General features: G+C 37.0%; 1 protein-coding gene and 1 pseudogene across 2 annotated transcripts; both read left to right on the top strand.

Annotated features, from left to right (window-relative positions):
- Window positions 1-39,392: 39,392 nt before the first annotated feature.
- On the top strand, window positions 39,393-104,807 carry LOC149774731 (uncharacterized). The gene is made up of 4 exons (XM_089944992.1): window positions 39,393-39,462; window positions 87,632-88,390; window positions 99,193-99,273; window positions 104,561-104,807. The coding sequence occupies exons 1-4, from the start codon at window positions 39,393-39,395 to the stop codon at window positions 104,746-104,748; spliced, it is 1,098 nt and encodes a 365-aa protein (XP_089801118.1). The 3' UTR covers window positions 104,749-104,807.
- A 12,405-nt stretch (window positions 104,808-117,212) lies between these two features.
- On the top strand, window positions 117,213-121,564 carry LOC149774730 (P2X purinoceptor 7-like; annotated as a pseudogene). The gene is made up of 3 exons (XR_016416724.1): window positions 117,213-118,985; window positions 120,389-120,625; window positions 121,249-121,564. The product of XR_016416724.1 is annotated as a P2X purinoceptor 7-like (transcript).
- Window positions 121,565-144,179: the final 22,615 nt, after the last annotated feature.

Raw genomic sequence — 144,179 nt, 5'->3', positions numbered from 1 at the left:
TATAAATTAAAATCATTATTATATTAATATTCATGGATGTTGGAGAAGCATATACTACTAGATTAGCACGAGAACGATTGGAAACAATAAAGGAATATCTTCTAGAATCTGTTAAACGAAAAATGCGAGCAGTTGAAAATGCAAAGCAAGGTTTCACTGAGTCAACCGAATTATTATTTAAACCTGTCACTGCAACCACTGAAAAAATTCTACCGGGAGATAATGAAAACCCCGATGTGAGAAACAAAGGTATCCTTTCAGTGTTAAAACAAACTGAAGAGCAAACTCGACCTCAACCTGTACCTGTACCTGTACTTGCAGCTCCAGCTCAAGCTGAACTTGAGGTACAGGTTCCCTTCATAGAAAGATTTACCGATGATGCTGCACAAACAATAAAAAAAACTTCCATTTTCAACTTCTGATGATGTAATTGAATTTGGTGCATTTGCTTGCTCAAGTTTTAAAGAAAGTTCTAAAACCTGAATATATTACAAAAATTAAAAGTCGTAGTGCATGGATTGATTTGATGTATAAAGCAAAACGAAATATTACACATTTAAATAGAATTGGTGACGATATTTATCGTATGTTTAATGAGGGGGTAGTATTAAAAGAACAATATGATATAAAACAAAAGAAAGGAGAAAGAAAATAAAAAATAAAAAAATAACACAAAGATCAAAGAAGATACAGAAAAGCGTGCCAGAAGAACAACAACCTTCATACGAACTTCCTGCAAACAACAACAAATTCCGCAGCAGCCTCAACCTTCTCAACCTAAAAAACTACCACCAGCACCTGTGCATTATTTTACCAGTGATGCTCTTGATACTTTCAAGGAAAGAAATAAATTAATTAAAATTGCTGCATATGGATATAAAAATAAAGATCAATATGTAAAACCGGAATATGGTGATAAAATAACATTTAAAAATTGGGTTCCTGCAATATATTTTGCTTCCACAAGTGAAGATTATGATCTAAAAAATCCAAATTTTTTAGAATTTAGAAAATATGTGGATGAGGAGATAGAATTTTCTCAACGACCAAGATCTTCAGAAGAAGAATTTCAAGATACATCACAATCTCCAGAAAAAAGAATCTTACTAGAAGCTCTTAGTGCAGGAGAATCTCCTGGTGCTACCGGTAGCGGTTATAATTCTATCTGTCCCGACAACGTTGTCAACGATGATCACGATTAGAAGTTCTTATTGGAGGAAAACAAGCCGGAAATAATTCATCAGAAATAATCAACGAGGCAACTGATATCTGCCGAAGATTATTTAGCAGCGGCATCACGGATGTTAGCGTGTACAGGAATCTCATCGATGAAATCATTGACGATTACAGCGACTAGTTGTGAAATACAAAAATAATTAAATAAGATGATCGTACATAAAAATCATCGCAAGTATATACCTGTCAGGGTGGTAAATGCGCGGTTACCTATATACAAATTCACGTACGGAAACGGATTAGGTGATACCGTTAAAGGTTTCATTACGAGAATAGCTCCTAAGGCTGGACCTATTGTTAAGCAGCTATCAATGAAACAATGGATTTTATTCGTGATTAACCTACCGCTGCTAATGGTGGCGCTGCCAGTAAAGCATTTAGCACCGTCAAGGACAGAATATTCAATTTAGTACGCCGAAAACAACCTGTCGCAAAATTACCAAGCACCGCAGTGATGACTAACGACGTTAGCAAGGTAATAAACGATGCAGCAAATCAGAAATTAGCATCGTTGATAAATCAAGGAAATGAAATAATAAATACTAGCATGATATCAGGAAGTGGTCTTCGTTTTAGAAGATAACATTTACAATAAAAATGTTCTCGCGAATATCTAACGCTGCTTTTGACATGGATGAACCCGTAAGCAAAGACGAATCAGTGCGCGATTATCAATATTATTCATACGAAGCAGTAACGACAAATAGTAATAGTCGAATTGAATTACAAGTACACGACACTAGTAGATACTTTCTGCCTTGTGAAGCATTTATCGAGGTTGCAGGTGAGATTTTAAAAACTCACAATAGCGAATACGAAGACGATTTTAAAGTTGGATTTGTCAACAATGGCATTATGGCATTATTTAAGAGCGCCACATACATGGCTGATGGAAAAGAAATTGAATCAATTAACGATAATGTCGATATTGCTACAACAATTATAGGCTTAGCAAGATATTCAGATGATTTTACTAGATCAGCTGGCCCGAGTATGATGTTTATCAAAGATAATTTCAATAGCGCTGAAAGTGAACAATTTCTTAAAGTACAATTAACTCGAGATTCTGCTGCTGCTGACCCTCAACCCCCTGGAGTTATAGCTGGGCCAGGTGCTGCATTTTCAACACTGCAAAGTGCCAATCCTAATTTTAATCTAGGATTTGCTATACGTCAAAACATGTTATCACATGTTCGTAGAAGATTTTCGTGTGCAATTCCATTATCTCATATATTTGGATTTTGCAGAGATTTTAGAAAAGTAAGTTTTGGGGCCAAACACACAATTGTTTTCTATCGAAAAGAAAACAGTAATAATGCTATTTGGAGAGAGGGAACTAATGCTGATGATGATGCTGATGATGTTGCTAACAACGGTAAAGTAATATTATCTAAACTTACATTGTGGATGCCATCAATAACACCATCAATATCTGAAGAAGGTAAATTACTTTCCTTTATGAATCAAGGTGGTAGATCAGTAATGTTTGGTTGACAACAACCACTGATAGTATCCCTAGCAACATCAATAGTAATTTTACCTGGCACTTAGCATCACAGCAAGGTGTTTCTGCACCCAGACATATCTTTATTGCTCTTCAAAAGGCTGATCGATTTGATCAATGACATAGTCAAACGATATTTGAAAAATTATGATGCCACCGAAATATAATTACGAATAAACGGACATCAAGAACCATCTGAGGAGATATCGCTGGATTTGATAGTAATTCGGTGGCGCGTGGATATCATCGCCTGTTAAGTTTTATGGGGCGAGATCAAAATATTGATACTGGTTTACAAAAATCACAATTAGATTTTATAAATTTGTATCCGATCCATTATGTTTCAATAGAACATATTGATTTATTAAAACAGTCTGTGATTGATATACATTTTAAAGGAAGAATAACTAATGCAGGTGGTCATCATTTTAGAGCGGTTGCTGTTATACTCAGCGATAGAACTATGATTTTAGAAGGTATTGGTGGCCGAATGAGAATCATTGACGCTCCCGTGGAAAAAAATGTGATCTAAATTTAGATCAATCACGTTATTATAAACAATGCCATACGAACATATTAGTGTGACACTGACTCCGGGTCAGATGAAAAAACTTCAATCAAACACAAGAAAAGTCTGCGGGGTAAAATTAACATTAAAAAGTAACAAAATTCATGGTGGCCCAAATAAACTGTCGATAACTAAATCACAACAGAAACATTTCAATAAAGCTAAATCGGCTAATGTTGGTGTTCAAATTGATCTGTCTCCGAGCGCCATCAAAGACATGGTTAAGTTAGGTGGTTTCTTTCCGCTGCTAGCTGCGTTGCCAGCGCTGTTAGCGGCAGCTGCTCCAACTGTTGCAAAAGCAGCCGCGTTAGGTGCTGTTGGAACCGCATCAGGAATGGCAGCATAAAAAATGTTAGGAGGAAAATACGGCAAAAAAAAAAATGGACGCGACGTAAGATTGCCAGGAACACTTCCATGGTACGGGAAAGGTCTCCGACTGCCAGGAACACCGCCACAATGGTATTCCAAAATCAAATGATAACACAAAGTGTTTCGCCGATGTCAAATTTTGATTTAATCGACGCCGCTAAAAAAACTAAAAATAAAGTTCTTCCGAGGTGTGTTTATGCGAGATCAATTACCAGATCATCCAAAGCGCGATGAAACCGGAATTAAAAATCTTGATTCGTACAACGGCCCCGGCACACACTGGGTTGCTTACGCGATTAATCCCCGCGAAATTGTTTATGCTGACTCGTACGGGCTAGCGCCGCCGCGAGAATTTCTAAATTATGCAAAAGAATTAAATATTCCAACGTGGTATTCGATGTTACCAACGTATACGCTAACCGATCCTCGGATATGTGGCCTTGAAGCAATTAATGTTCTTGCAGAGATATCGAAATCGGCTAAACCGTACCACAAAGTTGTTCACGATTATACTTCTGATAAATTAAATCAATCATTATTATAATGGTTGACATATACGGAAGAAGTCTGTTATCGCGAATGTTAAAAAAAGATCTGACGTTGATTTGTCAAAATACGCAACAAAAGACCAAGTTAATAATCTTTTAGCGATATCAGGAATAGATCCTGATGAGGTTGTTATTTTTCAAGATCAACACGGAAAATTAAAAACAAGTAATATCAAATTAAATGATATAATCCGACGAACCGAATATAATGCTCACGTGGATGATTTTATTGGTCTGCAGGAAACTATTAGAAAAATCAATGAAACTATCAAAAAATTGATGAAATAAACAAAAAGCTCGCTGACATCAGGATCAGCGTTGATACATTTAAAGGACCTGAGTTGCTGATTCCTGGTATCATTGGAAAAACTAGCTTTATTAAGATTCCAGAAGAAATAACCTCGTCGCAGGTTAATAATATCATATTTACAACATCAACAGGATCATTAACGTGGACACAAAAAAATAATAACATCAAATACACCGCCGCGGTCACCGGCGTGTACAGATTACATATTTTTTCCTCAACAAGATTCAGAATAATTACTAAAGAATACGAGTGGCGATTTTCCAGTGATATATTTCTTAGATTTTTAACTGTTCTGCTAAATAATAATATCGAGGAAACATTTACGTTGGAAGTTCCCGAAAAGACGGTAGCACAAGCATCAGCGTCAGTATGGTGATGTATGGAATTTATATCTGAGTCGCCCCAATTATTTACTAAATAAATCAATAATGAGTGCATCCAAGTACAGATACGATCAGGCGCGTGCGTCGCAGTTATCGCTGAAAAATATCATTAATACGTACCAGACAAAGATAAAAAAATATCAGCGACGGTTAATTATCATTGACATGACTGTTTATTCGGTATCCGCGGCTGTTGCTGGTGCTGGAATAATGCTATCCGCGATAACAATGATGGCCCCGGTAACTGTTATTATTGTATTTCCGCGTCAACAACGATCGCAGGCGTCTTTAACATGATCACAAAAAATATATCTTCGTGTACTAGTGCGAAATTATCCGAGTACGTGGTTAAATTACACACGGCGACGACCTCGTATTCGAAATTATCTTCGTTGCTGTCGGAGAGCCTCAACGATGGAATTATATCTGACACTGAATTTGTCACGATGATGAATATTTACAATCAAACGATTAAAGCCACGGATATAAATAATGGCGGAATTACTTCAGCAGATCGTGACAAACACAATCCAGCAAAAAACCACGATGATCTCGGTAAGTTCGACCTACTCAGAATTTAATGTTAATTTTCCAATTGCTATTTCCATTGATGACATTGCATTAGCACAGTAGCAAGTCTACTACAGCTGGCCCAATATCAGATCCAAATCATTTAGTGGATTGCTATCAAATAATTCTCTTGTTTTTGCAAATAAAAATAGACCCGACGGAACACCGACTGGACCGTTGTTGGAATTCCAACTGGAAGTTACCAGATCGAAGAAATCAATGATGAATTAACACGTACAATAAAAAATATAACCGGAGAAGATCCTGGAATAAAAATATCTGCGCACGAACCCACGTTAATTTCGGTCATCGAGGTGAGCTCGAATTACATCGTAGATATTTATGCGAGTTCAATTAGAACCGTCTTAGGATGGCCTGAGCTTGCGCCACCAGCGCAGCCAGCGCTGGTAGAACCTAAAAAATCTGATTATACCACAGACAAGCAATCATATCATGAATTTGAACCAGTTTTTAAAAGTTATTTTGATGATGTAAAACTTGCTGCTAAATATCCTAGTAAATAGTTTTGATACAAATACACCGACAACGATAGAAAAATGTTGTGGAGGTTTGTTAAAACATTTCCGGGAACAATATCTGTTCAAGAAATTTATATTGATGATGTTACTGAAATATTTAAGGCTATCAGTCAAGCACATAAAGAACAACTAAATCAATTAAAAAATTATTTTCAGGAATGTATTTTTAACGTATCAAGTTCATGTAGCGAGATTATCAAACGCGCAGAAATACTGAATCAGCTTGCATCCGACATAAAATATGTTCACCAGTTATTAATTCAGGCAATAATTGATGATAAAACAGAAAGAAAAAAAAATATTTTTAGACGAACACTCGCTGACAACGGCGACGCTACCAAATTTTAAATTTCCCGAATATAACGTAGACGAATTAAAAAAAATCTGTCACTGATAACATCGATGAGTTATTTTCTGAATTACTAGCCGCGTGGAGAAAAACATTACCACCGCCAGCTATACTTAAACGAGATAACGATCAATCTGGGCATGGCAGGCATACTTCACCACAGATCGTAAATATAATGAACGTGATCGCTGTTAATCTTAGTTGCAACGTCGTCGAAAACAGCCACAGCGCCGATACATCATTGCCAGATCAGGCACGGCAAGGATTTGTTCTTTATACGTTTTCACCAAAAGATATACCACCGGGTTTCTTAATCGTACAGGAACCAATTAATCCGGTTTACCTGCGATGTCATAAAAGTTTGTTATCAAGGATAAATTTTCGCCTGAAAGATCAAAGCGGAAATTTGCTTCATTTGCGTGGGGAAACACTAAGTATAAATTAACTTGTACGATCCTAAAATATTTTATTCTGTATGCCTAAAAAAAATGAGATAAAAATCAACAAAAAGTAAGAAAATATAATATTTTTTTGATTTTGATTTATTTATGCTGTCAAAATCTGAATAATTTATTTCTTGCTTTTCTTCGTTGAGCATTTTTATTAATACTCGTATACGAGTACTAATTATTTGTTTAGCCTCATATTCGTCAGATAATTCCTATCGGATCTTTTCAACCGTGCTAGCTAGCGTAGCAAACTCTTTTATTTGTGTTTCATCGATGCCAGCCAGCGACTGATACATGGCTGATTGAATTTTTTTTATAAATATATACTCGGCAGATGAAACGTATCTGCCCTCGTGTTTATTTTTATTAGTGTTTCGAAATCCGCAGTGATCCTTTCTGTATCTAGTTCATCTGAAATATGTATTTCTTTAATTTTTAGCATGTCAATGGAGTTAATTATATCGTTGTTGTTTTCATCGTTCATGGTTCGGTAGATATAATATACTGAAATCGTATTTCTAAAAGTAAAAAAAATATAATTACTGAAATTATGTTTCTGAAATAAATGTTTTTAATCATCTGATATCAGAGGAATATAGTAAAATTTGATCCAGTTTCCAAAACGATATGAAAATGTTGATTTGATTTTTTTCCCGCAACTATGTATACTGAAGCCGGGTTGATATCAAAATATTTCGCAACCGCTGACATCAACAGAAATATAATTTCTTCGTTGGTTTCTACGTTCACCGATTTAATCGATTTATAAACTTTTGAACATCTACCAACATTTCCACGTGGGGAATTCTCACAAGGCGTGATCTCCTGGAGGTTGGATATGGAATTATTAAGTTTATTTCCGTCGATGTGATCAATTACAAGACCGTATTTGATTGGTCCGTGAAAACATTCAAAAACAAAACGGTGATTAAAATAATCTTTCCTACCTCCGGTATTAAATCTGAGATAACCAGTATTACCAACAATACCAACTGTATTTTTTTCGATTTGCAGTATCTGATTGTGCCGTTGCAAGATGCTTCGTAGTTATCAACGATTGGATGCTTCAGAAAGATATTATCCATATAGTAATTATTATCTGTCTAAATCAAAATTTGCTTGAAAACTTATTTAGATAATCTTCTTCGCACTTTAACATTCTATCATCGATGAGTTTTTTTGTCATAATGTCTTTAAAGTTCTAGGTAGCGTTTTCCACCGCAGCGCACGCATATTCGTGTTTTTCCGCGTATTGCGATGCTACATACGATGCATCTAGTTGGTCTTGAGCCGGTTCTACGAATACATGCTAGGTGTTTTCCGCAAAATTCACCTCTGCATGATTTTTCACAGGAAATAAATGAACCAACCATTAACCATTTGCATTGATTCATTATTATTTAGATATTTGTCTATGAGGTTATTCAACCTCGATGATACTGAATATGATTTAACTGAAGTAAATCACGCCAAGAGTTTTACGATGACGGAGCAGCTCACGTATGGTCGATGTGGAAAACTTACACCATGAACGACGCACGAGCGAAAAAAAAAATAATTAGCGCATTCGGCAATGATAAATTTATATTCAGGATAAAATTTATCGTTTACAACGACAACGACGTATGGATTACTCGTGATAAACGCGATCCTGTAATTGGTGGAAAAAATCTGTCGTGGTAAGCGGCAGCTCTAAACCGGCATAGATAAACCATATTATGTTAAGTTATACCCGGTTACCGCCGTCGTTTATGGAATTTATCAGCTGCGTGATAAACCTGATGTTGGTAAACTTGCTTTGATGAAACATTCTTCGAGGATAAACTGTGTAGCTGAACGAGTAATGGAACATTTTACAAATGCAAAACATGGATCGGGTTTAACTGATTTACGATGAGAAAAAATAACAACGGCGGAATAAGTCGCTGCAGGTGCATCAGTGAATGACGTTGCTGCGTTATCGACTAAATTAAAATTTCCTATGACGGTAAAGACGTTATCGGGAGAAATTTTATATTCATCCGCGTATAAATCCAAAGGAGCACCAATTGTAATTGTTGATAATAATTCGCATCGTGGACCAACGCGGTAACAATATTTCCACGAGATGTTGTTGTTAAATTTTATTCATCAGAAATGTTTGATTTTCTTTATGAAATAAGTAAATCCGATCAAGTATCGGTGTGGTTGTTTTCCAGCGATGAACGATATGATCAATTTGTACGACCTAACGGGGACATGTACATGAATGAATTATTACACGACTCAATGAAAGAATTAGCAGAAAAATACTCAATAAATCCTGAGCAATTGTTGATTAATTGTTTTACAGTTCCATCGATTGTTGCCCACGCTGCCAGGGAAAAAACTCACGGAGGCCGACGCGGCGAGAATTTCTTAGAGATGTTCAGGCGAGTTGTATCGAATACGGACAAGGTGGATTATGGAATACCGAATATAATTGCGCCAACATGGTTTCATTTCACATAATCGCGTGTTATCTTGGAAGTTTTCTACGGTTGGGTGAATGTGCTAAATACTTTGAACAATTTGGACATCCTTGTGACGAAATGACTCGTGTAGCAATTAATGGTCCGTTGCCGGATTTTCCCATGACGGGTTCGCTCGTGTTATTTCGTTTGAATTTGCTGCGGGTTTACATAAAATTTGTTATCTATGGTTTGGTCGGCATTTTTCAGAACAACGATGGGTACCAATAGTGTTATTATGATATATGATAGATTCAGCGATGTTAACGTCGTTGACGATCAGCGAAGCAATTGTATCATATCGAAAACAAAAACAAATTTGGTTGCCAACGGAACACGATTTAGGTAGAAAAAATAATAGGTAAATTTACTCAGGGCGGCGCATATGATCATCAACTACATCATTGCAGGTTAATCATGGACGACGCTGAATTAGATTTTGTAATCGCTGATACCGCGTGAAGGGGTGTATTTTGTAATCGGGGAAGTATTTATTTATCCAACGGAACAAAATTAGGCACCGTTGTTAGTTACATTGATGGAGAGTCGCCGCAGTACAGTCATTTAAGATCATCGATGCTCGCGTGTGTAAGTATAAATTTACTTTCAATGATAAAAAGATTGCCTTGTGACGCAGTTAGAGTAGCTACTGATTCGTTTTACATTGATAGAAAACATTTATTAATGTTAGAAAATTTAACCGGAGATGGTTCATGGGGCACGTGGAGAATCAAAGACGAAAACATCCTTAATTATTGTGCAACAGCTGATGTTGCTGTTGAAAATAAATATTATTTCGATACTGAATTGGAAATTTCATCAGCGCCTTCCGTGCACTATCCGGTATCGCGATATAAAACAGCCTACGTGAACGGGCCATGTGGATCCGGTAAAACAACACGAATCATAGAATTATTTAAAAATTCTGACGTGGTCTTGTTAACGCCAACACATCGATTAGCGCGAGAAATGAAACAATGCGGAGTTAATTCATGTACGTACCATAGTTATTTCAGATACAGCGGTGGCACATGGAATTGTTCGCGAATGGGCGATAAATACATAAATAAAGTTATAATCTGGGATGAGATTTGTACTGTTTCATTGGAAATATTAAAAACATTCATAGATTGGTTATCAACGAAAAATACTGCCGTAATTATGTGCGGCGATCACGGTCAACCGAATCCTATTGATGGAAAATCTCCTCATGAGTGGTTGAAGAATTTTGTTGATTATTATGAAGAAGTTTACACCGATTATAGATCACTTGATGAAAAATTAGTTGAATTAAAAAAAATTAATTCGATTACAATCGAATAAAACCCGATGTAGCATAATGAGAGAAATAATTTCAGAAACATCAATGGAAGATTTTTTAAATTTGAGGACGCCAAATGATTTAATAGTTGCTAGCAGAAAAACAGTTCGTGATGGGCTTCAACGAGGATTATTTCAATTACATCAAGAAAAGTTTCCAACGATGATGGTGCCGTTATGTTATCGACCAGCAGATACACGACGACAAAATATTGACGTTGATATACCAGGACACCTGACAGACTCAAGAAAAAAAACTCTGGTACTGAATTATATTGTCACCGTTGATATTAATTTCGTTGAGGACGCGTTAAACGCAGAAAAATCTCCGTGGACGCTAGGATATGCTATGACGATTCATTCGTCGCAATGAGTAACTATCACTGATACACGGGTTTGGATTGTCGATGATCGCATTGAATGGTCAAATTTAGTCTATTTAACTGTATCTAGATTTGAAAAATATCTCAATTAGCGCAGATCGTTTTAGATGGGTTAATAACCGACGATAAAACCGACGATTACGTAATAAGAAAAAAATATTCAGTTATAAACAGTTTGATAAAAAAAATAATTATGAATTTGATTTGGTGTTGAGTTTATAATGTCAATGAAACAACAACAAAATAATCAAAATAATCTGGTTGTAATTGCATAATGACGTGGCAGTATCAGAAATACGATTCAAGCCAATTTACCGTTGACAGGAACAATAATAATTTCGGTCATAATCGTACCAACGTTACTTTGGCGTGTTTAGAATGTAATCGACGTGGAATTGATTATTTAAGTGATTGAGGTGGTAATTGAGTATCTGCGGGAATTACTTGTAATTCTTCACGAGTAAATCCACGCTGAGGAGCAAGTGAATCAAGTACATAAACTGCTGGTCTACCTGACGATCTTCTCACGGTAGATATTTTATGTGTTGCTGTACTCCAGAAGGAGATAATATCTGTTGCTCTTTTTCTACCACCCTCAGCCTCGCCTAGTTTATATAAATGTCGTACAATAATGTTACCTAGAACTGGCCGTGTTAAAAAATCACGTCTTCGGATTGGCATAATTGTTTTTGTAATCGCAATTGCTGGTTTCATGTTTATTGCTAGTGTTGATTCATTATTTATTGCCGCTATAACACCTGGTAATCTTGTAACACATTGGTGAGATCTCTTGTCCTGAATAAACGCTCTCGCGTACTGATATCTAAATAATCTCTCAGCAAGTGTTTTATTGAATCGTTCAACAATTGCTTGATCATTATGAACATTAACTTTTCCGCGTCGTATTTTGACATTATTTTGTTTCATCAACGATAATACAGCACCTAAAAGCTCTCTGCCGGATCAACTTGAAGTCAAATTGGCCATTTTAATTTTCCTCGCTGATAAATTGTTCTAAATGCGTTTGCAACCTCAGTGACTGTTTTAGTTATTAATGGTTTTGCTTCTTTATATCTGCTTGCGATGTCAACCACCGTTGACATGTACATGTATGTGCTACCATCAACGGTATCATGCGGTAAAAACATAATATCAGCTTGATGAACTTCATTAGGAACACTAACGTCAAAATGCGCGTATTCAATTCGTTTAGGCGGCGGAAGATAAATTTGCCACACAGCCTGCTTAGATAACCACGCTGCTGCCGTAGCGGGTTTTACTCGAGCAGCCGTGACAAGTTTTTTAATTGCTGTTTTACCTTTCCAAAATCCAAACGGAGAATTATAAATCGATTCCATAATATTAATTAACAGCACCTAACGCTAATTTACCTTTCATTGCAGTGTCAATTAACCAACTAGCTAATCTTTCTTTGATTTATTTATTTTTTATAGAAATTAGGGTATGAATTAATTTTACGTCCGCGAGATGTTGCTGCTGCAGATCATTACTTCGATAAGCAATATCATGAGCGAGACATACTTGATCAATTAAATTTATCGGATTTTCCCCTGATTTTGGTTGATCTTGATTATCAAGTCTAATATCGAGTCGAGTTCCTAGTCCGCAATAATTATACCCGGGAAGATGTTTTTCTCCTTGGTATTTGGACCAAAATAATCCTGGCAGCGATGCTAACTTTGCTGTGATGTCACCGCCGTATTTCTTTTTTTTAAAATTAATTTTATTTTGACTGACTTCTGACCAGAAACAAATCTAAATTTCTTTGTGCCGCATTTCGCGCACGTACCCGTGACGGCTGATCTATTATTACGCGTAACAACCGTAGTTAGATTTGTTGTTGGTGTACGTGAACGACATTTTACTCAATATAAATCCATGATATAATTATATCATGAATGTAATTGATTTTTCCGCCACAAAGAAGCATGAACCAGATAAACACCACGCGGCATTACCAACTTCTATCAGAATGATAATAATAGGTCCAGCTGGATCAGGAAAGACTCAATTGCTGCTTAATTTGATAATGAGATGGTTGAAATGGGACAAGTTGCATTTGGTTGCGTCATTATTTGATGATCAGCGATGCTATGAAGTATTAAAGGATTTTAACGAGAATGCATCATTGATAAGTCGCGGTGACGTTATTGAATTTATTACAGATATTGAAGAAGCCCCATCTGTTAATTCTATTGATGGATCTATTAATAATTTAGTTGCATACCACGACGTAATGTTGGATAATCAATCGAATCCTGCCAGGATATTTTCCAGAGGAAGACATAAGAACACTGATGTTATTTATGTAACTCAACGATAAACCCAAATACCAAAAGTAATTAGAGATTATTGTAATATTCTGGCTGTTTTTAACGGCGTTGACACACACACGTTAAGACATATTCATTGCACCTGGTGCAGCGGCGACATGGATATAATTAAATTCAAAAACTTTTTCACTCGCTCTCAGTCAGCGCCACATGGATTTGTAACGATAGCGTTGCATGATCCTCAAACACGATACCGAATCGGCCTTGACAAAATATTTGGATAAAACGACAGCAGCAGGTGGGGTCAGTCCAAAGGTTTTTTAAATATTCTTTCACGATCTTTAATCATCGTGGAAGCGTTTATTTTGGGAAATCAGCCCTTCTTCGAAAAATATTTTCGTAGAAGCTTTATTTTGGAAAGTGTTCCTTGGTCTGTTCGCTCCCCCCCCCCCCCGCTGCTGAGTGTTTATACCTCAAATTCAATCATGTTTATATATTTGTAATGCCAACAGAGAGTTTATACCTCAAATTCAATCATGTTTATATATTTGTAATGCCAAGAGAGTGTTTATACCTCAAATTCAATCATGTTTATATATTTTTAATGCCAACAGAGTGTTTATACCTCAAATTCAATCATGCTTATATATTTGTAATGCCAACAGAGTGTTTATATCTCAAATTCAATCATGTTTATATATTTGTAATGCCAACAGAGTGTTTATACCTCAAATTGAACCATGTTTATATATTTGTAATGCCAAGAGAGTGTTTATACCTCAAATTCAATCATGTTTATATATTTGTAATGCCAAGAGAGTGTTTATACCTCAAATTCAATCATGTTTATATATTTGTATGCCAAGAGAGTGTTTATACCTCAAATTCAATCATGTTTATATATTTGTAATGCCAATAGAGTGTTTATACCTCAAATTCAATCATGTTTATATATTTGTAATGCCAACAGAGTGTTTATACCTCAAATTCAATCATGTTTATATATTTGTAATGCCAACAGAGTGTTTATACCTCAAATTCAATCATGTTTATATATTTGTAATGCCAACAGAGTGTTTATACCTCAAATTGAACCATGTTTATATATTTGTAATGCCAACAGAGTGTTTATACCTCAAATTGAACCATGTTTATATATTTGTAATGCCAAGAGAGTGTTTATACCTCAAATTCAATCATGTTTATATATTTGTATGCCAAGAGAGTGTTTATACCTCAAATTCAATCATGTTTATATATTTGTAATGCCAATAGAGTGTTTATACCTCAAATTCAATCATGTTTATATATTTGTAATGCCAACAGAGTGTTTATACCTCAAGTTCAATCATGTTTATATATTTTTAATGCCAACAGAGAGTTTATACCTCAAATTCAATCATGTTTATATATTTGTAATGCCAACAGAGTGTTTATACCTCAAATTCAATCATGTTTATATATTTTAATGCCATCAGAGTGTTTATACCTCAAATTCAATCCTGTTTATATATTTGTAATGCAAACAGAGTGTTTATACCTCAAATTCAATCATGTTTATATATTTTTAATGCCAACAGAGTGTTTATACCTCAAATTCAATCATGTTTATATATTTTTAATGCCAACAGAGTGTTTATACCTTAAATTCAATCATGTTTGTCAGGCGTCTACAACTTAATTAGATTTATCTTACAACGGTTGAGAGTGATCGGAGACCTAGTAATCATTTATATGTAAACAAATTGATTTCTTTACAAATCATTACTGAGATTTGTAAGGTTTTATTTAAGAGAGGAAACACCGACTGGTACATAAGAAACACTCAAGACAGTCAGAAAAATACAATATCAGAATGTGTTATATGAAGTCCGTTTGGTGCATATATGCTATCTGTATCGTATTCATAAAAAAATAATATGTTAATACTTCCATGGCTTCTGTTCTGTATGGGGCATATTTATGTTCAGATAGATAGATAGATAGATAGATAGATAGACGGACAGAGAGACAAACAGAGAGACAGACCCAGAGAGAGGTGGGGCAGAACCGATTATCACGGACATGACCACGAATTGCCGGTGGAGCTGGATGGCATAGGCTAGAACTCTGTGACGGCAAACTACTTGATCGCGGACATGATATATACCGAAAAACCCAAAGCCGAGTGCAAGCCAGTTCACGCTCCCACATCACCATAAAATGAATTGTTTGAGGGTATCCACTTTGACGTTGGAAGCCGAATTGGGTTCAACACAATTAAACAAGTACGACCCACTATCTCACCATTTTGAAATAGATTCGGTAGTATTACCTAATTAGGATTGCAACAATAAATAATAGGTGACAAAGACCTTGATAGGTTTAATGTTATTTCGCAAAATGCATGTACACTATGTATACTAAACGATAAAAGAGCACAGAGGAGGAAACTTCATAATTTGTTATAGTGTAAGCTTAATTACAATATGTGGCTTACACATAATTTGTTATTGCGTAATCCTAATTACAATATGTGGCTTACACATAATTTGTCATAGCGTAATCCTAATTACAATATGTGGCTTACACATAATTTGTTATAGCGTAATCCTAATTACAATATGTGGCTTTCACATAATTTGTTATAGCGTAATCCTAATTACAATATGTGGCTTTCACATAATTTGTTATTGCGTAATCCTAATTACAATATGTGGCTTACACATAATTGGTTACAGCGTAATCCTAATTACAATATGTGGCTTACACATAATTTGTTATTGCGTATTCCTAATTACAGTATGTCGCTTACACATAATTGGTTATAGCGTAATCCTAATTACAATACGTGGCTTACACATAATTTGTTATAGAGTACTTTTAATTACAATATAAGGTTTACACATAATTAGTTATAGCGTAATACTAATTACAATATGTGGCTTACACATAATTTGTTATAGAGTAATTTTAATTACAATATAAGGTTTACACATAATTAGTTATAGCGTAATACTAATTACAATATGTGGCTTACACATAATTTGTTATAGAGTAATTTTAATTACAATATAAGGTTTACACATAATTAGTTATAGCGTAATACTAATTACAATATGTGGCTTACACATAATTTGTTATTGCGTAATCTTAATTGTAGAGAGAGAGAGAGAGAGAGAGAGAGGGTGGGCGGGGTGGTCGGAGGGAATGGACTACCGTTACTTTATTCAGACAAATATACTCGAATCCCAGCACTGGCATTTCGCGTCATTATTTGAACTTATATATGTTTCACTTTTGCTGTATCAGTCAAATTGTACACACAACAAAGCCCGATGAACGAGGTGTGCATATGGCAAGAAATGTAATTTGAATGTTCTCCAAAGTTTACCTTTGCTGTTGTTTACAACACGCCCCAACTTGCAAGGTAAGGTCGACTATTCATTCATTATCTGGTTGCTAGGAAGGTCCGAAATTCTCTGTAGTGATTGGCTGGTCTTGTATACACCAACGAGACTTTGTTTGGGCTCTAGAGACGCAGCTGTTAGTATCATTTTTATAAGTCTTTGGTATGACTCGGCCGGGGTTCGAACCCACCAACTCCCTCATCCGAGGCGGACGATCTAACCAATAGGCTATCGGAGCGGTTAAGAGAGAGAGAGAGAGAGAGAGAGAGAGAGAGAGAAAAGTGGGGATTGGGGAGAATGGACTAAGATTACTACATTTTGACAAAGATACTCGATTCCCAGCACTGGAATTTCGCGTCATTATTTGAACTTATCTATTACAAGTAAACCCATTGACAGAGGTGTATATATCGCAAGAAACGTAATTTGAATGTTCGCCAAAGGTTACCACTGCTGTTGTATACAATACGCCTAAAACGTACCAGGTAGGATAGACAATTAATCCTTTACCTGGTTGCTAAGTAGGTCAGAAATTGTTTGAAATGATTGGCTGGTTTTGTATATAACAACAAGACTTTGTTTGGGCAATTGAGATACAAGTAGCGGGCACAAGGAGAGAATACGCTGCCTAACTTAGGAGACTTGCGTTTCAAGGGATTTATATTTAATTTAAGGGATTCATACACATTATGTAAGTATAAATGTGGTATATACGAGTATAAAACTACATGTGTATGGTATAGCACAATACATGTTAATTATTCATACTACCTGTGTTTACATATTCATATCACATGTGCTCCCAACTATGCTAGTCAGTGTGTGAAATGCTATTGGAAATAACTATTATTGAATCAGCAAACGAAACAGTATTGAAAACAACTCCCATTAAGTCAGTACATGGAATGCTATTGGAAATAACTCCCATTAAGTCAGTACATGGAATGCTTTTGGAAGCAACTCTCATTAAGTCAGTACATGAAATACTATTGGAAACAACTCCCATTAGATCAGTACATGAAATGATATTGGAAACAACTCCAACTAAGTCAGCACATGCAATGCTCTTGAAAACAACCCCCATTAAGTCAGTACATGAAATGATATTGGAAGCAACTCCCATCAAGTCAGTACATGAAATGATATTTTAAATAAATCACATTATGACAAAAAATTAAATGATGTTGGAAATAACGTTATGCTAATTGGTTGAGTCTTTACTCGTATAGTGTTCATCGAAAACGTAGAGAGCTGTGCAGGTAATGATACATGAGTAATTGAAATTTGGGTTTTGCAGCTTTCACAATTAGGTTACTGAATTAATAGAGTTCTGTAATTACTGACACGCTAGCTGTTGCAAGAAATATATTAACAGCGACTAATACCTGCATTAGTTTTGTGATGTGTACAGAGAGTAACACTTGTGTTATTTTCTGATGTGTACAGAGACTAACACTTGTGTTATTTTTCTGATGTGTACAGTGACTAACACTTGAATTAGTTTTATACAGCGCTGAAAGTTTAGTATGTCCAATTGTAAACAAAATCCCACTCATTCATAACTTGGTCATTGAATGTGTAAAGAGCTTTACATTTTTAGTATGTCAAATGTTTATGTACTAAATAACAGCTGACTCGTACCTTTATCTTGTGTACGTCATTGCCTGTGACACTGATGATAATGTGAGGCTCTGGTTACATTGAAAAAGTTAAGGTAGATAGGTCGGTACAACCTCTTTTCTTTGTTCCGGATGGATCTAAATGAGTCATCTCTCTCTCTTTACAATATATACACACAACACTAACCTTATGTCCACAGTATATGCACAAGCCACTAACACCTCATCCACAGCATGTACACTCACCACAAGACCACACCTGTGGCCTAGTGGTAGAGCGTCCGCCTCGGATGCGGGAGGTCGTGGGTTCGGAACCCCAGCCGAGTCATACCAAAGACTTTAAAAACTGGTACTAAGAGCTGCCTAGCTTCGCACTCAGCATTAAGAGGTTAGTGTTAGGACTGGTCGGCCTGGTGTCAGGATAATGTGACTGGGTGGGACATCATGCTACATGTCTGCGGCATGATGCCCGGTGCTAAATATCACTATAAACTATCACATAGCAGACATCGTAGCGATATGGATGACAAATTGTTAAAGCTACATTAAAAATCTAAATCACACACACACACATGCACTCACCGCGAACACATCCACAATATCTACACGAAACACTAACTCCCCATCCACAGCATTTACACTCACCACGAACATTTCCACAATATCTACATGTAAGACTAATTCTCCATCCGCAGCATTTACATTCAACATTAACATGTCTACAATATCTACACCCAACACTAACTCCTTATCCACATCATTTACATCCATCACTAATCTCAGCGTCTGCAGTATTTACACACACAGACACCACTAACTCGCCAAATAGACACACACGTACTTATTAGTGATTCGTCCAATCAGAAATTTACATACAAGTGTATGTACAAGATTCTGTTCCGATCAGAACTTAGACACACGCGTATGTACGATTCCCTTGTCCGAACATTGCTATCATTAATGTTTCTATGATGACAAGACAGCTTATCTAAGGTTACAGGATAGTTTCTTTATCATTACACGAATAGTACTTTTTAGGCATATACGGTTTAACTAATACGTTATAGATCTGAACATCAGATAAATGGAAAATTATTTTTGTTTAAATACACAGCAACGGTTAAATGTATTTATCTAATGCAAAACCGAGTAAAGAAGGTATAAACCTTTTTGCAACGTAAGGCTTATATCTGCCGGGACTATGGATCTCTCTCTCTCTCTCCAGTTAAAATGAAAATATTTAATGTAAAACCGAGTAACAGTAGTTAGTGACGTCCTAGGAGAAATACGACCAAACACTATTTCTAATAATTTATTGTGTATTGATACTGTGTTTTAAGTTTATAAACCTTTTGTATCGTAAGGGTTATATATTTCTGGACTATGCATATCTCTCTCTCTCTCTCTCTCTCTCTCTCCGTGTACTTCCTGAACAGATTTTAATGTGTTATTAGAAGTCTACTTAATATATATTTTTAGAATTAAATTCAATTGCCTTACCTCTTCTTGCTTTGTTTTTATTTTAATCAGGACACACAGACATCTCAAAACAGTAGTTCTTGACTCTTTGTTTATTTAATAGATCTCTACAATGGTATATGATCTTGATATGCAATTTTCTTCAACGGAAATGATGACAGTTTTGGGTGTCTAAATGCTGTTCTAAATAGAAAATTAAAAGGATTGTCGTTTTAACGGATGTTATATGCACCGAGATCGATGATGATGTTGAGTTTATGTGCTACTTTAATTTATTTATTTATTTATATTTTGTGTTGTTTTATTCAGATAAAAATGCGAAAAAGCGAGATATTCTGAGATTTAGATTCATACTCTAGAATCCAAAACCTTTTAAAATATGTTGCTGCTGTTGTTGTATTGCGAATAACGTCAGTTCTCATCGCGATAGTCTGTCTATACATGTCGGCCAGTGAATGATAAATACGGGGAAAACCGCCGGTAAGAAACACAGACCAACGAGAAGCTACTGGCAGCTTTCTTACCTATTCATACTGGCCGAAACTCGTACCAGGCAGACAGAGCTGAGGTGGAAGTAGTCATTAAAAATTAGTCCTTGAGACTAAAATAAAATTCATTGATTTTTCAGAACATTCAATCAACTCATCTACATACGAATAGAAAATGACTATTCATACATTTTTCTGCATTGAGAGGATTACGCTTAACCTTGGTAACACACTTTTATTTCATTTTATTTTCCAATACTAACAGTTTAAAAATTTGAAAAAAAAATTAAAAAAAACCAAAAGATGACTGTAATGACCTGAAAATATAATTATGTCATCTTGGTATTGCTGAAAGAATGAGAGTAAAATTTAATTTGTATACATTCAATGGTTTTTGTCCTTGTTCCTAGCTATATTATCGAGACAAGAAATATAACTAGGGTAAATAAGATGAAATGATTTGATATAGATAAGTAAAGAAGTCGGGTAAATATAATGAAATGATTAGATATAGATAAATAAAGAAGTCGGGTAAATATAATGAAATGATTAGATATAGATAACTGAAGAAGTCTGGTAAATACAATGAACTGATTATATATAGATTATTAAATAAGTCTGGTAAAAACAATTCGGTGATCAGATATAGATAACTAAAGGAGTATGGATTAGTTGTTTCCTTGAACAACGAAATTAGATTCTTTTTTATTTATCGACTTCTGCTCCCATCTCTCTCTCTCCCTCTCTATCCCTCTCTCTCTCTCTTAAACACACACACACACACACACACACACATTAGGAATCCCGGCCGAGTCATACCAAAGACTTTAACAAAATTAGTACTAACTGCCTCGCTTGGCGCTCAGAATAAAGAGTTTAGTGTTAGGGCTGGTCGGCCTGGTGTCAGGATAATGTGACTTGGTGGGACATCATGCTACATGTCTGCGGTATGATGATACAGTTCTAGACCTTACTATAAACTGTCACACTGCATACATCGTAGTGATATGACTGAAATATTAAAGCTACATTAAATATCTAAATAACTGTCTGTCTGTCTCTCTCTCTCTCTCTCTCTCTCTCTCTCTATCTCTCTCTCTCTCGGACACGCAAAGTTACGTTTTCCCAGCATAAAGATAATGCCACTTCCCACGGTGGAAATATTAGGGGAATCTTTAAGTATGAAAACATGGATGTGTAAACTTAAAACATGTTTTGTTTTGTACAAAGACGCCTTATTTAAAAATTTTGAGTTTGTTTAAAGGCGTGATGGTCTTTAAAAGGAACTGCTTTTGGGGCATTATTTTGGGAACACGAGTTAGGGTGCCGCCTCTCTGACAGTGGCAACTATAACAGCGTGTGGTGCCAGCAAAATTATATATCCATCGCTGTACACACACACACACACACACACACACACACACACGTTATTTTATTTAATCAGAAACAATACGTGTATTTCATTCAAATGACCAGTGGTCAAGACATGATTGGCCCGATATTTGGAGAGGGGGAGTTAATTGTATTGTTATCGTTGTTCTTGTCATCGCCGTCGTCGTCCTCCTTTGTAAGTGCCCTATTATATTTTACCGATTTATTATCTACCTCGCATAAAAGGAGCAGCTTAATTCAAAGTTTTTCTCAAACGCAATGTTCCTACGGATATCTTTGTGTAACACACGGAATAACATTCTTGGACGTAATGTTCCTACAGATATCTTTTTGAAACACGCTTACGAAACAGTATAAGAATTACTTATATTTACAACTTACTAAAATTCTATGAGTAAACCTTATGTTGCGTCATGAAATGGCTCCCAGCTGTCCAGCCATCAAGATCGTGCCATGCCTGCTGTGTTAGGAAGAGGGGAGGAAGCCACGTGTAACAGGTCCTTGGACTGCTAAGCGCAGCTAATGACCAGCCTATGATCTGAACACAAGGAAGTCAAAGTGTGTAGCATGCCATAAAAAAGGAAGATTGAAGAAAATGTGAAAAGAAGTTCTTGGATCTGCAAATAGCAGACCGTAAGCCTTGAGAGAATGCCGATGTAAAGGTGAACTAAAGTTTCCTGGGATTGAAACACACCGGCTAATTGGAATTGGATCAGTCTGCTGGAGGATTTATCCGAAGAATATACTGAGTAGGATATCTTCAGTGGCTGACTGATATAATTTTCCTGACTGTTGGGTGTTTTCGTTTCTACATTTTGAGTCCCCCTTTCATGGTGTTCTTTTATAAGTTTCAAGCCACAAATACTACCGTTTCTGAGGCACGGAATAAAGCACAAATGCAACTATACACTGACAAAGTTAAAACGTTCGAGACACTAAATTAAATCGAGTAACATTTACTCGTGGATTATTTACATACTTTGGAAAATTTATGCACACTATGTACAAAAATTAAAAGTTGAATGTTTGTAATAAATGAAAGCTGTACCTTGTATGTTTGTGTTCATTAAATGTGAAACTCACACGTTATTGGTTGTTAGGGATTGCCCAGATTAGCTACAACTGGTCAGAATTTGAATCTTAGTTCCTCAGTGGTGTTTCAGAGAGGTTCAGTTGACGTTGTTATGTGACTCAAGCCAGGCTTAATCTTATCCTATATTGTCAATCTGACGAGGTTAAAACCAGCGATATTTAAGAGAGATAACTCTGTTGGAACTAAGCAGGGGTAAGAGTTATCCATTCAGAAAAAATCCATATGAAATAAATCATAACAAATACAAAATATGATCTAGACATGAATTAACATAATCTTGCTTGTTGTCAAGAGACTAAAGCTTAGCTTTAAGCCTGAGAGAAACAACAACTCTTACATTATCCACCAAGAGAGAAACAACAACTCTTACATTATCCACCAATCACATCTATTTATGTTTTTCCGTCCCTTCACATTAAACTCCGCCCACCCTTGGTTATAGAATCGTTAGCGTTATACATATAAAGTCAATTATTTCTCAGTTAGTTTGTTGCTAAGGATGCCATATATTCACTGCAATGATTGGCTGGTATTGTATATAGCTACAAGACTTTCTTCACACACAATTATCTGGTATTATGAGTAAGTATGCTGCTGAGGTTGGGAGGCATTCATTTCAAGGGATTGAATGGATATATAGTCATTTTAATGGATGTATAGTCATTTCAAGGGAATATAGTCATTTCACGGGATTTAGTATAATTTTAATGGACGTATAGTCATTTTCAATGGATTTATAGTCATTTTAATGGATGTATAGTCATTTTAATGGATGTATAGTCATTTTCAACAGATTTATAGTCATTTTAATGGATGTATAGTCATTTTTAATGAATGCTTTGTCATTTCAATGGATGTATAATCATTTCTCTGGATTTATAGTTATGTCAATGGATGTATAGTAATTTCAATGGATGCATATTCATTTCAATATAGGGTTAAATGATCATGGTTGGGTATTTATCGATGTATAAATTTTACCTAATCATTCACAAAGTAAATAAAGTCCGAATTTACACATCGATAAATACCCAGCCGTGGTCATTTAATCCATATAATTCCAATTTCGTCCTTTCTTCGTCAAATCAACTTATTCCAGCAATAATGCATTCCAATTTAAGTTGCGCGTACTTTCCTTTCATTCGCGGCTTCACCTCGCCCAATAACACATAAGCTGTACAAAATCACACGAACATTTTGACTACTGTCACAGTTACGTTTGTTCAGAAACTTCATGATTTACACCTTAGCCAATGGCTACCGATGGTTTCAACACATTTAGTTCATTTACAACATTCTTGTTCAATTTTAGTCAGTCCCATCTGCTACGTCAGATGACCATGACCGTATATAATAACAGCTGATACGGAATGAACTAGTATGCTAGATTAAATTTCCAATCAAACCTTAAATCATAATGGAATTTATCAATGAACAACATGGAAATATGAACAAGATGATGCTATCCCTTACTAACATAAAGGTAACAATTAAATAAATTGTATACAGAAATAACATGTCATTCTCAACAGCGTTAATACTTGTGAAGACCCGTTCAGTGATCTAATGTCAAATGAAATGTAACTACTGCCACAGTTACATTTATTCGGCAACTTCATACTTTGCATCTTAGGCAATGGCTACCCGTGGTGTCAGCACTTTTCTTTTCATATAAAAAATAACATTCTTTTTTATTATAAGATGTGCTATACAGGAAAATCATTTTATATATTTTTCATCATCCTTAATACTTAATAAGACCCTTTCATTTGCCTACTCTGAAAATAAATGTGCAGTTGTTAAATGAAGAGTTTCTCGCAAAACCGGCAAAATATTTTGTTTGGTTGCATAGTTGAGTGCTGGAGTGCTGGAAGGAATTATTGGATACACATCCAAACTAATATAAATTAGCAAAACAATCACCTTGATGGATTGTTATATAGATTTTTCAATGGTGTTAAGTCACATTAATGGAGATGATAGTTTTACCATTTAAAAACTTTATTCAGTCTTAATAATGGTCTCATAAATATTTGTATTATTTTTGTGTAAATGGTCATATTCACCAAACAACCAACCTCCACACACGTTTCACGTTGTGTGTGTGTGTGTGTGTGTGTGTGTGTGTGTGTGATTTGGATTTTTAACGTAGCTTTTAACAATTTTTCAGTCATATCGCTACGATGTCTGCAGTGTGTCAGTGATAGTGATGTCTAGCACTGAGGCATCATGCCGCGGATATGTGGCATCATATCCCACCCAGTAACATTATCCTGACACCGGGCCGACCAGTCCTAACATTAACCTCTTATTGCTGAGCGCCAAGCGAGGCATTTGTAAGTACCATTTTTGTAAGTCTTTGGTATGACCCGGCCGGGGATGGAAAACACGACCTCCCGCAACCGAGGCGGACGCTGTAACTACTAGGCCACCAGAGCGATTTTCAAGTGTTTTTTTTTTAATTTAAATAAACAAACAAAATTCAAATAAAAAGTAAAAAATTATCATTGAAAACGCCAATACCCCATTTTGTGTTTCGTTTATCAGCCTCTAAGCATTGATTTATTTTAATAACTTTTAAGTCCACCTCAGATAATTTCTCGAATCTTGGTTTATATCCCTCAGCGGCCTCAAAATTGACTGGCCTAGTTCCCACGCTATTATTGTTGCTGTTGTGTATGGCTAGGGTGACTGATGTCATGGGGTAATGTGTGAGGGAATTTATGAGTTTCTGTTGTTCTGTTTCATTTTCAGCGCTTGTAATATCCATCACATTATAGTCAAATACATTTTCGTCTGCTTCAATCGTTGCTATTATTTCTTTTATTTCCTTGTCATCTACTTGTTCAAAGAATCTCCGCAGAGCTTGGCATTGAAAAATCACAGTGATCGGCCATTTTGCGCGACTATGTAGCAGACGAACGCCACATTGTATAAAATGCATTTCAATCAAAGAATATTTGAAAAAGTATAAAAATGGCATAATTTATATTTAATTGATGAATAGAAAATGTAAAAGATGAAACAGTTGTTTCACAATGACGTGTCTGTAATGTTTATTTATATTGCAAACAGTATAAAACCGAAAGTAGTCCCATAATTGATCGATGTGTAAAAATTTCAGATCAGTATCACGTGACCATTAACAGCGAATCGTATTGCGGAAAATCCGTTTCATTATAAAAATTGTAATTATTGGATGTATAATGACAAAATGGATGTATATTCATTTTAATGAATTTATAATGAATATAAATATGGAGTATGCGCATTTGGTTATAGCGCCCCTTTTTAAGGAATTCACAGATTTGTGTGATTACTTGTGTGATTATTGGAATTCGGCGCAACCGAAATATTCTTAGCCCGAAATATTTAGCCAATTAGTAGGTGCAAACGTCACGGAGTGAAGTGTTAGTGAGTTTCCATGATGCCATGGTGAACTAGTAGTGAATTCCGGCCAGAACTGAATGAATCTAGGAAACCGGTAAATTACACAAAGGAATAAATAAGAAGGGACTTGGCAGATACCGTTTATGTCGCCATGGAGGCAAATATGGTGCAGTTATATTGGCGAAATGTGCCTGAAAGCATACATTGACTGGCCAAAGGTGGCAGAGTTAAAATAGTTCCCAGTGTTAGGGGATACTCGTACATTTTCTAAGGCGTGAACGGTTGGCGTTACGGAAACATGATGGAGAGAAGCCATGTAGATGTGCGGTTGATATATATTTGGCAGTGTGTTTTATGTGTGGTCTTGCATTAATTAGAGTAAAATTTAGGTATAGAATGGACACGTCGGGCTTTATAATTTACAACTGTAGTTGTATGGAAGTCTTTGGAAAGCTGGCGTAAATTTATGACTTCTAGCCAGAATAGCGCCTGGGTTTGACAACCGCTCGGTCAAGTAAGGGTTCTTGGCTTGTAACAGTATTTATACCCACCACCAACCTCCTCTATCCACAGTATTTGCACAATTTACTACCCTTTACATCGACACCATCCACATCCACCACTAGCCTACCCATGTACAGTAGACACACCAGTCGCTAACATAATAACCTACCCACCTACTGTATATACACCAGCAACTAACCTACCCGTGTACTGTATATACACCAGTCACTAACCTACCCATACATTGTGTAAAAAGCCACAAACCTTCCAATGTACATCATATACACCAGCCACTAAGGGGTCTTCCATTAATTATGTCAACAAAATAGGGGAGGGGGTTTGAAGAAGTTTAACAATTGTTGACATGGGGGAGGGGGTAGTTCAAGATAAATTGACGTCAACAATGTTATTTTTTACAATAAATTTAATAAATCAAAAAATAGGAAATTAGTCGGTGCGTTGGTATAGTACACACTCGCTCGCCGTCAACAGCCCACCAGTTTAATCCTAAACACGGTTGAGCTCTTGCCAAGGAAGTCATAGTCTTGCATCATCATATTTTGTTTTTATTCAATGTAGATTGAAAACTGTAGACAGATTTTTAAGGGACGCTGTCACTAAATTCAAAAACTGCACTGAGCCTTGTCGAGTGTATCGGTTCCACAACAAATTAATGAGCCACTATGCCCATTATAACAAATGAGGAACATTTGGCTAGAAGCTAGAATATAAACTCTCGACTTTTTCATGAATTCAAAGTGTTATAGACAATTTGAAATCTGTTAAACAAGTTTAAAAAATGTATTAAAATTTATTTGTAGACCTTTTAATATCAATAATTCTATTTTTAGCATAAAAGCCAGCCGTATAAAATATTGTTAGTTTGGGGGGGGGGTACACTATTATTAGGGGGTCACTGAAAGTCTGACAGTTGTTGACAAGGGGGAGGGGTGGTGGTTAAATATTGCCTACAAATTGTTGACATAATTAATGGACGTCCCTTAAAGGCACAATAGTGCAGCTGAGGGTGAATTTTCTTGCAAAAATGTTGGGACATTTATGTATATCAACTGATTAAATACTATTTAAAAGGCATTTCTGGGGTAATATCAAGTACGTAGGGGTTCTCGTTATGAAATACGAGCTCTCTGAAATCTTCGTACGTAGAGTAACGAATCTATCGTCTCCATGTTGAAATCCCGCTCGGCAGTGATTGGCAGATCCCGAATGAATAATACACATAATTCCGGTGACCGAAATTTGCATAATTATAGGCCACATCGTAAACACTGAAGATGATAACGCAAAACACTACCACGCTACGAGACCGCCCAAAATGTCAACAACGGTGAGTACGATCTTCTTCTGATCTCGTTCTTTTCTTCTTATCCTTTTCCTTTCAAATTTTAATTTTGAGAGGAAACAATGAAATGTATATAGAGCTACTTTTACGAGAATAATTTAAATCGACGTGCTCTGTACAGTATTGCAAAAACCCACAGGTACTCACTCTATTTTTTGCCCAGTAGAATTCGTACTCCCTCACGTACCCACCACTCAATTTTATAAATGAAAAGCATCAGGGATATTTAAAAATGCTCAAAATTGAGTAATTTCATTAATCAATTTATAAATTCTAACCAGATTGTCACCAGTGGACCCCTAACACCCGTCTTTCTGACGTTTCAAACAAAGCGGAAAAGAATTTGTGTGCTTTCCAAGTTAAAACTTTACATACACAAGGTTTTAAATAAGCTTTTTTTTTTTAAATCTGCGACTAGAATATGGAATCCAGGTTCAAAATTCGGGGCCAGATCATAAAAAAGTACGCACACACAAACGTACAGTCACTTGTCAGCTGAAGTTTGACCACAGCTTTATTCTTGCACATGTTTATTGGGTATTGTGCACACTGAGTAAATAGACACATAGACTTTGCTTTGGTGCCCATTCGAGGAAAGTAGGGGCCCTTTTAAAATTTTGAATCCCCACCCCACCCAACACTTGACCTGATCCAGCCAAAAAAAACTTCCATCAAATCACAACCTCTGATGTATTAATTTCTGATCCAAAGTTAGCACTATAGTCCTATAAGTTTGATAAGTAATCATGAATATATTAGTTGTCAAATTATGAAATACATTTACATATTAAAATTCATCAGATAGACTTAAATCAGCTTACTTTCAAGCTCAATTCTAGAGCGACCTTTACGAGGAAGAGGGAGAGGAAGGATGAGGCATAGAGCAAGAAATTGAAAAACCAGATGGGGGAGAGGAGGAAGACATGCTGTGCAGCCTAAAAACTGAGCTGACCAAGCTCTACACATAGTTCAGACAAGGCAGACAAGAATGAGGGTAATTGTTTATTTATATCTTGCAAAACAAGTATTGATAGATATTGAAAAATGTTTGGTACTAAGTAACTTGACAAAGACTCTACTATCTATGCCAGTAGTGTTTTGCACAACTTAGAAAATGCATACTTGTATTAAAGGATTAGTTATTTTACCAAACAATGTATGTTTAAAATGCTTTACTTTTTGTTGCTACTCAACACCCCACCCCAATATGAGTTGATAAAGGAAGACTATGCACAGATAACATAGAAAATACAGAGGCCACCTCATTTATATGGCCACCTTATGTAATACCAAAATGGCAAAAATATTATGTAGACAATGTCATAGAGTACCCCATTGTATGATGAAATACATATAATTGATATGAAACTAAATACAAAAGGTTTTAACATGGGTCACTTAAGTGTTCAAGGTATAGTGGAAAAAATAGAACAGATCAAGTTAATGTTGTCTTCCAAGGAAAATAATATGCATTATTTAGGACTCACTGAAACCAAATGAAATGCTGGCCACAATGATAATCTATTTCAATGTCAAGGCTACAATAAACCATTATGCAGGGACAGAGAGACAGCGAGGGGGGAGGGGTCTTGTATACATTACAAGATGTAAATGCAGAAAGGCGACCTGACTTGGGGTCACATGAAATTGAGAGTATTTGGATGGAAATGTCTCAAAATAATGCAGAATCATTCCAAGTTGGTTTTATTTATAGGTCACCTTCCTCCAAAGCAATTTGGAATGATAACTCTTTGAAACGAATAAAAAATGTTCATGCACAGGAGAAAGAAACATATATACTCAGCAGTGTAAATAAGGACCTACTCAGTACTCAAATAAGCAGTAACTGGATGGAATTTTTTGAATCATTAGACCTAATCCAGCTGGTAAATGAGCCCACAAATGTAACAGAAATATCAAGCACTCTTATTGATCACATTTATACCAACCTACCAAACAATGTGGTTTATGTTAATGTACCAAATGTTGGTCTTAGTGACCACTATCCTACTTTTTGACAACAAAGGTTAAATGCAACAGAAATAGGAAACATACACACAAAACTATCACTTACAGATCTTTCCAAAATTGAAGTAAATAACAATTTCACGATGGCCTATATAAAGTTCCTTGGAGTATTATCCAAAATTTTGATTACATATGTGAAGCTCTAAAAGAGTGGACTGATTTATGAATGTAGTCTCTAAGCATGCACCATTAAAAGTACATTGAGTAAAGTATGAAATCCAACCTAACTAATTTACTACTGAAATTCTAGATGCTATGAAGACACGAGACCAACTGAAGGCTACGTGAAACCATGCAGAATATCAAGTATGGGGAAATAACATAACAAGTATGATTGAAAAGGCTAGAAAAACTTTTTATCAATCAATGCTTGAAAACACAAAGAGCAACACAAACTGCATTTGGAAAGTCTTCAGAGAACTCATTGGGGTAACACACAAAGATCAGACAAATAAAATTCACTCACTTCCGGTAAATGACACAAAAGTCACTGATGACACTGACATTGAAAATATTTTGAGTGATTTTTTTTCACTAACTTTACCACTAAGTTAAAAGAACCAGTGATAGAAAACAACTATAATGAACTTGAACAATCCCTAAGGAGGTATATTTCTCTATCTAAAAAAAACTGCTAAAAATGTCTCAGTAAACTTAATATCAAGAAAGCTACATGACTTGATGAAATTGGTCCACCACTCATTAAAACTTCTGCCTCAGCTATTTCAGATAGCATAACATTCATAATCAATTTAAATATTGCAACCTCATCTGTCCCCAAAATATGGAAAACTGCAAAAGTAATGCCTATGCACAAATCTGGTTCTAAGAATGATGCTGATAACTACCCAACCAAAACTTGTCACAATTGATTGAAAAACATGTCCATGGCTCGTTCATGTCATATTTAACGAAACAGTTGCTGTTACACCCTATTCAATCAGGCTTTAGACATAAACATTCATGTGAGACTGACTTGATCTCTCTAACTGATAAATGGCTTCAACCACTTGATCAAAGTTGAATAATAGGATCTCTATTTGTAGATTTCAGGAAAGTTTATGGGTTGGTCTACATGAAATTATTTTAAGAAACTGAAAATCAACCAATGTGATGAAAACACAGTTAGATGGTTTACTTCAAACTTAAGTGAGAGAACACAACATGTTTATATAAATAATGTTCTGTCGGAACCTGGAACAATTAGACATGGAGTACTACAAGGTTTAATTTTAGGTCCATTACTATTGATACTATTTATTAATTGCCTACCACTTTTTACTAAGGGACTCAATTTCATCTACAGATCTCTATGCAGATGACACAACATTGTCAGACATCCAAAACACAAAGCACAAACTAAATTTATTTACAGGATGCCCTAAACAAACTGGACAACTGGTGCACATGCAATGGCATAGTGGTAAATACTGGAAGAACTAAAATATTACTTATCTCAACATGGCAAAAAAGAACAAATCTTGGTAGTGATTAACTATGTCTGACATGGAAGGATACAACTTTGCAAATGGTTTGTCATGTTAGACTACTTGGTGTTTTGGTTGATAATAACCTATCATGGACTGAACATGTCAGTAAAAAAGTTAATTCAATTTTATGGCTTTTCAGTAGGATAAGGTACAGCAAGCTATTTTATAACAGTTGCATACAACCCTTTTTAGACTACTGTAACACAGTCTGGAGTAATTCAAATGATAAAATCATAGCAAAGCTGGCACATCTTAAAACAAGCGCATTCAGGCTATATCAATCCAGAAAGTAAGCAAGGACACTTTTAGCTGGTAAGTTAAAATTATTACCTATTAAAAACTGAATCCGGTTGAGAAAAGCCAAATTAATGTACACGATATCCAATAATAGTGTTCCTGAATATTTACAATCGCTATTCAAGTATAGGCTACTTGGTAATACTCCACAACTGTTATCCATGTCTACCAAACAGTATAAAATTCCCAAACCAAATAATGAATTATTCAAAAAATGTTTCCAGTACTCTGGAACTTTGCTCTGGAATAGTATTCCAGTTGACATTAGAAATGCCAAGTCTATTTCCTTCTTCCAAACCAATATATACAGCGGCTTCAGAGATACACTTAAAATAGATAAATTCCTTTGTATGAGGGCCTAAAGGTAGATTAGCTAAAATCATTTCAGATATAGGTATTAGTGATCTACGCTAGTGGCATACAAATATTCAATACTATTAAGGTCAACCTGCTCTTTTTTCAATTTAATTAATAAGCCAACTTAAGTAATACATTTATTAGTTTTATGTTTTTTTTAAATACAAAATGGTAACAAAAAGTCTATGCAATATTACTTTGGAGTTCAGCAATTAGACCTGACTATATTGCATTTTTTTTTTTTAATTAGACTTGTACAGAATTATAGCCATTTAAGTCTTGTGAAATGAATACTACACTTTTATTCTTCCGTTTTAAATATGACGCATGCCTTAATGTGTATTTCTAAAGCCCCAAAATATGTTAAGATAACTATATATGCAATATGATGATAAACATAAGGACTTAATAATCCTAAATTGTTTTATTTATCCAGAATTAGGACTGACATGAAGGCTTGCAAGAAACTTTTTTTTTCTTCATATCTGATCTAACATTTTTGGGTAAGAATTTTAATTACCCAGTCTGCTTGGCATTCAATGTTTCCACCTTTGAACTTGTGATTACTGCAAATGATTTCTGTATAACACATTTACTCGATTCAATGTCAATTTTGAAATTTCTTTAATTCTTTCAATAACTTTTATATATTTCTTGAGCGTGTTGTTGCCAAAGCTAAACAAAATTATGTACAAAATGTATATCACAAAAGGTATGAATAACTTTACAGGTATGTTGGCTACATTACAGAAAACCTCTTTCTGTATACAGGATATGTGTAGCACATGCCTATGAATGTACAACTTGCACTTTGTACCAATAAAATCAAAATACTGCATCAATTTACAAACAGAATTAAAACTTTGATAGTTACTCTTACAATACAACATTTACAATGAATTCCATTTCCAAGATGGACTCTCAAAGATTGATAATTGATGTACATACATCATTGTTGTAAATGTTATTTCTTTGCAACCACTGTGAAAGAATTTTAAAATTGTAAGCCGTCCAAAAACAGACATGCGTGCAAATGATAAGGACTTTGTTTTAATTTACAACTGATACTCATCAAGTAGATTCTTTTCATTACCTGATTTCAATGTGGGTACCTCACTATACTAAACAAATCTAAGCTGCAATCAGCCATTCCTATTTGATCCCAATGCAGGAGTCTCTACTTCTAGAAATGCTCCCCAAAAACTTTGAACTGTCCATCTCAACATAAACTATCAGTTCTAATTGCGATGGAACTCTGTGTTCATGTCAAAATAAAAACATGTGCAGTTTTGATTCACGTGTATTTCACAGTGGGATTTGCAGATCGAAGATGAATAACATTTGAATAAGCGCATGTTCCTATTATTTCTTAAAATATATTTTCTTACATTTTAGAAATAGCATATAACAATTGGAATAATTTTTCAGATTTTTCAAGATCTAATCCTTGATGAGGCTGTACTTGCCTTGTCCATAATGTACAGACGAAATGTTCTTGTCCTCAACGATAAAGTTGACTTGATGAGTGCAAAACAGTCATGCTACCTATAGGCAGTTCATACTACGGCAACATGGAAGGCTGGGGTCTGGACAGAGACATGTAATTCCCTCTTGCTGTCTCTGGCAGATACATGACAAATATCCAGATGGACAATACACTGGCTTCATCCCCTCTAGGCTTGCATGAACTTAAACACTTGCTTGCATGTATGAGTTTGTATATAAATGAATACATTTGATTTTATTCATTGTTTTCTGATAAATGCACATAATATTGTATCAAACAATAATGCTTTCAGTTTTTTTTTAACACCAGTCTATTTCTGCCTATAAACAATGTGGGCACGAAGATCATAAATAATCAATATAAAAAGTTTTCAGCAATTGCAGATACAATGTTATACATTATTTTATTTTCAACTACTGATATTTCAGGATATTATATAAAGTGTAACCTGCCTTAGCTGACACCTCCATATATCAGACACTGTTTCATATTTTACATAACTAAAATTGAGAGATTTCCTTCACCACACCAAAACTAGACTTGATGGTGGTTCTTGAGGTGCCAGGTTTCTACAAATTCTCCTGGGATCATCTTCCTTTAGTTCTCTTCTCCTCTGCATACCTGCTTTCCCTCAAGTTGACAGATGAGGGCTTTCTTTATAAGCTCCCTGATGTGGGGATGTTTTCTTTTCCTTGCAAGGGTAGACTGACCATCTGCCGCTTTTTTTGTTGTAACATCGATGCCTGTTTTAAAGAAAATTTTATTTTCTCAACATGTGTGACAAGTATCCCCCTGCTAATCCATATTAATTTTTTACCCAATATTAGAGCCTCATGATCAGTTCCCAAGAAGGAGTTGTTGAGGGGTTGTTTTGTTCTAATTTGTTATATCCACAAAATACTATGTGAGACAGGATGCATTTTTGTCCATTCCTTCAAAAAGCAACATGTTAGATAGTAATCATCATGATGACAGCATCTACCCCAAAGGTCCTGAGGATATTCCATAAACCCCATATATCCTTAATAAAGTGTGTCAGTCCCCTGAGAAAGTGCTATACATATCACTGGATCTTATTATTAGACCTGCATTGCTCAAATCAAAATAAATATCCACTAGAATGATAACAATACTAATTACAAGATCTGTATGCAGGAAAATATTAAGATTTCTTACCACAAATATAAATGTGTGCCGATTGTTGCAAAATGACTTGTATCTAATACAAAGTTTTCATGACTTGTACATGTGAATAATACTCCATTTGTCTGATCTCCAGGCAGGGATCATAATGCACAATCAATATATAAAATTATTTCTAATGTCCTGTAGTGAAACAAGCTTACACTATCTCCCCTTCTTTGTTTCTCCTTACACCTCAGCCACTATGGATATTGTGATCCAAAGCAGCTAGCTCATTCCTAATCCTGTACACAGGAGGGATGTATGAAAATCTCTTGGCACTGTACATCATGATCTGCTGATGAAAAACTTCAAGCTCAGCAGTGCTTCTGCAATTATCAAAAACATGTATCTTGTAACATGTGTTATTTGTAATCTGCTAACAGATTAATACAATTATTAAATAATAATTACTGTTGGTAATTTTTGCATACATAAAATCTTTACTGAAGTGTTTATTGACAGAGTGTCATGGAATTGTTTATACCTGATGTGCATGTATTATACCTGAAATTACCAAAGACTTGAGAAGGAGAGTCACTATACATGTATCATGTGCATACATCTTATGAATGCTAACTTATTCAAATCTTCAAATAGTAAATATATACAGTAATTTATTATTTAGTTGAGAATAAAAATATTTAAAGTGGTCTTCACAGTTTTCTTTTAAATACCATGCAGTTGTTGCAATCCTGAAATGGCATACCTGAAATTTAAGTAATACTCCACTGTTTAGGAACCTTTGGTCCAAGGGCACCTGTGCCAAGGTTTTCAGCACTTTGGCTTTCTTCTTGGGATCATCTTCATCAAGCTAAGGCTTTGTCAGCTCTTCGTTATCCAGGTAAGGTTCATGAAGACATTTATTAATGCCTTGGCCATGTGAGAGGATCTACTCATGTGTATTGGTGATGTGAATTAGGACACTCCTCAAGATACCCTGAAAGAATGCCACAGTCAATACCTTTAGCACCTAAAGCTGGTCTCTTGTGTGATGGTGACCCCATATTGATAAGACAACTTGATTTATATCATAAAGCGAAAGCTACATTGTAGAACTGGCTAATGGTTAGCGTAGCAGGATTCAAATTTTCCTCAGATCATTGTTCCTTCAATATTCCACATTACTATGACATTTCAAATAAATTACTTTTAATAAACTACTTACCTAGAAGAGTTGGTGATGAATATATATGGATAAAAAATACATCAAAAGAAATCAGAAGATAAGGATTATGCACTGTAATTTTGATTTCATACAAAAGTATACAATAGCAAATGTTTGCATATATATTTCAAATAAAAGGACTGAAAACTCACAAAAAATTGTCCATAGCTGCTAGCAGTCTTGCATGAAAACCAAAATTGATTCATGTCTTGGGACCATTGTAATAAAGCCATATTATCCATTTGTTTGGCAACCTTGAAAAGTAGGTAGATAAAATAAAGTTAAAAATGCACGAAGAGCAATCATCAAAACAGAAACAGCTTTTCAATTCCAAACGTTTTATAACAGTAAAGAGTGAAAACCAACAAGTCATTTAATTCCCAAGAATAAAAAATGAAATTTAAAAAGAACTTACAGCATTGTAAATTAAATCCCAAATAAGTTATATCACCAGTCCTAATGAATAAAAGTCTAATGAACTGCCAGTGGTTTCCAAAAACAAACTTCAACTGTTATCTCAGTATTTTGTTTTTAAATTAAATATGTCTTATGTGCATTCATCATGAGCTAAGTGGATAGATGGGAAGAGGGTGTTAACAAGAACTGCATGTGGGACATAGATACATGTATAAATGGGAAACGGCATAAAGAAAGCATATGAGGCATGTAGACACAATTTCAATACACAATCACTGGTCCTCTAAGTATTGAGTGGGAAAAAAAAAAACAACAGCTGTGATTATTGGGTTAGCCAGCACAGTATACTGGAACTTTTTTGCATAACCAAAACAATGACAGTTCAAATTATGCCTTTTTCTATGCATCAAGTGGCACAGTTGAAGTACTCAACCCCACTTCTGAGAAAGCGAAATTCAAGGCTTTTTTTCGAACTCAAACTAAGAAAAGCATGACGTGGGAACTCAACCTGCTGGCAGTTATAATAATGTCCTTTATCAGCATTGCATTTGTTACATCATTGTTTTCAGCAGAATGACAATTGTAAGACAACCCCCACCCACCCACACAACAAAATCTGCAAGAAATTTGTCATTTTTACCTTCCTGATTCAATAGCAAATACTTCAGACTTCAGATATTGAAGGTGTCTTCATTCTCTCAGTATGCTGCAAAAGCACTTGGCCAGGTATTGATGTGAAACATGAAAATGTACTGGCCATCGGTTCTGTATGCTTGGGTTCATCTTTTGCTATATTCTTTGTAACTTTGTAACTTAAAATATGAATTAAATATACATTTGTATTGTAATTTATGTTTTAAATCTGTTTCTTTGTGCACTGTGTTAAACACTTAGAACTGAAATACTTCATTTAAGCAAGGATACATAATAATAGATCTTTAAAAAAATTACATCAATAAAACTAACTTGACTGCAGCTCAAAACTTTATCTGATAACAATCTGCCAGCCATATATTCTGGTAGCACTACAACATCCTTTCCTATCATGACTAGAGATCCTTTTGTAATTGTATCAATACAGTGCTTTATAATAGATTTACTAGTAGTTGAAAGATGTACAATAAAATCTTATTATTTATTCCATCACGTTTACATGATAAGGTTATTAAACATTTATGCAAGTAATGTGCATGTCACATTAACCTAAGGTGAGAGAGAGAGAGAGAGAGAGAGAGAGAGAGAGAGAGTGAGAGAGAGAGAGAGATAGATATGATATAAATAATGATAACTCTTGTAAATTATCTAAGTTCTCTCGCCGAATTTTTGTTAAAAAAAAAACCTGTCTCACGAAGATAATTGACAGGTGTACAAGATAACCTTTATGAGCACGCTTGTATAAAAAATAAATAATATATTCCACCGGAACATACAAGACACACAATGCAGTCACCGAGTGAAATACTGATCAGCCGATCACATCTATTTTGGGCATATTACAAAGCAAAGTCCTTGTGCAAACATTGTATTAATAAAACAGTGTGCTTTCAAACATACAGTAGGAACATGATATTGAAAAATGGAGAACACTTATACATAGACATCACAGTCACTTGATTCTGGGAAAACTAATGTGTATCACCATATAACACAGACATTGGCTTACCTGTCCAACAACAACTTCGCCATTTCAGTGTCTGATGCCAGTCCTAACTCTTACATCAATGCTCTCCATCGAACAAACTGGTCCCCAAGACGAATCCTTGATAAGTCCCGTTCGGTTTCTCAGAGTTTTTCGACGTTTCTTCTCGGAAAGCGACAAGCGCGGGCGACCTTTACATTTTTGACTCTCACGTGTGTCCGCCATTTTTGTTTATAGTAGATATTTAAATTACAACCACGCGACTCATAACCCGCCCACTGGACGAAGATGACGTATACGTTTTTGTGGTCACGTGAGGCTTCCGTAACAGTTCGTGACCTACAAGTTTCAATTAAAGCGGGCCCCCACAGAAAGTCATTTTCTCTCGTTTATTTATCAATTGCCCAATTGAATCTTCTCAAACTCTAGGTTATTTTGAATTATTTCAGCTTATAAGTCGACACATTTCACTAGTTACATGATCTGTAACATTCACAGAATTACAGACACTCTGTACTATTGTGCCTTTAACCTACCCATGTACAGTATATAATCCAGACACTGTCATAACAAAAGTGCATTATATACACAGCCACTAACCTACACGTGTACTGTATATATACCAGCTACTAACCTACCAATGTACAGTCTATGCACCTGCCACTAACCTACCCATGTACAGTGTATACACCTGCCACTACCCTACCCAAGTACGGTATATACAACAGCCGAAAACCTACCTATGTACAGTACCTACAACAGCCACTACCCTACCCATGTACAGTATATACACCAGCCATTAACCTGTCCATGTACAGTACCTACAACAGCCACTACCCTACCCATGTACAGCACGTACACCAGCCACCAAACTTCTTCCCATCAATTGTTGCACTGATTGAATTATACTGGTGATTAGCATGAATATTTATTATATTAATACTTTTACGTGAACATACTTTCTCATCCTTCGTTAATCTTTTTCAAACTTCTGTACATGGAAAGATTAGAATTACTTACTAGGAGTCAGACATTACATTGTACAAAGAGGCTGACATATCTGTCTTATATATATATATATATATATATATATATATATATATAGATAGATAGATAGATAGATAGATAGATAGATAGATAGATATACAGGTTACGTAAGCGACGCGGATGTAAGGAGAGCATATCTTTTACAGCCCAGTCCTGACGTCAACATTGTGTCAGTTCGAGAACTTTCTTCACCTGCAATCAGTAGCATTGAATAAACTCTTGTAGTGACAACATGGCGACCGGAGGGAATACAACAATTAGTTCCAATCTGCTTAACATTGGGACCCTGACACTGAAATCCGGTAAGAGATTATATAGATAGAAAGCACACACACACACACACACACACACACACACACACACACATATGAAACCTTTTGACTTTATTTATCTTATTAATAGCACCCTCATTATATGAAGCGCATTTTACCCATTCCTTTCACATATGGCATTATACTTCTATTGTGATACACAATTATTTCATTACTCGAATTTATAATGTCTGCTTTTGCTTTACATCTGTATATTATGTACATTGTAAATGCTGCTTGATATTACAATGGCTTACATGTCTAAGTGACTCCATACAGTAAGGGTTTACATGGCTAGATCATTTTATAAAACGAGGGCGTACATGGCTAGTTCACTTCATACAACGAGGGCTTAAAGGCTAGTTCACTTCATACAACGAGGGCTTAAAGGCTAGATCGCTTCATACAACGAGGGCTTAAAGGCTAGATCGCTTCATACAACGAGGGCTTACATGGCTAGTTTACTTAAGTATTTGTTCAATATCAACAGGTACATTTTTTAATAAGAAATGTAAAATATTAATATAGATCATGGAATTTACGATCCTTTAGCATATTTACGTTCTTTTCGTTTTCTCTTGTTTCTTCTTCAATTTGTAAGTAGTTTTATGTTGTTGATTTTCATAATGTTGTTTCGTGTGAGATGCCAAGATATATTTGAGTTGTACGTATGTGACAGGTGCACTCCTGAAATATTTGACTTCATGGAAAACATTTTCGGAATCTGCTGATTTTTTCAGTCAGGAATTTTTCATGTTCATTCAATATTTGCCTACCACGAAGAGCATAAATTTGTCTTCTAAAAAAAAAACAACTTATGAACAGTGACATTAAAATTGTTTTCATCATGTGTGCGCGATAGCGCGCGCATGTGAATGATGACGATGATTTGTCTGACAATTTCACCAACATAGGTCCAGATGCATGTTCACGTGTCACTGGGAAACAGCCAGCTGTGCTCATTTGTTATTGCAAGTTCGACGCTCAGGAGTCTGCTAAAATGCTTGTCCCTAAACGGGCCATATACAAAATGAATAGAGTGGGCCACTGATTATAAGCTATGTGTTGTAGATTTATCCGTCTCCCTGTTGGGCTATCAATCTCTTTGTTTTACCACCACACACACAGAGAGAGAGAGAGAGAGAGAACTGGTTCTTTGTTTACCAACTCTTATGACATAATGTGAACTGTTTTGACATGGGAATATAATATTCAAGACCTTAGTTATTGTGGGGTTCTATGACGTTCTGCTATGAGCTGGGGTGGGGTGCTCCCAATGTTACTTGATTTACTATGGAACTCACACCCTGGCTCGTTTTTGTAGGAAGTGAAATTAGTGATAGAAAGAGGTAACGCTCCGAGCCCCCAGTCAGTATTGCGGACAATTATTAAGAACACAAAGGTGAAATTCAAAAGAATAACAATTTAATCAAATTAAACGATATTAATTTCTCAACCAATCTTCTTCCTCTCGACTATGTAATAACCTATTTCATCACGTGATTATAGTGTGAGATGGCTTTACCCTGTATTTGGTTTCTACTCATTTGTGTTCTACTCTGCCCATTCCTTTTTTCCTTCCGGCGTTCTCCGTACTACAATTCTTCCTATACTCTTCCCCTTCTTGTCTCCTTTTCTCCTCCTCCTTCTCTTTCTCTCTCTGTCTCTAGCGACTAGGTTTGTTCTCTGCCTACTGCCTTGTTCTATCCTGTCTCCCCTCTCTGAGACTCGGGACTTAACTAGCCGGTAGTTCTGTCCCCAAAAGCTTCCTTTACGAAGCTTTCTGTCCTTAAAAGGTACTAAGGGTTTTCCGGCCAGTTCACGAGTGGCTTCCTCTGAGTTATTGCTATACTTCTCAGCACGATGTTTCACAATGACTAATTCGTTCCCAGCCCGAATGACTGTTCAGTTCTGGTTCGAATTGATGGCCCCACCCTTCTTCAGTTCCGATTGGATATCAATTCTACCCCAGTCGGTCCAGTTTAACAGACGAGCCTCAGGCCATCTGTCAACGCGGATAGATTTACAACAGCAACAAGGGTCCTTTGTTCTGAAACAAAGCTTCCAACGTCTATATGTGAGTTTTGACACCCAACGAAGCGGGGCTCTTGTACAAACACGAATCACTCCGATAGCCGCAAAGTCTACAAAGACACATATCTGCTAACCCCTTCCTTTGCTCCTGACTTACGTAGTCGCGGGCAGGCAGACGTGACAGTTATTATATAGTATATGCATGACAGGTCAATGTTACGCAACGATACGAGTCCCTGCACGTGGAACCGGATACAAACAAGTTGTCACAGATGATAACTAATGAAAGAACGAACAGCTCTTTTGCACGAATATAATAAACAATTTTATAAAGAATCTGTTTGTTTCTTACCAGTTTGATCCAGTACGTCTTGCCATCGTCCAAGAGTTAGGTACATTAAGTCTAGAAACAGTAAAATCTCTGTGCACACCAAATCACGCGCCACAAATACCGCACTATACCAGCCACACCGGGCTTAAAATAACGCACTTTCTGCTAGCATCACCAGTTTACCATTTTACAAAATTATTTCTTTTTAAAAATCTCTAATAATACTAGTAATTATTGTGTGGGTCCTATTTATAGGTATACGAAAATTACAGCGGCACTGCACAGTAGCGATGTTCTCATTGGATGACAAACAATTAGAAGTCACACACCTTCTGATTTGCTAAGCGTTTGCACACCAGTCTACAACCCAAGGAGGGTCACAAGTTGTGTTAACAATACACACGGAGTGTAAGTGTTTGTCAGACATTACCGACTTTGTGAGGACTTTCACAATAACGCGCAATTCATCTCTTATGATCATTCCCAATCGTTTGCCGACGAAACATTTCGAGAACTTGTGTGAAAGTCCTCACAATGTAGTCCAGTCCTCAAGATGTTGGTGTGCATTCAAACTCAGGTCCTCGCAAGTATACCAAAAAAAACCCCCACACACCACCCACCCACCCACACACGAAACAGTGGATCAACTAGCTAAGGATATATGTGTGCCGCTCGGTCAAGGAATTTACAGTACAGCCATCTGGTCTCGAAAGACAATTGCAACTTTGTATCATTGGTATCGTACAACACTGTAGGAAAAAAATCACTGAATGTGCGCAGGTACCAATATGACGACCGTGCTTCTTGTAATGCTTGGTGTAATTTTAAATCCAAGCTTGTAATCCCGAGGGGCAGTACGTTTTCTCTCACTCCACATATGTTCATGCATGTTTAGAATTATGGCATGAGAGGGAGATGTCAAGTCCGGAAAGGGACAGCAAAAATGGATTTCAATGAAATTGGTTAATATTTTAATTCATTTACAAATTGGGGACTTTTAACGTGTGTAATAATAAAAATACGCATCAAACCACTCTGATGGAATCTGAAGACGAGAAATTGCAGTCTTGTAATATCATACCTAACAAATTCAGTAATACACATTGGCAAATGTAAAGATGCCATGTTAAAAGCAAAACATTGTCATGCACATTATCTTATGATTATCATTATAGCGTGAGCAGATTGGCTTTCAATGAAACTTAAATTTTAATTTATTTGAAAATCAAAGAATTGTTACTATCTTCCAGTAAAGCCTTCAATTTTGATTTATTTTAATCTCTTGCTTTCTGTGATTTTCGATGATCATCAATCTTACTCTTTAGTTTCTTTTCCAACTCAGTTTTTCTTTTTTGTTTATCTTTTAACTCCAAGTTCAGCTAATTTGAAAGTAGTCTTTGTTTCTGCGATTATACAGACCAACGAGGTCAGAATTTATGACATCAATTTCGGACTTAAAATGAAATTGGACAGTAGCATTTCTAGGAGTAGCGAAATGGCTTGTAGAGGGCAATGTTTCAGAAGTAAAGATATTCAAGACATCAGTCGGATGTTCATTGGACTCCAAATTATCCTGAGCAGAGACTTATTTTGAAACTGATTGTGCCTGTTTTGTCCCAAAATTAAGAAGTGTTCCTATTATCGTAACGGAGATCGCCTTGAGTTCTTGCAACATATGGTTAATTTTTTCAGCCAAAATCTGTGTCAGTGTTGATAATATAGCACTTTATAATAAGTTCATCTTGGCACATCTTTTTGGTTTTTTTTAGGATATGCTAGCACATAAGCGTTAAATAAAGACTAATATAATTTATTTAATCCATTGCTATTGGCTGCCGAAAAGTGATGAAAATTAAAACTAATGTAACACTGGACACCTTAAGTTGAATAGTTTCAATAGCGTAAAACTAGTACCGCACGCGGTCTCAGTCCTCAAAGTTCTTCTCTCACCTCATCCTGTCTTTTTAACTACTTTCCTTAATGCCATCAAGCTTCAAAGACTATTGGTACAAGTAGGACCGTTTATAATCTGACGCTTCAGTTGCATCAATTAAACGTTTTTAATAAAAAGAAAGAAAAACAAAAGCTAACATTTGATATGTTTATTCCCTTTAATGTGCGGTGTCAAAGCGCGACACAGTGTCCAACATTGGCGCTGCTCAACTAATTAAATTTGTTGTATATTCTCATAAAATATATTAATTGCGGACCGAATACCGTCTTTCAACTTGCTAAACTCTTGTGTCTTTGATGGTGATAACTTGTGAGCCTGTTATTTTACTTGTCTAAAATTTAAGTGTAATCACCCGTAGGTCTGCAGTTGATTTAGTCTACATTTTGTTTTTAAATTATGTATTACATTATATCAAAAAAAAGGAATTACATAATTAAAAATACACTTTAAACCAGCTAAAGGTTGTAACAATTACCCAATATTCATCAGTGATAAATCTATTAATACATGTCGTCCACGAGTGTTGTTATCAGTTGCAGATAAAAATGGAATGAAAGCGCGCGATTATGTGTGTGTGTGTGTGTGTGATTTGGATTTGTAACGTAACTTTAACAATTTTTTCAATCATATTGCTACGATGTCTGCAGTGCGACCGTTTATAGTGATGTCTAGCACTGGGGCATCATGCCGCAGACATTTAACATCATGTCCCACCCAGTTACGTTATCATGACACCAGGCCGACAAGTCATAACACTTAGCCCTTAATGCTGAACGCCAAGCGAGGCCGCAGCTGCTATCATTTTGTTTTAAGTCTTTGATATGACTATGCTGGGGTCCGAACTCACGACCGCCCAAATGAGACGGACGCACTAACCACTAGGACACTGGAGTGGTGAAATAGAGAGAGAGAGAGAGAGGGGGAGAAAGAAAGAGAGTAGCCGTATAAAGCTTAAGTGTGTGGAATCTGTAACAATTAGTAAAAACTGTTCTTGTTGTTGCTGTTGTGTGATATAATGCTATTTTTCAGCACATGATATGCTATACATGGCGGCCAGTATTAATGGTGGAGGAAGAACCCGGGAAAATCCCAGAAGGAACCACCGACCCACGATAAGCTAGTGACAACCTTCCTCACATACCCACATTGGCCGAATCCGAGAGTCGAACCCACGCATGTAAAAACTAAACAATTAATACAACCTGGGTTATTTATAATGATTCAATTAATTATTTTCTTCTTCACACATAGCACTTTCAAGAAATATTGACAATATCAGGTAGTGATTTTAGTTGGGTTGATACATGAATATTTGATTTAATACTTTGTGCAAGACAGGGCATCGGAAATTTCCTTATTTTTACACTCACCAATCAATTTTTGTTTGCTGTAATCTACATATCCCTGTAAAAATATCAAATTAATAAGAGACTCAGTTTGTGTTTGTGCGTTCAGATAGGCTCGAATCGAATTTTGTATGGCATCATTGCTTTATATCGCTAGAATATGATTGGTAAGTGTGGTAGATGTCTATAAAACCCATCAATCGCTGCATGAAGCGCCGTCTTACAATTTCCCTTTATTTGTGGTATCGTCCTTATATTGTGATATATAATTATTTTATTAATCGATTGTATAATGCTCTGGTTTAGCTATAAAAAAAATTCAGGAACAAATAATTTTGCGATAAATTTGTTTAAACGTGTGCAGGTAGTTAATATGATGAAAAAGATGCTAATTTTATTAGGATGAACTGAACCAATTTTTGGGGAAAAATACACTGTTTCGTCAAAAGATTGCATCTTTGAGAGGAAATGTTAAAATATAAATGTAATGAAGTCGAGAAGTTACAATAGTTTGCCAAGAATGTACAAAACACCCTTATCCCTATAAGTGATTTCAATCTCAATTTACCATACAAGCACAAAATTTCTCGATTTGGATTTACTTTGTTAGTAAAAGTGATCCATGAAACACTATACCCAAATCAGTTCTCTCCTTTTTCCTTTCAATTGGTTTTAGTTTTTCTTTGTTATTACAGTTATTTATGTGTCATGTCCCCCAAAACAAACACCTGCTTGTGTTGTACGTATATATCAGGTACAATCCTACTGAAATCTTATCCACCAAAAATAAACCGAATTAGAATCGTATCCCTGCAGTATCTACATGATTTGCATACGTTTATCATCTAAGGGAAACGAGGCTTGCTCTTTACCATCGCTACCAACATTAAACATTTTTGTCGCGTGTGTGTGATAGACAGACAGACAAACATATGCTGTATATGTCAGTTTTACCATCATAGGTCCAGATACATCGACATATGCCACTGGCAAACAGTGGCGGATAGAAAATCGGCTGTGCTCCTTATTTACATTTTTAGTTTTTTAAATCCTTTATTTGCTATTGAACATTTTGTCGCTTCAGGATTCGCCCACGTCGCTTGCCTCTACATCGGTCCTTGAACTAAGTCTCTTAGCTTAACCACCATAGATCTACCCCAAGCGAGAGCGAGTGTAACGTAGTCGAGTTGACCCTTTGAGACCGGGCAGGGTTTTAAAGAAACAATAAACACGTTCGTGGATGACAAATGACAATATATTAAACACTGGTACTTATGATACGAAAATAACACAGAAAAGCATATAAAATGAATATAAAACACATAAAACACATATGAAATATACTTTGCCTACTATGTCACATTCATGTAGTCAAAAAGTGCTAGCAACTCCATATAAACTTCATGTATACAAATATCTCTAGCAAACTTTCATATAAACAAATGCTTGTTGCAAAGCTATATAATCAACTACTCGTTGCAAACATTTATGTAGTCAGACACTACTGTCATAGTTCACATGTAGTCAAACCACTACTTGTTATGCTTTTACTTGTAGTCAATACACTACTTGTTATTGTGCTTTACTTGTAGTCAAAACAGTACTTGATTGGAAAATACATGTTGACACGGCCTTCTCTCTGGCACGGTCACTTTCCCCTCCGCACTTGTACCCGTACGTTGGCACCGAGTTGGTGGGTTATCCTAGTAATGGTACACCAGACGTCATGGTATCCACAAGCCCATCCGGCTGTCATAACCGGCGAGCTGAATATGGAAAATAAACACTTTTTCAATAGTCTAATTTAATTGGAATGGGTTTTGTTGCAACTGCTTTAAGAATATACGATAGGTACGAAGTATGACATAGGAATGCTATGTAATAAAAATAAATATACGTAATGCTATGACATTAATACATACATGTTTTCGAAATTAGTCGTGATAGCGACTAGATGAAATTAACTCGCTACCACATTGCCTAGGTTATATCTTAATAGACTGAATTGCAAATACGATAAACGATAATACAACAATGAACGTGCTTTTACAAAACTGAATAATTATTGTAAATAATAAAAAGTGTTGACTAAAAAACATTCGACTCACCCAACTGTTTGGCTCTAACTAAATTACAATGGCACTTGCCCGACAGCTGAATATGTTTAGAGCTTCCCTCTATATTGGCTGTGCCCTTCAATAGCTCTACCCGATATATATAGTAGTGCGCAATAATACATTAGTTCGCACGTGCCGCGCGAGCAATAAAAGCGTCACGCGATACGACGAAAAATTAAATTTACAGAAATACTACGGCGCGTGAAACAAGACAACCTGATTAAATGAAAAGTATGGAAGACTAAATGAGCCATATCGGGCATTTCGTAACACACCTCCCCCTTCAGAAAAGTATACCTTCTTTCTAAGACGACGAAATCACACGATATGGTCAACAGAGAGTCGAATTAGTGGGTAGGTGGGGGAAAATGCCGTATGGCTGAACGATAAACAAGGAGTGAATAATACAGAGAGACGTAGAAGCCTTCATACATTTTAAAACTATATAGAGTTCGTACAGATCTGGACAGCTGAAATTCAATGATTTTTCAATGACCAGTTTCCAGTGTTCAATGACTACTCACGGTATTAAGAGTTTAACTTCAATTAATAATTTAAATACAAGAAACAAATACAAAAACAATACAGTAATAAATAAATGTAACATGAAAAGGAAATTATATTTAAAAAGAAAGTCATCGTAAACCAGATGTTGAAAGTTGCCCTTTAGCTTCTATATTTTCTTCTTCAGCTGCAAGTCCAGTGCTTTCACTACAGAAATGCTGCCAGAATTTTATTTAATGGGAAGGGGTACCCACATGTTAGAAAAATAAGGTGCTGATACTCCCCTGCTGATGGGTCATACAAATAACTAGCTTAGTCAGCTGTGGAACAAGTTTGGAAACTATACCTTATGTTTATTATATACATATTTTCACTGTTATGTCTTCTGGATAATTGGGCTCCAAAGTAAGATCTTTCACTAACGTAAGTGTAATGTTTGTGTTTTGTATAAACTTTGCGTCTTGATTTTTTTTGGATAATGTACAAAGTGTCAATTTAGAACTGGGCAAAGTAGGTTTACAGTTCTCACGGTTCAGTCCTAATAATGCTCTGGGTCCATTCTCCGTTTTTACAATTTCTGGTATTCCGAACATTGAAAATATTTTGTCAAGTTGCGGAATGACAGCTTTTGCTGCTGTTGAGTTAATAATTTCAACGACTGGATACCTTGAGTAGTCATCAACAAGTATCATTGTATGCTGGTAATCTCAATTTCCATCTCTCGATTCTTGCACGGGTGGTGATTTTGGATTGTTGAAGATGACTTCCAGCGGCTTGTGGTCACTAATTAGCTTAAACGTATGACTGAACAGGTACAGATGGAAGTACTCACAACTCCATACTGTTAAAAGTGCTTCACGTTCCGCTTGTGAATACCGTCTTTCCACATCTGAAAGTGCTCTGCTGGCGTAGACAATAACCTTTCCATTCTAAGTTAAAAACGCGCCTTGACCGACAGGATTTCCATCTACAATTAATTGAATTTCATTATAAGGATTGAAATATGCTATTATTGTGTCACTTGCGAAATCTTCTTTGAGTTTTTCAAACGCTTTCTCGTGTTTTTGAATCCATTCCCATGGTTTATTTCGCTTGGTTAAGACTTGAAGAGGCTCATTGATTGTTGAATAATTTAAAATAAATCGTCGCACATAGTTTGTCATGCCTTGAAAACTGCGTACTTCTGATATGATTGATGGAATACTGGCATTTTTTAATTTCTTCCACTTTCTTCGAATCTGGAGAAATTCCATCTTTGCTGAAAATATATCCAAAGAACTAAATTTTGACTTTGTTGAACACACACTTGGGTTTATTTAGTGTTAAACCCTTTTGCTTTATGCGAGTGAATGTAGACTCAGATTTGTGTTATGTTCTTCATGAGTGCGACCGAATACTAGAATGTCATCACTAATATTATTTGTGCCTTTTAGTGCTTCCTAAGCTGTACAGAATTTGTTTTGGAATATTTCCACTGCAGATGATTTTCCGAAAATGAGGCGTTTATATCTTCGTAGTCCAATATGTAATATTTCTTGATTTTTCTTCCAATTCCAGTTGATAGTAGCCCGAATTTAGGTCAAGCTTGGGGAACATGGTTGCACCATTGAGATCTACTATAAGATTATCTATTGTTGATATGACGTGTCTCGCGAAGTTCTGCCTCTTTAGGCAAACGCATATCAACGCAGATTCTAATTTCGTCTTGGTTTTTGGGTTGTAAGCAACCAAACTTGGAGATACCCAAGGAGTAGGCCCATCTACCTTTACAATAATGTTTAATTCTTCAAGTCTTTGCAACTCTTTTCCAACTTTCTTTTGAATGTGAAATGGAATACGTCGGTGAGACTGAACTATAGGGACTACAGCATCATCAGTGTGAAGGTGTATCTACGTCTTTTAGTTTTCCAATTTCATTGAAGATATCTGTGAAGTTTTTACACAGTTCTTCAGACTTGCTCTTCACTGTAGCACATATTCTTTGAATTATTTGTAACTATATGCTTGTTTCATAGCTCAGTAGATTGGTTACATAGAATGGAGCATTGATGATCCTAGAGTATTGACTTTAGCTGGAGTTCTCTGGCCAAAGGGGTATTCTTCATTTGAGCTCTCAGGTGGTGTACTACGTCTGTCTTGTTGTCTTTCTACTTGATTAACTTTGCTTTCTGCCATGAGTCTTGATCGACAGACCTTTGCAAAATGTTTTCTTCGTCTTGCAGAAATTGCATTGTCTCCCTATTGCAGGACACGGCCTATCTTTGTGTGCATATTCGACACCACAATTTATGCATGTTTGTTTTCTGTATTGTTGTTAGATGCTGCCTTTAGCTTTCTCCATGAAATGCATCTTGTTTCTGCGATGACTCGGTGTCCCTCGTTTTGTTTAGGCATTTGCCTTCTCTCTTTCGGATGTTTCTATTTATGTTTTTGGCTTGTCTGTCAGAGAGTTCCTTGGCACGAGCAAGTGTAAGAAGATGTGTTAGGTCCATCTCTTCACGAAGTGCACGACGTCTAAGACGTGTTGACAAGCGTCTTTGAATTACTTGTGATTGTATTTCGTTATCGACATCATTGAATTTGCACATTGCTGAAAGCTGCCATAGCTTGGTGTGGAAATCACCAATCTATTGTCCATTTTGTTGTGTTTATTGACGAAATATGAAGATTTTAAATTCGTTGTTCTTCTTTTAGTGCGAAATAGTTTGTCAATTTTTCTACGGCGGTTGGATAATCTCATTTCTCTAGGAGGGTTTCAAAAATATCGTTTGCTTTACTTGCTCTCCTGTATAGTGTATGTTGCAGAATAGAAACCGAGTGGGTTTTGGATTAAATGAATAAAACAAAACACAATGTGTGAAAGGTGGAAAATTATGAAATGCATTAATAACTAAAAATATATGGTGTATAAATACAATTATTCTCTCATGCACTCAACATACGATTGATCCAATCATTATACAGAAACACTCACACATTGAAAATAAACCAAAAATATGAATTCAATTTGAAATACAGATTCAAGAAACCTCATGGACTGCAGATACGTTTCAAGTAATATTATGCACTGTAAGAGAGATTCACATAATCTCACGATTGGATTACGATTAAGATTCAAATAATCTTAAGGTATTCAAATGTGTTTCAAATAATGTTATGCACTGTAAGTGAGATTCACACAATCTCCTGGAATACAACTAAGATTCAAAATAATCTCATGAACATGAAAAATGTACCCAATTGAAACAACAATTGGAACAAACATATGCTTCTTGACCCTTGTACAGTCGTACGATTCATCAACTGATGAGCCGCAGTTTCACCGAGTCCTTGGGTTGGCCCACACTTTTATCGTCGAGTCGTTTCACCCACTTTTTCCATCGGGTATCAGGTGCGTTTTCATGGAATGAGAAAGGAGGGAAAATGGGCAAACTTGCTGCCATTATCAGAGATACAGACTTTCACTACAAGTGTACACCAACGGTAGCAGGTCTGTACTAATTATCTGAGTAAAATTACACAACTGGGGACTTCCGCATATGACGTCATGCAATTTGTGCCATTTTTTTAACCTCCCTCACCCCGTCGTCACACTTCGTTACCAAAAACCAGACTCCCCTCTATGTGATGTCACAAATGTCTTACCCCATCCACTTTTTTCGTCATTTCTTAATACTGAAAAGTAAACGTAATGTAAATCAGTTAACTATACATACAAAACGTATTCTTTTACGTAAAATAATATCTAATTAATCAGGCTTTCACAAGGACTGATTGGTTAGTTAAAAGTTTATAAAATTATTTTTTTTAAAAATTAATTTTAAACAAAAATTAAAATGGGGGCCCCGAGTGGCCGAGTGGTCTAAAGCGTTCGCCGTTACGGATCACTGCCATCTCACCTCTGTCTGCGCCGGTTCGAGTCTCAGATTCAGCCAATGTAGATATGTGAGAGAGCATGCCAGTAGCTTCTCGTGGGTCGGTGGTTCTTTCCGGGGTTTTCCCGGGTTCTTCCTCCACCATTAATACTGGCCGCCATATATGGCCTATCGTGTGCTGAAAAATGGCGTTAAACCCCACAACAACAACAACAACAAAAATTAAAATGTAAATTAAACACATCAATCACTTCAGTTCTTACTAATATTAAAGTTTCAAAAAATCCCCCAAAATTCTAAGGGTTTAAAGTCTGACGTATTTGCAAATTAATTACTTCTCTTCGTAGTTATGATTGCCCCAAGGCAAAGTAAGATGATCCTTCACTGAACGAATAAGAAATCCATTTGTTTCTCGATTAACATCGTTTATTGGAGTGGATATTCCATCCAAATCAAACTCCTCCTCGTCAATCCAATCCAACCTTTCTCCTTTCTCCAAATGAACATCATTTCGCATTGCTTTCTAGCAGTGACTCTCATTGGTCAGATGCGCTTCGATGGAACTGCTATTTGTTTGTGAAGGACTGAATGAGAGCGCAGCATGACCAGATAGCTGAAGAATACGTGACATATCTTGCAATATCGTGCACATCTTTCTTTCATTCAGCACAGATTGAAGTGAAGGGCAATAAAGATCGCAGGGAATTGTCCGAAATGTGTATGCAGACCCAGGTAGAATGTATTCCGTTTTCAGACATTGAGTTGCAAATAAGGATGGGAATTTGTGGAAGGCTCCATCTGTTGCTCGTTCTGGAAATTTAAGTCCTTCACATGTTTAAACAAGGGGTAAAGGAGTCGGAAGAAATCTATTTTTTATCGCGCTGAAGTATGAGCATCGTGCGTTCGAACAGCACATGTTGTTGTCACACTTCACAATCTGAAGCAAGTATTGTCTTGAGGGGATATGTGTGTCACACCAGTTTTGATCTTTACCCAGTATATCCTGTTCCATGAGCTCTGAATTTAATGGATCCTTATACTCAGCAATGGTTGGGTAAGTGTCTATAGTCAACTGTGTCCATATTTCTGCCAAAGTTTTTCAGGTAACTTTAAAGTCTTTCTTTTATATCACAATGTTAATTGCCTTACCTCGTTCGTCTAAATGGCTGCCATAGTTGTAATGAGGTAATATTAATCCACTTAATTCCCTGCTCAGTGGTGCCATCTTTCTCTCTACTCTGTTTGAAGCACTTCGTCCCGGAGCATTTGTTGCAACGAAGACATATTCATGATCATTTTTCAAGAAATGGTGGATGGCAACCTTAATGACATTCTGATACCGTGGGTTTCATCCGGAACACCATCAACAGCAAACACAAGAATCGGCATGACCAATTTATCAATGCCAGTCCTGGTTATGGTATCGAGCTCTGTCAGAAACAGCAACTTTTCAAAGTCAAATCCATGGTTGAGTGCTGTTGATGGTGAGTGTTTTCCAGATCGGATGGCTATACAAGCTGGGACAGAAAAGCCAACAGCGTCTCTGTTTCCAAGACCGTTGCGATGTAGCTCAATGCCGGCATACACAGAGGGTATAAGCATGTGCTGGGCAACAACTACCCAGTCATGGTCAGGAAGGCTTACTTTATACTCACCGTACATTAGCGATGGACTCTTCTTATTTGGCAGCAACCAGACCAACTGGGACGCGACATTTATCGTCCTGGGTGATACAAGAAACCTCATCCGATGCAATCATGGAAGAGAGTTCTTCCAAATGTCATACTGTAGCTGGGCAAAACTGGCCATCAATATGTTTAGTGTGATAATCATTTTACTCTCTAATTATCTTTACTGGGACAGTGGTTCCATGACGCTTACATTGTGACGACGAACTATGCTTAGGAAGTAGAGTAAGGAATAGCCCACTTGGACTTATATTGAAGCCATCTTTTTTGAATGCTCTACTAATTGATCTAAGGCTTTGATACGTCTGTAGACTTCCAACTGTCTTTTTTCATGAGAAACTGGTCCATTCATTGCGATATCCAGTACCGTCTTTCAACTTGCTAAACTCTTGTGTCTTTGATCTCGTCGACTGTTGTCAGGGTGGTGATAACTTGTTAGCCTGTTATTTTACTTGTTTAAAATCTAAGTGTAATCACCTGTTGGTCTGCAGTTGATTTAGTCTACATTTTGCTTTTAAATTATGTATTACATTATATTAATAAAAGGAATTACATAATTAAAAAAACACTTTAAAACCAGCTAAAGGTTGTAACAATCTCCCAATATTTCATCTGTGATAACATTATTAATGCATGTCGTCCACGAGTGTTGTTATCAGTTGCAGATAAAAATGGAATCAGGATGCTGGTCACAACCTATTTTGTTCTGACATTATTTTTGAAAGAATCGTTCCACATTCATATTTATTGTGACGTCACATTTTTCGTTACAAAATGTTGACCCACTCCCCCTCACTGTCCTTATTTTTCCCTTGTTATCTTTAGCTTTTTCAGCTGATATATATCCTAGTCGCCATTATAATGTTTGTACTTTGTAACGAGGGAGAGGAAAAGACCTGTTTCTACAAACATATGTTTATTCCATAGCATATAAACTATAACTGACCTGCTTGTCAGACCTACATCTAGCACCCTATATGTCAGTGTTATCTCAGATCTCTAAGTTATAGATTCAGCAGTGGAAAAGTAAATATTACCGTATAGCACTGCTTCTAGAACACTACAATAAGCCCTACTTGCGTTTCACTTTCTTGAATCGGTGCTTTACTGACTACTATGCCAGATATCCTATCTGTTCAATAATTATATGCTACTGCATTTTTATGGGGAAAATATGAACGAGTTTTTCTGATGGAATACTGCACGACCTTTGGAGTGCAGAATATCTATCGGACAAAACGAGTTCAGACAGTGGTATTTTGATTATATTGATACATGTATTTACTAATGTTAGTTTTAGATTATTTATTCAATTTATATTGACCCTTAGTAGTAATAGGGGATACATTACGGACAATGGGAATTAGCATTACAGGGACCCCTGGGTCAGATTACGGACAATGGAAATTTAACATGGCGAAAAATCGTGGGTCAGATTACGGACAAGGGGAATTAACATGGGAATAAATCGTGGGACAATCTACGGACAAGGGGAATTTAACATGGGATTTTTTTTAAAAAATTTTTTTTAAAAAAAGGGGTAGGCAATTCAAAGACTATCTCTTTTCGAGAAATATGGCTGGCCCTGAAAAGGGCCTTTGGGTTTTCTTCTGCTTCTAATTTCTTCTTTTCCTCCACCAAGTTCTTATTTTATCTCCTACACTCTTCTTCTCTTTCTTTTTTTTCTTCTCCTCTTCTTTCTTCTCTTCCTCCTCTTCTTTCTTCTTCTTTTCATTTTCTTCTTCTTTTTCAATTTTTTCGTTCCAATTGCGTATTCTTATTCTTTCCTCTTCATCCTCCTTCTCCTCCTTGATCTCTTTCATGACACCACTAATCTTGTCCTTTGCTTTCCTTAAGTTATTAATTTCCATCTTCACACGATGGGGACTATAGGAATAATGGTCTTCAACCAGTCTTAATAGCATCTGTTCCATTATTCCTAAGTTGTCTAAAACGTCTTGCAAGGTTTGTATTTTGTCCATTTGGTTTGATGCCATCTTCTTTTTATTCTTAGCAGAATGGTTTGAACGACGAATACTGTGGGTTATTATAGTGAAAGCGCGGACGTGATGGAAAACATCCCCTAAAAACATAAAATTAATCTTACCTAGATCATGACCCATCAACGCGCGTACGTGAAGGAAAACATCCCCCTACTTTTTCATTTTATATAATATAACCCCAACTATACCCTTCACATACTCTAAGAAACCCATAATCTACTATCCACACCAACCTACTTTATCACTTACAAACACAAACACACAATCACACAAACACATACCCTCACATTTTTATAAAAAAGAGTTAGTGTTTATTTTCACACTACTCTACCTACACACATTGGCAAATTAATAGTTATTTCTTTTCTAGAGTATTGGGTAGCCCTGAAAAGGGCTGTTTTGTTTGGAACTTCATGGACACCTGGTTAATGGTGGCACCTTCCAGGCCTGGCGCCACATACACATCTTATCCCCCAGTTACTTTTTACCTTTTGGGGGGAGAGAGCAGAGGCAGGATATGTCGCTTCAGAATCCCAATTTTCACTCTCTGGGATTTTGAAATTTCTTCTCTCCTTTTCCTCCTCCTCTTCTTTGTTTCTTCTTTCCTCTTTATATCTTCTTTCTTCTTCTTCTTTGTTTCTTCTTTCCTCCTCTCTTATCCTTCCCTCCTCGACAATGGCTTCCGCGGCCAGTTCATTTAATATGCGCCTGGCATATTCCAGATGCACATGAAGCTCCAACAGTTTCTCCAGTCTCGTGTTCATTTTTGGTGTTGATCAATCAACAAGGGTAGCTGGACTGCCGAACGAGTTTCAATTTATACTGAAAGCGCGGACGTGAAGGAAAACATCCCCCTAATAACATAAAATTCATCTTACCTAGATCATGACCAAGAAACAACAACAACGCGCGGACCTAAAAGAAACACTCGCTCACTTTTTTATGCTACCCATCACTTCAATAGACTATCCACATACGCAAAGCAATCCAATCTAACCCAAAATATACACCTCAAACAGCCCAAAAAAACAAACATCATTTTAATCTACTATCCACACCAACCTACTTTATCACTTACAAACACAATCACACAAACACACAAACTCATACCCTCACATTTTTTAAGAAAGAGTTAGTGTTTATTTTCACACTACTCTGCCTACACACATTGGCAAATGGATCGTTATTTCTTTTCTAGAGTATTGGGTAGCCCTGAAAAGGGCTGTTTTTTTGTTGTTTTTTTTGCTATGGCATTCTTTTTTTAGTTTCTAAGAATGCGATGTCCTCTGAGGATAGACTTTCTGGCGATAGGTCTGCTTCTTCGGAAAGAGAAGAAGAATTCTTTGGTGTCGATACGACAATCGACAAAGCCTCTGTCAGCTTCAGGTTGCTGCTGCTGTTGCTGTTGTTGCTGCTGCTGTTGCTGTTGCTGCTGTCTCTGAAGTCTGTACTTCTCTGTCCATTCTTCTTTCTCCCTGTTCATTTCTTCTCTGAAGAGCTCTTCTATCAGGTCTTCAGTGATTTTTAACATTCTCACATTCTCTATTTCTTCTGGTTTCGGTATCAGACTGTGTCTGACCCTATGCAGATTCACGTAGGCTTCGTTGAGCTTAGCTAGTTTGGAGCACATCTTCTTAGGAGGATGAGTCGACAATGGATGGCTAGACTGGGAACAACCCGGTTCTTAAAGTTAAAGCGCGGACGTGAAGGAAAACATCCCCACACGGTTTTCGAGCCGCAACGTTCATGAGAGGGATAGTAAGAAATGAAAGAGCATCAATCCAACATTCTTATAGCTAAACAAAAGACAAAGGCATTTTTTTTCTAAACACAACATTTTTTATTCAAAAATCACTTAACACTAAACAACAACATTTTTAACAATAATCCAACACTATAACATCAAACAATTTTTTTCAAATCACAAACATTTTTTTCTCAATCTACAATTTACTTTGAACAGGGCTGACAACGTTGTGAATGAAATTGTGATTTCCACTGTTGGAAATCATTAGGCCATTGATGGACACTACGTTTCCTAGCTTGAGACAAAAGATAAGCATAATGGTCACAAAACCATCTATCTACTTTCACATCGTTTCTAGCAGAAGAACGAGGATCGAAATGAGTCACTAAATGTTCTAAGGAATAGCCCAGTACTGTCCACACACCAAGGAATCTGTGCCTTGTAATTTCACATTATTGAATCGGGTGGTTTGAGCATTTCTTCTCATAAAGTCGATGATATCGTCTTCCAAAGGGGGCAATCCGTACGAATCGAAATATTCCACACATCCTTCTTGAGGAAAGTAGACGGCTACCCAGTGGGTTCCTGGGAGATGACTGTCGTCCGTGTTGATCACGTAAGCTTGATGGTCTTTAGGTTTGCGATGAGGGAGTTCATCTTTAGCACAGACGACAGGATTTCAAGAAGCCGTATACGAACTGTGGTTCAAAAGGTAATAAAGTTCCCAGGTATCCATTGTTTTGTGTTTTTTTTCTTCTTCTTCACAGGTAATAATAAGTCGTCAATTCGATCCTGACTTTTTGCTTGAAAATGTCTGACGAATAAACGGTTATTCGTTCTGTTTCCTCACTCTGATTCAGGAGAGTTTCGATACGATGGATCTCTTGAGTGGTTAATGGTGGACAAGAATGTTCACGCAAGTCTTTATACCACTGGTGCAACACGTCTTTGTTCGAGATGAGACTCCAAGCTTCGTCCAGATACTCGTCCAATTTTTCTTCTTGACTTAACATCAGGCATTTATCGTGTTGAATTTGACTGGGATGATCGTTTTGACATCCATAAGAATTTTTCTTGATCAATTCCGTCATTTTGTCGACCAAGTGTTTGGCAAAACAGGAGACTAAATGGGCTTCTTGTTCTGGCCATCTCGACTTCATCATGATATCTTCTTCGTCTTTGTCTTGAGATTCTTCTCCTTCCACGGTCTCCTTACATTCCATCTCCAAAGTTTCTTCACTAGGTAAAGAGGGATAACAGTCTTCCATAGCTTCTAATAATCTAGAATGACTTCTCTCAAACTGTTGATTTCTATGGTATTATCGAATTCTGCATACAGGATGACGTTCACTGTCTGTTTCAGTGGTTCTGCAAACTGAAGTTCCACACGAATCTGGCCAGATTTTATAGGGTGGAAATGTCCCTCGTCGCTGCCTTGGTCTGGAGTGAAATCGAAAGCCCACAAAGCATAGCCTTTGTCATAATCGTCGTACTCAATGCCGTGACTGGTGTTGGTTCCTAACTGGCCGGTGGCTTCGTACAGGGACAAGTACGATCTCAAGTAATTGTTGTTGGCAAAGTCAGGTTCGAAAGGTCGGGTACACAAGGTCTTGCCATCCCGACTGACTTCGATTTTCTTCACGTTGAAGTGTTGAAAGTTGAAAGGATTTTCTTTGATGGCTCCGTTGAAGGCTGAATTCGAGACCATACCAAGGATTAAACGCTTGGGTAACTGTCCTTGAAACAGATGATCTTCGGTTATGGATTGCAGTCCACTGGAAATGGTGAACGTTTTCACTTCCACACGTCGTATGGGATACTTGGCGGTCGTTCTGCTCAACGTTTGACTGATTTCGTTACCCACTTTGGGTAACACTTCCACGCGTCGTACATAGAGTTTGGCCTCTGAAATTATGCTTTTAGGACCCTTAGTAGCATCAGCAGCTATCAAATGGAAAGCGGTACTGCTGCGATTTAGTCTCAAGCGGACATTCACCCCGTTCAGCAAATATTTCTCTTGCAACCACATGTCCAAATGCAAACGATCCATCAGTTCTAAACTTTTCTTGTTTATGATTTTGTCTGCTCTTGCCTCAAAGCTGGAATTGGATGTATCTGTTTTTTCTAACTTGCCCGCTTCGTCAGCTACCCACAGCACACAGGCATTGAGATGACTATCCTTGGCATCTATTCCGTACGTCAAGAGATTTTCCAAGTAGGCACGGTAAGGGTATGTATCCATGCTGCTGCTGACTAGTTTGTTATTCAAGTACAAATCCACTGAGCTGAACAAGGAATGCATGAAATTGTTGACGGGACCTATTTCGTCATCGTCTTTTACTGCATTACCATCCTTATCTAGAACTTGAACTTTCAAGTACAAGTAACTGCTATTCAGATCGATGTAATCTTCGGGCTGTCCTTTGATTTCAAACTCGATGGGAGCGGAATCGGTCAGTGAGGAGACGGGATGAAATTCCACCCATTGGGATTCTTGCATGGTCATCATGGTGGGGGGCATGGCAAACAGATCCAGTTCCGTCTTGGAACAGGCGCAAGACTCTCGGTGCATCATTTTGTTCTGTTCTTTCTCAATAATCGAAAACGTCTAAGTCTCTAACGGTTCTTCTTTTCTTGGCCTTTCTCGCTTGAAGTCTGGTGAAAGGGTGTTTTCTTCTTCGTCGTCTCTTTCTGCCTTGTCCTTGCTGAATGCCAGACTCGGTAGCGTGCAGGGCATTTATAGGTGTCTCTCGTCGACCCAAAATGTCTTTGCCCCTTTGCAGCAAGACATTTTTGCCTGCCCTCATGAAGGCTTCTTTAGGGTTTTGTTTGTCGATGATGACATTTTGGAGAAATTCTTTGCCTTGCGTCAGTGCCGCATCTTTCAAGGCGTGCAATCCTCGTGTCACCATCGGTTTCAACACTGGGGCCACCGAACGAAAGGCCGATTTTAACATGTCTCCTAAACCGTGTCCTCGCTGTCGAGCCACCCCTTGGTACACTGGATACATGACTTACTTACGAGTCGTGAGAGAACCGTTTTCGAAAATGGAGTTTCACCGTGACTTTTCCTTTGGTGAATGGAATATTTTGTCCCAAATCTCCTTTTATAGTAATGTTGACCGTGTCCAAATACGACTTGCTGACCGGCAAATAGTGAGGATGCACAAATTCGCGGTAGACGTGATAAGTGTTTCCACCTTCCTCGTCAGCGTTTGTGGCAGAATCCACTTTGAAAGGAATGACACGCAGTAACGGCACGGAGGTGTGTCCCACCACGTTGTACTCCACCACATCGGAGTACACAAAGATCAAATTCAGTCCTTGGTTCAGTTCTACCGGGAAACGAAAATACTTGGCAAAAGATTCGTTGTCATAAATGACTGGTAATTCGGGGCTTTTTTTTTGTTCTCCTATCTTCCTCATCTCCGTGTCACCGCCCAATATGTCAAACAATTCAGGACAAAATAAGAAAGACATGAATTTTTTGGACCCCTCAGAAAATTTCATCAGAAAGCGACGAGCTATTTTGTGGTATTCCAGGGTGACACTTTTTTGGACATTCCCCAAAGCTTTCAGAAACACGCCATTAAACCTGGAGGCTATGGCGCTGACCAAATGATGACCACTGAAATAATAGCCTGGGAGAATGGACAAGTTGTAGGTCCACGTTTTAGTTTTGTCATCATAGGTTTTATTGGTATATGTGCCAATCTTATCCAACTCCACTTGCAATGGTTGGTCATGAACTTCTACCTTAAACCAATTTTGCTGGGCAATGATATTTTGGACTTGGGTTGGGTGAATCATTTCCACTAAAGCCACTTCCCAATGGGCTTCGTGATCTAAGGGGATGGCTTGAGGTAATTTGGCCGTGTAACAGCACAACGTGTTGTTGGGAGACACCTCCATGGAACTGTCACTGGGTAAAGTTAAGTAAAATTGGTTTTGGTGACTCATAATTACAGAGTTCTGTGGCTGTCCGAGGGAATATTAGTGGATGTCAGAGGTGTGTCTCCGCCCAAAATGGGGTTCTGGTTGTGGTTGCTGGAGTGGTGACTGGCACTGACACTGGACACAACGTTCCCGTTTGAGGAGAATTTCAGGGAGGGATTGGGAAGCAGGTAACCGATGCAACTGCTCAATAAAATGGTCCACAATTGTTTGTCTCCTTGTTGCAAACTCAAATTGGCGATGGCTGCCCCGATGACACAATACACCACGAAGATTTGGCAGAAAAAGACGATTTGCGTTTTAGGCACACGTTCTCCACACCACACCCACAAGGGTTGTTTTTGTAAATCTTGCACAGAAGAACTAGGGGAAGAAGGACTGGTCGACGTAGCTGCGTCTGCTGCTGTGTGAAAGGGCATGATGGTCACTTCTTCTTTTTATAGTCGATGACTTGCGAAGCGTCGATCCAAGAATCGAAACTGGGTGGATATCCTTTCCAACGTACTTTGACTTCTTTGACACGTCGTTTGCCCACTTTACGGGTTCTGTGTTCGAGAATGCTTTCGATGTCGTACACGTCGTCTTCTTTTTTGGTCACACGTTGTAACTCGGGCAAATAAAACGTTCCTTTGAGTACTTCTCCCTTCATGTCTTCCAATTTATAGACGGCAGGATGACGGCCATGCACTCGTCCAGTGACGCGAAACAATTCGGTCGTCCAGTTAGGTAAGTAACCTTTGTCGAAAGTGCGTTTGGTTTTGCCAATGCGCACCCAATCTCCTACGGTCAACTCTCCACTTTTCTTAGGGACAGCCCTCGTCGGGGACGTACCGAACAGGCGCTCAAACACCAGCACTTCGTTGTCGGGAGTCACGTCTTGCGGGGCACGTCCGATGCTTCGATGGTAAGATTGGTTGTACGCTTGCACCAGGTGCGGTAAGATGTCGATGTACTTCAGAGTGTGGTGATGCGTAAAATATTTCCACATGCGTTCTTTCAAAGTGCGATGAAAACGTTCCACGATGCTGGCTTTGGTTTCGGGATTCTCGGTGGTAAAAAAATGAATGTCACGTTTCTTTAATTCTTTTTGGAAAGCTTGGTTCAGAAATTCGGTGCCTTTGTCCGTTTGCCATCGAAGAGGGTGACGACCGCTTTGTTTCAACACCCGTTGCAGGGCTCGCACTAACTCGCTGCTCGATTTGGAAGTCAAGGGCACGACCCAGGCAAATTTGGAAAAGACGTCGATGACACAAAACAAATATTTGTAGCCACGATTGTAGCTGGCCAAATGAGAGACATCGGCTAAATCGGCTTGCCATTGATGATCGATGCCTTCCACTCGGGTGCGACTTCTGGCAAACTTGCGTCGAATGGGTTTGTGTAAAGTGTAGGTAGCTTGTTCTTGCAACCATCGTTGCACTTGAGGTAAACGGAGACTTTTCAGTCGAGTTTTGGCAGCACGATACAATTTTTGAACTCCTGCGTAACCTGCAGGATGTGAGGGATCGTAGTAAATGCTGGCTAAGACTTTTTCCATTTTTTATTTTGTGTTGGCGGTTTAATAAGTCACCCACTCTTCGGTGATGCTACTTTGGGTGGGTCGAAAGGGTGGTTTGGAAACGGATTTACGTGTCCGATGGGCTACGGGAGTAGAAGTAGAAGGTAGTGGTGGTGGTGGTGGTGGCAATGGAATGGCTTTGGTCTTCTTTTCTTTTTTCGCTTCTGGTTTCCCTTCTTTCTTTTTCACTTCTGTCGAAGGAGGCGTGGACATCATCTTTTTAACCCAAGCTTTCATTTCTTCTCGTTGGGGTGTGGGGGACGGGGTCAATAAGGATGCTGCAATCTTACTCGAAATGGGAGCTGCTGACGGTGTTTGAAACACTTCGCGCATCTCTTCTTCCTCAGGTCTTTGTGGGGTAGCATCTCTGGTGACCCTTGGGGATGGTAGTGGTGGTAATGATGATGATGGTGCTGGACTTTTCATCAAGGTCTTAAAAACTTTTAAGAGTGGGTAAAGCTGTTTCGTCTAAAGCTTTCTGGTGAAAGAGTTGCAGTCGTTGCAAGAGTTGACCGTACTTTTGCGATTTTTCTGTTTCGGACAAATCTTGGCGATCCATCAAGGACTGCAATTCGTGTTGTAACTGGGACATCTCGCTCAAATTGGGATTGGGAGGTAAATGCGGGGTGCGTTGTTCTTGCCACCGATGGTATTCCATCCATCGTTTGTAAGGCACTAAAGCTAGTTTTCGTCCTTCCATGGGGTTGTCAGGGGTCGATTCTGAGATCTTGGGACTTTCGAAGGCCTTTTTATCTTGCTCCCATCAGTCCTTCCAACATGGTTCCCAAGACTCCTTTCAGTATGGGGCCTAACAAGAGAGGCAAAATGCCTCCACGTTGAACCAACATCTTCTTTTTTTGACGAATGGGAATTTTCTTTTGAACCATTTGGCGAAGAACGTGACGATGTTTGCCTAAGCATTGTTTCTGGTGTTTGGACAAAGGGATCGTGCCTTTCAAAACGTTCAAACAACATTCGCACACGGTATCGATGACCTCTTTGGAGGCCGTTTGAATGAGTTTTTTTCGTAGGGGTGGAGAAGCTTTGGACAGGACAGATAACAGGTCCCCATGTTTAGCTAAACGTGGTGGCAGTCCTTTCCTTTTCTTTCCTTGGGGTTTTCTGGAGGCTGACATTTTTGCTTGTGGGTTCCGGGACATTCACCGAACAGACACTAACGTCGATGACTTAACGCACACCCTTTTATCTTTTTTGGGACTATCGCTTTGTCATAAAGGTGACAATGTTTTTCCCAAAATCGCCAAGGAATCCTCCCCTTTGTTGACGCCTCTTTTTCTTGGAACGACTGTGTCTTTTCTTAGGGTAATGTCGATGCTTGGCTAAGCGCTTTGTCGGATGACGCGTCTGCCTTTGTCTCTTTCTTTTGTGGCTTCTTGGAGGTGACATCTTTTACAAGTTCACTGATACCCCGACTTGGTCACAGGCTCTTTTTATACTGGAACGCGTCGCCACTGATTGTCTTTACGTTTTATCAGTTTGAGGACAGGCATGACACGTCGTGCAGGGGTACGCAACGGACTAAATCGAGCCAGTTCTTGCTTGGACAAATCCAGTAAACTTTGTAACATGCCCGATCTTTCTTGGACTTTGATTTTGGGAGAAGGTACTTTGTGAGCAGCAGCCACTGCCACTAAATTGGAGGGTCCTGCCCCTGGGGAAGTTCTTTTGGGGGTCATCAACGGAGATGTTCTTGGTGTGATCAACGTCTCCAAGTACTCTTCAGTTCTGGGTGTCATCAACGGAGAAGTGGATGAACGTGAGGATGCCGGAGACGCAGTCACTGCTGTGGCAGGTCGTGGTTTGCGAGTGTAAGGTTGCGTCCTGGCCGAAGAAGAAGTGCCTCTCTTGCGACTAGTTTTCTTCTGTGGACTTTTCTTTTTCTGGGGACTTTTTCTCTGTTTCTTTTTCTGGGGGCTTCTTTTCTTTTTTCGGGGTGGTGTCTGGTAAGAGGAGGGTCCCGCCACTGGAGAAGTTATTCTTCTTGGGGACCTGGTCTTTTTCTTTTTCTTCTTGGGGCTTCGTTGGACTTTTGTCTTGGGGATAACTTTGGGGGCATTAGGATCCCATCTTAAGAGTGAGCGAATGATGACCCCTCCTAGAGTACCGCTCCCTCCAGGTTTCAAAATGATTTGTTTTTTGGTTTGAGTGTCGATGCGGGGATCGGCCAGTTGGACCAAAGCGACTTTGTTTCGATCGAAAAAGCGTTGGGTTTGATGAGGAATCTGAATGATTCCTTGGAGTAATTGACGTGCCGTCACCGTGAACCATCGTAAGACTTCTTTGAGACTAGCTTCTAAGACACGAGCTCGTGTTTGTGGATCTTTTTCTCGACTGATGCCATACAAGGCACGAATCAATTTGACGGGAAGATGCGACTGAAGGGACGTCATGTTCGCACTGAGAGTGAGACAGACGAAAAAGGGTCTGAGGTTTTTATAGATTTTTTGATGGGGAGTGAAATGAAGTCGAGGACGGAGACGTGTACAGGACAGGCCCTCCGTCTTGGCACCAGTGGTGAAACAAGTGGGTACGAAATCGCAAATCCTCAGGAGTCGTAGGTTTCAAATCGACGAGTAAATAGGCGTGTGGCGTTTGAGTGGCATCGTCGTACGCCTGAGTCAGCCAAGGCGTTCCTAACTGTTTGGCTAAGACTTGCACTTGCGATTTATCTCGAGGGCTTTTAAACAAGACCGCGTAATGCGCATTGAGACTGATGGTACGATGGGCTTTACTTTGTTGAAACAAATTTTGGGTGATGTAAACGACACTGGCATTACGGTGATGCCCTTTGCGCGTGAACCACAATTTAATTTCTTCTTCGTCTTCTCCTAACATGTCGTCGAAAATGACCAAATGGGTTAGACGGGAGTCAGAGACGATGCCGTCGTCTTCTTTAGGAATGCCTTCCACAAACACGATGGAATCGCCTTGACTTTCTCGCAAAAGGCTGTACGCCGATTGCCACTCTTTGTAACACCACACGATCCGTTGAGGGGGCCGATCGATCAAATGATGTTTATGCTCGATCAAACGTTTGACGAATTCGGTTTTGCCTGAACCGCTAGGTCCAGCAATGAGCATGTTAAAGGGATGGCGAAGATACAAAGCCTCCCAACTGGCACGATCTAAGTGTTCGTCGATGACTTTGACAGTAGAGGAAGAGGGAGCAGAGACAGCAGAGGTAGCCATGGTGTGAGAAATGTCACTTGTGACACGAAAAACAAACAAGACAAGAGTTTATATACTTTTTCAGAACACGTTTATTGAATGTTTCAAATATGAACACGAAAGACAAAAATACATACAACCCAAATAGTGATGTACAGGAATATAAAACACAGCAAAGCGATCAAAGTGGAATATAAACAAGTGTCTGTACAACATGTTTTGGGTAACCAAGATGTCCTAGGGACAGTGTGTAATGTTCTTACAGTCTCTACATGAGGTATTGTCACACAAGTGTCCTCCCGGAATGACCTTTCAGGAATGTCCATGACAGTCCTGTCCTGAAGCGAGTGGTTGTTCTCGGTGACGGGTTCTTCTGGCACCGTCACTAACACAGGTTGAAAAGTAACTTTTTTCCTTGAACAACTCTTGTGCATACTGGGCCACTTCTTGGGTCCAAGCCTCAAAACCCCCCTTTTTCCAGTCACGAACATCTGTCCAATGAGGGTGTAAGTCACAAGCTACACACACATCGTCATACACGTCTTGGGTAGCTAAAAGTTGACGAATCTTTTTTTCCTGTTGAGGTCGAGAAGTATCCAGATGAAACCGCAAGGCTTTGAGCAAAAGGAGTTTTTCGTGACCATTTAAGGCCATGGAGGTGGTAAGTACTGATCGTAAAGAGTCCACAAAGAATCGGCTGGTAAACGAAATCCCAAAAAACAAGTCACTAAGACACACACCACTTGTCGTCCCAAATTGAATGGATACAGTTCTTGTAATAATCGATGGTAATGATCCACGGTTTGAATATGGTCATTGAGTTCCTTCCACGGAATCTGTTGGATGACATGTGACATAAGTCGTGGCATGGCAGCCTGTTTTTATAGTCTCTTTGTTTCGGAAACAATACACGTACTTTCTAGCCAGAGATCTTCGTTCTCCAGTAGGGAATCTAAATCTTGCATACTGTAACCGAAACTTCAGAGTTCGTTTAGAAGTTTCCTCTTCCTCTAAGTAGATTCCACGTAAAATATGTTGATAATCCTTTAACTTGTCTTCCTCAATGTATTGCTGTAGGTGAATCTCGAAGTAACCAAAATAATGAACATTTCGATCATTCACTAACTCAAAGTGTTGAACAAGGTCTGACCACTGAAACAATTTCTGACGAATCAGTTCTCTTATACCATTCAGGTACCAGTGGTTAAAGATCTGGTGACGTAACGGATGCAATTGTTCTTTACGTTTGACTTGTATTTTCACCAGCTCTCGGTAAATGCGTTCTCTCAACTCCACAGGCAAAGCACGAATGTTCTCTAGCAAAGTATCCATGAATAGGTCATTCTAAATCCTCTTTGGTCTGACACAAGAAATGTACTCTTTGCACAAACATGGTTTCACTTCAGTGTCGAATTTAAATCGTTGAGTAACTAATCTACACATTACAATTCGTTCAGAAGTTTCCTCTTTCACCAAGTTGACATTGTGTTCAAGATGTTGGTAATTCGTTAACTCTTCCTCTGGAATTCGATGCAGTACGTTTACAATGTAGTAGATAAAATCGTCAATACCAAACCATTCCTTTTTATAACCAGGAGGTCGTTGATCAATGTCTGTCCAATGGAACACTTTCAATTGAATCAGTCCTTGTATAGCCTTCAGGTACCAGTGGTTCAAACACCGGTGACGTATCGGATGCAATTGTTCTTTACGTTTCACTTGTATTTTGACCAGTTCTCGATAAATGCGTTCTCTCAACTCCACAGGCAAAGCACGAATGTTCTCTTGTAAAGTATCCATGAACAGATTATTATGGTAAAAAGTTACTTCAATGTCTCGGTCCCACTAAAGGTAAGTAATGACACTTCGGTGACCATCGAGCATGTTCTACGTAGGCCGAATCTTGCGGTTCCCAGTGGTGAAGTGACACACTGCAACTGAAGCACTTGACTTTATCTCCTTCGCCCAAGTAGAAAAATCCGGCTCTGGCTAATTCTTCGGGGGTCGGTCCCCCCAGATACTTAGGCCATTTTCCTTTGAACGATTGAAGACGATTTTCAAAGTCGCAGTATTCCGACAAACGCACAGGAAACGAATATTCGTTTTTCACAGGTTCGTTTCGATGAGGGTTGAGTGACATGGGCAGGAGTTTGCTCAGGGCTGGATGACATCCGTAGGGAGGTAAACGTGAAGGTCGACATTCCCCTTTAAAACGAAACCCAGTAAAATGTCCAAGAGGACGAGCAGCATCGCTTTCGCATCCCACAGGTTTGACACGCACAGCATCACTTTCCATGACAGGGGTAGGGGCACTAAAGTTCCCATGATGCTTTACGGCATCGCTCAGGTCACAAGGTACAGCATCGGTCCCATCGCAAGGCTCACAATCGCACTCGTCTGCAAACTCCGTTACGCAATTACAATGGTAACCACATGGACAATCGCAGTTTCCTTCCGGACATTTTCCGTCGCAATGTCTGGGTCTTATCCATCCAGTATTAGTCACACTAGAGAAAGATACAGCTTTTTTACAATCCCCAAACTGGAACGATGTCTCTTTCAAAGTATTCATTTTGTTCGCTCGGTCTTGGTAGTCACAATGAACTATCGATCTTAACCATAGCCCCCTTTTTATACTAGTCGCAATGCAGTCTCCAGTTTGTACATCTTTCCTTTTTTACGTTTTTTATGTCTTGTTTCGGAAGGTACCGTCTCTAAGGTACCGTCAACATTGTACCGTAGTGTAATGGGTGGAAAGGCCATAGAAAGGTAAGGGCAGTGCGGAGACCATCGAGTATGTTCCAGAATAGCTGAATCTTTATAGATACATAGATCCATTCGTAACTTCAATCCACAAGCGAAACACTGTACCTCGTATCCCAATCCTGACTCAGGTCCCAAGTAGACAAATCCTGTTCTAGCTAAAACATGCGAAGAAGGTAATCCTTCCCTATCCGTAGGCCATTTCTGAAACGTGTCCAATCGACGGGCACAATCACAATAGTCAGGTAAGGAGACTGGAAAATGGTAGGGTTTGAACTTGGAGTTCTCATCGGGTTTCTCACTCGATTCTTGCTGTGGCGAAGTCATCTTTCTGGTGGGTGGCTATCCTCTTACAACCAATGTTTTATACCAACGTGTCCATACGGTAAGGTGAAATGATTGGGAAGTCGAACTCGCTTCTGGTACACGATTTGATAAACTTTTTCCAAAGGTCGACTGACGATGTGGTGAGTGGGTAAACGTACAATCTTGTTCGGTTGGTGAGTGGTCACTTTAAAGTTTCCATCCTCTCCCGATTGCAAGGCTTCTTTCAATACCCCAAAGTTGACCACTCGACTGGTACGATAATTCAGAGTCAGTCCTTTCACTTTGCACGTCGTGTGCACTTCTCCTTGTTTGTCCCGGTATTCGTAGCCGTAATTTTTAGGACCGCCACTGACGAAACTTAGAATCTTGTCGTCGGGATGCTCGTCTGTCCAGGCTCCTAAACGGTCTCCTTCGATGTCAGGGTGATGTTGAATCGGGTGATGGATGTAAATGCAACTGTCCGTGTCAAAGTACAGGACGCGTTCTTCTAACAGTTCTAAAGCTTCGTACAATTTTAAGCGAGCATGGGCTGTCACGTAAGCCGCAATGATGACATTTCCAAAAGGGTCGTCTTGTACAAAGTCCAGATCTTCTTCGTAATTGACCAAGATCAAATTCTCTCGAACGACGTCCACGTGTTTCATGTATTTGGTTTTGTCGTGAATCATCTGGAAGTAGCGGGAAGGTTCTGTCAAATATTCCGTCTTGGGTAAACACGGTCGTTGTGCCATTTTACCCCACAAGCAATTTAACATCACTTTGGCAAACGATCGCCTGCCTTCGTTTTTCTCGATGTGGTCTAAAGTGATGCCTTCTTGTTCGTAGTATTTCTCTTTGAATTGTATTTGGTCTTCGGGAGTGTGACACCAGGAAGGATAGCCGCTGGCTTCTTGCTTCAGTTTCAAAAAGGCATCCACGTAGTCGGCGAAAATGCCTTTCTGACTGGGATCACCCTTGCGGTACTGTTGTATCTTGGGAAAGTGGCAAATTTCGTACACTTCTAACAGTTGGTATCCCATGTCCAAAGCTTTGAACAATTCTACGCTGACCCAGGTTCCCGTCAAGGCCCGTTCTTCCTGGCTGTGCTGACAAGGTTGATCTTGGTTGCACGTTTCGGCACAAGTACGGCACAAGGGAAACATCAATTTGCCTTGACAATGGTGAGGTAAGACGGGATGGTATAGGTTCGTGGGAGGCAAAACTTTACACTTGATCAAGGCTTCGTATTGTCGAATGTTTTTCAGGTCGATGTGTTCCGTTAACAATTGCGGGTGCCCTACAGGAAAGCGACAATATTTGCACACGTAGGGATACAGCGAACACACGTCCAAGTATTTGATTTCTTCTCCTATCTCTTCCTCGGCTTGGTACAGCAAACAGGTGGCATTGGTCCTTCCTCCGTACAAACTATCCCTCGGGTTCAGCGGGTCCATGAACAGGTAACTTTCCACGAGGCGTTTAAACTCGGGATCGGTTTTCAAACGGTGATCGTACTCGTGTTCCCACATTTCCACCACTTGGTATCCTTGCTGTTCTAACTTTAGGCGTCGCTGACAAGTGTCCTGGTACAAGTCTTCCATGGTTCGTTGCAAAAACTGATTTTTAGTGTCACGGTCAGGGTAACAGACGGGACATCCGTGAAATAAGCAACCGTTAAACTCGTACACGATCTTGGGGTTTGTAAGTCCCAGCCATCGACCGAATATGTTCCGATGGTTTTTTCGCCCCCTCCGTTGCGGGCATGCTGAATCCACTTGTCTTCCTTGTCGCACAAGTAATGTAACCAACGTAGCGCTTTGACCGAGTATTGACGCTTGACAAAGTGGGTCGTTTGAGGGCTGATGACAGCCACGGTGTTTTCAGGCATGAATCGTTGTCGATACACTAGGGAACACGCTTTGGCAATGGTGCAAGCTTCTTTCAAAGGATCGACCCCTCCGTGTTCCATGAACAGTTCTCGAAATTTTCCACAGCAACGCCGTAAAATGTCCACGTCGGAACGACAATACTTTAGCATTTCTTCCTGAAAGTCGAAAGGGTCCGAGGCGTGAATCTGGTACCAAGCGTAGAAAGCTTCTCGTTGTTCGGTACGCATGTTGTCGGGGTCGTAATAGTGAGCCTCAGGTAAATGGGGTAGAACGGCGTGTTGATTGGCTTCCGTATTGAAAAAGTGTGGAAAGTACCCTTTAGCCATTTCTGTCATTCCAAACGTTTTAGGCATTCGACTCAAAGGCATGGCCAAATAGCTCATCGAATCTTTAAACTGTACTTGTCCCACTTGCATGAAAATGATTTTGGCTCCGTTCAAAGTCACTTTAGGACGCTCGGTGCCTTGTTCCGTATAGTATCTGAGAAGAAACTGTCCATCGTATCCGGAGAAATTGTGAGCCATCACCGTGGCATGACGATGACAATCTCCGTAACGTTCGATGTCCTCTTGGTTCCACGTCTTGTCGACGGGGTCTAAGACCCATTGGGCAAAATCGGCTAACGTGTTTGGTCCCCGAAAGATTTTTTCACGCCCTCCGGGAATCTTGCTACAGTGAGGGCAATGACTGAAGATAGGTTCTTGAATGCACTTCTCGCACGCTCGATGAGCCACGCAGAAATTAGGAATGTGAATGCCAGTCTCTTGCATGCATTCGAAATCGAAAAAGATGAAATTGCCTTTCTTCTTGTGACCGTCCTCTTTCTCTGGTGGGGGTTTGTATTTTTGCACGTAACATTCGTGTTCCAAGTCCACGATGTGGTGACAAATGTGACATTTTTTCTTTCCTGAACATACGTGTGCCTTGGTATTATTGGTACGTATGCCTTGTCCACACGTAGGGCACAATCTCAGGAGTTGACAAGCGCATTTCTTCTGTGAACCTTGCGTCTTCAAATGTTGTTGGTAACAGGTAGGGCTGACAAACGTGCGCAGACAAGTGGAACAAGGCACTGGTTCTTCGCTCAGACAGGGTGGAGAGGCCAAACATCCTGAGCATTTCCATCCACAATGTTTGTGTTGCTCTCGATTATTATAACCATAGTCACATTTCTCACAGTAATAACCGTATCCCAGGAATCCGGTGATACTGGTAATGGTATCGAAATGGTCATCGTGATGATAAACATGAATGTATTTTCCGTCCTTAAAATCTTGGCCTCGAAACAATAGAGGCCCGCGCATTTCTTGAGGGTGCACTTTCAAGGTGTATCGTGGAGCTAGGACATCTTGCAATTTTTGCATCTCAGGAATGCCGCAGGGTGTGTCTTTGGGCAGTCCGGCTTGTTGTAACAGGAGTTCTGCTTCGTTTCGTTGTTTGGCTCGGTCGGAACGTTGAATAGTGTCCCAGGTTCTTTTCCATTCTACCGTGTTGTTCTTGTTGGCATAGGTTCGTCCCACCACGATGGCACGGGCTAAACACATCTGGTCTTGAGGGTTGTTAATTCGGACGAGACTCTTTTTGGTGTTGCGAAGGTCGTCCACCAATAACATCTTTTTGCGTCCAGTCCCTTGAGGAGGAGAGACGTGGGTCATGTCCAGTGTGGCTTTACCATCGGTGATGTCAAACTGATCATTAGATTGTTGTACGTGTTGAATCTTGTCCATGACTTTGGAAGCAGTTAATTCTGCAGGGGTGCTAAACTCGATCCAAACAGGGGATTTCAAACCGTCGTGTTGTATGGAAAGTCTCAAGCGATCGTCTTCTTTGGGTTGACATTGTCGCTTGAGTGAAGTGAGCAAAGAATCCCACACCTCGGTGATGAACACTTCTGCTTTCTCTAACGGCACGTCGGACTTGAAATCTATAAACTTCACCGTGTATTTGTAAGCCGTAGTTCTAAATTTTCTAGAGGAGCGCTTTTCCGTCTCTCGAATGGAATAGTACTTTTCAGGGTTGACTAAGGGTGATGAACTTGGTTTAGAGGGTTGGGATTCTGGTTCACTCATGTCCTCTTCAAAATCACTGGCATGAATTTGTGCCAAGATTTCAGCCCTGGTACGAGGCGATAGATCACGTTTCTGCCTCTTACTTTCTTCTTCTTTCTTCTCGAATGAATGGGATCGTTTCATCTTGAAAGCAAAAAGTCAAATGACTCAAGTTCAAACACCATAAACTACTTTATAGTCATAGCAGACCAGCGTATATAAAAGGGTGTGTGTCTTGTCCTTTCACTATTCATTTCACTCTCAAGCCGAGCACAACGATGGAAGAGACTAACCAGATGGAACGTTTCGTCAGAGCTTTGCGAGGGGTCATTAGAAAATTCTCTTCAGACCAGCCTACGGACTACTCTCCTTCCTTTAGAGATAAAAGTCAAGATACTTGCTATATCTGTCAGAAGAAAGGGCATTGGTCTTCAGAGTGTCCAGACCGTCAAAAAAGAAAAAAAAACAGGGGATAAAAAAGACAAAAGTCAAGATACCTGTTATTATTGTAAAGAAAAAGGACATTGGTCTCCAGATTGCCCAAAAAAGAAACAAGAGGAGTCAGAAGAAAAGAGGAATTCTTCAGAAGAAGAGAGGGATTCTTCAGAGGAAGAGAGGGATTCTTCTGAGGAAGAAAGAAGACAGGTGAAGAAAAAGAAACAGGAGAAAAAAAGAAGAAGGGATGAAAGCGAGGAGGAAGAAGAAGAGGAAAAGAGTGTGACGGTGAAGAAATTGAAAAAACAGAGAGACTAAACAAGGAGAAAAGAAGAAATCAATGAACTTTTAATTAAAGTGTTTTGATGTGAATTGGAAATTGGGTTGTAAAAAAATGGAGAAAAGAATAAATGAATGATATAAGGTAAGAGTCTTTGAGTTTTGATTTTAAAATAAGAAGCTACACTCACGCACTCATACACAGAGACGTACTATAAGGGTAACATGGGTGAGTTTTTTTGAGTTATTGGCAAATTGAAATTGTATTTCTTTTCGAGAAATGTGGGTGGCCCTGAAAAGGGCCTTTTTTGGTGCAGGGGTGAGTTTAAGCAATCAATTTTAACTGCCTTAAGCCTTTGCCACGGCCAAGGCCTACTTCTGGACTGCGTAATGATGATAATGATTGGGTTGAAATCACTAAGGGTGGTACGGTAGGCTTAGTCACAGGGTTGACATGTTTGGCTCGGGAAGGTCGTATTCTCTTCGGTCGTGATAAAGAAGTCTGATACATTTGTTTCAGACTTCTTAACTCCGCTAAAATGTCCAACAGTACCGTGACCGTTTGATTTTCACCCTCTTGTTTCTTTGCTGCTACTTCTTCTTGCTGTTGTTTTTTTCTTACCTCTTCTTCTTGTTGCTGTTGCTGTAGGAGAAAAGCTTGTTCCGCTTCCTTTTGTCGTTGTATAAATTTCTCCAATTCTTCTTTCTGTCTCTGTCTAAAATTCTCCACTTGCGGTAATGAAGAAGGTAACGCAGGTTCCGGAACAAATTCTTGCGAGGAGAGAAAATCCACAAAATCCCAATTCACCTCTTCTGAAAGTAAGTCCGGGTTCCCTTGGGCGGTCTCCCCTGCTGGTGCACCCCACTGGATCGTTTTCTGAGTTTCCGTCATGTTGAATCACTATCGCATAGATTGACTGCACACAAGCGCTAGCGAATCTATATTGACTACGTGACGTCACAGACTGCTCTCTTCGGATTGGATGCGGGCTGACTGAATTCTGTAACGCGTGTTCGGATTGGTGAATGAACTCAATCCGTTTCAATCCTTTCTGTCCCTATAAATAAGCGCAGTTCACTACATTGATTCACCTATTCTCGGAGCCTCAACATGTGGACCGACGTTGAATCTTCAACCCTTGTGTCAACAATGATGTTCAGGACGGACATGCTCATGTATGTCCGATCCAAGTGGACCGTTGTCTACAGGACCAACAGCAGTCTGTGGATAAGAAGAGTCTATATAGAGAGACAAGGTTGCCTCAAGAGGACTCTGATGTATGGCCCTGCTGTAAGACGAAGTTTGAGGAAAAGAAGATGTCGCAAATGCCCTTTATGTTAAGGGAATATTAACATAAACCCAAAGGCCCTTTTCAGGGCCAGCCATATTTCTCGAAAAGAGATAGTCTTTGAATTGCCTACCCCTTTTTTTAAAAAAATTTTTTTAAAAAAAATCCCATGTTAAATTCCCCTTGTCCGTAGATTGTCCCACGATTTATTCCCATGTTAATTCCCCTTGTCCGTAATCTGACCCACGATTTTTCGCCATGTTAAATTTCCATTGTCCGTAATCTGACCCAGGGGTCCCTGTAATGCTAATTCCCATTGTCCGTAATGTATCCCCTATTACTACTACCCTTATAAAGCTACATGTAGCTTGCTAAAGGTATTTTGAATAATGCAATTTTTAGAAGAAAAAAAAATGTTAACTTTTTTGATTTACGCTCATTATTTTGCTTCACTCGTATACCTTAGGATATTAAGCCAAAAACTGATTTAAAAAAATGAACTTTAAACATAGCATGTAGTCACAATTTTCCAGGCTTTAGGAATTTGCCAATATGTCAAAAGTATAAACACTTTTCATAGTATCCTAAATTATTAAATGTGTGATATTCCTACATTTAATAATTAAGAAGACAGTGAAAACATATATCCCCATGTTATTTCTATCTAGGATAATTTGGCGGTAAATCATCCTCCATTGTACATTAGTTGCCTTGCATTAATTTACTAATAAAATGAAGTATATTCCAGCTGAATCAAAGATTATAAATACGTATTACTGTTTGGTGTTTCCATCACTCTCATTATTGTGCAGTAAACTGAGAATGAAATAAAACATATGTATAATACTTTAAAACAGTCCTCATGAATAAGGAGGAGATAATTCGTATTTATAAATTCATAGATTGATCCAGAAGTTTACACCTTTTACGCTGGTGATCAAACATATTAAAATAACGTATTTATTGTTTGAAAAGTTATGAATTTGTTTTATGGCATGCCGAGATTGGTCACAAAGTTGACATTTGAAGTGTAACATATTTTCGACCTTACAAAATAACGCCAGATTAGGTTCTGATTATACCAGTGACCCACTCAGTTCAAAGCTCAATTTCAGACAAGATGCATCAACTAAAATTCTCACTATTAACATTTGTCATGCTTCAATAAACTGATAATAATTTATAGATTTAAAATAAATTGCTATCACTATCATCAGCCAGTAGGCCTATTTGCCGAACTGAACCCTAAAAGATGAACCACGCTGGGTTTCGGCGTTTTTGGATTGTCTAGGTAGCTAGTATTTTAAACATGTATTTGTAAAATGTCCTCGCATGCGTGGTTCAAAACACAACAGAACGTCTTGTCCAGGACCCAATGAGACAATTAAACAGTGATGTCACTAAGTGCTAATGACATCATGTAAAATGGGCAAAATGGGTGATACCCGATTACTTCATGTGGATTATGGTAATAGTGTAATGACCTAGGAGTCCTAGGTGAATAACCAATGACTTTCAATTCCTTGAATTGGGGTGTTCATTTCTCAATGATTTTCAATGACCTTTAATGACCGTGCTAACCCTGTAATGTAAATTAGTCTGTATTAGAACTGTAAAGGTTTAAGAGGAAGAAGAAAGAAAAAAGCATCAACTGAATTACAGTGTACGTATGTCACATATCCAAGGAAGTTACGGTACAGCCATCTGGTCTCAGTAGGTTATTGCAACATTGTATCTTTGTTACCGTTTATCACAGTAGAAAATTCCCACACATACGGTTATAAGGACCGATGTTCTTGTAGGTTACTTGGTGTATGTTCAAATTCAAGGACGTAATCCAGGTCAGTATGTTTTCTCTCACTCCACATATTTTCACGTATGATTTAGCGTTATGACTTGGGAGGCTCCATGGGTAGCAGAATCGATTTAAATGAAATTGGTAGAACTTTAATTGAATTAGAAATCAGGAAATATTGCTTTTGTAAGATTTAAAAAAAAAAAAAAACTACATAAAAACACTCAAACCTGATGGGAAAAAATGAAATTAGGTAATATCACACCTAAAACAGTTCAGTTATAAAAATTGCCAGATATTACGATACCATCTACTATGTACAACATAACAATACAAATAAGCGTATGATTTGGCGTTATGGCACGAAATAATTGAACGCTACGAGAGAGAGAGAGAGAGAGAGAGAGAGAGAGAGAGAGAGAGAGAGAGAGAAAGCAGAATGGATTTCAATGAAACTGTATTACATTTTTAATTCATTTGGAAGTCTTTTTAACTTGTATGGTATATCTAACTTTATCGCTCACACCGTGTCGGTTGTGTACTATGTAAGTTAGCTTTATTTCAATGAATCACCCACCTAAACCCGTCTCTCTCTCTCAGCTTCCTTTAATTCAAAGTATTTAAACTAATAGTTGCAAAAGGAAAGTTGACCTTGTTCAGTTCCTATTTTTGATGTAACAGGTTATCGAAGCAATCTCCCCACTGCAACATAATTAAACTTGCCAACACTTGATAGATAAGTCAAATATCGAGTGCGATACGATTCGCAATTATAGGCACCGTAATCCTTACTATGGGATAGACAATGGGCCGATGTAACTGTTAGCCATCGGATCGATACTTTTAAAGCTGAAATGTTATTGGCATCTATATAGATTTCATATATTGTATAAAACATCACACTCATTGAAAGGTCAATATTTTGAAACAATGTCAAACAAATTTCGCTTAATGAAAAAAGTTGAAAAAATATTTCGAAATGACGAAATAATTTTCCGTTTTATTGATATGTTAGGACAGAATTTTTTAGTAAAAGTAATAAGACTGAAATTTTCTCTAGGTTGTGTAGATAGATGAACTAGACGAATTCCAAAGATTTTTCTAGAATGGTAAATGAGCTGATCTGGAAAAATTGTCTACCTAATGACGTACATAGACCAGACGATAGTCTGTAAGAAACAATGGAGCCTCACTTTGAGATTCTGGCGACAACACAAAAACTAGACGTATGGCCATATTTGGCCATATCCTAAGAACCTGGTATAAACCCTCGCACACGCCAGTTCCTTCGTCAGATACTCAAAGAGGCTTGTGTCGTTACAGCATCCCGTACCTCCCGCATCGCCATATTTCCTTGATGTAGCCATATCTTCGTTGTCAAAATGACACCTCTTTCAAGAGAGCTTGAACTTTTTCCTTTCTCTCTCTCTCTCTATTGGTCATAGGAAAACAGCTTTACTAAGAGTTTATGAGACTATCAATCTCGTAAAAGATATTGTATTTGAGTCAAAGAAAATCATGAAATAATACTGTTGCAAAATACAAAATAATATTTCGATTAAGAAAAGAATGTTTCTTTATTTTAAAGCATTATTGCCTTTTTGAAAAGGAAATAACGAAACACTTGCACATATATCATATCATATAACGGTCTCTCTTGTTTTACAAATATATATTGGCGAAACATTGGTGCGAGTAAGAAAAGAATTTCCTTAAACTATTCTTTTCTGGGGTCTCCGTTACTTTGGGTGTAACTGTGTGACAGTTTATTCCTGACGTTACTGCAGTGGAAAGCGCAATAATTCCTGAAAATAGATGACGTTTCCATGTCCTCATTTCCCATTTGGGAGCTTTGACCTAAACAAAAACAAAAAACACGTCTAGCATTTTATTTTTATAGCAGGCGTTACTAGTGGAAAATTTAGACTGGAACATAAACGATAAAGTTAAAGGATTATATATAACCAACGTCATTTAAGCACTTTATGAATAACAACGGTTCATATGCACCGTGATCCATGCATCCGTTGATTTCAATGACAACGTCAGGGTCTCAGTTTGTGTAGTTTGTTGTTTACAGCCGTACGTACAATATCATTTTAGCTTGTTTATGAATACAAACTTTTCTATGGCGGGATCCATGAATCCGTACTTATCAATAACAGCTTTTGGGTCTTAGTGTAGTTTGATGCTCACGTTGTTACGATGTAAATTGTCCCATTACTGAAAAGATGGTCCACTAAAGTACAAAGCCATGCACGCCGCAAGACAATACGTACAAGAACATCAGCCTATTTTAATTTCGAGACAGTTGTATGCAGTCCAATAACGTACAAAGCCATGCACGCTACAAGATAATACGTACAAGAACATCAGTTTATTTTGCAGTTGTCATAGTAACGACTACTTGCCCTATAAATTTTTATGCATTCTCTGAAGTAGTATTTGCAAATATTCACAGATATTGGTAAATTATAAAGTTTTATTTTATGTCGAGAAAGCAAAAAACAAGTCGAAGGAGTGACTGAAATGAATTGGTGTATACAAGAATGTCAATAAATACGTAGCTCGACAAACAAGTGAAATGAAATTGAGGAATTAAAAATGTCAAGAAGCACACAATAGAACGAAGAAGTGATAGAAATTTGTAGATAAAAGATGACAATAACCACGTAGTAGGATTATCATAACACATTTCTTCTATGCTATAAAATAGAATTACAGACTTCAAAATGCTGGCATAATAGTCGTCATTACATTGTGCATAATCTGCGAAAGTTACAAAACCTAAATTTGTAGAACAAACTGCATACTACAGCAGGCTGAATATCACCCAAATAACATGAAAATGTCTTTCCCAATTAATCTGTACCCTGTTTTGCATGCGCTAAAACTAATTAAATACTTGTTTTGTACGCACATCACTCATTACACGCAGCCAATAAATAAATAAATAAAGTCATTGTTTAACTCAATCGTTTTTGGATCGCGCTGATAACAAACGTAGCATTAAATGTGCAATGACTGTTCCGGTAGTCTTGGAAAACCTTGTAAAATGTTTGGCAAAATAATGCAGTGTTGTATCCAATGAAGAGAGGTCACTTTAGTCTCGATATCTTTGATTTTAAGATATATTACATGGGAATAAATCTTATTAAATAACACTGGTCAACAGTGAAATCATTACTGACTTGAAAAGGCCCTAATCTGTAGTATTTTGGTGTGCCGAACACGAATATAACCGTGAAAAATTTGTATTGGCTCTCGTTTTGAAGATATTCATATACCTCATTTTCTATGTTTCACTGTGTAAATTTCTCCAGTAGGACTGCAGCAACATCCGGAATAATGATGTAACATTGCATAATACCATCATGCTCACATCATCCACAGTTGATTGCATCATTTTCTGATGCAATGCAATACTAATGCCATGCGGCTGCTGAAGTAAGTTGACGTCAGCAGTGTACTATACATGTGTAGGCCTATTATACTAATGCCAGGCGGCTGCTGAAGCTGACGTAAGCAGTGTACTATATAAAGCCCAATCAGATAGGTTCAGCATTTAAAATATTTTAGACGTTGTGCGAGACAGTTCAAGCTACTGTTACATAAAACTTATTATTTTATCCATTTACGTACAATAAAGAACAGTAATGCCTCGAAAGTGTGTTAATACCGCGGACAATTTTTGCTATATTTGTGGGGAAGTGACATTTGCCAACCAGAAGAAAAGTATCAATTCTCAAGTGAAGAAGGCATATCATCTTTACTTCGGATGCAAGGTTGGTGACCAAGACAAGCCTTGGGCTCCGCATATATGCTGTGCTACATGTACAACACAGCTTTCACAGTGGTTGAATTGCAAAAGGTCATCAATGCCGTTTGCAGTCCCAATGGTGTGGAGAGAGCCAAGCAACCACCTAAATGACTGTTACTTCTGCTTGGTTCCTCCTCTTTCCGGCGGAATAACGAAGCGAAAGAAGTCTAGAATAGTCTACCCAAACATTCCGTCTGCATTTAGACCAGTTCCACATGGTGAGGGACTTCCTATTCCAGAACCTCCAGCAGAATATTCTCTTGATTCATCTGACGAAGACAAAGGTGAGTCGACCTGTTCTTCTCCTGGTCCATCAGCATGCAGTGATCCAGATTTTCACTGTGGTGCATCATCAACCCCACACAGAATAACACAGGAAGAACTAAATGACCTGATTCGTGATTTGGACTTATCAAAGAACAAGGCAGAATTGCTAGGATCAAGACTCCAACAATGGAATCTTCCAGAAGAAGATGTCACAATTACTGCATATCGAAAGCGCCACCAGCAATTGGAGCCTTTCTTCAGAAAGGAAAGTAATCTGATATTCTGTTCCGATATTGAGGGCCTCATGAATGCTTTAAAAATCACTCATGACCCACAAGAATGGAGACTATTTGTGGACTCTTCGAAACTGAGTCTCAAGGCTGTGCTTTTGCACAATGGAAACATTCTTCCATCTATTCCAGTAGCGTATGCTGTCCACATGAAAGAGACATACGATAACTTAAGGCAGCTACTGAATTCCATTGAGTATAACAAGTACAGCTGGCACCTCTGTGGTGATTTGAAGGTAGTTGCCCTTTTAATGGGACTGCAGCAAGGATATACAAAATACATGTGTTTCTTATGCGAGTGGGATAGCCGAGCAAGGGAAATGCACTACATGAGGAAGGAATGGACTCACAGGCAGAATGTAGCCATTGGAGAGAAGAATATCCAACACCCAGCTCTGGTTGAGGCTCAGAAAATCTTGCTACCACCCCTTCACATCAAACTAGGTTTGATGAAGAACTTCGTGAAAGCCATTGACCGGACTTTGCCAGCATTCCGATACCTGCATGAAAAATTCCCTCGACTCAGCGAAGCAAAGATTAAAGAGGGAGTTTTTGTGGGTCCTCAGATTCGAGGGCTTTTCAAAGATGACCGGTTCAACAACTTGCTGGAAGGTGACGCGAAACAAGCATGGAATGCTTTTCGCCTAGTTTCTACAAACTTCCTCGGAAATGTTAGGGCAGAAAACTATAAGGAACTAGTAGAAGACATGTTGATGAAGTATAAGAAACTTGGCTGCAATATGTCTCTAAAGATTCACTTCCTTCATTCCCATTTGGATTTCTTTCCTAGCAACTGTGGTATTGTTAGTGATGAACACGGCGAACGTTTTCATCAAGATATCGCAACAATGGAACAAAGATACCAGGGAAAATGGTCCACTACAATGCTGGCTGACTACTGCTGGACACTCCTCAGAGATGCTCCCGAACAGCTGTACAAGAGACAGGCGAAGAAATCTAAGATGTAGTCAATGACTTGATTTTTTATAGGTAGGCTATTACAGTTGACCTTTTACTATTGGAATGCATTTCGTTATGTAAACATTAATTTCTTGCAGATTACAAAAAAACTAGAGCCAATTTTGCAATTTGACTGTCATATTCGTGTTCAGCACATAAAAATTGATAAGAATTGACTAATTTTATTTCAGTAACATGACTTTTGTAAAAATTTGTTGTCCAGTGTAATTAAATTCTGTGATATGCGTTTGGCACATGAAATTTTGCATACTTTCCATTACTGTTCTAGGGTTTATATTCTTATAGAAAGAGGTCACTAAGGCGACAATTTTGTTGTGATCTAGAACTGTTCCTGTTACATGTATGTTTCAAGGTCTGACAAATCTTGTATTTGGTGTCCAATTTCATTTTGGCTTTATCCTCTTTAATCTAAGACCGAAAAACAGTTTTAAAACTTTTTATTCCTTCACCAACCTTGAGACGATATTACATTGCATACTGTGGAAGTGATATATATATATATATATATATATATATATATATATATATATATATATATATATATATATATATGATCTATATATATATATATATATATATGATCTCTCTCTCTCTCTCTCTCTCTCTCTCTATATATATATATATATTCATTTCTCTAGTTTGGGGATCATCTCAAAGTTACTTCTCTCTCTTTCTTTCTCTCTCTCTCTCTCTCTCTCTCTCTCTCTCTCATACACACACACACGGATCATCATCAGCACATCATAGACTTGTATTACCCTGTGTGTGTGTGTGTGTGTGTGTGTGTGTGCGATTTTTAACGTAGCTGAAACAATTTTCCAGTCACATCGCTATAATGTCTGCCGTGTGGCAATTCATAGTGATGTCTAGCACTGGGACATCATGCCGCAGACATGTAGAATAATGTCCCACCCAGTCAGTCACATTACTCTGACACCAGGCCGACCAATCCTAACACTAACCTGTTAATGATGAGCATCAAGCGAGGCAGCTAATCGTACCATTTTTTAATGTTTTTGATATGACTCGGCTGGAGATTGAACTTTCGAAGGGGGGCCCCGCGTCCGAGGCAGACGCTCTAATCATCTAGGCCACAGAAACTGTCACTTTTGTTACTAATATGAAGAAAAACCAGTTAAGATAAATAGACGAAATAACAGCGTCATTTATAATTACATAAAGTTTGCATGGTTAGAATTTGAGGCTCACAAGCCATTGCTTTATATTTACACTTTCGCTTATTATTTTTTTGGTATAAATTTGTTAACGCTTTAGACTTGGACATTGACCGAAAACCTTGATTTCACGAGAACATTTTTATGTCTATTAATGTAGATATAGACTACATGGTATTAAACCAATTTTTTGTTTCTTCAAATAGAGTCCTGGTTTTGTCCGTTACCGCAATTTATCAATCACTGTCATCATATTTCTGTCCGCAAGGGTTCAAGCCTCGTCTTTTTGTGGGTACGTGAGAAAGTTTGCCTGCAGCATCGCGTGGGCCAGTGGTTTTTACTGGGATTTTGCAGGGTTCTTCCTGGCCGTCATGAACAGCCTATTTTGTGCTAAAACAACATTTCATTTGGACTTTATTTTCTTTAAAAATCCTGAACATTTTTAAATAATCCCAAAATTATATATTTAAAAACATCCAAATTTACTTTTCTCTCTCTTTAGAATAATTAATAAATGATTTTAAGTAAGCAAAATTTGTTTGAAAGCGTGAAATATTTATCATGAATCATTTATGTAACGGTACAAATTAAAGTTAATGCATCTGTCTAGCGACACTTATCTTCGTCTGTTCGCTGTAACATGCCGTATGTATGGATGAGCAGATCGACGAACAGAACGAAGATCGAATCAAAATATATTAGGTGAGATATTATAAATAGAACATTGTTTTCCGCATGTGTTTGATATTTCAAATAAAAGAGAATATAAATTCATATCCTGCCATTTCATCACCTTCACTGGTATTTATAACGGCATGGTCGCCTTTTCTCCTGTTTGCTGCCTTTGATCTCCAGCCCTGTAGCCAATACTAAACGTAAATCGTACGGACGAACGGACAGGGGATCATTAAGTAAAATTTATTAGGGGATTTGGTGGATCAAGGTTGATACAGATTAATGTGATAGTTTCATACAGAAATCTCCATCAAATTTGTGATTTCAACGTTTTGAAGCTACTAATTGGTTGAAATGAAATTGAAAGAAAAGTACATTTTGAAATTTTTAAAGACAATCATCTCAACTTTGACCCAAACGGTTGGCCAGTGCCTTGTGAGTTGAATTAAAATTAATATTCAAGGGGTGAAAGATACTCTGGACAAATACCTAAGTTTTGAAATGATAGCAAGTTAGATTATTTTTGTACCATATCTTAATTCAAAAAGTCTCATAATAAATAAATAAATAAATAAATAAATAAATAAATAAATAAATAATAAGCCACTAATTGGTTAGAATCAAATTTAAAGAAACGTATATTCTGAGATTTTTAAAGACAGTCATCCATGATGTTAGGCTGACGATTGAAACTTGCCTTGGAAGTTGAGTTAAAAATGTATGTTCAAGGGATAAAGATATTGGTGAATGATGTATCAGTGATGAGATGATAAAAAGTTCGTAATTTGTTGTACCATATCTAAATCAACAAATGTCTCACAGCAAATAAATAAATAAATACTTTTGCGTAGAAAACAAATTTTCGTGTAAATCAACGAGGTAACTCTATACATTGGATATGAATGCTTATTTGTATTTTTATTTAAAGAGGGCATGGACAAATGTATAGAATGTAGCGTTGCTGCAGGAAGACCCAATCAAGTACACTCAATGAAAACAAATTATCAAACAATGAGCATCTTTCAAGGCCTGTTGAAGCGAGAATACACACTCGAAAAAAGAGTGATTTCAAAATTTAATTTCAATGGTTCGATAATAATTATAAAATAATCAGCTTGTCTTTACTTCAAGGCTGACGATGCATTATTTTGCATACTGTAAGCAAAACATGATTTGCTTTGAGTGAGAACTTTAGAGGACATAATCATTTGTTGGTAATGTTTAATATCTTCGCTTTTAGATTTGGTATATTGGTGACTAATGTATCAGTCCTGGGATGATTACAAGTTCGTTATTTTTTGCACCATATCTTAGTCAACAAATTTCTCACAGCAAATAAATACATAAATAAATAAATAAGTAAATAAATACTTTGCGTAGAAAACATATTTTCGTGTAAATCAACGAGGTAACTCTATACATTGGATATGAATGCTTATTTTTATTTTTATTTTAAAGAGGGCATGGACAAATGTATACTATGTAGTGTTGCTGCAGGAAAACCAAGTCAAGGAACACTCAATAAAAACAAATTATTAAACAATAAGCATCTTTCAAGGTCTGGTGTAGCAAGAATACACACTTGACAAAAGAGTGATTTCAAAATTTAAGTTCAAGGGTTCGATAATAATTACAAAATAATCCTCATTTTTTCCTTTACTTCTAGGCTGATGATGCATTATTTTGCACACTGTAAACAAACCATGATTTGCATTGAATTAAATACACGTAATCGTTTTTCTGTAACGTTTAATGTCTTCGCTTTTACACATTTTATACTGTTTTTTGTACTGTTGTAAAAAGCTGAGATTTGTGTGACACAATAAATAAATCATAAAATTTCTCACGCTTTAAATTCATGTTAGAACATGTCGCTACCGTAAGGTTGTTTATATTCCTGGGTCATCTAAACCTCAGTACATCAGCTCCACGTATTTGCATACAAACAATTTGATGTAATCCCACTCATGATACATGAAAATCAATCGTGTAGAAATATTAATCACCAAACTCAAACGCGCTGTGTGACGTCATGCTATGTGTGATGTCATTATCAGATTGTACAATTTTCTCTGGTGGAATTTGATCACCAGCGTTTTGGCAGTGTCAACGTCATAATGCAAGGGAGGTAAGACATTTAGAGCAGCAGACGACACAATGGAGAGGGGGGAAATTCACAGAATCTACCAACTGGGATTTTCACTTAAATATTTAGGGTAACAGTACATTTAGGGTGGGTTGAAATCTTGTGTATGACAGTGATGGATTAGATGAACGATCAAGTAGTGTATCTTTTATCTTTTCAGTAAGGTATATTTCATTTTTTGTATATATTATTCTTGTTTAGTTTTTATGGTTAGCGCTAACATTTCTAACAAATCTTTTTCAAAAATTAAACAAAATTACGTTTGTGTTACTTTTTAATGCAATAAATTGTACTGAATAAAAAATTAATCTTCCTCTACAGTATGGTGATAACAGTTTTGTAAAGTAGTCAAGTATAATGTGATTAAAGCCTTTTATTTTTTATTTAAGAAACTACCATTCTTTTATATTTTTTAGGATAGTGGGTGGGCCAAATTTTTTTACTCTCAAATAGCTTTAAAAATAATTTGCCTAGTTTGATAGAAGAATAACAACCCAAAACAATCCTGACCTGAAATCGGAATGGGGTGTGGATTATACAGATAAACACCGGGGTCAGTTTCTTTCACATATAAATGCATTTCGCACTTAGGGAATGTGTATATCAATATAGGACTTGACTCATATTGAAATTTCTTTACAAATCATCCGTGCTCTCTAACCCCACCCCAATATTACGGGTAAGAACTTTAATTTTGTTAGCAATCTACACTTATCACTAGGAATATCAATGACCCAAGGTTTATTTGCATAGTTGTTTTAGTGTACTAAGAGTTAGAAATGATAGGAGGACAACAACCGTTTCCACATATAATCAGTTATCACACGTTACTGACTCATGACTCTGTACATCATTTTTGAAATGAATACATTACAGATGTCCAAATAAATGTACGGTAGATCTGACATTTTAAAGTTAATAAAATACTGTACAGAAGTAGAATAGTGTGCTTACTGGTTCCATGTGATGTCTGGTACAAAATCCCTCTTGAAATAATAATAATAATAATAATAATAATAATAATAATAATAATAAATGAATAATAATAATAATAATAATAATAATAATAATAATAAATGAATAATAATAATAATAATAATAGAGTTAGCACAATCTACACCTATCTATAGGAGTATTAATGACGCAAGTTTTAGTTTTGTTTATCCTTTGAACATGACAGTAAAATGAACAGTTTCCGTATGGAACTAGTTATCACACTATAATGATTCATGACTCTGTACAGTATTGTTTTAATTAGTACTAATATCAGAGTAAACGTAAGTTACTAAAATATTGTACTTAACTATAATAGTGTGATTACTGGTTCCACGTTATATCTGCTGTTTAATCCCGCTATACTACTACTACTACTACTACTACTCTACTACTACTACTACTACTAATAATAATAATAATGCAATCACACAACTACAAGTATCATACAGTATTTATTTGTTATTTTCCTAGTGAATTCATTTACTTATGTGTGACATTTTTCATGTCTAATCTAGATCTCTCTGCTAATTATAATAATAACAACAACAACAAGAACACGACGATGGCTGTGGTGGTGTTGATTAATTATGACAGTAGACTATTATTGAAAGTCATAAATTCAATCTATGTTGATGTCTATAAGTTCTATTTTATTTTAATATAATTATACATGTCTTTATTAATGTTTATATCATTTTATTTACAGACGACCTTGACCCTAACGGTGTCGTTGTGGTCGGGGGCAAGCTGGTCATCACAGATAACAGGTCTAATAAAGTCCGTGTGTACAGACGCCATGACGGCATGTTGCTTTCTTCATCCGACGAACTGGAGTCAGATCCCTGGGGCGTGTGTTGTGTCAATGACACGGACTTGTGTGTGGTTATGAAGGTCGGTATAATAACACTCATGTCGGTACAGGACTCCGGTCTCATTTCTAGAGGTAAAACATTTGATTTACAATCATCATTTGATTGGTGTTATGGTGTAGCTGTATTCAGGGACAAAGTTGTTGTCAGCGGTATCAAAGACAACACGATATATTGGTGCGTTGTGTCTTTACAAGATGGACGACATGACAATTTACACAAAGTCTGTGAATGGGACTGTTTGAGTTGGTTGACGACAACAGAAAACATGGTTTATATTTCGTGTGGTGCTGACTCCCCTGGCTTTGGTGTGCATGGATTTAATTTACGGAATCCAAGTCAACCGCCATACAGATACAAACCTGAGGGACGGGACCGATACCCACATGGAATAACTGCAGATGACAATGGACATTTATTTCTGTGTGACTTGTATTCGCATTCCATTCATCATTTGACAGAGACATGTGAGTTAGTGGCCATTTATACGGAGGGGATATCACGTTGTCCCGACGCCATTTTCTGGGACAGTGGCATTCTGTACGTTACAGGTTCGTCGGGAACTGTGATCACCATGTACGAAACACCTCATAAAGGTAAGTAACGTATTTTATTTTTTTCTTCATACACGACAACAATACCTTTACAACTTTATTATCAACACTAACATTTTAAAATATTTAAATAAAATAAAATTTGAAATAAAGTTGTTTATTTTTGTATGATCGAAGTCTGCATGTCTATAGGTGCCGACACAGTTATGTATGAAGGCCTATTTATTCATTTAAATAAATTATAAATAAAATTTTCGTTATTATTTTGCAATTTATTACTATTCTGCATTTAAATAGGAATGTAAATTATCTATTTTTAATAATTGTATGATTATGGTCAAATGGTTATGGTAAAAAAATGCAAACATCGAATATCAATGGTCAACGACGAAGTCACGCTTGTTTGATGTCGTAAAAATATTTGCAGCCAGGTGTCGCTTTCATTGAGCGTTTTAGCACGCGACGTAAACACCTGTTTTGACTGGTTTATACAGATGGCTTTGCCTTGCCTGAAAATGGCGGCGGATATGTACATTGGTGTTGTAATGTATATCTCTTGACGGACTTCGATAATGATCTTGCAAGGAATATTTAGTGACTAGAAAATAAAAGGAATAATCTCCATTTAAAGGTATGTGGAATTTAATTTATACAAAATCATGCATATATTAGGTACAAGAAACGTATGATATAGTCGATAATAAGCTAAATGACTCACACGTACTTTACATGCGGCTGAGGCTCGTGTCAAAAGCTTTTCAACAAGGACAAATACAGATTGTATGATAGCCAGGGTTGGGTGCCATTACACCAAAGAAAAACAAAATATGTTGTGACTTTAAAAAAAAAAATTGTCATTAGTGTAGGTAGGTAGCTAGAGATTTAAAAAAAAATGAACATGGCATATATGATATGTATTCGTATATATATAATGATACATTGATTTTGATTATCATTGGCATGGGTATTAGTATTATTATTATTAATCACATACTTGAACTTATTTAATTTTTAAGTTGTTATTGTAATTTATTTTAGTTGTGATTTAATATTTTACTAACACAACAAATAATTGTACCCTGATCTTTAAAAATATTTGTAAAGAAAGAGGGGATGAGAATGAGGACTACGTAGACCAAGTCAAGTCAGAACAAAAAGATGGAAAACAAGTCATTGGTCTAGAGGATTTGACTCTATTTTTACAAAAATGTGTAGAACAACTTGTCGGCCTATAGGGCTCGACAGTCTGTTTGTATAAAGGAATATAACAACTTGTCGGCATATACGTCTGTATAGCCTTTATAAAGGGGTACAACATATTGTTGGTTTAGAGGACTATACAGTCCGCTTGTATAATGGTGCAGAACAGCATGAGGGAGTAGAGAACTATACAGTCTGCTTGTATAATGGTGTAGAACAGCATGAGGGAGTAGAGGATTATACAATCTGTATAAAGGTGGGAGCAGCTTGTTGACCTAGAGGACTATAAAGTCTTAATGTATCATGGAGAAAAACAACTTGTTGGCCAAGAGGATGTACAATCTGTTTGCGTGAAGGTTTACAACAACTTGTTGGCCTAGAGGACTATACAGTATGCCTGTATTAAGGTAGAGAAAAACTTGTTGATCTTGAGGACAATACAGTCTGTTTAACACATTAACTCCTGGAGATTTTTGTCATTTTCGCCTGAAAATCGAGTAGTTAACACATTTTGAAAGCTATTTCTGAATAGATCCGAAAACACCAAAATCCCCAGTGATCTTTCAATAATATACTGCCTAGTTGTGTTCGAAACATAGTTTTTCATTGGCTATTTGACTCGCGCATGAGCAGAACGGTAAAAGTTTGATTTCTTTTATTCTTTCTTTTTGTTTGCTAAAGGGAGCAATTATTTTTGTATCGAGACCACATTTTATTCGAAATGACCATCTTATCCTACTTTTTGCAAAGGCTCATCTGTCTGTTTGCAGTTCATACCTATTTGCCTTAGATCTGAGACCAAAAAGTCTAAAATCCGGACACAAAATCGGATTCCGGCGACTGGCGAATTTTGGTTACAAAAAAGTCGAGTCCAAAAAATCCGGTTTTTGATCAGTATTTTGCAGTGCAACTAGATATTCCAAATTATTTTGTATTATTGTGGAGCTACATTTATCTGCCTTTCTATAATACCACCCACTTTAGTTTATCATGCATAACCATGACGATACAGAGCTCGGCAGTAGGCTACTACCTCCTGCCCCGTTAAGTCATCGCTAGGTGTTAATGTGTTAAAGGCGTGCAACTACTTGTTGGCCTATAGGACTTACGGCCTGTCTGTATGAATGTATAGAACTTATTGATCTTGAGGACAATACAGTATATTTAAAGGTGTACAACTACTTGTTGGCCTAGAGGACTATACAGTCTGTATCAAGGTGTAGAACAACCTGTTGATGTAGAGGGTGATACAGCCTGTTTAAAGGTGTACAACTACTTGTTGGTCTAGAGGACTTACAGTCTGTCTGTATGAAGGCATAGAACAACTGATTCATCTAGAGGACAATACAGTCTGTTTAAAGGTGTACAACTACTTGTTGGCCATGATGACTATACTGTCTGTATCAAGTTATAGAACAATTTGTTGATCTAGAGGGTCAGATGTCTCGCCAGGATTTTAAAACTAGGAGTCCAGGACTCCCATTTTGGTAAAAATAGGAGTCCCACCATCAAAAGTTGCAGTCCGTTCTTTCCTACAGAATCAACACAGACGTGAGTGCATCTATTTTTAGATGGAGAGGTTTTCGTAATGTAATCACTAACTTTAATATAGCTCCATTACATCAGTCCATTGACAGGATTGCAAATTTATGGTTTATTTATTTGTCTAAGTCCTTGTAGTAATTTTAGGCAATGGTTAAATAGTATCTGATTTACTGTTTTTTCCCCGTAATTTCGCAAAAACGTGTCAGGTCGGAAAACAGCTTAGACATTAAAGCGCATCTCGCAAATTCCACAATATAGCATTGTCCCATACGTTTCTGACCTACATAAGTTGCATTTTAAAGTTAAATCTTTAATAACATAATACCTTGGCTTTGCTTTCAATGATCTGTATATTTTTCTGAAACTATTTGAGCGATGATTTACGAAAACAGACAATCTAATAAACTGGTACATCCCAGACTTAACGAAGTCCGCCATTATTTCCCGTTAGGCCTACTGGTTCACTTAAAGTTTCAAACTAATTTTAGCAGTTAATATATATCCAGATCACCGATTCTGATCTTAAAACACATGTTTGTATGTTTTATCATCAAAGGATATCATGCAGGAAATTGATAGTTGCTACCTTACTCGGAAAAGGGTTAATGGTCAATCAGCTATCAAAACATATGCTTGTGAATGGGCAAGAGTTTGTTTGTCAACGTAATTGATGTCAAAACTAGGTCTAGCTACTGATGTATTGATGAACACATTTCGCTACAACACTAGAACTAACCAGGCTAAGGCGAGCTGCATTTAAAAAAGTATGGTCAATCAATATTCCTCTGAAGCAGCTCTTGTTCGTCCATCGGAGTGATACTGAATTTTGTCAATCGAAGTAAGGACTTATTCCAAACACCAATCTAGGCATCACACACTTTCTTACACTTAGCTACTGTCCTATCCAAACTATCAATTCTCGCAGTTTTAGCACTCTTCTGAATCTCGTTACAATCTTAGTAAGTTTGCCGTTTAACCCCAAAATACTTACCCAAATTTACGAATAGCATTTTGTCTAAGTCTCAACATGTCTTGATTCTCGTGCACTACTTATTCCGATACATTCGGAAATGAACACAATAACGAAAGCTAAAGTTGTTTATTTGATGTACGTTTATAAATGACCACATGTACATCTCTGGGTATTTCTGACTCTGACTTCAATCACTGTAAACATCAGCACATTTTCGCATCCGGCCGCCAGTCAAAGCCTTCGAACCTGCCGCCCAGCTATTGCATCATGTTCTTTTTTTATGTACTCTTATAATGACAACATTTATGTACATCACTGAATTATGTCATTGTAAATATCAGCACAGCTAACTGATCAACACATTTTCCCACAAAGCAGGTGGCTGAAGCAGGACTGGCAAGTCTTTGAATTTTGCTGCGCGCCTGTTACTTGCGTATGGAGGACTCCCGCCTCAGTGATTTTCTGCGCCCCAGATCAAAAATTGGCGTCCAAATACGCATAATTAAACGTTTCTGAGATCTCTGCTGGATTATACAGTCTGTTTAAAGGTGTACAACTACTTGTTGGCCTAGAGGACTATACAGTCTGTCTGTAGGAAGGTATAGAACAACTTGTTGATATAGAGGACTATGCAGTCTGCAGCAATACTTACTGAATGTCAGCAAATGTCTTATCTATATTAGATGCATATGTTGTTCACTTTCATTTTGCATTAGGCATGAACATTTTTTAAAACGGATTTAAATGTATATACATCATTGTCTCAAATCCAGGACATGTAAAAATTATGAACAGCTATCAGCTTCTTGGTAGGAGGGTGATGGGTGTGGACATCATTGTATAGAGGTAGTAATAACCATCATCCCCCATTTAACTGAGATCATGGACCCCTTGGTAGGAGGGTGATGGGTGTTGACAATATTGTATAGAGGTAGTAATAACCATCATCCCCCATTTAACTGAGTTTTTGGACCCCTTTTAATCTGGGGTCTGGAAACAACCATTTTATTTGCTCCGTTTTTAAAGCTTCATCTTTAGTAAGACCTTGGGTTGGGATCATTTAAAAAATGGAATCAAAACACACTTGAATTCTGTGAATAATAAAGTGTGCATTTATATCAGTTTATGTCAATAATAAAGTGTGCATTTATATCAGGTTATGTGCAACGTTGAGATTCATATACAGTACAGGATTCAAGAGGTCAGGAACTTTAAATTTAATCATACACTATGAATGGTAGTAGTCAACTCAAAACCATGAATCAGAAACAAGGCAATAAATGTAACATATAGTAGGAGAAGATAAATTCTTGTTGTTTACATGAAGAAAAAATTGCAGCTGAATAGTACCCAGTAATGTTTGTAAAATCTAATTTGACTGAGTTGAGTATAATTTTATGAGTCAAACAGCCAACAGTCCCAAAAGTTATCTGGAGCAGTTCTGTTACATATAGGTTTAGTTGACCTTCATATGACCACTGTTTTCAATTCTATAATATGCTCTTCATGAATTTGTGGGTGGCTGGATGGTCTATTCTAGGGTACATACATGTACAGATCACGCAGATCTCAGCTCCACATTGATTTGTGTATTGAGTCATTCACTGTGTGTAAGCTTAATTGTCAGTAGCTTCCCATGGGTCAGTGGTTATTCCCTGGCACATTCATCACCAAATACACTAGCTGCCATAAATAGCCTATCATATTCTAAATTCAATGAAGCTCTCAAGACCATAATCACAGATGACCAGCTTGCACATTATCTTTTCAAGAGTGACTGATTTAAAATGAAAGGAAATGACACTATTCTGAGCACTTTGTTTAGACATTTTTCATTATGATTGGGTTTATCTGAAATTTTACATTATGATTGGGTGTCGGAAATTCATCTGAAATTTTACATTATGATCGGGTATTGGACATGCATCTGAAATTTTACATTATGATAGGGTATTGGAAATTCATCTGAATTTTTATATTATGATTGAGTTTATCTGAAATTTTACATTATGATTGGGTGTCGGAAATTCATCTGAAATTTTACGTTATGATCAGGTATTGGAAATGCATCTGAAATTTTACATTATGATAGGGTATTGGAAATTCATCTGAAATTTTACATTATGATAGGTTATTTGAAATTCATCTGAAAAATAGCAGGTTTCAGCTGAAGTTATATTCTTATAAACAATGGATACACCACTCATAAAGACAGTTATGTACACTACATAATGTTACATTTCCAACTAGAGCTACTTTCTGATCTTTACTAGCCAAGGTTCCAGTGTGATTACCATATCTACACCTTGGCGGATCAAACAGATATTTTAGTGCTTTGTCCTAGTGGCATCAGTCGGATTTCATGAGTTGCCTCCCTTAGGATGTAATGACAACTAACCAATAGCATGTAAAAGCTATGCATTGTACATCATCGTAAAATGGTGGAGGCAATTGACCTCAAAAGGATACTTAGTAAGTTTCACATCGAACATGTGACTACATACCAGAGAGAAGCCATTACAGGTGTATTTTAAGTGAAAGATATTTGTACACAGACAGACCGGCAGAGGAAAATTACTTACATATCAGTCCATTTAAGTTGTGTGTTCAAATTGTCTTGATCATATGGGAACATTGTTCAAATTTGAACAATGTAGTTTGTATTGGATGCAGTGGCATGCAGCCTCATCCAATAAAATTCACAGACCTGAAGCACATAAATGTCTGTTCGAAATGCCAAGGTGTAGATGAGATAATCTTGATGGAACATTCACTAGTGAAGATGTTACTTTCTTGGCTGGAGATTAATGCAGAGAGGATAAGGTAAGTATCATTTAATCAAGATTGTTTTACCTATTGTACAGATATGGAAAAAATATTGACAGATCTATAAATTGATGAATCATTTCACCCATAATAATAATATGCAATTTCCATCTTCTGCTTTTCCCCTTCTTTATGCACTCTTTGGCTTTTAATCATCCTTTGCAGCATGCTAACCTGCTTTGTAACATAGCTACATGGTGAGTGGTACCTGTACTTAACCATATAAGCAATTAGCCAGAAAGCCTTTCGGATTAGAAGAAGGAATATAAAGTTACTGTATCTTTCTCCTTGACAACCTCATTCAAAATATGTTCTCATAAATTTTATCCAAACATTTGAAAAAAATTGAATCAAATAAAAACAGCTAATATAAAAAATGGACAACGGTTGAACCAAAACTTGTTTTTGATCTTCTTGTTAGCTAGATATACCAGCATTAGTGCTAAATAACTGACGAACCTGCTCTTATTTACCTGTTATGTGAATTTGTGTATATTCTAACCAGTCTCATAAATGCATACTAATTTGAAACCAATCTGACTGATATTGTCTTACTGCTGACTGTTCTCTTGATAGATAGATAGATACATAGATACACAGATAGATATAAATACACATACAATAATGAATTGAATGAACGTGTTTACAGCATCTTGTTTATGGAAAAAATTAAATAATTTATAAACAGACAATAAAAAAGAGAATTTTTGAGAAACCGTTCAAGTGACAAGTTGGATAGCAGACAATAAATTAAGTATGGGACAACTTGCAAAATTAGAAACTCGCATTAAGATGCAGTATTGTTCTAACGTAAACATTTATATCTTTATTAACGTTTTTATATGTATGAATCTAATATTGAAATACTGAATATTGAATGTCTGTGTTTCAAGTTCAGAAAGAACAAGTCTTGTGTTGACATTTAAAAATCACAATTTCATGTGCATTTAGAATTGAAATGTGGGATATAGTTGTACACTTCACGAATATTACTTTCCTTAATTAAAGGACGGTCATTCTTTCTTGATACAAATTGGATGTTTACAGAAATGACATATTGCACAGAATTACCTGACATGGTGTTATATATGCAAATAGTTGTTTCAGCAACTGATTCAAGTCATTTTTTATTTTGACAGCTGACCCAATAGTCCTAAAATATTATTTACAAAGAACATTATAAATCATTTACAGTTTTATTCCCTATAAAGTACTTTATTGTATGCAGAAAACATATGTTGAATTTAAATCTTTTCAGTCTCTATATGATTAAATGGGCATGATTCAGGGGTATTTATTGATGTGTAAAATTTACCTGGATAAATACCCAATGATACTCTTTAATCCTTATAATTCCAATTTACTTGTTTTATGTCAGGGGTATTTATTGATGTATAAAATTTTCATGGATAAATACCCAACGATACTCTTTAATCCTTATAATTCCAATTTACTTGTTTTATGTCAGGGGTATTTATTGATCTATAAAATTTACATGGATAAATACCCAACGATACTCTTTAATCCTTATAATTCCAATTTACTTGCTTTATGTCAGGGGTATTTATTGATGTGTAAAATTTACATGGATAAATACCCAACGATACTCTTTAATCCTTATAATTCCAATTTACTTGCTTTATGTCAGGGGTATTTATTGATGTGTAAAATTTACATGGATAAATACCCAACGATACTCTTTAATCCTTATAATTCCAATTTACTTGCTTTATGTCAGGGGTATTTCTTGATGCATAAAATTTACATGGATAAATACCCTACGATACTCTTTAATCCTTATAATTCCAATTTACTTGCTTTCTGTCAGGGGTATTTATTGATGTGTAAATTTTACCTAATCACTCACAATGTAACTAAAGTATTAGGCTCTTAACTGCAGTATGGCCTGATCTTCACTAAGAGTCATGGGGGTTATTTCAGGTTGTTACTTGATGGGGGTTATTCCAAGTTGTTACATAATGGGGGCTATTCCAAATTGTTACATGATGGTGGTTATTCCAAGTTGTTACATAATGGGGGCTATTCCAAGTTGTTACATAATGGGGATTATTTCAAATTGTTACATGATGGAGGGTATTCCAAGTTGTTACATGATGGGGGTTATTCCAAGTTGTTACATAATGGGGGCTATTCCAAGTTGTTACATGATGGGGGTTATTCCAAATTGTTACATGATGGAGGGTATTTCAAATTGTTAGATGAGGGGGGTTATTCCAAGTTGTTACATAATGGGAGCTATTCCAAATTGTTCCATGATGGGGGTTATTCCAGGTTGTTATATGATGGGGTTATTCCAAGTTGTTGCATGATGGGATTATTCCAATTTGTTGCATGATTTTTTTTCTCCAAGTTGTTGCATGATGGGTGTTATTCCAAGTTGTTGCATGATGGGTTTTATTTCCAAGTTGGTGCATGATGTTTTTTTTTCCAAGTTGCTGCATGATGTGTTTTTTCCCAAGTTGTTGAATAAATACAAATAGAAAATCTTTCAGAGAGGATTTCGAAAGAAACTGCTGTACGCAATTTGACAGATCATATCTAGGAATATAAGGCTTTCAAGCTGATACGGTGATGCTGATCTTCCATCAAATATAAGCACACTTATTAAAAATGTAAAAAGATATAATCACGTCTTAAAATGGCTGATTTATGTTTGGTCAGAACTATCTGAAAGAATCCTGGCATGATACCAGTTTAGATATAAATATTGATACCAACAGGCCATAAAATATACATGTTTTTACTAACAATAGTAAAATGTCCAAATCTGACAGAAAAGACTCTTGGCATGAAGACCTTAATACTGATCAATTTAACATCAAATATGGCCACTATTATTCAAAAAAAATAGAAAATTTTCTGACAAATAACTCTCCAAAACTATTCATCAGCAAATTTAATTGAACTCATACTAACCTGAAAGCCTTTCAGTTCTTTACAAACATGATGCTGATGCACGCTCAAACCTGGCCACAATTACTAAAGATTTTTACCAGAATTTGATCAACTCAGAGAAGCATCCAACTATTGAGTTGTCATAGTACAGGACATGATAAATGATATTCATATGGTAGTAACAGTGGATGAAGATAACATACACACTGACACACAGATATATATATATATATATATATATATATATATATATATATATATATATATATATATATATATATATATATATATATATAGTCATGATAATTTTAAAGAAATGTTACCAAAAAATATCCTGACTCAAATTCATTGGTTAATTTCTCTTACATTTGACGAACGCTCCGGTGGCCTAGTGGTTTGAGCGTCCGCCTTGGATACGGTAGGTCTTAGGTTCTATCCTCAGCCGAGTCGAACCAAAGTCTTACAAAAATGGTAGTAACAGCTGCAACGCTTGGTGCTCAGCATTATGAGGTTAGTGTTAGGGCTGGTCGGCCTGGTGTCAGGATAATGTGATTGGATGGGACATCATGATACATGTCTGTGGCATGATGCTCCAGTGCTAGACATCACTATAAGCTGTCACACTGCAGACATCATGGTGAATCACACACACACACACTTACTTTGGCCGTTTAATATAAGGAAGATAACATTCAAGTGAGGTTAATTTCTCTTACTTTTGTCATTTAATATATGGCAGATAACAGTCAAGTAAGGTGAATTTCTCTTCCATTGGCCATTTAATATAAGGCAGATAACAATCAAATTAGGTGAATTTCTCTTGGCCATTCGATATAAGGCTTATAACAGTCAAGTGAGGTAAATTTCTCTTACATGCAGCCCTTTAATTTAAGTCCAGTATCAATCAAGTGAGGTCAGTTTCTCTTTGGCTGTTTAATATAAGGCAGATAACAGTCAAGTGAGGTTAATTTCTCTTACACTGGCCATTTAATATGACATATAACAGTCATGTGAGGTTGATGTTTCTTTGGACATTTAATATAAGGCAGATGACATTCAATTGAGGCTAATTTCTCTTTGGCCACTTAATATAAGACAGTTAACAGTAAAGAGAGGTACCTTTCTCTTACATGCAGCCATTTAATTAAGTCCGATATCAATCAGGTGAGGTCAGTATCTCTTACTTTGGCCATTTAATATAAGGTTGATAACATTCAGTTGAGGCTAATTTCTCTTTGGCCATTTAATGTAAGGCAGATAACGGTCAAGTGAGGTCAATTTCTCTTACTTTGGTCATTCAGTATAAGGCAGATAACAGTTGGATGAGTGACCTTAGGGCTGTTATTGACTCAGTAATTAAATATTTGTATTGTTTCTATTGCAGGCATCGATCAAACGACTTTGAACAGACTGTCTAAAGATCTTGTTGGTCCTAATTGGAAGTTCTTCTTCCGAGAGTTGTCAGGTCTGTTAATATATCCTATGACTGGCGATTGAAAGATAGTAACTTACTTAGACAGAAATAAGGTTTTGAATAGACAGCCTTGCTGTGTGTAGACCATATCAATTTATGGTATGTCTTGCATCCATCAGTCCATCACAGTGGTTTGCAAGCATTAAAGAAATTTCATTTCTGATCATTGTTTGGCATCAGATATGGCATGTAGCTTACATTGTTAAGATTTCAAATGCTTTTCTTTTTAAGCGACATTGATGCTTTATTACTGAAGTAATATGCATCTGACTGGTTGAGCTTTTTCATCTTGTGGCCATATTTCATTTCATATTTTGATCAGGCTTTGCATTTTAACATAATGAACAGGTATGTAAAATGTGTGCTTTTCAAAATCTTGACAGGGCCCTGAGTGGCCAAGTGGTATGAAGCACTCTCCGTTACGGATCACTGCCATCTCACCTCTGTCTGCATGGGTTTGAGTCTGAAAAATAGCGTTAAACCCCACAACAACAATAACAACAACAAAACCTTCATGAAATTTTAACCAGTAATCACATGATAAACATCCTTTATAGTGGAATATATTGTCTTCAAGTGGAAAAAATGTTGATGAATCAGCGTTAACCTTTGCACTTTTCAAAAGACATTAGAAACTTTCTGGAATGTTTAGAAATTTCAACTCATCATATGCATGTTCTATATTTCTTGCCAATGCATGAATAAGACTATGGGCATGATAAGAAGATCTTGGTTGTTTTCTCATCTGTGACAGTCTGACTATTGATGAAAGTGAAATGTACATGATCACATGCTTCAATGAGACTGAACTGATAAATGGTATTATAGTCAAAAGAATGAGACAAGAATTATTGGTTATGTATGTATCAAGCATAACATAAATAATACATTTGCATCAGGAAGTACAAACTACCAAATTAGTACTGTTGAAAGATGAGTTTTAGTAAACGCATAAAGTACACACTACACAGTTATATAGGTGCTGGGTATCAATCATTTAAGCAATGACTTTCTCTTTTGAAAATTTGATTACAACTAGCTTTTAGTAGAGGTTATTCAGTTTAGTTTGCTCACTTTGATCAGTTTCACTGTACATTAGATAATATATGATGACATAGCAATACAAGTGAAAGTTAGCAACATGTAGTAGTAGCCATGTAGTATAAAAATGGTGGCAACATGTAGTAGTAGCCATGTAGTATAAAATATGTATCAGTTAAAGAAGCCTTAGTCAGTTATATTTGTGCTATTTGCAGTATTACCCCAGACACATTAAACTGTACATATTTTATCATGCAAAGTATCTGCATGATCAAACTATTAATTATATAATTTTGTAAGTAATGGAATCGAGCAAGTGATGTATGTTGAAGACGAGAGGGATAGCCTTGTCAGGATTGGCAGATCAGTTATTCTTCTCAAAATTCACATACCACAGAGAAATTTTGTGTGACGCTACAAATCTCAAAACTATTTTTATCACCAGATCTGAAGCATTTTGATAGTTGCAATGTTTTTAGCTAGCAACATAATTATGTTCAGTTTTCACCTGCATGGTTTAAGATGAGTATAAACTATCACTAGCAAGAAATTTAAAGTTCATTTTGTGAACGGTTTATTGTCATATTGTCGTATTATAATTTACTGATGCACAAATTTGTGATTACTACATGTCAGCTTGTTTTTCATTAAAAGTCATCTGTTTATTAGTTTTATTTAACTTTCCGGATCAAACAGACAATAGCATTAAGATACATTGTATGAATATTTGTGGAGGACAAAGGAGATAATTTTTATGTATCAGCAAAAGTTGCCAGTACCATCGCCACTCTCTTCAAACCTACTGTCTGCGCTAACAAATGAGTGATTTTGCACTCTATTGTATAATTGCTAATTTAGCCAACAAATGCAAGTAGCTTCATGCACAAATTGAGATTTTATAAATGGGAATTGTTCAGTCAATAGCCCAGTAGATTTTGCTATGTTATGCATATTGTTGCTATGTTACACATATTGTTGCTATGTTACACATATTGTTGCTATGTTATGCATATTGTTGCTATGTTAAGCATATTGTTGCTATGTTACACAGATTTTTTCATATCATGAGCCTTGAATAATTTCATTGTTATATTCAGACTTGTCATTGAAATAGTCCAACTTGCCATTGTTATAGTCACTTATCATTGTTATAGTCAGACTTATTGTTATAGTCAGACTTGTCATTGTTATAGTCAGACATAAATTATTGTCATAGTCAGACTTATCATTGTTATAGTCAGACTTATTGTCATAGTCAGACTTATAATTGTTATAGCCAGACTTGTCAATGTTATAGTCAGACTTATTGTCATAGTCAGACGTATCACCGTTATAGTCAGACATATCACTGTTATAGTCAGATATATCATTGTTATGGTTAGACTCATTGTTGTAGACTTATCACTGTTATATCATTGTTATAGTCAGACTTATCATTGGAATAGTCAGACGTATCATTGTTATAGTCAGACTCATCACTGTTACAGTCAGAATTATCGCTGTTGTAGTCACACCTATTGTTATAGTCTGACTTAATATTGTTATAGTCAGACTTATCATTGTTATCATCAGACTAGTCACTGTTATAGTCAGACCTATCACTGTTATAGTCAGACTTATCATTGGCAGAGTCCGACTTATCATTGGCATAGTCTGTCTTATCACTGTTATAGTCAGACTTATTGTTATCGTCAGACTTGTCACTGTTGTAGTCAGACCTATTGTTATAGTCTGACCTAACATTGTTATAGTCAGACTTATCATTGTTATCATCAGACTAGTCACTGTTATAGTCAGACGTACCATTGGCAGAGTCAGACTTATCATTGGCATAGTCTGACTCATCACTGTTATAGTCAGACTTATCATTGTTATCGTCAGACTTGTCACTGTTATAGTCAGACCTATCATTGTTATCGTCAGACTTATTACTTTTAGTCAGACTTATCATTGTCATAGTCAGACTTATCACTGTTATAGTCAGATGTATCATTGTTATATTTAGACTTATCACTGTCATAGCCAGACTTATCATTGTTATATTCAGAATTATCACTGTCATAGTCAGACTTATCACTGTTATAGTCAGACTTATCACTGTTATAGTCAGATAAATCATTGTTACATTCAGACTTATTGCTACAGTCAGACATACTGTTACAGTCAGAGTTATCCATTACAAGGCATTCTGTAATCTGAGTTATTGACCACTCTGCAGTCTGTATATATGATGATAAGTATACGTAATGTGATGTGTATAAGCCTGTAGCATCAAGATCTTGGAGGAATCTGATTAAGAGCAGCTTGTACACAATAACAATTTGTGTGAGAGAAATGTACATTGTCTGGCCTATTTGATGCTCTAGTTCACTTAAGAGAATCAATATGAATGCTTATTTCATGTGTAGACTAAATGTTCCATTTTTAAATTGCTGTATTGAGAAAACATTTGAAGTTTATTTGACTAGTTTCATGAATTAATAAATGATAATGTTTTTCTAAAAAGAGAGAATCCATCCATGTTTCTAATTGCTAACAATTTATTTTGGTATAACCACATAACAAACTAGTTATTTGGCTGAACACATTGTAGCATGGGTATCTATAGACAAATTAGACTCAATAACCATGTTGTTTGGCTAGTATATTATGGTTTGCATTTTAATAGCAGCAGTAGCTATTATACAATGGCCATGTTGTTTGGCTAGTATATTATGGTTTGCATTTTAATAGCAGCAGTAGCTATTGTACAATAACCATGTTGTTTGGCAAGTATATTAGGGTTTGCATTTTAATAGCAGCAGTAGCTATTATACAATAACCATGTTGTTTGGCTAGTATGTTATGGTTTGCATTGTAATAGCAGCAGTAGCTATTGTACAATAACCATGTTGTTTGGCTAGTATATTATGATTTGCATTGTAATAGCAGCAGTAGCTATTGTACAATAACCATGTTGTTTGGCTAGTATATTACGATTTGCATTGTAATAGCAGCAGTAGCTATTATACAATAAACACGGTGTTTGGCTAGTATATTACGATTTGCGTTGTAATAGCAGCAGTAGCTATTATACAATAAACACGGTGTTTGGCTAGTATATTATGGTTTGCATTTTAATAGCAGCAGTAGCTATTATACAATAACCATGTTGTTTGGCTAGTATATTATGGTTTGCATTGTAATAGCAGCAGTAGCTATTATACATTGTGTACCTTATTATTTTTGCACCTCGAAACATCTTGTCCATTCAGTCTGAATATATCCATCCGGAGAGTGGAGAGTTGTTAATAATACATAGCCTACTTGTGCACCTTGCACGTGTATGTAAAAAAGAGTCATCTTTTCCAAGGACCCCATGCCAATGCATGTGTCATATAGTGAAAAATTGACTTTGTGAGCTTAAACTATATTTGGTTCTCCTTTAACAGTGTTTCATCTAGTGTTACATTAACCATCCCGGTTTCTGTTTCAATGCTGGTAAGGCATACATGTTCATATAGCCCTCATTTTGAACACTTTGTCGAGCATCACATTGGATGGGTCCTTTCTATTTTGAATACGGTTTGCTGATATAAGTTTCAAAAAGAGGTTTCTCTAGATTTCTATAGGGATACAATTAATTATATGTATGAAATACTTGCTCATGACTATTGCCGAATGTCATTTTCCAACAATCCTCTGATTTCAAAACGTATTTGTCAACTTTGAAAACAGATGACTATTTCTCTGCATGCACACTTGAGGTATACAAGTAGACCATGCTTTTGTGTGTGTGATTTGGATTTTTAATGTAGCTTTAAAAATATTTTCTGTCATATCACTACATTGTCTGCAGTGTGGCAGTTTATAGTGATGTCTAGCACTGGGCCCTCATGCCGCAGACATGTAGCATGATGTCCCACCGTCACATTTTCCTGACACCAGCCTGACCAGTCCTAACACTAAGCTTGTAATACTAGGCGCCATGTGAGACAGATGTTAGTACCATTGTTGTAAGTCTTTGGTATCCATGTTTCTGTGCATGCAGGCATATGGTACATGGAACACGAGTTGACAATTCTACTCTCTGTAGATGGCGTATTTACATTGAATTGACGAGAGATTTTGACATAAAAAAGAATAAGTTGCACAATATCAATGGGTATATATAATAATGTATAATTAATATCATATAATGTACATAAATCTCTCTTGCGCTAGGTGTGTACGAATAATTGATTTAATTTACTTATAGTTGATGAGGCAGAGATTGAACAGGTCAGACACGAGTATGGCCGTGACACTGTATGGGAGCAGATATATCAGCTTCTGTATCGACTGAAGCAGAGAAGGAGATTGAATAGGACCAATATAATTAAGGCACTTAGGATTTTAGATAGAGAAGATCTGGTTGACAAGTATAGTAAGGAGACATTTTCATAGAGTTGAAGTGATGCCTGAGAAAGCAAGATGTTGGAGATACAAGATGGTGCAAGGAGTTTCTGCATGTGAGTACAATAGATGGTACAGAATTCAGTATCATAAAAGTGAGTGTTAATCCCACCCAATCGTAAATTGTGTTTTACTTAAACTTGAACACCAGATATTGGGCAATTTCCTATCATATGAATGGAGATGGTTCCTCGTAGATACTGTGTAAATTACTTCTGCATTGGGTTTCAGAAACAGAACACAAATGTAAAATGGGATCGTTGTCCAAAAATATTCTCAACATCTCTGAAAACTACAGACTGATGTTGTGATTATAAAACATCCGTCACAAGTAAACTTACTGCATTTTGAACATAAACAAAGATCAGCATATAAAATTAGAGGTTGATATTTTATTGGAAATGCAGCTGGACTCCATCGTTCATTTTTGACTCGTGAAATACACTAGATGATTCTCCAAAAAATTAACATCAGCTTGATAGATTTCAGTCGACAGAATACTTTGGGTAATTAGAACATCCTTTGAGACCCATGTGGCCGAGTGGTCATCATCAGCTTGACAGAATACTTTGGCTAATCAAAACGTCCATTGAGAACCATGTGGCCGAGTGGTCATCATCAGCTTGACAGAATACTTTTGGGTAATTTAAACATCCTTTGATACCCATGTGGCCGAGTGATCATCATCAGCTTGACAGAATACTTTGCGTAATTAAAACGTCCTTTGATACCCATGTGGCTGAGTGATTATCATCAGCTTGACGGAATACTTTGGGTAATTAAAACATTCTATGGGACCCATGTGGCCGAATGGCCTGATGTACTCGACTTTATAGATCACTCACACATCTCACCTTTGTGTGCCTGAATTCAAGTCATGACTCTAGCAATATGGGTATGTGAGAAAGCTTGCCTTTAGCTTCCCATAGGTTGTTGTGGGGTTTTCTTGGGTCCTTCTTCCACAAAATATCCATGTAAAGCCTATCATATACTGACATCACAAACCCAAACCAAACTTATACATTCTCACTAAATGGACAGGAAACAGTGAAGTATATATTAAATCATGATCCTCCAACAAACTGTAACATAAGGATTTTACTTGCATTGAAGTATATGACGATGGTCCTTTTGCCAGAAAATCTCATTAGTATCAGACCTTTATTAACCTGTAACCAAATGTGTGATTTCAATGTTAAATCAAAGGAGTATGAAACAGTGGACGTGCATGAAACTGGTTATCCAGCAGGAACAGAGGCTGGATAATTTAATGTTCTGTAGAATGAGTTGCGACATATGAAGCAATTCTAGATTATTTAAGGTGAAATTATATGTAAATTGAACATATTCTCCAATTTATTGCAGTTTGTACTGTTTTCCATCATTATAGAGCAGACATTCTACACATAAATGGTTGTTTGCATTGATGCAACAATGGTAATAAAATCATTTACCAATGAACAAAGAAAAGAATGCACTTGATATTACACGAAGCCAAGTTAGAAAATTCCGTACACCAGCAATACATTTTAATGACTATTTCAGGAAGTACAGATATGTTTGCATAGATGTAAAACTTATTCTGTGGAATTAAATTTGGTACCATGTATCTAATGTTACATGATAATATGATAAGTAATGCTATACTTTAAGCAGGTTGTATCTTGCCATTTTTGGAGACAACTGGGTTGATATAATGCCATCACTGGAGACATAATATAGTGCCATCTTTGGAGATAACTTGGTTGATATAGTGCCATCATTGTTGACATGATATAGTGCCATCAATGAAGACATGATATAATGTCATCACTGGAGACATGATATAGTGCCATCTTTGGAGATGACTTGTTTGATATAGTGCCATCATTGATACAACTTGGCTGATACAGTGTCATCATTGGTGACATGATATAGTGCCATCAATGGATACATTATATAGTGTCATCATTGGTGACATGATATAGTGCCATCATTGGATACATTATACAGTGTCATCACTGGTGACATGATATAGTGCCATCATTGGATACATTATATAGTGCCATCATTTATGTAACTTGGTTGATATCGTACCATCATTGGAGACAACTTGGTTGATATGGGGATGTAACTGTAGGTATGATATAGTGCCATCATTGGAGACATGATATAGTGCCATCATTGGAGACATGATGTAATGCCATCTTTAGAGATAACTTTGTTGATATAGTGCCATCATTGGAGACATGATATAATGCCATCATTGTAGATAACTTTTGTTCCAAATTGTGATTATCCTGTTAATGTATAATTAAATATAAATTTGCTGTATATTATTCTTCTATTGGGATTTTTAAATTATGTGTACATGTATCAGGTCATCAAATTTAATTTAAATATTGTACTTCTTACTTTACAGGTCTAAAGAGCACCCATCACCCAGGACACCATCAATCATTTGTTGTGAGGCCCTGATGGATATTCTGCTGAACATTTTCCTGGAGTGTATGCCTACATGTGTGAGGCAATTATGGCCACACAATCCTATGCACCAACCTTATACTCAACAAAGATAATTGTAATTTAGTCTTCCCACAAAATACTGTTTAACCAGCAGCAGCATGAGAAAGGATCTGTTTAAGTTCAGTTAATATGTGCAGGATATAGGAAAACTGGAACATTTTGACACTTTGTTGTTATATATGTTCAGCTGAAATGTCAACTCCATTCCTATTTCAAAACATAGGATGGGAAAACACTACGACAGCTCATCCATATGTGGGACAACACTGGATACTAATGTGGGGCATATTAATTTATGCAAAAATTGCAGAAGTGGTCATTCTGAAATGGTCATTCTATCAAAGGAAATGTTGCCAGCCAGATTTCAATGACTATTGAAAACAGTCTTATGTGTTTTGTGACACTAATAATACAGCTGGGAAATGTGGCCTCAGGGAATAGCTAGAGAAGTGTAGGAAACAGGGCTTTCTTTGCTAATGCTTTTCTCAACATGCATATGGTAACAAGTGACATATTTTTTTCTGTGTCTATCAACATTTAGTTAGACATATGCTTGAGTGGTTATAGACTATCTGCTATTCACTGACAGACACTGATGCTGGAAACATGAAAGTCATTTTATACAGGAGTCTCACTGTCATTAAGATGAAACTCATCCCAGCAGAGATGTCTCACTGTAAGAGAGATGAAAGTCTTCATATAAAGAAGGCAGTCAGAAAAAAATGAAAGTCATCCAGCCCATAAGCATCGTTATCAGAGAGATGAAAATCACCCTACACAGAAGCATCACTGTCAGAGAGAGAAAGCCATCATACAGAGAAGTCTTAATTGTCAGAGAGAAGAAAGTCATCCTACACAGAATCATCACTATCACAAAGATAAAAGTCATCCTACTCCAAAGTCTCACTGCCAGAAAGACAAACTCTATCCTACACAGAAGTCTCACTGTTAAGGATACAAAAGTCATCATTCACATAAATTTCACTGACAGAGGGAGAAAGTCATCATACAGAGAAATATGTCACAGAGAGAGAGAGAGAGAGAGAGATGTAATTCATCCTAAACAGAAGACTCACAGTCAGATAGCAATGACACCACACATAGAAGCATCCCTGTGATAGAACTGAAATAATTCCTAGACCGATTCCTGACTGTCATAGAAATGAAAGAATTCCTAGACAGATTCCTCCCAGTCAGAGAGATGAATTTCATCCTTTAGAGATTACTTGCTCTTAGAGAGATGAAAGTCAACCAATACAGCAACTTGACTATAAAAGATACGAAAAAAATCTTGCACAGAAGTTCCACTGTCAGAGAGATAAAAGTCATTGTACACAGAAGTTTCGCTAACAGAGATGAAAGTCATTGTAGAAAGAGGTTTCACTGTCAGACAGATGAAATGCATTTTACACAGAAGCTTCACTGTCAGAGAGACGAAAGTCACTGTACACAGGCGTTTCACTGTCAGAGAGATGAAAGTCAGTATACACAGAAATTTCACGGCCAATGAGAGACATATCTTACAGAGAGATATGTCAAAGAGAGAGAGATGGAAGTTATCCTAAACAGAAGCATCACTGTCATAGAAATGAAAGAATTATTGCATAAATTCTTTGCTGTCAGAGAGGTGAAGTTCATCCTGCACAGCACCCTCACTGTTATAGATGCAATAGCCATCATACACAGAAGTTTCAGTGTCAGAGAAATGAAAGTCCTTGTACACAGAAGTTCCATTGCCAAAGAGAGAAAGACATCTTACAGAGAGATATGTCAGAGAGAGAGGGAGAGAGAGAGATGGAAGTCATCCTAAATAGAAGCATCACTGTGATAGAAATGAAAGAATTATTGCTTAGATTCTTTACCTTCAGAGAGTTGAAGTTCATCCTACACAGCAGCCTCACTGTTAAAGATGACAAAGTCATCATACACAGACTTTTCACTGTCAGGGAGGTGAATGTCATCTTTAACAGGTGCCTCACTTTCAGAAATGGAATGCCATCCTAAAAAAAAAGCGTCTTGGGCAAAGTTAGGAATGTCATCCAACACATATTTCTCACTGTCACATAAATGAAACATTTTTAAATTGCTTCACTATCACAGATGAAAGTAATTGCATAGAAACATCACCGTTAGATGAAATGCATCATATAAATGCCTCACAGTCATAGAGATCAAAGCCTTCCTACACAGATGTCTCGGATAAAAGAATTTCATTCTACCAACATGTCCCACTATTAGAGATTAAGGTCAGAATGATGAAAGTTACCTTCACAGATGTCTGGCAGTAAGATAGATGATCATACTCTGAGGTCCTAAAGTCATCTTATACTTAACCATCACTGGTAGGAGAGGAAGAGTATCCTACACATAAGCAATACTGTCATAAAGAAGACATTCACCCTACACAGAGAAATCACTGGTAGGGAGATTAAAATTATCCTTCACAGACTCATTCCAGTAAGATAAATCAGTCACTCAGCACAGAAGCCACACTTTCAGAGAGATGGAAGTCATCCTACAGAGACGTCTCACTGTCATAAAAATGAAAGGACTCCTACACAGATTCCTTACTGTCAGATATGTGAATGTTATCCTCCACAGAATACTCTCATAGAGACAAAACTCATCTAATGCTGATACCTGCTCAGAAGCTTCACTGTCAGAGAGATGGAAGCCATCCTACACAGAAATCTCACTGTCACAGAAATGAAAGATTTCCTGAACAGATTCCTCACTATTACAGAGGAGAAAGTCATCCTTTACAGAACCCACACTGTCACAGATTTCAAAGTCATCCTGCACAGAAGACTCTGATAGGAAATGAAAGTCATATTAAACAGAAGTCTCACTGTCAGAGATTAAAGTCATCCTGCAAAGGAGCATTAGGTTCAGAGAAATAAAAGTCTTTTACAGAAGCCTTGTTGTCAGATAATTGAATGTCATTCAACACAGATGCAGACTGTTTGATATTAAAGTCATCCTACAGAGAAGCATTACAGTCCAAAAGATGAAATCCGTCTTGAAAAGAAGTCTCACTTCAGAAAGAGAAAGTAATCTTACTGTAAAGTCTTCAGATTCCTCACTGTCAGAGAGATGAAAGTCATCTTACAGAGAGCCTTACTGCCAGAATGATGGAATCAATTATACCCAACAACCTCTGTCATAATGATGAAATCAGTTATACTCAACAACATCACTGTCATAATGATGAAATCAGTTATACTCAACAACACTGTCATAATGATAAAATCAGTTATACTCAACAACACTGTCGGAATGATGAAATCAGTTATACTAACAAACATCTGTCATAATGATGAAATCAGTTATACTCAACATCACTGTCATAATGAGGAAAGCAGTTATGCTAACAAAACATCACTGTCATAATGATGAAATCAGTTATACTCAACAACATCACTGTCAGAATGATGAAAGCAGTTATACAAACAAAACATCACTGTTAAAATGATGAAAGCAGTTATCCTTAACATCATCACTGTCAGAATGTTGAAAGCAATTTTACTCAACAACATCACTGTCAGAATGATAAAAGTCACCTTACACAGAAGTTTCATTGTAAGAAAAATTAACGTTACCCTACACAGATGACTCACTGTCAAGGTAGGAAGATTATCTTACATATGAGCAACCATGTCAGTGAGATTAAATTCGTCCTACACAGAAGACTTTCTGTCAGAAACACGAAAACCACCCTACACAGGAATCTCACTGCCAGAGATTAAAGTCATCTTATGCAAAACATCACTGATAATAAAGAGATGAAAGTCAGTCAAGGAAAGACTTATGATCAGTGGGATGAAATCATTGTACAGTGAAGATTCACTTACATTTGAAACTTATCTAACACATTTTTTCAGTTTCAAAGAAGTAAAAGAATTACAATGAAGATCCCTCTGAAGTGAAGATATGTAAGTCAACTTACACGAAAGTCTCACTCTCAGAAACATCATATCCATTCTGCATATAAATTTCACTGTCAGAGAAAGATATCATCTTACACAGAGGTCTCAAAGTCAGAAATGAAAGACACCCTACACAAATCTCTCCCTGTGAAATAGATGGAAGTTATCTTACACAGATGTCTCACTGTTAGAAAGACAATTTTCACTCCACAGAGAAGCCTCACTGGAAATATATACAATCCTTCAAAGAATTTTCAATCTCAGAGAGATGAAAGTCATCTTACACAGGCACATCACTGTAAGGGAGATGAAACTGATCTTACAAAGAAGATTCACTGTCAGACAGATGAAAGTCATCAAAGACATTTTCTCACTGTCACAGAAATAAAAATTGTCACAAAGATTCCTCACTGTCGAAGATATGGAAGTCACCTTATACAGAAGCCTCACTAAAAGAATGAAGAAATTCATGCTACATTGAAGTCTTACTGTCAGTGAGATGATTGTGATCTTGCTCAGAAGTCTCCCTGTCAGAGTGATGAAAGTCATCGTACACCGATATCTCCCTCTCAAAGGATAAACTTAACCATCAGCGATAGGTAATTTATTCTACACAGAGCTGTCACTGTCAGAGATCAAAGGACATATTGCAGAGAAGTCTCACCGTAAGAGAGATGCATGAATCTTGTGCATAAGCCCCATTGTCAAAAAGCGGAAAGTCCTCCTTATCCAAAGCAGCACTCTCAAGACTACACATAATTCTCAGAGTCATGTAAAGACATCCTACACTGAATCATCACAGGTAGGGACACGAAAGTCATCATACATACAGAGAAGCCCCACTGGAAGGGAAATGCAATTTAATCTAATAAGATACCTCATTGTCAGCCATTAAATTCATCCTACATAGAAGCCTCACTGTCAGAGCATCATATTCATACTGCAGAGAAATGTCAGTGTCAGGAGACAAACATCATCCTATACAGATGTCTACTTATCAGCGAGACAGAAGTCATCTTACACATGTCTTCCTGTCAGAGAGATGGAAGTCATCTTACATAGATGTCTCAGTGATAGAGAGACAATCCTCACCCTACACAGGCACACTGTCAGTGATGAATGTCATCCTGCTAAGAATACTCAGTCAGAGAGATGATAGTCACCCTATACATTAGAGAGGATAGTATCCTACAAATTACCACCCTTTCGGAGAGTTGATGATATCCTAAAAATTACCCATGCTGTCAGAGAGATGATGGCATCCTACAAAAGACCTATGCTGTCAGAGAGGAGATCATATCCTTTATATTGTCCATGCTGTCAGAGAGAGATAACCTACAAAGTACATATGGTGTCCTTTAAAGTACCCATGCTGTCAGAGAGATAATGGTAACCTACAAATACCCTTGCTGTCAGAGAGATGATGGCTTCCTACAAAATACCTATGCCGTGAGAGAGAAAATGGCATCCTGCAAACTACCCATGCTGTCAAAGAGTTGATGGCATCCCACAAAATACCGATACTGTCAGAGAGTTGATGATGTCCTGCAAATTACAATGCTGTGTGAGAGTTGATGATATCCTACAAATTACCCATGCTGTCTGAGAGATGATGACATCCTGAAAATTACCCAGTGTTGTCAGAGATTATCGCATCTTACAAAATACCGATACTGTTAGAGAGATGATGGCATCCTATAGAATGCCCATACTGTCAGAGACGAGATGATATCCTACAAACTACCCATTCTGTCAGAGAGGTTATATACTACAAATTACCCATGCTGTCAGAGAGATGATATACTACAAATTACCCATGCTGTCAGAGAGATGATGATATACTACAAATTACCCATGCTGTCAGAGAGATTATGGCATCCTACAAATTACCCATGCTGTCAGAGAGGTTATATACTACAAATTACCCACGCTGTCAGAGAGATGATGATATACTACAAATTACCCATGCTGTCAGAGAGATGATGATATACTACAAATTACCCATGCTGTCAGAGAGATGATATCCTACAAATTACCCATGCTGTCAGAGAGATGATGATATACTACAAATTACCCATGCTGTCAGAGAGATGATGATATACTACAAATTACCCATGCTGTCAGAGATGATGATATCCTACAAATTACCCATGCTGTCAGAGAGATGATGATATACTACAAATTACCCATGCTGTCAGAGAGATTATGGCATCCTACAAATTACCCATGCTGTCAGAGAGATGATATCCTACAAATTACCCATGCTGTCAGAGAGATGATGATATACTACAAATTACCCATGCTATCAGAGAGATGATGATATACTACAAATTACCCATACTGTCAGAGAGATGATGATATACTACAAATTACCCATGCTGTCAGAGAGATGATGATATACTACAAATTACCCATGCTGTCAGAGAGATGATGATATCCTACAAATTACCCATGCTGTCAGAGAGATGATATCCTACAAATTACCCATGCTGTCAGAGAGATGATGATATACTACAAATTACCCATGCTGTCAGAGAGATGATGATATACTACAAATTACCCATGCTGTCAGAGAGATGATGATATACTACAAATTACCCATGCTGTCAGAGAGATGATATCCTACAAATTACCCATGCTGTCAGAGAGATGATAATATACTACAAATTACCCATGCTGTCAGAGAGATGATGATATACTACAAATTACCCATGCTGTCAGAGAGATGATGATATACTACAAATTACCCATGCTGTCAGAGAGATGATATCCTACAAATTACCCATGCTGTCAGAGAGATGATGATATACTACAAATTACCCATGCTGTCAGAGAGATAATGATATACTACAAATTACCCATGCTGTCAGAGAGATGATGATATACTACAAATTACCCATGCTGTCAGAGAGATGATATCCTACAAATTACTCATGCTGTCAGAGAGATGATGATATACTACAAATTACCCATGCTGTCAGAGAGATGATGATATACTACAAATTACCCATGCTGTCAGAGAGATGATGATATACTACAAATTACCCATGCTGTCAGAGAGATGATATCCTACAAATTACCCATGCTGTCAGAGAGATGATGATATACTACAAATTACCCATGCTGTCAGAGAGATGATGATATACTACAAATTACCCATGCTGTCAGAGAGATGACATCCTACAAATTACCCATGCTGTCAGAGAGATGATGATATACTACAAATTACCCATGCTGTCAGAGAGATGATGATATACTACAAATTACCCATGCTGTCAGAGAGATGATGATATACTACAAATTACCCATGCTGTCAGAGAGATGATGATATCCTACAAATTACCCATGCTGTCAGAGAGATGATGATATACTACAAATTACCCATGCTGTCAGAGAGATGATGATATACTACAAATTACCCATGCTGTCAGAGAGATTATGGCATCCTACAAATTACCCATGCTGTCAGAGAGATGATATCCTACAAATTACCCATGCTGTCAGAGAGATGATGATATACTACAAATTACCCATGCTGTCAGAGAGATGATGATATACTACAAATTACCCATGCTGTCAGAGAGATGATGATATACTACAAAATACCCATGCTGTCAGAGAGATTATGGCATCCTACAAATTACCCATGCTGTCAGAGAGATGATATCCTACAAATTACCCATGCTGTCAGAGAGATGATGATATACTACAAATTACCCATGCTGTCAGAGAGATGATGATATCCTACAAATTACCTATGCTGTCAGAGAGATGATGATATACTACAAAATACCCATGCTGTCAGAGAGATGATGATATACTACAAATTACCCCTGCTGTCAGAGAGATGATATCCTACAAATTACCCATGCTGTCAGAGAGATGATGATATACTACAAATTACCCATGCTGTCAGAGAGATTATGGCATCCTACAAATTACCCATGCTGTCAGAGAGATGATATCCTACAAATTACCCATGCTGTCAGAGAGATGATGATATACTACAAATTACCCATGCTGTCAGAGAGATGATGATATCCTACAAATTACCCATGCTGTCAGAGAGATGATGATATACTACAAAATACCCATGCTGTCAGAGAGATGATGATATACTACAAATTACCCATGCTGTCAGAGAGATGATGATATACTACAAATTACCCATGCTGTCAGAGAGATGATGATATACTACAAATTACCCATGCTGTCAGAGAGATGATGATATACTACAAATTACCCATGCTGTCAGAGAGATGATGATATACTACAAATTACCCATGCTGTCAGAGAGATGATGATATACTACAAATTACCCATGCTGTCAGAGAGATGATGATATACTACAAATTACCCATGCTGTCAGAGAGATGATGATATACTACAAATTACCCATGCTGTCAGAGAGATGATATCCTACAAATTACCCATGCTGTCAGAGAGATGATGATATACTACAAATTACCCATGCTGTCAGAGAGATGATGACATCCTGAAAATTACCCAGTGTTGTCAGAGATTATCGCATCTTACAAAATACCGATACTGTTAGAGAGATGATGGCATCCTATAGAATACCCATACTGTCAGAGACGAGATGATATCCTACAAACTACCCATGCTGTCAGAGAGATTATGGCATCCTACAAATTACCCATGCTGTCAGAGAGGTTATATACTACAAATTACCCATGCTGTCAGAGAGATGATGATATACTACAAATTACCCATGCTGTCAGAGAGATGATGATATACTACAAATTACCCATGCTGTCAGAGAGATTATGGCATCCTACAAATTACCCATGCTGTCAGAGAGGTTATATACTACAAATTACCCATGCTGTCAGAGAGATGATGATATACTACAAATTACCCATGCTGTCAGAGAGATGATGATATACTACAAATTACCCATGCTGTCAGAGAGATTATGGCATCCTACAAATTACCCATGCTGTCAGAGAGATTATATCCTACAAATTACCCATGCTGTCAGAGAGATGATGATATACTACAAATTACCCATGCTGTCAGAGAGATGATGATATACTACAAATTACCCATGCTGTCAGAGAGGTGTTGGCATCTAACATAATACCCATGTGGTCAGAGAGATGATGATATCCTGCAAAATACCCATGCTGTCAGAGAGATGATGATATCCTACAAAATACCCATGATGTCAGAGAGATGATGATATCCTGCAAATACCCATGCTGTCAGAGAGATGATGATATCCTACAAAATACCCATGCTGTCAGAGAGATGATGATATCCTACAAAATACCCATGCTATCAGAGAGATGATGATATACTACAAATTACCCATGCTGTCAGAGAGGTGTTGGCATCTAACATAATACCCATGTGGTCAGAGAGATGATGATATCCTGCAAAATACCCATGCTGTCAGAGAGATGGTGGCAACCTACAAAGTACCCATGCTATCAGAGAGATGATGATATCCTACAAAATACCCATGATGTCAGAGAGACGATGATACCCTACGAATTGATCATGCTGTCAGAGATGATGATATCCTACAAAATGCCCATCCTGTTAGAGAGATGATTGCATCCTACAAAATGCCCATGCTGTCAGAGAGATGATTGCATCCTACAAAATACCTATGCTGTCAGAGATATCCTACAAATTACCCATAATGTCAGAGTGATGATATCCTACAAAATACCCATGCCGTCAGAGAGATGATGATATCCTACAAAATCCCCAGGCAGGCTGCCAGAGAGATGATAGCATCCTACAAATTAACCAATGCTGTCAGAGAGATGATGATTTCCTACATATTACCCCTGCTGTCAGAGAGATGTTTGCATCCTACAAATTAGCCATGCTGTTGGAGAGTTGATGATATCATACAAAACTACAAAGTACCCATGTTGTCAGAGAGATGCTGACATACTACAAAGTACCCATGTTGTCAGAGAGATGCTGGCATACTACAAAGTACCCATGTTGTCAGAGAGATGCTGGCATACTACAAAGTACCCATGTTGTCAGAGAGATGCTGGCATACTACAAAGTACCCATGTTGTCAGAGAGATGCTGGCATACTACAAAATACCCATGCTGTCACAGAGATGATGGCATCCTACAAAATGCCCATGCTGTCAGAGAGGAGATGATAAATTACCCAACGCTGTTCTACAAAGTACTATATTATTGTAGAAGTAATGTAATTTGTCAATGTTATACTCTAATCATGTCAATAATATTTAGGAAACAGTGTTTATAACGTGATTATTATATATTAAATTTGGTTTATTGAATTGTATTGATAAAAGTACATGGAGGAAAAAGTAGGATTGGATATAAATGTGGGTTGTTGTTGTTAATGTTGGTATAGAGTATAACGCCATTTTTCAGCACATGATAGGCTATACATGGCGGCCAGTATTAATGGTGGAGGAAGAACCCGGGAAATACCCAGAAAGAACCACCGACCCTTGAGAAGCTACTTGCAAGCTTTCTCACATATCCACATTGGCTGAATCCAAGACTCGAACCCACATAAACAGAGGTGAGATGGCAGTGATCCGTAACGGAGAGCACTTTAGAACTCTCAACCACTCGGGGACCCAAATGTGGGATGTTGGAAACTGTATTGATAAAAGTACATGGGTAAATGGAACGTTGAATATTAATGTGGGTTGTAGGAAATTATATTGATAAAAATACATGAGCGAAATGGTACAATGAATATTAATGTGGGTTGTTGTGAAATATGATGAAAAAATAAATGGGGGAGAAAATGTACGTTCTTATCAAACTCACAAGCTATAACTTTTATGTTGGCAGTGACTGCATCATCGTAAACGGCTTGCTAACATTAACGGGAACTTGTCAGACAAAGTAGTCGCTGTTCTTGTGGAAATTGCTGCATTATCTTCAACAGCTTGCGCTTGGTAAGATTTTGACAGAGCTAGATGCATTTATAAAAGTAAAATTGTCCTATGGCAAGCTGGCAGGAAAATTAATCTTTCCCAAACATAAGGCAAAATGATATTTTAATTAAACCTTAACCTGTTAAAGGCACAATATTGCAGCTGAGGGTGAATTTGCTTACAAAAATGTTAGGACATTTATGTATATCAACTGATTAAATAGTATTTAAAAGGCAACTCTAGGGTAATATCAAGTATGTAGAGGTTCTTTTTATGAAATTCGAGCTCTCTGAAATATTCGTACGTAGCGTAACAAATCTATCGTCTCCATATTGCAATTGCGCTCGGCAGTGATCGGCGGATCCCGAAAAAATAACACACATCATTCTGGTGACCGAAATTTGCATAATTATATGCAAATTTCTGTACACTGATGTTGATGATGTAAAACACAACCACGCTACCAGAAGCCGCAAAATGTCAACGACAGTGAGACGATCTTCTTCGGATCTCGTTCTTTTCTCCTTATCATTTTCTTTCTACTTTTAGTTTTGAGAGGAAACGTTGAAATTTATTGATTTAAATCGACGTGCTTTGTACAGCATTGCAAAAGTACTCGATTTAGTACTCCCTCACGTACCCCCTACCCCAATTTTATTAACCACCAAATGATAAACTCAAATCTGTAAATTTTGTTATTACCCTGACTGAAATCAGCTCACTTTCAAGCTCAAGTCTGGAGCGACCTTGAAGAGGGAGAGGGAGAGGAAGGATTAGGCGTGGAGCAAGAACCGGAGGGGGAAGAGGAAGAAGACATGCAGTGCAGCCTGAAAACAAAGCTGACTAAGCTCTACACATAGTTCAGACAAGGCAGACAAGAATGAGGGTAATTGTTTATTTATACCTTGCAAAACAAGTATTGACACGTTGAAAAATGTTTGATACTTGGCAAAGACTCTAAGTGAGAAGTGTTTTGCACAACTTAGAAAATGCATACTTCTATTGAAGGATTATTTTACCAAACAATGTATGTTTAAACTGCTTTACCTTTTGTTGTTACTCACCACCCCACCCCAATATAATTTGATAAGGAAAACCATGCACAGATACCATTGAAAATACAGAAGCCACCTCATTTATTTGGCCGATTTATATAATACATGTAATTTATTTTGTCTATGGTAGTCACTATACTTACTGATATAAGGCTATTTCTTTAGGAGTTCAAGTAACCATACTTAGCAAAATACATAGAGTGAAGGAAATAAATGCTTGTGGTACAATTTTAAATTCCTGTGATAATCAAAATATAAACTAGCAAAAATCATTTCATATATAGGTAGACGTGATCTATATTAGTGGCATACACAACAAATATTTGATACTGTCAAGGTCAACCTGCCCCTTTTCCAATTTAAGTAATAAATTTATAATTTTTATTTTCAAAAAATGTCTAAATAATGACAAAAGGTCTATGAGATCTTCAGCGATTATACCTGACTATATTGCAGTTTTCTAAAAAATTTAGACCTGTGAAAATTCATATATCTATTTAAGCCTTGTAAAATAATGACTACGCTTTAATTCTTCTGTCTTAAATATGATGCATGCCAAAATATAGCAAGACAATATTATGTATGCACTATCATTATAAACATAAAAACTTAAGAATGCAAGAATGTTTTATTTGCCCAGATTTTAGAATGACATGAAGGCTTGCAAGAAACAGAATTTTTATTTCATATTTGATAATACCTTTTGGGTATGAATTTTATTTCCCCTTTCTGATTTGCATTCAGTTTTGGGTGAATACTGTAAATGATTTCTAAAATAACACGTTTTCTTGATGTAATGACAGTTTGAAACTGTTTAGATTCTTTCAATAACTTTTATGTATTTCTTGAGCATGTTATTTTTATGTACAAAATATATATCGCAAAAGGTGTGAATAACTTGACAGGTATGTTGGCTACATTACAGAAAACCTCTTTCACTATACTTGATATGTGTAACAAATGACTACAAATATGTAACTTGCACTTTGTACTGATCAAGTCCAATACTGCATCCATGTATACACATAATTAAAACTTTGATAGTTACTCTTACAATACAACATTTACAGTCACTTCTATTTCCACGGTGGACTTGCAAAGACTGATACCTTATGTAAATGCATGATTGTTGTAAATGTTGAAATTTCCATGGTATCATGAGTTTAGCTTCCAAGATTGTTGTACCACATACATATGGAGATTCAGTATGCTTAATCTTTGAAACCGATTCCAGGATATCATAACAAATGTGGAGCCAGATCGGCTGAGGGAACTTTTCATAGAGATGTTGCAGTTCCACCCAAGCCTGGTCTTTAATGTTTTGGAGCCAGGATCAAGGCAGTGTGGTGGTTATCACCCATCCGCCGACACAGGATTGCCAGATTGGTGTGTGTATGGAAAATGTAGGGAGATGCCCACAGACCTGGAAAAGATGTGTTGTGAGAGACAGCACTGTATATCACTTTTGCCGGTAATGAATATTTAAACTTTTATTTATAATGCGCATTGTTGCTTAATGCATTATTCCTGATATGCTTAAGAGTTTAACGTAGAATGTTTCATGAATTTTAGCGAGACTTCTTACAAAATGAGACATGCTTGGATTATTTCTTTGCAATCACTGTGAATAATTTTTAAAATTGTAAGCCATCCAAAAACAAAAACAAAGATGCATACATAAGCAAATGATAAGGAGGTTTTTTTTTTTACAATTGATGCGCATCAGGTAGATTGTATTCTTTACCTGGTGTCAATGTGGGTACCTCACTATGCTAAACAAATTTAATCTGATAATGATATAAAGATAAAATTATATCTTCATCTGCAATCAGCCATTCCTATTTGATGCAAATGCAGGTGTCTCTGACTTCTAGAAATGCTCCCCAAACACTTAATATCAGTTGTGGTTGCGATGGAACACTCAGCGCTCATGTCAAAATAAAAACTGCAGTGTTTTATCCATATTTATTTTACATTGGAATTTTCTGACACAAAATGAATGAACATTGAATAAATGCATGTTCCTATTATTTTTTTAAAATATATTTTTTACATTTTCAAAATAGCATATTACAAATTGGAATAATTTTTCAGGATTTTCAAGTTATAATCCTTGATGAGGCTGTACTTGCCTTGGCCAGGATGTACCGACGGGATGGTCTTGTACTTGACGATGAAGTTGTCTTGATGAGCGCGAACAGGCATGCTGCCTATAGGCAGTTCATACTATGGAAGACTGGGGTCTGGACAGAGACGTGTCATTCCCTCTTGCTGTGTCTGGCGGATATGTGACAAATATCCAGATGCTTTTGAACAAAACACTGGTTTCATCCCCTCCAGGCTTGCCTGAACTTTGTTAAACACTTCTTACAGGCACAAATTTATATATAAATGAATACATTTGACTTTATTCTTTGTTTTGTTGTAACTGCACATAATATCCCATCAAACAATAATGCTTCCATTCAGATATTTTTAAATACCAGTCTATTCTGCCTATAAACAATGTGGGTAAAGTCATATATAATCAATATATAAAAGTTTTCAGCACTTGCAGATACATTATACATTGTTTTCAACTACTGCTATTTACATTACTGTATATAAAGTGTAATCTGTCTTAGCAGACGCATCCATATATCAGGCACCTTTGATATATTACATAGCTAAAATCGAGAGATCTTCTCCTTCACCAAAGCTGGAGTTTATGGTGGTTCTTGAGGTGCCAGGTTCTGCTAATTCTCGTGGGATCATCTTCTTTAAGTTATCTTCTCCTCCTCATACCTTGCTTGTCCTTAAGTTGACAGATGAGGGCTTTCTGAATAAGCTCCTTGATGTGGAGATATGTTTTCTTTTCTTTGCAAGGGTAGACGAACCATCTGCCACTTTTTTTGTTGTAACATCGATGATACCTGTTTTTAAAGAAATGTTTCTTTTCTTAACTTGTGTGACAAGCATCCCCATATGTTAACCTATAAAGAGTTTTCACCCAATATTTGAGCCTTATGACCAACTCCTAAGGAGGAGTTGTCGAGGGGTTGTTTTTCGTCTTATTTATTCTATCTCCAAAGTACTAATTGAGTCAGGTTGCATTTTTACCCATTTCTTCAGAAGGCAACATATTTTCATGAGCAGGTATTAGTTAATAATCATCATGATGACAACATTGTCCACAAGCAACTGAGGAAATTCCATGAATCCCATATATATCCTTAATAAAGTGGGTCGGTCCTCTGGGAAAGTGATATATATATATCATTGGATTTAAATATTAGACTTGTATTGTTCAAATCACAATTGATATCCACTAGAATGATAACAGCACTAATTACAAGATATGTACACATGAACATAGATTCCTGACAAGAAATGTAAAACAAAGTCTGCCAGTTGTTATAAAATGACTGTACCTAATGCAAAGTGTTCATGACTTGTAAATGTGAATAATATTCCATTGCCTTGATGTCCAAGTTGGGATCATAATGTACAATCAATATGTAAAATTATATCCAATATCCTGTATTTAAACAAACTTACACTATCTCCCCTTCTTTGTTTCTCATTACGCCCCAGCCACTATGGATATTGTGATCCAAAGCAGGTAGCTCATTCCGAATCCTGTACACATGCGGGGTGTATGAAAATCACTTGGCACAGTACATCAGGATATGCTGATGAAAAACATCTAGCTCAGCAGTGCTTCTGCAATTATCATGAAAATGTATCTTGTAATGTGTCACTTGCAATCTGCTAACAATTATTAAGCACTAATTAATGTTGTTAAATTTTGCATATATACAAAATCTTTACTGCAGTGTTTATACAGAGTGTTATGGAATTGTTTATACCTGATGTGCATGTATTATACCTGAACTTGCAAACAACTTGAGGACATTCACTGTACATGTATCATGTACACACATCTTGTGAATGCTAACGTATTCAGATATTCAAATGGTAAATATATACGGTAAATTATTCTTAAGTTGAGAATAATAACATTTAAAGCCGTCTTAACATATAATTGTTGCAATCCTGAAATTCAAGTAATAGTCCACTCTGTTTAGGAACCTTTGGTCCAAGAATACCTGTGCCAAGGTTTTCAGGACTTCGGCATCCTTCATGGGATCAAGCCAAGGTTTTGTCCTCTTTTCATTCTCAGACAAAGGTTCATGTACGCATTTATTAATGCCTTGGCCATGTGAGAGGATCCACTCTTGTTGATTGGTGATATGATGAAGGACACTCCGCCAGATACTCGAAAAAATGACACAATCAATATAATTTAAAGCACCTAAAGCTTGTCTCTTTTGTCATGGTGACCCAAAATTGATAGATTATAATACAGCTGGATTTATATAATCAAGGGAAATCTATGCTCTAGATTTGGCTAATGTTAATGTAGCGGGATTGGAGTTTTGCTCGGATCAACGTTTCTTCAATATTTCACATTATTATATGCTCTTTTTTCTCCGTTAACTTTACATTGTCAGAATCGTTCAATATTTTACGATACTGAACTCGTGCGCAACTTCATATTCAACTCAAAAAGGAACTACGTTCTATTGTAAACAAACAATGGACTCAGACGCTAGAACTTTTGATTTGTAAACATATCATGTACACTCGCGTAGTAGGTGGTTTACGTTTTGGCTAATGAAATTTGTTTCTGAATGAACTAAAGCTGATGTTTTATGGACTGCCACATAGCAGCTGCTTTGCCACATTCCGAGTTAACTTTTGATACAGTTGTTTCTGTTTTATTTGCCAGATTTCATAAAATTGATGGGTTCCTACAAATAAATGCGAGTGACAAGGCATAAACTGTCTTTCTAAAGTTATGTCTAACACTCGACTAAGTTCAAATTTATCTGGGCGGAGTTATGTGCGCATTAATAATGTTGTGTAATGATGAATCTACTGTTAGGTATTTAGTTTGGAATACGGCATACATTCAGTTATTTTGTTTCTTGTAGTGTATTTTTGTTTATATAATCAAGCCTTAAGTAGAATAAGAAAATGAGCATATAATAAAAAGGTTACTGCATTTATATGGGAAAATATGAACTCGTTTGTCGGATGGATATATTGCACTCCCATGGTGGTGCAGTGTCCATCTGAAAAACTTGTTCATATTTTCCCATATAAATGCAGTAACCTATAATTACTCTGACATTTCAAGTAAATTACTTTCAATAGACTACATACCTACAAGATTTGGTGATGTATATGTATGTATAGAATATATATTAAAAGAAATCAAAAGATAAGGATTATGCACTGTAACTTTGATTTCATAAATAAATATACAGTTGCAAACGTTTACATATATCTGTTCAAAACTACAAGGACAGAAATCTCAACAAAAATTGTTCATGGCTGCTAGGAGTCTTGCATGAAAACCAGAAATGATTCATGATGTCTTCTGACCATTATAATATAGCCGTATTTTCCTTTTGTTTGGCAACCTTGAAAAACAGGTAGATAACATAAAGTTAAAAGTGCAACAAGAGCAATCATAAAAACAGAAAGTTTTCCAATGCCAAAAGTTGTATAACATGAAAGAATGAAACCAACTAGTTTTGTACAATTCAACAAATCATTTAATTCTCTATGCTACAAAATGAACATTTAAAAAGAACTTAACAGTATTGTGAATTAAATCACAAAAGGTCCAATCAGTTCCATCACTAGTCCTAATGAATAAAATTCCAGTGATGTTAAAAACAAATTCACCTCTAAATGTATTGATGTGTTTTTAGTCGCCTGTGATATGGAGATATGCCATCAGCCTTTTGTTGAATTACAATAATATAATATAGGATTTTATCTGACTTTAGTATAATTCAAATAATATAATCCAGGGTGTCCTTATCTGAATTCACAATAATTCGAAGTTAATGTTCAAGTGCAAGAATATTATAGATGAATACTTTGATATATCGAATGAATAGATAAATCAACCCAAATCAAATACTGAGCACAACAATAAGACTGAAATATGCAGGAATGGGTAAATTCTCAAGCAAACATGATCAAATTAATAGGGCACAAAAACAGATCTAGGGTGAGGGGAACAAATTCATTTCAAAAACAATCTAAGTTGTCAATAAGATAAAATATGTTGCTAAAATAAAGAACATCAGGTACATTGGGGAATAACAATGTCCTGGACTGCTGAGTAATAGGTGGACTAGACAGGATTCTTACCTTCATTATTTTCTAATTAGCTTTTACTTTAGTCAAATTAGCTTCTACTTTAGCCTAATGAGCTTCTACTTTGGCCTAATTAGCTTCTACTTCAGCCTAATTAGCTTCTATGTTAGCCTAATTAGCTTCTACTTTAGCCTAATGAGGTTCTACTTTGGCCTAATTAGCTTTTACTTCAGCCTAATTAGCTTCTATGTTAGCCTAATTAGCTTCTACTTTAGCCTAATGAGCTTCTACTTTGGCCTAATTAGCTTCTACTTTAGCCTAATTAGCTTCTACTTTTCTACTTTGGCCTAATTAGCTTCTACTTTAGCCTAATTAGCTTCTACTTTTCTACTTTGGCCTAATTAGCTTCTACTTTAGCCTAATTAGCTTCTATGTTAGCCTACTTAGCATCTACTTTGGCCTAATTAGCTTCTACTTTAGCATAATTAGCTTCTACTTTGGCCTAATTAGCTTCTACTTTAGCCTAATTGGCTTCTACTTTGGCCTAATTAGCTTCTACTTTAGCCTAATTAGCTTCTACTTCAATTCTTAAGTCCTTCCATTTGCTTTACTGCCTAAACCCCTCTATATTTTATTCTTCCTTGGAATAAACTGTTATGAAGCAAGATAGTTCATTCTGTGACGTGTATGTAATCTTGGATCCAAGCCATAGCCGATTCAAATGTGTGCATTGAGTTTTGGTTGAATTGTTTTCTACATGATGGATTTTCGGTCTACTTGGATTAAATCAATTGTGTCCGGTTTCGGTTGAACGGTTTTCTACATGATGGATTTTCTGTCTACTTGAATTAAATCAAATGTTTGCATTTTGGTTGAATGGTTTTCTTCTTGAAGGATTTTCTGCCTACTTGTATTAAATCAAATGTATGTGTTGGGTTTTGGTTGAATGGTTTTCTACATGATGGATTTTCTGTCTACTTGGATGAAATCAAATGTGCGCGTTTTGGTTTTGGTTGAATGGTTTTCTTCTTGAAGGATTTTATGTCTACTTGGATAAAATCAAATGTGTGTGTTGGGTTTTGGTTGAATGGTTTTCTACATGATGGATTTTCTGTCTACTTGGATTAAATCAAATGAGTGTTGAGTTTTGGTTGAATGTTTTCTTCTTGATGGATTTTCTGTCTACTTGGATTAAATCAAATGTATGTGTTGGGTTTTGGTTGAATGGTTTTCTTCTTGAAGGATTTTCTGTCTACTTGGATTAAATCAAATGCGTGTTGGGTTTTGGTTGAATAGTTTTCTACATGATGGATTTTCTGTCTACTTGGATAAAATTAAATGTGTGTTGAGTTTTGGTTGAATGGTTTTCTTCTTGATGCATTTTCTGTCTACTTGGATTAAATCAAATGTGTTTGATGGTTTTTGGTTAAATGGATTTCTACATGATGGATTTTCTGTCTTTTTGAATTAAATCAAATGTGTGCATTTGGTTTTGTTTGACTGGTTTTCTACGTGATGGATTTTCTGTCTACTTGGATAAAATCAAATGTGCGCGTTTTGGTTCTGGTTGAATGGTTTTATTCTTGAAGGATTTTCTGTCTACTTGGATTAAGTCAAATGTGTGTGTTGGGGTTTGGTTGAATGGTTTTCTACATGATGGATTTTCTGTCTACTGGGATAAAAGCAAACAGTGTTGAGTTTTGGTTGAATGCTTTCTTCTTGATGGATTTTCTGTCTACTTGGATTAAATCAAATGTATGTGTTGAGTTTTGATTGAATGGTTTTCTTCTTGAAAGATTTTCTGTCTACTTGGATTAAATCAAATGTGTGTGTTGGGGTTTGGTGGAATGGTTTTCTACATGATGGATTTTCTGTCTACTTGGATAAAAGCAAACAGTGTTGAGTTTTGGTTGAATGCTTTCCTCTTGATGGATTTTCTGTCTACTTGGATTAAATCAAATGTATGTGTTGGGTTTTGATTGAATGATTTTCTTCTTGAAGGATTTTCTGTCTACTTGGATTAAATCAAATGTGTTTTGGGTTTTGGTTGAATGGTTTTCTACATGATTGATTTTCTGTCTACTTGGATAAAATCAAATGTGCGCGTTTTGGTTTTGGTTGAATGGTTTTCTTCTTGAAGGATTTTCCGTCTACTTGGATTAAATCAAATGTGTGTGTTGGGTTTTGGTTGAATGGCTTTCTACATGATGGATTTTCTGTCTACTTGGATAAAATCAAATGAGTGCTGAGTTTTGGTTGAATGTTTTCTTCTTGATGGATTTTCTGTCTACTTGGATTAAATCAAAAGTATGTGTTGGGTTTTGGATGAATTATTTTCTTGAAGGATTTTCTGTCTTCTTGGATTAAATCAAATGTGTGTGTTGGGTTTTGGTTGAATGGTTTTCTACATGATGGATTTTCTGTCTACTTGGATAAAAGCAAACAGTGTTGAGTTTTTGTTGAATGCTTTCTTCTTGATGTATTTTCTGTCTACTTGGATTAAACCAAATGTATGTGTTGGGTTTTGATTGAATGGTTCTCTTCTTGAAGGATTTTCTGTCTACTTGGATTAAATCAAATGTGTGTGTTGGGTTTTGGTTGAATGGTTTTCTACATGATGGATTTTCTGTCTACTTGGATAAAATCAAATGTGTGTTGGGTTTTGGTTGAATGGTTTTCTTCTTGATGCATTTTCTGTCTACTTGGATTAAATCAAATGTGTTTGATGGTTTTTGGTTAAATGGATTTCTACATGATGGATTTTCTGTCTTTTTGAATTAAATCAAATGTGTGCATTTGGTTTTGTTTGACTGGTTTTCTACATGATGGATTTTCTGTCTACTTGGATTGAATCAAATGGGTTTTGGTTGAATGGTTTTCTACATGATAGATTTGCTGTCTACTTGGATTAAATCAACTGTGTGCGTTGGTTTTGGTTGAATGGTTTTCTTCTTGAAGGATTTTCTGTCTACTTGGATTAAATCAAATGTGTCTGTTGGGTTTTGGTTGAATGCTTTTCTTGATGTATTTTCTGTCTACTTGGATTAAATGAAATGTGTGTGATGGTTTTTGGTTGAATGGTTTTCTATATGATGGATTTTCTGTCTTTTTGAATTAAATCAAATGTGTGCATTTGGTTTTGGTTGACTGGTTTTCTACATGATGGATTATCTGTCTACATGGATTAAATCAAATTTGTGTGTCGGGTTTTGGTTGAATGGTTTTCTACATGATAGATTTGCTGTCTACTTGGATTATATCAAATAAAATGCAATAAATTGAAATCATGTCCATAGTTTTATCTAAAATCTTCAGAAATATCTTACATTACTAAAATTTTGGTCAAATTGCAATGGTATTTGAGTCAAATTTCATTGTTAATTAAATGAAAAATTTCGATGAATATTTTGGTAAAATTTCACAAAATTTTCAGTGAAATACCAACAAAATGTCACTGACATTTCAGCCGCATTTTCACTAGGCCACCCGAAGAGAATTGCATTTTCTCATAAATGCGAGCACATCTTTGTCACATTTTCATAAAAGTTAAACAAGTGGTCTTACCTTTGGCATTTGAACACGGTGCTTACCTACAAGAACAGGTGGAATTGTCCTGTCTATCTTTGGAAGACTCTTGTTCTTTTCTTTTTGGTACTGGTCCAATTCAAGTTGAAGAGGTAAGAAGGCATGCGAATGAATAGAATTGAACCAATAGGTGATATAATCTGCAGATAGATAAAGATTATCATTATCACTATCATTGTTATCATCATCAATGCTGTTTATGACTGCATCACTCCTGTTACAAGTGTAAAGAGACAGTTTATAATATTTTCCTCACCCAGGAGCAATTTCAGTAAAATTAACCACCTACAGTATCTGCATCAGAACGAGTTTCTCAAGAAAGGACAAATAGTGTGTGGAACACAGTGTAATGCATGCACTCTGTATTATGAGTATTGTACTACATCTTACTTTAAACAGGGGAGTTCCAAACAAAGCCTTTATACAGAACACATCATTTCAGGTGGAGGAAAGGCAAAAACAAGAGTCTCTCAAAGGGGCTTAAGCTATACAGGACATAAAGAATCTATAAGACCCTTTCTGACACCATCTTTCCATTGTCTGTCTCAAGCAAATTTCTGTTAATAAGGCTAATGCTAACAACGATTTTGTCAAATAAGTTCAAAAATGTGAAGTTGCTGTTCATTTGTTCTACCGAAATTGTATTTGTCTGTTCTAAGTTTTTTTTTTGTGCAAACATTGGATGGGCATTCTGATTCACAGACGTGACCAAATTAATGTACCCCATCCCCAACTGTTTGTGGCAGCATAATTACATATTTGAAGACTGTCTGATTTTCTTGTCAACCAAACTTATTATATATATAAAATATACAGAACTTTGTTATTTCATGTCGAGTGACTTTGTCCTTTTCTTTTGTTGATAGCAGACACAACAGAAGCTGTATATTTTATTTGAAGCTTGATGGGTTGCATTCTATCTATGACACATGAGACCTGACAAAGACAAAATAATTGCAAAAATGCTAAAATATGAAACAATATTATCTGTGTGAAGGACGCATATGATGCAGTGCATGGATTTTTGTCTAAAAGGATGTAAAGCATTTAGACTTGTCTTGAGTTCTATCAAAAGGTTTGTCACACACGAAAGTAAATATTTTCGAGGTGAGGCCACGTGAGTTTGAGTCTCAGCTTGACCAATGTGGGTTTGTGAGAAAGATTACCAGTAGCTTACTTTGAGTCAGTGGTTCTTCCCATAGTCTTTCCTGGTTCTTCCTCCACCAAATATATTATCTACCATGTAAAGACTATATGATGTGCTCCTAAAGGGCATTAAATACGCCAAACTATAAGTATCAGCAATGCATTCTAAACTTTTCTTTGTTTATTAATCAATGGAGAAGGTTGCAGATTGAAGTCACAGTAAACATATGCGCATAATTTTTCACATTTCAACCGATTTTAACAGATTCTAATGAAGATCCGATAAAATTCAAATTGCCATCAATTTTAACTTTTCAAACGTTCATTCTGTAGTTTAAGATTAGTGTCCTCATGTTTGCCTTCCGTACAGCACTAAAAAGAAACAAGACAAAATGTGGAAAGTTTTATATTTTTATTTCTTAAAATCTCTTATGAAACAATCGAGGGCAGGGTCAATGGCCCAAAAATATGGATAGGAATATTTATCTGTACGTATCACAGTACAGAACGAATCATAGTTACAGACATACATACATAAACATTTAACCTATAGAAACAAAAAACATAAAATCAATCTAGATGACAGACTAACAGATATACACCCAACATTCTAATCCCAAATTGATGGTGGATTAAGCAGACACAAAATACAAATCTGGTCGCTTACTGACCACCTTTTATTTCAATACTTTTTAAATAAAACATTTGTTGCAGGGAAGGGGGCGGGGTAGAGTCCAAGCCGCATTCTACAAAACCCCCAGAGCTCACCCCTTCTTGGTTGCCAAATATTTTTTCTACTGGAATATGAATTTTAAAAGACAGAACATAACTGGCTTAATAACATAAACTACCAGCAAATAAAATAACTGAAATGCATTTCATGAGTAACAGTACCCTGTATGTGATTGCACAGTGAGAATCAGCATTTTTGGGAACGCTTGCCAATTTCACTGATGTTTAAAATTTAAAACATTAAAAAATCTGGAAACCATATTAATGTTAAAAAACTGTTTTCCTTCTCTAGCTCTGGTTATATTTAAATTAAAAGAGGATCTAATATGACTGGTAACTGTCACATATGCTGAACAGATTTTGACAAGAAAAACACAATATAATTTATCCCATCATCCAAAGAAAAAATATCAGCCAAAATAACTAGTATCGACTTCTGTGACTTTGTGCCCATCCATGATTCATGCGCCCTGTCTCTAGTGACACCATGCACTTGCTGACCTTGACATCCTGACGTCATTGATTGGGTAGCTAGAAGTTTTTGACAGTGACAATAAGTACTTAATATGACATATTCGATGAAATGAGATTTTAGATTGAAACACACACTACACTCCAAAAATCAAAGAAAGCACAATACAGATGTCCAATTTAACTATCTGAAACAAGTTCGTATCATTATTCATTGTCTTCTTTACCTTTATAGGATTACCTTCCTTACCTTTATATGAGTGTCTTCTTTACCTTTATATGATTACCTTCTTTACCTTTATACGAGTGTTTTCTTTACCTTTATACGATTACTTTCTTTATCTTTATATGATTACCTTCTTTACCTTTATATCAGTGTCTTCTTTACCTTTATATGATTTCTTCTTTACATTTATGTGATTGTTTTCTGTACCAATATATCATTGTTTTCTTTACTTTATTTGTTTTCTTTTAAATACCTTTATATGTTTGTTGTCTTTTCCTTAATATGATTGTCTTATTTACCTTTATATGATTGTCTTCTTTACCTTTATATGATTGTCTTCTTTACCTTTATATGATTGTCTTCTTTACCTTTATATGATTGTCTTTTTTACCTTTATATGATTGTCTTCTTTACCTTTATATGATTACCTTCTTTACTTTATATGATTGTCTTCTTTACCTTTATATGATTGTCTTTTTTACCTTTATATGATTGTCTTCTTTACCTTTATATGATTACCTTCTTTACTTTATATATTTGTTTTCTTTACCTTTATATGATTGTCTTCTTTAGCTTTATATGATTGTTTTATTTACCTTTATATGATCATCTTCTTTACCTTTATATGATTGCCTTTTTTACCTTTATATGATTGTCTTCTTTACCTTTATATGATTTTCTTCTTTACTTTATATATTTGTTTTCTTTACCTTTATACGATTTTCTTCATTACCTTTATATGATTGTCGTCTTTTCCTTTATATGATTGCGTTTTTTACCTTTATATGATTGTTTTCGTTATCTTTCTATGATGGTCGTCTTTACCTTTGTATGGTTGTTTTCGTTACCTTTATATGATTGCCTCTTTACCTTTATATGATTTGTCTTCTTTACCTTTACATGATTGTTTTCTTTACTTTATATATTTTTTTAAACCTTTATATGATTGTCTTATTTACCTTTATATGATTGTCTTCCTCACCTTTGTATGATTGTTTTCTTTACCTTTATATGTTTATTTTCTTTACCTTTATTTAAAGCGAGGAAACTCCACAAATATTTTTATGACGGCAAAGGCAATTAAATTGGGTTTTACCATACCATAGCCTTTTTATAGCATGTTAGAAAAAAATATAAATCTAACAGAAAAGAACTATACAGTATGCAATTGTCATAAAATATTTTTTAAGGAAAAGTCTCTTATGAAATAGCCCTTAAATACAATAATATTATATAAAAGTTTGAAGATATTTTCATGAAATATTTTTTCATTATCATGTACTATTGTTTTTTTGCAGTCAATATGGATTTAAAGACAATCAAATAGTACAGATGCAAGTGTAAATAATACATAGACATCATAAAGAATTGATTTTTACACCATGGCCTAACAGTCACATTCCAATCTTATGTCACGCAGCTTTTCTTGTAGGGGCACATACCATTGGTAAACTTCTGGAAATTGAAAAATTCGGTCAATATACCTGCAGTAACACAATGTGTCCCAGTAACATGATTTTTAACTCCCAGATTCCTGATGTGGTCTTGTTTAAAAATCGACAATACTTTCAGTAATATTCAAAGGGAAGAAACCAAACACCTCAATATATGCCCATAACATGTAGCATTTATAAATGGTAAACATTCCTGCCTGGAGCAAAATGTAAAGCTATCCTTGGGGTAGTCTATATAGCTGTAATTGTCACTGAGCCAGTTAAAAGGCAAGGTGGTCTGGTATAAGCAGCCACTATTTTCCACTAAATGTGCTGACAATGGTGAGATAATGTCTTAAGTCCTTTGAAGACTGCTGTGTAGGAGTCCATTATGCTAATTTCCATAGGTAACGGCCCTAAAAGCGAACACTCCAATTTGTATCGAGTCATAGGTAAATCAGAGATGCATGCTGACGAACTCAAGTTATTACATTTTAGTATCACGAATGAGAAATTTTAAAGCCATCTGTATTAAAGATTACTGGTAAGATTGAAAACAGTGGCAATGTTCCTTTTTAAGTGGTGTTTACTCCATATATAAAACACAAATCATGATTATTTCAGTCCTTATAAAAGTGTTCAATGGTGATTCATTTTTTAGGCAAATGTCAAAATGCATTTCCGGTGATTCAGGAGGCTATAAGCACCCCCCCCAAACAAATAAAAAAAAAACAAAAACAACAAAAAAAACAAACAAAAAAAAAACAAACAACAAAAACAAACATGTGATGTTCTGGTTGACTGACTATCTCTAATTTTCATTGCCGACCATAGCATTTCTTTCTCCCAGGGTAAAAAGATTGTCGAAATTGATCTGTGTATCTAACTGAGCCAGTTTTGGCGGTACTTGACGCACTTAGTACATTATATATTATATATAGTAATCATTATAATATATATATAACGTTAAAATAGAGAGCATACCTACCTCAGTTTTAAAACCAGTACAATAGAAAACACTTTTTGGGGGGCTGAAGACAAGCAAGCAAAATCCAGCAGAAGTAAACTTCTGAACTCCTGGTTGACATATTGTTTTGTCAAAAATAACAGCAGGGAGTAGAAGCATTAAATTGTCTGCACACATACTGCAAGCTACATAGCAACATAAGTCATTCTGGAATGTACAACGTCTGTAGAAACAATAGCATCATCAGAACAAATGAACAAACCAGCCGTTTGTCCTTATGACGAGGCGACCAAAGCAGTTGCCTTCAGCCCCGTGGTCCAATTTAAAAAATAGGCATGTTATAGTAACTCAATTGGCGGCCTTCCTCCCCGCCAGTGTGGTCCTTTGGGTATTGCACAATATAAGTGAGGCCTGCCAAGCCATCAATTGACACATGCTTTCCCGGATTATTTACCGATATGAAAAAGATTGATTGCAAGACAATAATAAGCACACACGTTTGCAGTGTGGATTTGTGTTGATTGCCCTTTAGTGGACAGAGGTGTTTATTACTTCTGTATTACCTGCAAAGCCCTCATTAAACATGAAAATATTATGTATCTTCCCCCAATAAAATTACAAGTCCTAAATATGATGTTTATTCATTTGTCTACAGAGACAAGCGTGTTTTGTAGTCAAACTGCAACGTTAATACACAATTTTTAGAAACAATATTACAATTTGCAGAAATAAGTAATAAATCTTGATCCAGCTAAAGAAAGATAACTCTAAACAGCATTCGGAAAATTACACTAGACTCGAAATCCAAAACAGGTCTGTTTTTGCAAGTCATACCTTATATTCACTTGACCATTTAATGCATGGAAAAATGGATATTTATTGTAAAATATTATAATTTCAGCATGTTTTAAGGTGAATAAACAAATAATTTACGGGGAGGAAATAATCATTGCAAGATACCTCAAATTAACTGTTTAAATTATTTTCTGAGAATGAATATAAATCATAGATATTATTCTTAGATACCCTAAAATTGACAATTCAAAATGAAGGACATGTTTTTAAGCTGATCAAATAGTCCTGCACAGTGAAAAAAATAGTGATCATTCATACATCGGATTCTAAGTCCCGAATAAGTGATAAAGTCCCATTTACAGTCCCGTTCCACATTCCAAATTTTGTTGTTTTCATAAAATAAGAAGAAATTTCCAATGGCGATTCTACATCTTATATGCTGCAGTAATGGAATAATATTTGAAAACCAAATTATCTCTCTTTGATTTTGATTTGTACTTATGACCGAATTTACAACAACACATCAAAACAAACAAAAATGTTCTTATTTCATTTTATATCAATAAACGTTTAGATTAGTAAATACAAATAGAATGCACAGCAATACAATTTAAATATTATGGGGTTATGCGACGGCATTGCAAACATGACCTCGACGCTGGAAAAAGAATCGACTTAATTTTGTTCTTGTTGTTTTTGCAATGTTTTTCCTGGATTACTTTGGACTTACCTTTCTCACAGTCGTGCTACAATTGCTGACAAATAATTAGCATTTGTTCTTGTCGACAAGGTATGATTTATTCAAAAATAATTTGATTGGCATAAAAAATAATTTCAGAATTTTATCTGGCACCCATACCCACCTAAAGACCATGCTGCAAACCTTTTTGGGTTTAACGCGATTTGTCAGCGCATGATAGGCTATAAATGGTGGCCAGTATAACTGTCCAAGGAAGAATCCGGGAAAACCCTTGTTAAGAACCACCAACCCAGGGGGGCTACTGTCAAGCCTTGTGATATACACGTACCCACATCAGAGGTGAGTTGGCAATGATTGGTTAAGACGAGTGCTTTAGACTACACTCAGCCACCTGGGACACCTGTTGCAACGTATGTATGTATGTATGTATGTATGTATGTATGTATGTATGTATGTATGTATGTATGTATGTATGTATGCATGTATGTATATGTGTGTGTGTGTATGTATGTATGTATGTTTGTATGTGTTTGTGTGTGTGTGCGCGTATGTGTGTGTATACATGGATGGATGGATAGATGCATGCATGAATGCATGCATGCATGTATGTATGTGTGTATACCTGGGAAACCTGTTGCAACCTTGCTATGTATGTATGTATGTATATGTGTGTGTGTGTGTGTGTGTGTGTGTAGATGGATGAATGGATGCATGTATGTGATTCCGTCCTCTGTCTCTCTCTCTCTCTCTCTGATATTCTGTTCTCTAAGTGATAGAATTTCATAGAACTGTGCTTTGGGAATAATCTTGGGTCTTTAACCGGACAGCCATTTACCCAAAATTACCTTACATAGGATCCAACATGGGGATGCATATTTCTAGCTTTGTTATTGAGTTATTTGTATAAATATGACAGCATTTATTTAGTATAAAGTATAATACGATGTGTTTTCGTTTTGATAGGTTTGAATATTCCCCTTTGCTGACAAGAATAGCGCTGATTTCTAAATTTTGGAAACTTTGACTCCGTGCTATTTTTAGATTTGAACTTTTAGTAATCTCCGGCCTAGATGTTTTTGGGGGAATGTATAAATAAATAAATATAATGAGATTCCGATAAATCAAAATGTATTACTCCTCGAAATGCATACAGTTTACATGGTCCATGCGACTACAGGAGTGTGACGTTTTATCAATAAAGTACGGTTAAATCTCTGACAACATGAAATTACCTCATCGGTAATATAACTGTGATGCGACCAATATGGCGGGTATAACATTTGTTTGGGTAAGAGTTAAAAGGCTTGGCAAAATATACACTTTTATGGAATTACAATACTTTTGAAAGTAACCATTTTAAGCATTGCTCGATAGAAAACCTACACGGAAATGATTACTCTAAAAGCAAAATCACATCATCCTTCTCAAATTTCTTCATTTTCAACTAATGAAGGTAGGATATATGGGAATTCCCAGTCATACAATCTAAATAAAGCCAAGGCCCGGGATGTTCCGATTGGAAGATTTGCTTTGGGCTAGTTCCCGATTTATGATTTGTACTTATTAGCCATATCCGAGCCCAGTCGAACTGACAATTGTTTTTGTGTTTTCAGATGTAGATGGCAGGGACCCTGGCACATTTCTTAACTTAAGGCTATGGTCTGACGTTTTCAGCTATTATTGTTTACTATTTATAGATATGGATATATTTGTGAACTACGTGTTTCTGGCTTGTATTGGTCTTACAGATGATGTCAGGCATGTACACCTTCCATAACTGGTCTGCAGTATGCTGATAGTGAAATACCAAGAGTTGACTAGGAAAAAGAGCTAGCCACCCATATCAGTAGACATGTGGGTTCAAGGCAAATATAATATCTAAACGGCTTGGATGACAACTATTCTGAATTGCATCAAGTTATTTAGTGGACAGTGTTTTTCAAAATTTTCATCCAGGGAAAGAGCTTGCGTTTGCACTGTGAGCACTACATGCTGTCAAAAATGGCCTTTGGGTGTGAAAAATACATGTATAAAATAGGGGTTGGGGTGCATAAACTTCTTCTGCTATGAACTGCCACTTACTTCTCTGGTCAAGTGAATACTATTCTTATGCTTTGTTTTAATATGGGTATCTAAAATGTGAACCTTGTGTACTCGAACAAACATGCTTCGACGTAAATTTAAGAATCGTTCATTGAATATCAAATTTAGATTATTCAAATCTCTTTGCAGCACTATGTATTGTGCTCCTCTGTGGACAAACTTTAGTGAATGTATGAAAAGAAAACTAGTTATTGGTTATAATAATAGTCTTCGTTTTCTAATAGGTCTTCCTAGGTGGAACAGTGCCTGCAGCATGTTTGTAAATCATAATGTATTCAGTTTTGATGAAATAATGAGAAAGTATATTTTCTCAATGATGACAAGAATATCTAATAGCAAGAACTGTATATTGAAATTTCTTTGGAACTATGACATTCATTTAAATTCTCACATTATTAGTAGATGGAACAAATTAATATTTAAATGTTCCGTTTAATTTCATTCTTAACACCGCATGGCACAATTATTTGTTTTAAATGTATCTGTATACTTGCATGTATGATATATATGTTCTTTTATGTTTTCAATGTTTTTACTTTATAATGATATTTTAATTTAGAGCTATGGACTTTGTAGTCTGAAATAAAGAATTCTTATCTTATCTTATCTTATTTGTCTTTCTGTGATTTTTTATACTAGGTCCCTGATTGCGGTATTAAATTTGTACATAAAAACTGGCCCCTGCCCCTTTAAACGCCATTTCACACCGCATAATATGCTATATATTTTGGACAGGTGGAGGAAGAACCCGGGAAAACCTCAGTAAGAACGCCCCTCAGGATGATACTGTCAACGTTCTCACATACTCGCATTGGCAAAGCCTGAGATTTGAACCCACGCGGACAAAGGTGAGATGGCAGTGATCGATAAAGGTGGGCGCTTTATACCACTCTACTAGCACATCTCGATATAAATAGTATTTGTTATAAAGTGAAAATAACATAGCTATTGATCAATAAAATGGCTGATTTCATGGCGCAAGCTGAAACCACCATAGATTCACCCCGATATCTAGTTTGCTGCATCAACTTATCAAGTTAAATTCCTTACTACACTCACACAGAAATTCGAATATAACCCCTATATAATTCTCATTATTTCCTGAATGCTGGAATGAATATCAATGATAAACAAGTACGGCAACTTTCATTAGCAGGTAATTTAGTGCCTTTTATTTGTGTTTCTTTTCCTGTTATGTATGTAAGTAGTGAATAGGGATACTATGGCATCAATGGGACTTAGCATTAAAAACACCCCTGGGAACATATAGCGTCAAGGGAAATTTAACATGGAGAAAAATCGTGGGAACATATAGCGTCAAGGGAAATTAACATGGAGAAAAATCGTGGGACTGTTGAGCGTCAAGGGGAATTTAAACAGGGTGGGACTGTATAGCGTCAAACGGAATTTAAACAGGGTGGGACTGTATAGCGTCAAGGGAAATTGAACATGGGATTTTTTTTAAAAAATTTTTTTTAAAAAAAGGGTAGGCAATCGAAAGGCTATCTCTTTTCGAGAAATGTGGGTGGCCCTGAAAAGGGCCTTTGGGTTTATGTTAATATGCCATTAACATAAAGGGCATCTGCGGCATCTTCTTGTCCTCAAGCTGCGTCTTACTCGAGGGCCATAAATCAGTGTCCTCTTGAGGCAACCTTGTCTTTCTACGTACACTCTTCGTATCCACAGACTGGTGTCTGACTTGTCGACAACGGTCCACTTGGACCGGACATACATGAGCATGTCCGTCCTAAACATCATTGAAGACACAAGGGTGGATGATTCGACTGTGGTCCACATCGTGAGGCGGCGAGAACAGGTGAATCAATGCAGTGAACTGCGCTTATTTATAGGTAGAGGAAGGATTGAAACGGATTGAGTTCATTCACCAATCCGAACACGCGTTACAAACTTCAGTCAGCTCGCATCCAATCCGAAGAGAGCAGTATGTGACGTCACGTGGTCTATATAGATTCGCTAGCGCCTGTGTGCAGTCAATCTATGCGACAGTGATTCAACATGACGGAAACTCAGAAAACGATCCATTGGGGTGCACCAGCAGGGGAGACCGCCCAAGGGAACCCGGACTTACTTTCAGAAGAGGTAAATTGGGATTTTGTGGATTTTCTCTCCTCGCAAGAATTTGTTCCGGAACCTTCGTTACCTTCTTCATTACCGCAAGTGGAGAATTTTAGACAGAGACAGAAAAAAGAATTGGAGAAATTTATACAACGACAAAAGGAAGCGGAACAAGTTTTTCTCCTACAGCAACAGCAGCAAGAAGAAGAGGTAAGAAAAAAAACAACAACAAGAAGAAGTAGCAGCAAAGAAACAAGAGCGTGAAAATCAAACGGTCACGGTACTGTTGGACATTTTAGCGGAGTTAAGAAGTCTGAAACAAATGTATCAGACTTCTTTATTACGACCGAAGAGAATACGACCTTCCCGAGCTAAACACGTCAACCCTGTGACTAAGCCTACCGTACCACCATTAGTGATTTCAACCCAATCATCATCATCATCAACATTACGCAGTCCAGAAGTAGGCCTTGGCCGTGGCAAAGGCTTAAGACAGTTAAAGTTGATTGCTTAAACTCACCCCTACACCAAAAAAGGCCCTTTTCAGGGCCACTCACATTTCTCGAAAAGAGATACAATTTCAATTGCCAATAACTCAAAAAAAAAAAAATTTCACCCCATAGTACGTGTCTGTGTATGAGTGCGTGAGTGTACGTTCTTATTTTAAAATCAAAACTCAAAGACACTTACCTTATATAATTAATTTATTATTTTATCCATAATTACAATCCAATTCACAATTCACAACAGAACACTTTAAAAAGTTCATTTACTTCTTCTGTCTCCTTGTTTACTCTCTCTGTTTTTTAAATTTCTTCACCGTCTTTTCCTCTTCTTTCTCCTCACTTTCTTCCCTTCTTCTTTTCTTCTCCTGTTTCTTTTTCTTTGCCTCTTGTAAATAGAATTGTCTTCTTTCTTCCTCTTCTTCCTCTGAAGAATCCCTCTCTTTTTTTGAAGAATCCCTCTTTTCTTCTGACTCCTCTTGTTTCTTTTTTGGGCAATCTGGAGACCAATGTCCTTTTTCTTGACAATAATAACAGGTATCTTGACTTCTGTCTTTTTTAGCCCCGTTTTTTCTTTTTTGACGGTCTGGACACTCTGAAGACCAATGTCCTTTCTTCTGACAGATATAGCAAGTATCTTGACTTTTATCTCGAAAGGAAGGAGAGTAGTCCGTGGGCTGGTCTGAAGAGAATTTTCTAATGACCCCTCGCAAAGCTCTGATGAAACGTTCGATTTGGCTAGTCTCTTCCATCGTTGTGCTCGGTTAGAGAGTGAAATGAATAGTGAAAGGACAAGACACACACCCTTTTATATACGCTGGTCTGCCATGACTATAAATTAGTCCATGGTGTTTAAACTTGAGTCATTTGACGTTTTGCACTCAAGATGAAACGATCCTATTCATTCGAGAAGAAAGAAGAAGAAAGCAAGAGGCAGAAACGTGATCTATCGCCTCGTACCAGAGCTGAAGTCTTGGCACAAATTCAAGCCTGTGATTTTGAAGAAGACATAAGTGAACCAGAATTTGAACCCTCTAAACCAAGTTCGTCACCCTTAGTCAACCCTGAAAAATACTATTCCATTCGAGAGACGGAAAAGCGCTCCTCTAGAAAATTTAGAACCACGGCTTACAAATACACGGTGAAGTTTAAAGATTTCAAGGCTGAAGTACCGTTAGAGAAAGCAGAAGTGTTCATAACTGGGGTGTGGGATTCTTTGCTCACCGCACTCAAGCGACAATGTCAACCCAAAGAAGATGATCGCTTGAGACTTTCCATTCAACACGACGGTTTGAAATCCCCTGTTTGGATCGAGTTTAGCACCCCCGCAGAATTGACCGCTTCCAAAGTCATGGACAAGATTCAACACGTGCAACAATCTAATGATCAGTTTGACATCACCGATGGAAAAGACACACTGGACATGACTCACGTCTCTCCTCCTCAAGGGACTGGACGCAAAAAGATGTTATTGGTGAACGAGCTTCGCAGCATTAAGCGTAGCCTCGTCCATATTCACAACCCTCAAGACCAGATGTGTTTAGCCCGAGCCATCGTGGTGGGACGAACCTATGCCAACAAGAACGACACGACAGAATGGAAAAGAGCCTGGAAAACTATTGAACAATCGGACCGAGCCAAACAACGAAACGAAGCAGAACTCCTGTTGCAACAAGCTGGCCTATCCAAAGACACACCCTGTGGCATTCCTGAGATGCAAAAATTGCAAGATGTCCTAGCTCCACGCTACACCTTGAAAGTGCACCCTCAAGAAGTGCGCGGACCTCCGTTGTTTCGAGGCCAAGACTTTAAGGACGGAAAATACATTCATGTCTATTATCACGATGACCATTTCGATACCATTACCAGTATCACTGGATTCCTGGGATACGGTTATTACTGTGAGAAATGTGACCATGGTTATAATAATCGAGAGCAACACAAACATTGCGGATGGAAATGCTTAGGATGTTTGGCCTCTCCACCCTGTCTGAGCGAGGGACCAGTGCCTTGTTCAACTTGTCTGCGCACGTTTGTCAGCCATACCTGTTACCAACAACATCTGAAGACGCAAGGTTCACAGCAGAAGTGTGCTTGTCAACTCCTGAGATTGTGCCCTACGTGTGGACAAGGCATATGTACCAATACTGCCAAGGCACATGTATGTCGAGGAAAGAAAAAATATCACATTTGTCACCACATCGTGGATTTAGAACACCAATGCTACGTGCAAAAATACCAACCCCCACCAGAGAAAGAGGACGGTCACAAAGAAGAAAGGCAATTTCATCTTTTTCGATTCCGAATGCATGCAAGAGACCGGTATTCACATTCCTAATTTCTGCGTGGCTCATCGAGCGTGCGAGAAGTGCATTCAAGAACCTATCTTCAGTCATTGCCCTCACTGCAGCAAGATTCCCGGAGGACGTGAAAAAATCTTTCGGGGACCGAACACGTTAGCCGATTTCGCTCGATGGGTCTTAGACCCCATCGACAAGACGTGGAGCCAAGAGGACATCGAACGTTACGGAGATTGTCATCGTCATGCCACGGTGATGGCTCACAGTTTCTTCTCAGATACTATACGGAACATGGTACCGAACGTCCTAAAGTGACTTTGAACGGAGCCAAAATCATTTTCATGCAAGTGGGACAAGTGCAGTTTAAAGATTCGATGAGCTATTTGGCCATGCCTTTGAGTCGAATGCCTAAAACGTTTGGAATGACAAAAATGGCTAAAGGGTACTTTCCACACTTTTTCAATACGGAAGCCAATCAACACGCCGTTCTACCCCATTTACCTGAGGCTCACTATTACGACCCCGACAACATGCGTTCTGAACAACGAGAAGCTTTCTATGCTTGGTACCAGGCTCACGCCTCGGACCCTTTCGACTTTCAGGAAGAAATGCTAAAGTATTTTCGTTCCGACGTGGACATTTTACGGCGTTGCTGTGGAAAATTTCGAGAACTGTTCATGGAACACGGAGGGGTCGATCCTTTGAAAGAAGCTTGCACCATTGCCAAAGCGTGTTCCTTAGTGTATCGACAACGATTCATGCCTGAAAACACCGTGGCTGTCATCAGTCCTCAAACGACCAACTATGTCAAACGTCAATACTCGATCAAAGCCCTACGTTGGTTACATTACTTGTGCGACAAGGAAGACAAGTGGATTCAGCATGCCCGCAACGGAGGGGGTGAAAAGACCATCGGAAAGTATTCGGTCGACTGGGACTTAGAAAACCCCAAGATCGTGTACGAGTTTAACGGTTGCTTATATCACGGATGTCCCGTCTGTTACCCTGATCGTAGCACTAAAAATCAGTTTTACAACGAACCATGGAAGACTTGTACCAGGACACTTGTCAGCGGCGCCTAAAGTTGGAACAGGAAGGATACCAAGTGGTGGAAATGTGGGAACACGAGTTCGATCACCGTACGAAAATCGATCCCGAGTTTAAACGCCTCGTGGAAAGTTACCAGTTCATGGACCCGCTGAACCCGAGGGATAGTTTGTACGGAGGAAGGACCAATGCCACCTGTTTGCTGTACCAAGCCGACGAAGAGAAAGGAGAAGAAATCAAATACTTGGACGTGTGTTCGCTGTATCCCTACGTGTGCAAATATTGTCGCTTTCCTGTAGGGCACCCGTAATTGTTAACGGAACAAATCGACCTGAAAAACATTCGACAATACGGAGGCTTGATCAAGTGTAAAGTTTTGCCTCCCACGAACCTATACCATCCCGTCTTACCTCACTATTGTCAAGGCAAACTGATGTTTCCATTGTGCCGTACTTGTGCCGAAACGTGCAACCAAGACCAACCTTGTCAGCACACCCAGGAAGAACGGGCCTTGACGGGAACCTGGGTCAGCGTAGAATTGTTCAAAGCTCTGTACATGGGATACCAACTGTTAGAAGTGTACGAAATTTGCCACTTTCCCAAGACACAACAATACCACAAGGGTGATCCCAGTCAGAAAGGCATTTTCGCCGACTACGTGGATGCCTTTTTGAAACTGAAGCAAGAAGCCAGTGGCTATCCTTCCTGGTGTCACACTCCCGAAGACCAAATACAATTCAAAGAGAAATACTATGAACAAGAAGGCATCACTTTAGATCACATCG

The sequence above is a fragment of the Sinohyriopsis cumingii genome, unplaced genomic scaffold (genome assembly GCF_028554795.1).
Source record: "Sinohyriopsis cumingii isolate HCF-2022 unplaced genomic scaffold, ASM2855479v2 utg000160l, whole genome shotgun sequence".
In the NCBI taxonomy this organism is placed as follows: Eukaryota; Metazoa; Mollusca; class Bivalvia; order Unionida; family Unionidae; genus Sinohyriopsis; species Sinohyriopsis cumingii.
The sequence above is the reverse complement of the archived record's forward strand: the minus strand, read 5'-3'. Positions and strand labels throughout refer to the sequence as shown.

Excerpts from the sequence above, each read along its gene's own strand:
- LOC149774731 (XM_089944992.1), top strand. The coding sequence starts at position 39,393 with ATGGCGACCGGAGGGAATACAACAATTAGTTCCAATCTGCTTAACATT. Across the intron at positions 39,463-87,631 it reads GACCCTGACACTGAAATCCG|ACGACCTTGACCCTAACGGT; the intron begins GTAAGAGATTAT and ends TTTTATTTACAG. Across the intron at positions 99,274-104,560 it reads CTTCTTCCGAGAGTTGTCAG|TTGATGAGGCAGAGATTGAA; the intron begins GTCTGTTAATAT and ends ATTTACTTATAG.